The sequence below is a fragment of the Gracilinanus agilis genome, chromosome 2, assembly GCF_016433145.1.
Source record: "Gracilinanus agilis isolate LMUSP501 chromosome 2, AgileGrace, whole genome shotgun sequence".
Classification (NCBI taxonomy): domain Eukaryota; kingdom Metazoa; phylum Chordata; class Mammalia; order Didelphimorphia; family Didelphidae; genus Gracilinanus; species Gracilinanus agilis.
Genome location: NC_058131.1, coordinates 318,641,281 through 318,779,114, shown reverse-complemented (window position 1 = coordinate 318,779,114; position 137,834 = coordinate 318,641,281). Strand labels below are relative to the sequence as shown.

At 38.7% G+C, this 137,834-nt stretch overlaps 1 protein-coding gene and 1 non-coding gene across 2 annotated transcripts; one reads left to right on the top strand and one right to left on the bottom strand.

Moving 5' to 3' along the window:
• Nucleotides 1-16,866: 16,866 nt before the first annotated feature.
• On the bottom strand, nt 16,867-81,571 carry NR6A1 (nuclear receptor subfamily 6 group A member 1). The gene is made up of 9 exons (XM_044659750.1): nt 81,463-81,571; nt 65,134-65,376; nt 46,506-46,561; nt 43,935-44,089; nt 39,759-39,983; nt 36,619-36,873; nt 21,430-21,551; nt 17,894-18,046; nt 16,867-17,139 (listed from the first exon to the last, which is right to left on the bottom strand). The coding sequence occupies exons 1-9, from the start codon at nt 81,569-81,571 to the stop codon at nt 17,051-17,053; spliced, it is 1,407 nt and encodes a 468-aa protein (XP_044515685.1). The 3' UTR covers nt 16,867-17,050.
• Nucleotides 81,572-116,109: 34,538 nt separating this feature from the next.
• On the top strand, nt 116,110-116,216 carry LOC123238343. The gene has a single exon (XR_006505542.1). It is a non-coding gene; the product is annotated as a U6 spliceosomal RNA (small nuclear RNA).
• Nucleotides 116,217-137,834: the final 21,618 nt, after the last annotated feature.

The following is a 137,834-nucleotide window of genomic DNA, read 5'->3' as shown; positions in this document are numbered from 1 at the left end:
CCCCCCCCCCAGGCCTGCCCACCCCCCTGCTGGAAAGGACTCACTTGGGGTGACCCAGCCTTGCCTCCTGAATTCCTCCCCCCCACCCCCAAGCCTTCTTTTGGCTTTGTCTCCAGTCCCAGTGCTCCTGTCCCCATCCTCTTCCTCTGTAGGCCTTTCTGTCCGTCCCTGGGTTCCTGTCCTTAATTGTTTCCTTCTCCCTGTCTTTCCGACGCTGTTTCTGCCTCTCCCTGTGCCTGTCTCTGTTTCTCCATGCTGTTCTGCTTCTTTCTTTCGACGTCTGGCTGGCTGGCTGGCTCACAACCTCTCTGTTTTTCTGCCTCTTGATGGGGCATTCTTTGTCTCCAGGTTTTCTGCTCCAGCCCAGGGCCTCAGGGTGTCTCAGACCCAGGATCTGGGGGTCAGAACCTCCCTGTGATGGAAGTTTATGGACGACTCGTCCCTGTGTCTCCCTTCTGGTGTTTTGGGGAGAAAATGGGCTTTAGGAGGCAAATACCCTCTCTCCCATTCCCCAGGGGGTCCAAGCACCCCTGACTTCACAGGGAGGGGGATCCTGGAGGAGGCTGAGCCGTGTGTGCCCTTGAAGCTTGGGGCGAAGGCCAGGGAACTAGCAATGATGGAACAACGGCTGTCGCCCGGACAGGCAGAGGCCTTGGGTGGGTAATGGATGTTCTGACCCCAATGACACTGGGAGCCACGGAGATGAGTGCCTGACCTGCTGACGTGGGAGATGCAGCCTGACATGGCTCAGCCCACTTCAGCTTTGGAGAAAAGATTTCACACTCTGAGAGACACGGCAGGTGAGTGCCCCAAAGGCTCCCGAGAAGGAAAGAGCCGGAGCCCCAGACAGGACAGGGGCTGCCGAGTCAGAAAGAGGCACAAATGAGAGAGCAGGAGACAGGGAGAGACGAAGTCCAGTACAGAAAAAAAAAAATCAGAGTCAACAAGGCTGTATTAGGCACCTCCGTACCCAGCGCTGTGCTACAGATACAAGTCCTTGTCCTCAAGGAACATGCACTCTAAAAGGGGAGCCAACACGTACATCTACAGGTATATATAAGCCGGATCTGAATCCGGTACCCCGGGAACCAGGGAAAAGGGGCTAGCCACTGTGGGGCTGGGCCAGGAGTGAGGGGAACACAAGAGACACAGAGGCGCATGGACGTAAAAAGAAACAGAGGGAAGTGAAGGAAAGAGGTCTTACGGGGGTGGGGGAGGGAGGTAGGGAGTTTCTTTGGAGAAAAGGTCGAATCTTTTCATTTTACAATGAGAAAACTGGAGCCCGGAAAGGTGATTTGCCCAGTCACACAGGCAGGGAGTGGCAGAATCAGGATTTGAATTCAGGGCCTCAGGACCACATACAAATCCAGGATTCCTCTCACCAATAGCTGCTCCCTGGGGATGTCCTGAAGGCCAAGCCAGGCTAAGTTCAGTGCCAGGAAGCCAGACCCTGGGATGATTCCCTGACTGGCCCCCAGTGGGCTTCCAGAGTGTGCCCCTCTCTCAGGCCTCAGGATAGGGGGCAGAGGTGGCTGAGGCTGTAGCACCAGCCTCCTGAGGGTAGCCAGGAAGCCAAGCAATAAGCTCCTGGAGTTCTGTTCCCCTTCTTCCTTCTCCCCACCCCTTCCCCAAGCACTGGGGCAATAGAGGAGGAAGAGAAGTAAAAGGAACAAGGCCTCTCTTCCTCTCTCCCAGTTAGGCTGGTTAGGGCTTGGGCCCGTGGTGGGGCTTCCTGTTTGCCGGAAGCTGGCCCTCTTTGGAGGCCCGAGAAGCGGCAAACCTGAGCCAAGAGGATGATGGCAGCACCCGAGCCTTCCGGGAAATGCCGCCAAGTGCCCCCTGGACCCTCCCCTGCTCTTAAAAATAGCTTCTTTTCTGTTGCCTTGCTCAAAATGGCCAGCGCTGAAGTGGCCAATGGAAACTTCCTGTACAGCCCGGTCCCTCAGGGACAGGGCTGGGGCCGATCCAGGCAGCTGAGGACACAGTCTTCTTCGGGGGGGAAATTGTGAGAGGAAGCAGGAGGGAGCTCTAGTGTGTGCCTCCTTCCAGCACCTGGGGAAATCCTGGGGTCCCCTTGCGCTCTGAGCCCAGGCAGGGAAGAAAGCAGAGAATGTGTGGTGATGGGGGGCAGGAAGGCAGGGTCTTTCACAGCCCTGACTGGCAGGAACCCCAGAAATCACTCCAGTCATAGCTGCTTCTTACCCAGTTAGGCGGGCCTAACTGCTGCTGGTGGCTAGGAGCCTGGGCTTCCAGCTTGAAGAGCCATCTAGTCCAACCTCCTAGTTTTATAGAAGAAGAAAATACAGTCCAGAGAGAGGAAGTGAATCGTCTACGTCACAGAGATAGTATGAGATAATGGCAGGAGTTGAACTGGGTTCCTCTGTCCCAAGGTTGGGCTCTTTGCAGTGAGGCGCCATCCCCCAGGACTGGAAGGGATCTTAGAATCCAACATCTAAGCCTGAGCACAGAGACTGTTAAGCGGTGGCAGGCACGTTGGAACACAGACCAGCACGAAAGAAAGAAAAGGCTTTAGAATATGACCGTTCCCCATATTTTACAGAAGACACAGGGGTGTGAAGAGGAAATGGACTTGAACAGGTCCAAACAGCAATAGGAGATCCAGGTCTCCTGTCTCCCGATTAGGACAGTTTTCACTGTCTGGCTGCCTCCCTTTGCTGTGAGAAAGTGCATCTTGATGGCTGACCCCAGGGAGCTGCAGCAGCCCAGGGCCTGAGTCCATCAGCAACGGCCTTGTAGGGTCTAGATTTTTGGAAAGAAGGGGAGGCTTCCCACCTAAGGCAGTGCCGGTATTTCTGTCAAGGGGACCTGGAGCTGGCAGAAGGAGCTGTTGAAGAGGGGTGGAGGGTGCAATAGTAGCCATGGTGAGGCCTTCCACATGGGCCTGGTTGCCAAGGAAACATTTCCCCAGGAGCCCCTAGGCTCAGCCGCTGGGCTCTCCCCACCTTCTTGTCACAGGTTGGTCCTTGTGAGGAAGCCACACACCACTGCTGACCGACAGCACTTCCTGGACAGGGCTAAGAGTAATGCCTGGGCCACGTCTATGGCAGGAGCTAGCCTGGGAGTGTGGGTTAGGAGGACCCACGGAGGGGGGGGGGGCCTGGGCATGTGGGCACAGCCACCTTCTAGCTATGTGGCAGTTTTCTAGGCACTTTTCCTCTTCAAGCTTCAGGGCTTCTCCTGGAAAACGAGGAGGGGTGGACTAGAGGATTCTTTTCAAGTCCCTTCAGTCTCTACTAGTCTCTGTTGAGAGGCACATCCCTGCAGTGGCGTTGGTGCTGGGGCGGGAACGGGGAGGACAGTCTTGCTAGATAGACATGCTGAAGACCAGGGTTCAAATATGGTTTCTGCCGCTAGCTGTGTGACCGTGAATAAGCACCTAATCTTTCCGAGTCTCAGGTACAAAATAGGAATATTTCCTTCGCAGAGTTGCTTTGAGGCTTAAAGGAGACAATTTAAGTAAAGTGCCTTTTAGACTTCAAGGCACTAAATCAAGTTCAATTGTTCTTCTATAAATCCATCCCACCCTAATATTAGGAGTTTTAAGGTCTTTTCCAGCACTAGTGTTTTATGTTGTAATGTTCTCTTCTGCTTTCGACAAGGCAGTGGTGACAACCTCAGAAAGAACTGAGGGCCACTAAATGGTTCGTAAGACTCAGAAAAATCACATATTAACCCGATTTCTGTTTCATTGTATTTTTATTTGTTTTGTTAAATATTCCCCTGTTACATCTTAATCTGATTCATGCTGCACTTGGGAGTGTCTCGGGGCCATGTGTTTGACGTCTGTTCTAGATCTAACATTCTTTTTCTTTTTTTTTTCCTCCTTCCAATGACAAATTTGCACCTAAGTTTTCCAAGATTACCCGATTCATGTTGTTTCCCTCCCTGCTCCAGGAGTTGACAAGCAATTCCACTGGGTTATATGCTGATACTCTTTTCTTAAGTTCCATCTAAGATCTTTATAAGCTCTTATTTTCCATCTTAGAATCAATTCTAAGAGTGTATTGCATGATATGATGTGTATAGTCCAGATGGAATCACCTGCCAGCAGAGGGAAGGGGAAGAGAAGGGAGGAAAGGAGATAAGTTCAATCATGTAACTTGGGAAAACTTGTTATTACATGTAATCAATAAAAATCAATCAATCAAATATTAGAATCAATTCTAAGTATCAGTTCCAAGGCAGAAGAGAGGTAAGGCTAGACAAATGGGTGACTTGCCCAGGGTCACACAGCTTGGAAGTTTTATCTACTTTTAATATTCTTTGAATCCTTATGAAGGGGATACTTGATCCCTTCCCTAGGGAGAGAAAGACTTGATTGTAGTGTTTCCTTCCCAAGAAACCTGTGAAATAGGTAAAGGTATAAATACCTATGATTTATGATCCTGGTTATCTCTGACCCCCTTGATCTTCCCATCATCCTCACTCCCCCAACCACCGCATCTCTCTCTAATCCTTAAACTTGCCTTATCCACAGAAGTGACTGTTAGTATGCCTCACATTCTTCTAATTCAGCTCCAAGTGGACATGGGTTGTTTTCCCAGAGCCCAGTCAGAATTCCCTCTACCTCCACAAAGTGGTGTCTCCTTCCCCTGGGCCGGAGTTCCTGAGGGCTCCATCCTAGGCACTGAAATACCTGAACAACCTTGAGCAAGTCATTTGGGGGCTATTCCTTCTGTAGAAGAGATGAGTAAGCTCTAGACTAGACTAAGAATAGAATGTCCTAATATTAGTCTAAGATCTCTTCTAGCTCTGTCATTCTGTGCTCTAAATTCTAGGCTCCTTTCATACTGTTGACACTGTGTATGACTGTATTCTAAGGTCTGGGCCAGGTCTGATCTCCTTCGTTTCCTCAAATAAGAAGTATTAGGTGCTTCTTAGGTACTGTCTGTAGGCCTAAGAATGTAAAGACAAAAACCAAACAATCTGAGCCTTCAGGAAGTTTACAATCTATTAGGGTAAATAATGTGCGCATACACATATATGTATACGTATGTATATAAGAGTATCTTTTTGGGCACTAGGGCAGCTTGGGGAATAACCGAGAGTCCCATGTAGGTGAAATTTGTGTCAAGCTTTGAAGGAAAGCGATGATTCTAAGAGAGAAGGAAGAGAAGTGCGTTCAAAGTACAGAATGATCTGAGTAAGTGACAGTGTGGACAAAAGCATGGAGAAGGGAGATGGAAATGTTATGTGTAAGGAATAGTTTAGTTAAATAGTTAAAGTCCAGTTTAGTTGGACTAGAGGAGATATTGAGGGGAGTATAGGCAGGAACCAGATTGGGAAGGGCCTTAAATGCCAAATAAAGGAATTTGTATTTTATTCTAGAGGCAATAAGGACCTACTGGAGCTTTTTGAGCAGGGTATTGACGGGATCAGATTGGTTCTTGAGGAATCTGTTTGTAAACATGTAGAAGATGAATTAGAGAGGGGAGAGATGAGGTGGGCTACTGGAGTAATCCAAGTAGGAAGTGATGAGGGAACAAACTAAGATGGCGGCTGAGTGGGGAGGAACCAGATGAGAGAGAGAACTTGGAAACCAATTGGACATGAAGAATGACAGAGAATGAAGAGGATGACTCCAAGGTTACAAACCTGGGTGAATGGAAGACGGGTGGTACATTTGCAAAAATAAAGGCATTAGGAAGAAGCACTGGTTTTTTTTTTTTTTTTTGGAGAAGGATAGATTGTTTGGGATGTGTTGAGTTTGAGACACCCAGAGGACATCCAGTTGGAAATGCCCAATAGGCAGTTGGTGCTGTAGAACTAGGGGTCAAGACATTAGAGCTGGATTTTTAAATCTGGGAGTCACTTGCAAAATGATCACTGTTCAAATATTCGATATCCTAAAGTCCCTTTTAATTCTGACCTTTGTTTTAACATTCTATCTTCTAAAGTTCCTTCTAGTCCTGATATTTTATCATCTTTGTTCCACATTCTTTCTCCGAAGGTCCCTTCCAGCTTGAAATTCTAGAATTCTAGGACTCAACGATTTATGGAAAATGTTGCCCATCAGACAGAGGAATTCTTCCATCATTAGATGTAATGAGCCTAATGTAGACATGAGAATCTCAATTACTCCGCAAGTTCAACCCTACACAATCCATCTAAAATTCTGACTCTGATAGGATTGCTAAGTAGTGGAATGGTAGAAGTCCTGCTTGCTCTGTGCCTTATGTCACCTGAGACAAGATCTTACGTTTCAGAGGCAGATTCTAGCCTGAAAACCTTCTTCTCAACATTTGGAAGACTCCAGAAATCATCCATCAAACCCAGACGATAACTGAATAGGAATTCTCTCTGAGACACACATGACTATCCAGCCTCCTTTGGAAGAGGACCTCCAGTTAGAGGGAATTCACTACTTCCCTGAAACAGCCCTCTCCTTCTGGACAGCAATAGTTTGGAAGTCTTTCTTGATTTTAGGATGGAGCGGATAGAGTGCTAAGATTGGAGTCAAGAAGATCTACGTTCAAATCCTGCCTCTGAAGCTTAATGACTATAGGACTTTGGACAAGTCACTTAAGGTTCCTAATCTGTAAAACAAAGGGGTTGTCCTCTGACAACTGCCTTCTAGTTCTAAATAAATCTGTGATCCTGGGATGTCTGAAGTCATGGATACAGGTTGTGACTGTCCAGAGACGGAAAATTCCCCCCCAAACACACACATGTATGGACATATCACATACATTTATAGAATATACATTTTTGCTATTCAGTGGTTTCATTGGTGTCTGACTCTAATTGACTCCATTTGAGATTGTCTTTTTTTTTTAAACCCTTACTTTCTGTCTTAGAATCAACACTGTGTATTGGTTTTAAGGCAGAAGAGTGGTAAGGGCTAGGCAATGGGGGTCACACAGCTAGGAAGTATCTGAGGTCACATTTGAACCCAGGACCTCTCATCTCCGGGCCTGACTCTCAATCCACTGAGCCAGTCAGCTGCCCCCATTTGAGGTCTTCTTGACAAAGATATTGGAGTAGTTTGCTATTCCTTTCTCTGGCTCCTTTTACAGATAAGGAAACAGAGGCAAATATGATTAAGTGCCTTGCCCAGAGTCATCCAGCTAGTCAGTGTCTGAGGCTGGAGCTGAATTCAGGTCTTGACTCCAGGGTTGGTGCTCTACCACCTAGCTGCCCTATATGCTACATAGTAGATACTATATGCATACTCTACAACACATGCAGACACTGATCACTTATGCTAAAGACTTTTCAATAGAAAGTAGGGTGAGTAGAGCTAGATCTCTGGTTGCCTAAGATAAAAGCAATAGTAGAATGAAAATGGTGGAGCCCTTAGGAGCTCTATCTGTGAACAAGTTCCTTCTTTCCTACCTCTGGGCTTTAGCCTCCCGGGCTCTACAATGTGGGTCAGAGAGAGGATCACAAACCATTAGGTAATCATACCTTTAATTACCTACTTCACAGGCTTCTTGGGAGAGAAAAGCTTTGTAACTTGAAGAGCTCTGAGAAAGGGGGCTATAATGAATTACTTGGTATAGGGACAAGAGTTGCAGAAACTTAAAAGCAGACTTCTTTATGGGCTGATGTGTGGATCTTTTTTTCTGAGTGAAAAAAGAGGCTCCCCCCACACTTATGGGTCAAGACCCATTCTTGTATGAGAACTTCCATAGAGTACAATGGCTGCCAAAAGGGTGGCTAAGCATACTCATCAACAGGGAGGGCCTCAAGCTGGTTTATGAAATTTGAAGAGTCAAAGGAACTAGGCTTCAGTCCACAGTGATTCCCCTGGTGGGTGCTGCAGTGATCCAGGGGGGTGGTGATGGCCACACTTTTTTTGTATTACATTCTATTCTGAGTTCAATAAATAGTTTCATAATTTCCAGGAGGCGCTAAGTAATATTTTTTCTGGAAAGGGGGCGGTAGGCCAAAAAAGTTTGGGAACCACTGCATAGTATCTGTGTGGTCTTGGACAAGTCACTCTGAACCTGTTTCCTCCTCTGCAAAATGCCAAATAGTTGAACTAGATGACCTCTAAGGTCTTCTCTGGTTCTTCCTCTCTAATTCTGTCTCTAATAACAGCTGCATCTACTGTCCCTGTCATTAGGTGGCAGTTAGGGTTGTCAAACTGTTTCAGTCTCTTCATGGCTTCAACTAAGCAATTAGCCTGCTGTGTATAGTGGGAGGTCAGAATCCCACCCTTCAGGTTCTCTGCAATGGGACTGTGGGCTGAATTTTGGCAGTGACAGCCTCACCTGTGGACAAGAAGTGTCACACAAAGAAGACGCTAGTAAAAACTAATTCTAGGAGGAAATTAGGATGTCCTAACAATGCAGGATGCTAGAACAGAAGGTTAAAGTTGGAAGGCCTTAGGACAAAAGTACATTCAAGGTGGAAAGAACCTGGGAGGCCATTTAGTTTGGCTTAATCACTACAGAGAAGAAATGAGGCCCAGAGGGGATCACCCAGTTTGTGGTGTTGCTGGATCCAGGTCTCCCCAATTCCTTCCATCACCACTTGCTGCCTTCGTAGTCCAAAGTAGAAAAATACTAAGTTTAGCCCAATTCAACAAATGTCAGTGCAGTTTTATAGAAACAGCACTGGACATAGGACACAGGAAACTTGAGTTCCAATCTCAGTTGTCTCACTGAGTGACCTAAGCAGTCTCCTTCCCTGGAACTCTGGGCTTTAGATTTTACATTTGTGAAATGTAGCTTTGGACTCCCTAGATGATCTGAGGTCCTTTCCAGCTTTAACACTTTATCATGTAGTCCATATTCTTATAGTCTCTGTTCTCAGGGTCGTTCCAGCTTGAAAATATGATGCTTTCCACGTGCTTAGCAGTAGGATGCTGGTCTCTGCTATATATGGTTACCCAGTTCTCTCTTTTTCTCCTTTCTCACCAGCCCACCCAACCCCGCTTAAAGAAAACAGCTCAGACCAATCTGTGTGCAGAATGATTTCATATTTATTAGTTAAAATATCTAACACTTGCTAAACACTAATTGGTCACATTTCCACAGGTAGTCAATTCACAGAGCAGGGCTGGAAAGGGAGGTGGCCACAGTGACCATCTGCCTTACAGCCTGCAATGCTAAACAATCGCTTGGTCATAGTCTAAGTGAAACTGGACAAGCTCCCAAAGGTGGGAGTGGGGATGGGGAGTTCAGCTCTGCGCCGCAGCACATCACTGCGACATGCTCACTCTGGACTCTGGGGAGATGATACCCCAGAGGCCTGATTTTATACAATGGGGCCACTCTGTGAGTGAGGAACGCAGTGAGGCTTCCATGAACAGATGACCAAGCCAAGCTGGTGATCCCGAGAGCTAAGATCCATCCCCAGGGGTGGGCTGCCCTGGGGTCTAGAGACCAAGGGAGGCAGGGCCCGGGACCAGTCCAGGAGTTTCTTCCCACATCTGTACATGCAGTCTTTAGGGCCTTGTCACAGGTGCACATGTAAAGTAAACACATGAGAAATGGGGTCACTGGCACATTTTCTATAGGAACGGATTCACAGAAGCACCCTGTTAGTGTCCAGCACTGCTAACGGGAATGTCGAAGATGGCTTCAAAGTCCCTGGCTGGCTCCTGACTTGCATGCCTGCCCCTGGGGCAGGAGAGGATGGGATGAAAGTCCTAGCATGGCAAGGGTCAAACACCTCCCCCCACCCCTTAGATGCTCCCTCCCAGAGAAGGGTTGGGCCCAGGTGCTCTGGGCCCTGGAGTTACAGGGACTCCTGGGGAAGAAGGTGGTCTAGGTAGGTGGGGGAGCCCTGTTCTTGGGTAGTTAGCAGACAGCACAACATGTCACCTACAGAGCAGCAACACAGGAAAAAACATTTTCTACCCCCCCCATAGTGGATTTCACATCTCCCTTCTTCCCCCCACAAAGAAACATGTAAACAGAACCAAAGTCACAGTATTTTCTCCACACATCCTTAGACATAAGAGGTAGTTTTGTATGGAAATTTGAGTCAATAATGTTATCAACTATTACAAGACATTTTACAGAAAGAAAACAATCACAAAAGGACTTGGCACGGCTAAAGCTGACCATTGTGACTGGCTTGAACCCAAGGGTGATACTGGTATGGTACATTTTCACAGGCTTTGAAGGACTGTCTTGGTCTTGAAAAAAAGGGTTATTCCCTCCACTCTTGGTGGTCTTGGCCTAGTGTTGATTGGTGTGCACACATGTGCGTTGTGTGTGTGTGTGTATGAGAGGAGAGAGGAAGAGGAAGAGGGAGAAAAAGGTGGGGGAGAGAGAGAGGGAGGGAGGGAGAGAGGGGGAGAGAGAGAGAGAGAGAGAGAGAGAGAGAGAGAGAGAGAGAGAGAGAGAGAGAGAGAGAATTCCTACTCAATATCCCTAGGTACAAAGGCTGTTTTGCAAACCCCAGACTGAGAGGAAGGATGGTGTAATAAAGAGTTCTGACCTCCCATCCCTAGGCCTGGCTCTCTATCTACTAAGTCACCTAGCTAACTCTGACCTTCTGACATTATTGGGGATAGAGAAGTATGTCATCAGCCTGCATCAATTCAGATCCCATTGTGTTTGGCTATAACAGGGCTAGTTTTACAAAGATTGTTAACCCACTGTTGGCAGCTTTTTGACACAAGTTTTCTTGAGAATTTTAGCTCCAGGGAAGGAGTATAAAAGTGAATTCTAATAAATACATATTCGCCATGTATTTCCATGTCTGAGATTTTCCTCAACATTCCCACATCTCTGACCAGGCATAGTATCAACTTCCCACCCAGTTTGCTAGTCCATTAGAAAGGTATTTAAATCAAAAGTTTCCTAAAACCAAGTGGAAAAGTTCCAATTCTTCCCATAAGCCCAAGCCAACCCACCTGGAAGACAAAGAGAGACTAAGGGATAAGCTTGGGCTCTTATTCAGAATAGGTTTGGGAAAATCTAGGTAGCCTGTTCTGATCCCAAAGCATCAGAGAAACCTTGGAAAAAAGCCATCAGCTGCAGCCACATCAAGGGGAGGGTTTCTGTGGGGCCTGTATTTAAATACATATATCCCTGAGCTTCTGCCTGTGCCACACTTGACACAGAGCACCCCCAGAAACCCCACAACATGAAGTGCCTGAATGTCAGCACTGGCCATTTAATTTCTGTCTCGAGTCCCTCATTCTTCTATCCTTCAGCCTCTCCCAAAGCAAGTCACTTTTCCTGAGGGCTAGAAACCTCTTTGTAGATGGCTTGCATTGAAACCCTCAGCCAAAGTAAAAACCAGAAAAAGATGAACACTATTGAAGAATGTGCTCCCAGGGGAAGTGGAGGGAGTTTCATCTTATTGTTTTTTCTCTTCTTGGGGATGGGGGAGGTAATTTAAAAAAGTAATGGGGATAGAAAAATTGCAAGTTTAAAAAAAACAGTTGGAAGAACTGTGTTTCTTAACACAAAACATAATAAAATTGGAAAAACGGTCACCCACATATCTTGCTAGATTCTGCTCTAAGAAGTAGGCAGGAAGGATCAACAGATCCAGAGGTTGGACCAAGTGGGCCTGAAGGTCCACATTGACCCTGAGCTAAAGGCTTGGAACCATTGCTCACATGCTTGACCTAAGGTCAGGGTAGCACAGGTTTTACTAGAAGATGGCAAAGACATCTTGATGCATTTGAGGGAGAGAAAATCTTCAGGGGATGGGATGATATTCCTTCTACTGAGATCGGCAAAACACCTTGGAGTTTTGATAATTTTTCTTAAGGATAATATGATTTAATTCATAGATTATGGGAATTCACCTATATATGGTTTCTGATGAAAGACTTTTAGGGATAGAAGAGACCATACGAGATTATCTAGTCCATCTCCATAGGAAGGGCAAGTGACAACAGGAGATAGGCAAGCTGGGGAGGGGGATGGTAGATTTAGATCTCTGAACCACACATACAAGCTATGGGCTATGCCCACTTTGAAGCTTAGACTAGAGATAACAGCCAATTGGAAGATGTGGTTGGGGTGAGGGTTCTTAACAGGTTAGGTACATTGATACCTGAGAAGCAGATGGGCTATATATATTTTTTAAATAATTTGATTGTTTAAACCCACTCATCCCCCAAAGGAAATGAAAAACATAAAGCCAGGAAATATGAGCTTTTGCAAGGCAGTTCTCTTATTTCCTGGGGTTTTAAAGTCATTGCCCAGGAACGTGGAATTCCTATTCTCAAACTTCATTTATCAGATTATGAAGGGGTAGGGGAAAAGAGGAATGCCCTCCTGGCCAAGGACATACCCAGAGAAGGTCTTAAAAGAGAGTGAGTACAAGGAGGAAGACAACAAGGGCCTACTTATCTTGGAAACATCAACCTCATACCAATACTCTAGAAGTGTTTTGGGTACCCCTTCTGCCAAAATCCATCTCTCATATTACCAGGGAGGACTGAGGGGAAGGACCAGTTAGAACATTATCAGTAGTATAGCTGTAAAATTGGTGCGGGAGGTTGGGCATCAGGGAAGCAATGGTTTAGGAATCATAAACCATAGAATCAAATCCTGGCTAGTGTCTCCCATTTCCTATATGATCTTTTGGAGTGGCCTGAGTTCAGTAGAAAGAACACTGAATTTGCAGTGAGAATCTGGGTTCAATTAAAGGTTTTCCCCATTATAGTCATTTACTCTAACTTCTATGGGTCTATTTCCACAACTGTAAATTAGGAGTAGATTAGATGTCCTCTCAAAAGTCCATTCCAGATCGAAATTCATGTCCTGCTGGGCCTCAGTTTCTTCATTTGTAAATGAAGCCCCTATCACTCAGGGCTCAAAAAACTGTAGAAACTGTAGAAATGGGACTCGTGGTTATTCTTTTATCTTTGGGCCACCCTGGTACCTAGTCAGAAGCAGGCAAGATAAAAGTTTCTCGGTGGAGTGCTTTGGGCAAGGGAAGCTAGGTACTGTTTTTGATGATCACTGGAGGACAAGATTCTATGTATAATCCTAGGAGATGGCATTATTAGGAGATCTAAGAGTCAAAGTCTGATCTTAGCTAAAGTAGTTCAGAACCAGACAAGAAGCATGAGCAATAAAGTTCCAAACCTTTGTTCAGGACAAAGAAATTAAAGGGGAAAAAAATCAGCACAACTCAAGGAGACTGGCTTTCTTTTCCTGAGGCTTTCAAAACCATATTTTCATATAGGAAGTTCTCTTCCAAAGTGATGGCTGTTGGTAGTAAAAAGTCTAAGAGGTGACAGCAGAGAGAGGGATCTGAGACACTTACAGATTTTTTCTTCCACTGGCAAGAAGGCTGCCTACATTATGGGAAGAATAGCATAATATGCACACACACACATACACACACATACCACATACACAGCCCTCCAACCTTTATACCGTGTCCTTCAAAACCAAATTCACAAATACATCTAGTGGTTGACCTAATGTCTCTACAATGCTAACTACACTCCTACCTTCTCATCATAATACCTGAGTTTGCAATGCAACACATTCACTTTACCCTGTTTAAAAACACAAGTCTTCAAAGGACTTGGTGCAGAAGACATTAGCGGCTGTCCACAGGTTAGGATCTGGCTTGGTACCCTTGTCAATCGCTTACACAATTTGCTCCTCTCTTCTCCTCTCGGGAATGAAGGGGCCCTTTGTTCAAGGAATTTGCTGTGAATCAACGTTTGGCAAAAATGGATTTACACAAAAGGAACTCACAGAACCTTTCTCCTTTCTTCATAAATTCACAATTTGTTCTTTTAAATATTGTATTATTTGGGCTAGCAGGTTCTTGCTGATTAGAGAATAATTTCCTTTGAAATTGCAAGCAAACAGGGCAAAAGCTCAGTTTTACAAGAAAAGCAACCGGGAGTGGGAGGGAGGTGAGGTGGGGATCCTGGCAGGAGGATCAGCAGATATTCAACTTGAGCTGCCAGGGCCCATTCACCAGGAAGAATCATCAGAATTGCTAACAGCCTTCTCCTGCTCTAGAGAGGAGAAGAACAGAGCACTAACCTGCCTTATAAGGAGATCACAGTCGCAAAATTCAAGTCAAGAAAACGGGGAAAGCATTTTGAGCTTAGAAATAAACAAACCAAACAGAAATCTTCCCATGGATAATCAGGTGTGTGCACGTACACATTATATACACATAGACATTTGTGTTTTCCACTAATGTCCCCTTCTGACACCCACTTGTGGAATGAAGGGGGCCCTGGGCCCTCAAGGCTGCCAGCAGCACTCATGCTCTGATTGGCCTGTGTAGAAAAGGCTTCAAGGATGGGCCCAGAAACAAACTGTGTTCATCACTGGAGCACCAGGTCAAGTGGCTCAAAGTTCGGCCACAAAAGAATAAACACATTTGGCCATTGCAAAGCATGATGCTGTGGAGGCTCAGAACTCATCCTGATGAAGCTCAGAATGGAAGTGTGAGTGTGTGGAGGCATATACAGAACTGTACATCTATCTCCACACACCCACACATCTGTCTACATACACATACATTCGAGGTGATGCTGAGCCATTTGTGCTTACTGGATTTGGGGAACACATGCTATTGGGGAAATTCTAGTTTTCCAATTCAGGGAGAAATATAGCATTATAGCTCTGCTGGTCCCAGCAGTGGTTATATACCCGTAACATCTCATTCCATTACAAAGAACTAAAGGCCAGAACAGACTACCAGAAAAGAGGAACAGGTCACCTGGGAAGATTTGTGAGGCTGAGCAAGAGAGCAAACATGGCCTTCTACCCACAAGCCTGAGTTCACACAGGAGAAAGCCTAGCCTGAGTACGTGTGGGGATCAAGCTAGCCTATGGTTTGAGACAAATCACTGCCCCAGAACCAGAAGTCATCTTGGGGAGCTCCAAAGTTTATTTATCCCAGCTCATGGAGAGTGCAACCTTTCCTGAAAAAAATGTGAGGTAGTTTAGAGAGTCACATCTCCCTGGCCAGGGCATGACAAAAAATGGGAAAGGTTGGTTAGGGTTAATTAGCCCAATTTACAGAACTGTAGAGTTGGAAGGGATCTCAAGAGTGTATCTAGACCAATTGCTATCAGAAGTGGCAGTCCCTGACATGATATTTTCAATTAAGTATCCAATCTGTATATAAATAGCTATAATTGCCAGGGAATTTACTGCCTATCAAGGCAGTATAGCTCTGGGCCTTGGAGAAAAGGCCTTGGATTAGTAAGCAGCAGGCAAGTATATGGTCTATTCTATTGCTCTGAATCTCTCCCTGGCCCACTTTAAATACAGGTCCTGGGTGGTAGTGGAGGAAAAGCTCCCTTAAGTCTCTGAACAGTCCATTCCATTCTAGAATAGAGAAAGAGACAGTGAAGAAAGGGGAAGAATTAATTTCAAGGTTCAAGAGACCTGAACCTTGTCTCAGTGTCTCTGATCAGTTGGTCTTTTTAACTGACCACAACAATTCTGACATTTCCAGGAAGAGAAAAAAATGGTGTGGATTTGGAGAGATGAAGAAGAAGGGATTAAAAGAGTCTTGGTGACAGGCTAGTAAGCCATTTCACACCAGTCCAGGGGTGAGGCAGGCTGATGGTTACCTGGGAAAGTACTGATCTGGGCCAGAGCAGGGTTGGCATCCTACCAATCTGGGTAATATTAGTGTCTGGCACAGACCTTGAAGATGTTTAATCATTGTCTGTTGAGTGACCATGGATGCTGCCTGCAAAGCATCTATTCACTTAAGACACCACTTTACTTTGGTGTCTTGTTCCTCATCTAGACTATGAGTTCCACGAGAGGCAGATTTTGTGTCTTGATTTTAAACTTGAATCTTTCCCCAAACCCTCAACCCAGTGTTTTGAACAATGGAGGCACTTAAATGTTTGCTGTATTGTATTATAATTGAATTTGCTGATCATCATGAAGACTAATGAAAGCAATGGAGTATTCCAAGCCCAAGAAAGAAGTGGTTCTCTATTGGAGAGATCTTCAATTTGGTAGAGAAGGCATGACTTTGGAGGACTTTCTGCACCAACCTCTTCCCTTCTCCTGGAAAAGGTGGGCATTTGGAGAAAGTTGGCAAAAGAAGATTCTGGCACTCTTGAAACTGGAGCATCTGGAGCATCTGTACAGATTAATTCTCACTTCTGCTTCCCTGGCCGTTAGCCTTCTCAATGAAGAGAGAAGATTTTGGAGTTGGGGGTGGGGGAGAAGTTTGATATAGAATGAGATGCAATGACAAGAATACTAGAATTGAGGTCCCAGGGCCCAATACCCTCTCCTTGGTAGATCTTTCCCTTCTTGAGGCATTATCTCTTACTCTTTAAAACCAAGGACCTGGACAAATGAAAGCTGGATGAACACTTGTTGGGAATATTGTCAATGGAAATCTGGGTCAAGGTACTGGTTGGGCTAGATAGTCTCTGAAGCCCCTTCCAACTCAAATATCTTGTGATTAGGAGATTTCAAAGTTCCCTTTGAGCTCTAAATAGGCTGATCTTATGGGTAGATCATTTCAAAAGCCTCCATCCCAGAGATGAATTTAGCTAGCCAGCCAGCTAGCTAAATTGTGCTTTGTCCACCTTGATTCTATAGTTTAATATATCACCTTAAAAATTAGTTAACAAAAAAGCCTGAACCCACCTCCCCAAAATTGATGGCAGGCATATGTCTGCTGGTAGAAAAAAGCCATTTGCTCTCTAGCTCAAACCTGTGAGGTCTGCTGAGAAAATAAGGGAAAAGTCAGTACTTGAATACTGCCTTTTCCTTGAGGTAGTCTTAGTCAACACTATTGAAATAGTTAGCCCCCTCCCCCCCAAAGAAGAACAAGACCTAATCAATGACAACATTGTAACATTAAACATTCTCACATTCTGTAAACTGCAAGGAAATGCATCTTTAAATTCATACAGAAGTATGTGCATTGTGTTGAAGGTCATACATTCAACTCTGTCGTGAAATAAATATATAGAAAATGAGTTTTTTTTAAAAAAAAAAACAACAAACAAACAAAAAAGATTCTTGCTAGAGGGGCAGTGCTCGGCTGCCTCCATCCTGGTCTCGGCTCTCCTGTTTTCTCCTAGCAAGCCCCTCCTCCCCCTGGCTGGGGGCAAGGCAGGGAGCTGGGGGGTTGGGGGGACACACGCTTATTCCTTGCTCCCACTCGTCTTGCAGGAGTGCAGAACAGCTTTAAAAAGCAGAGGCAGCTGCTCCAGCGGCACATTCACCATCTTTCCTGGAGGAGGGGAGGGGAGGAGAATGAGTTATTACAAAACCCAAAGTCCTTTTTCTCCAGGTAGTATTTTAGAGGAGAGGGACCATAGAAACACTAGGAAATGCCCCAAAGCTCTGCTAAGTTTTGTTGAAGAGCCTGGGGAGTATGTTGGCTCTCTCTAAAGTCTTGTATTCATGTCTTTGGGTGATTCTGTTAGAGCTGGACAAGTTATTATGATACAGAATGTTAGAGATGGGAGGGATACACACACAGTAGAATTTTAGAGGGTAAAGGTTCTTTTAAAAGATAGACTGAATAGGAAGGGATTTTTGAACTTAGAAAGTTAGGATATACAATGTTATGATATAGAAAGGACTAGAGAATGCTAGAACACTGAATTTTAGCCCACAGAACATTAATGAGAGAAAAGATCTTGGAACTTTGAATGTTAGGAGTCAACAGGACCTTGGAGGATCACCTTGTCAACTCCCCTCATCTTGTGGATGAGGGGAATTGAGGTCCAGGAAAAGAACAAGCGACTTGGCCAAAATCTCCTGGTGGCAAAGATGTGGCCATGTCTTCTGTCTTCTACTCATATGCAAAGAATAGCAGAAAGAGAATTAAGAACTTTCTTTGAAAATGCCTGGAGGATTAAAGCTTTGGTGACAGTGGGTGGGATTGGGAAAGAGAAATAAGAGTGGAGAGGGGAATATGAAGGGGGAAAGGAGAGAAAGAAAGGAAGAGGAGGGAAGGGCAGGGAAAGGGAGAGAGTTACCTGCAATATAACGTATCTCTGGTAAACACATCATTAGATCAGGAAAACGATTTGGCTGATGAGGGTACTTGTACTCGGTGAAATCCTGGCAAATATACCAATACCGCTTGTTCAACTGCTCCAGCTGTGAGGCATTTGTCAGGCCCCTGATATCTGAGGATGCACCATAAATGGTTATAAAAAGACTTTTAGGTTGATAAAGGAAGTTTTAAAAATGCACACATACGAATGCAGGTGAAGAGGGAAACATGAGAACCATGTTCAAGTATCTATAGGGAGATGATTTTGGAAAAAGAATATATTTGTTCTTCTTGGTCCCATAGGATAGAACTGGGGACAATGAGTGGAAATTACCAAGAGGAAGATCTTGGCTCTAAATAGGAAAAACTTCCTAATGGTTAGACATGTCCAAAACTGAAGTGGAATGCTTTGACTGAGAGTGAGTTTCTTATCACTGAAGATTTAAATACAAGTTGAAGACTGGGGATATTGTAAGAATTTCTAACTTCAGGGAGAGGTTGAACTTTAAGCCCTCTGTGGTTGCTTTTAGCCCTGAGATTCTGATTCTTTCTATTCTTAAGTTTTTAAAATAAACTTAAAGGAGAAGCAATGTATGACTTATAGGCTTCAAATCTTAGCTCTATTATTTACTACCTGATTAAGCTTGGGAAAATCAGGTCACCTTTCTGAGCCTTAATTTCCCTCATTTGTAAAATGGGAGTGATAAAATCTACACAATTATCTCATGGGGCTATTTTTGAAAAAAAATTGTTTTGGTTATTATGTTCTTTTGTCAAACATCATTGAACTGGAGCATTTCCACATACATGGGAGAAGAGGAAAAAGATTGAAAAAAAGATTGTAGAGAAATCTACTAATCTCTATCATGTAAAGGCCAAGTTTAAAAACTCAAAATATTAGCCTCAAAGCTGTCCAGCCTTTCTCCTTCTGAACTTCCTTCTGCTCTCTTCAGCATTTAAAAAAGATGCTATGATCCTCTTTCTTTCTTTTTGGCATCTCTATAACTGGCTGTCTTCTCCTTTCTAAATTTTGAAATGAGCAAAAAAATCCTCCCTTTCTAACAAATAAACATATTTAAGTAAAAAATAAATGCAGACACCAGACAAGACATGGTCAAAAATGTGTATGTCAATCTGTCCCTCAAGTCCTTTGAGACCACTGGGAGGAATGTTCTTTGTAGTTTTTTGTTTGTTTGTTTTTAAACCCCTTACCTTCCGTCTTGGAGTCAATACTGTGTATTGGCTCCAAGGCAGAAAAGTGGTAAGGGCTAGGCAATAGGGGTTAAGTGACTTGTCCAGGGTAACACAACTGAGAAGTGTCTGAGACCAGATTTAAACCCAGGACCTCCCATCTCTAGGCCTGACTCTCAATCCACTGAGCCACCCAGCTGCTCCCTCTTTGTAGTTCTTAATAATCATGATAGTTTTAAGAAATGGGAGCCACTGATAAATAAATGGACAATTCTTTTTCTTTCTGAGAGGGGCTGGGCTTTGCCCAAAGGAAATTAAAAAGATGAGAGTAAATGAAAAGAGTTTCCAGAGAGGTTTATAAGGAATAGAAGTGGTCTGCTTAAAGAATGTACTTTTTAAAAACCCTTACCTTCTGTCTTATTTTCAATTCTAAGACATTAGAATGTCAAGGGCTAGGTGATGAGAGTTAAATGACTTTCCCGCAAATAGGATGTATATGAGGCCAAATTTGAACCCAGGTCCTCCTGACTTGAGTCCTAGGAGCTCTAGCCACTGTGTTTCTGTGCTGCCCCTTGACTGAATATTAATAGTGACTACCTTACTAGGTTTTCAAGTGTACAGCATTTGCCACATTCTCTACAGAGAGGCAAAAAGACATTTCCAAGGTCACATAGTAGCCATGTGGTGGAGGCAAGATTAACAACTCTATGGAAATCATGGTACAAACATTACTATTCCTGTGCCCTAAATGAGGAAACTCGAGTAGCCTGCCCAAGGTCCCATGGCTACTAGGCGGAAGATCCAGCGCTCACAAGACCCTTGTGAGGGAAGGAGTGTAAACATTATTCTCTTCATTTGACAGATTGGGAAATTGAGGATCTAAGAGGTACACTGACTTGTCCAAGGTCACAGAGCGAATAAGTAGTGGTGTTGGGACTTGAAAATAAATCTTCTGACTCTAAGTCTTCCTTATCACTATATCTCTAATAAATGGCAGAGCAGAAATGTATCCCTGGAGCATGTAGCCCAGAGACCAGAAAAGAGTGCTTTAGAGTTAACAACGAAGATATAAAGTATGCCATGCACCTTTCCAGCGCAGAATAACTTTTGAGAGAAGGAAAATCTAATGCTTCATTCATCTGCAAACAGTATTTTTGTGCAATACTCTATTGCCACGACTGGGCTTCCAGAACAACTGGCAATCTGTCACATCAGTCTTATCTAGGCCGGGTTCATCAGTCACTCTGTTCTTCCTCAGCTGCTAGTAAACTGGGGACGTATTTTACATGACGCATGTACTGTCCTTGGTGTCTATGTTTAAATGTATTAAATTGGACTAAACAAAGTGGATTCTCTTCCTTCCTCCATGAGTTATAGGATTGCTGCATTTCAATTTTCGAGAAATACTGGATGACTTTCTCTGCACTAAGGGGAACGTGAACTTTCAATGTGAGCATGCCTGTTTCCTAGAATGTGAGAGGACTTGAACCCAAAGGGAGTTTAGCAAGAGCTGAAAGGGGCATTAGAAAATTGAGGCTATAGAGAAATGGCTTGACCAAGATCACATGGTAAAATAATAAGAGTCAAGATTTGAATCTAGGTCCTTTGACCCCTAAGTCCAAGAATAAGCATCTAGCATAGGAAATCCATCCTTGATGTCCTCCTCTCCCAGGGTAGCCTGTTGCAGTGTGAGACAGTTCTCACTGTCAGAAAGTTTCTCTTTACAATGAACTAAAGCTGGCCTCTTCAAAACTTCCCTTCCACCTAGTTCTGTTGTCTGGAGCCAAGTAGAAAAATCCCTCTTCTACCTGACAACCTTTTAGATATTGTCATATCATTTAAATGATGTTTTATCTCATTTTTCCTCCCCAGTTTCTGCTTCAAGCTAAAACATCCCTAGAAGCTCTGATCACCCTGCTTATTGCATGGTAGCCAATAGCTTCATTGTCTTGGTTGCCTCTTCTGGATACACTTGCCCAGACAGAATCAGACCAGGTTAAACACAGCCAGGCATTTCCTTTGACATGGACATTCCATCTCTATACCATCTATGTTGCCTCTGGCTGCTCTGTCCTCCTAGTAATGGACCTTGAGGCTGCAGGCCACTAAATCTCTCAAAATGATTCAGACATTTGCCTTGATTTAAACTTGTCCAACTGATTTTGCTAAACTCAAGGGTAGGACTTTTTTTATTTCCCCTTTTGAATTTTACCTCTTTAGATCAAATTTAAGGATGTGGGTCCCAGTTTGTAGAGCTAGTAAAGGAGGGGTGGGCTTGTCGCCAAGGTAGCAAGTAACTGAAAAGGGCTTCATTGCCATACTCACCTTGATTGAGGAAGTTGATGGCTTTCATGCAAGCATATTCCTCATTGCTGACCTTCAGTTGGTGAAACTTTCGATACAGGTAGATCAGACGCTCCATCACCTCCATCCCTTCTTCACTAAATCTGTAGGGAAGATGAGGCCAAATACTTCAGGGGCTGCATGGACTGTAGCATCAAGGAGTCAGGGGCAAGAATGATAGACTGACAAATGGAATGGATATTAGAACACACAATATGAAAATATGGAGCTAGGACTTAGAATGTGATCCAGTAAAACCAAAAAGGAAAGGAGATATCATATAGCTTGATCTCTTCATTTTACAAAAAAGGGATCTATGACTAAAAGAAATTTAAGATCACACAATAGTCACAGAGTGACTGAATAGAAAAATGGAGATTTTAGTCTAGTAGATCTTCTCATTCTAAACCCATTGTTTTGTTTTTGTATATATTTTTTAACTTAAAAATATTTTTCCATGTTTACATATTTTATTTTCTTTCCCTCCCCTCACTCCTCTCTGATCCAATAAGCATTTCCACTGGGTTATACAAATGTTATCACTTATTCCACAATTTTCACTTTCTGTGTATAATGTTCTCTTGGTTCTGCTCATTTCGTTTAGCATCAATTCTTGGAGGTTCTTCCAGTTCATATAGAAATCATCCAGTTCATCATTCCTTACAGCACAGTAGTATTCCATCATCATCAGAGACCACAATTTGTTTGGCCATTCCCCAATCGAGGGACGACCCCTCATTTTCTATTTTTTTTTTTTTGCCACCACAAAGAATGCAGCTATGAATGTTTTTGTACGAGCATTTTTTATTATTATCTCTTTAGGGTACAAAATTAGTAGTGGGTATTGCTGGATCAAAGGGTATGCCTTCTTTTAAAGCTCTTTGGGCATAGTTCCAAATTGCCTTCCAGAATGGCTGGATCAACTCACAACTCAACCAGCAGTGCATTAGTGTCCGAATTTTGCCACATCCCCTCCAACATTTATTATTTTCCTTTACTGTCATATTGGCCAATCTGCTAGGTGTGAGGTGGTACCTCAGCGTTGTTTTGATTTGCATTTTTCTAATTATGAGAGAATTAGAACACTTTTTCCATGTACTTATTGATAAGTTTTGATTTCTTATCTGAAAACTGCCTATTCATATCTCTTGACCATTTGTCAGCTGGGGAATGGTTTGAATTTTTTTTTTTTGTACAACTGACTTAGCTCCTTATATATCTGAGAAATTAGACCTTTGTCAGGTTTTTGTTGTAAAATTTTCCCCCCAATTTGTTGCTTCCCTTCTAATTTTGGTTGCATTGGTTTTATTTGCACAAAATCTTTTTCATGTAATCAAAATTATTCATTTTACATTTTGTAAAGCTCTCTCTCTCACTTGGTCTTAAATTCTTTCTTTTCCCATAGACCTGGCAGGTATACTATTATTGTATGTTCACCTAATTTACTTATAATTTCCCTCTTTATATTTAAGTCATTTACCCATTCAGAATTTATCTTGGTATAGGATGTAAGATGTTGATCTAAACCTAATCTCTCCCATACTGTTTTCCAATTTTCCCAGCAGTTTTTGTCAAATACTGGTAAATCCAGTGCTTTTAAAACTACTATCATACCTCCTCTTCACTCCAAATTCCTATCCATTCCTTACAACCCCAATAAACCTTGTGTCCATCTTTCCCATTGGTACCTGATTAGTTTTTCTAATGTACAAATCTGCTCCTGTCTCTCCAGGGTTCAAAATCTATAAGTGGCCACCTGAATAAAGCACGAGTGTCAGACTATGGTATTTTGAAGTCCTTCACAGCCAAGTTACTTCCACCTTATGAGGCTTATCTCGTACTACTCCTCAACCACTTGCAACATGCTTTAGCCAAGCTGAATAATATATAATCCTTCATGTAAATCCACTTTTTTCTCACTTTCCTTTTGTTTAAGATCATGAAAGAAGGAATGTTTGAGTCAGAAAGGGATCGATCTTAGCCCATAGAATGTAAAGAGAAAGGACAACTTTTAGCCAAGAAGGCTGCCTAAAGAGAGGCAGACTGGCCCAGTTTCCACATGGCTCACTCCACTCAAAATCTGAAATCATCACTAGACAAAATAATGACCAAGAAATTCAGTGAAGAAACTAAGTGGCCAGTTTCACCCTAGAAGATCAAAAAGTCAGTCAAAAGACTGGGCAATAAGAAAGGCATCCATCAGTAAAGTCAGGGCCAGTATACATAAATAAACTGGCAACCTCACAGTTCAAGCAAAGACAGGTCAGAGAGAGGTTTGCCTGGCTCTGGGTCTAGAGATGACAAGAGTGGAGGGCTTCTCTGAGAAATTTCCATAGTGGTCAGAATCTTACCATGGGGGTCCTGGAAACACCAGGGAATAAGAGTAACCATGTGATAGAATACTATTGTGCTATAAGGAATGACAAACTGCTTGATTTCTATAACTAGAAAGACCATGAACTGAGGCAGTGAAATAAGCAGAAATAGGAGATCATTACACACAGAAACTGAAACATTGTGGGAAGATCAAATGTAATCGACTTTGCTACAAATAGCAATGCATTGATCTAAGATAATTCTAAGAGACTTATGAGAAAGAATACTTTCCACAGCTGGAGAAAGAACTATTGGAGTAAAAATGCAGAAGAAAACATGATTTATCACTTGTTTATTTGGGCATATGATTTGAATTTTTGGTTTTAAAAGATTACTTCTATTACAAAAATAAATAATATAGAAATAGGTTTTGAGAGATAATACATGTACAATCCAGTGGAACTGCTTGTCAGTTCCAGGAGCAGGAAGGGTAGAGGGGAGGGAGACAACATGAATCATGTAATCATGGGGGGAAAAATAAATAAATGTATATATATTTAAAATAAAGAGTAACCAGGATGGCACTATAGTGCTGAGATCACGATAGCCTAGGCACACCAGGACTTGAGGAGGCTCAGACCTTAAAGATCCAGGAGGATCTGACTGCAAAGGGTGGAGGTCAGCACAAGAACCCAGGTCAAGAGTAAGCAGGACCAACTACCTTACCCAAAAGCACAAAAGAAGCTATGGAGACTGTCCTGGCACAAAGTCTTGATTCAAGAATTAAAGCTGCAGAGATGAGTAAACTAAGGAAAACACTGACCAACATTAAAAAAAAACAACACAAAAAAACTGTAGACCCAGAGATATCCAAAAATTCAGCTTGAAAGTAGAAAGTTACTCAGTAACAACTACAAGTAGAGACTCAAAGGAAAAAAACAAAGATTTTTCCACAAGGATTACCATGACAACCTAGAAGCAAAGAAGGAAGAGATAAAAAATGAAACAAAAACTTTTGAAGAAATAATTAGGAGAACAAATTGCTCAGAAAAGTGGCACTTTTCTAGACAGAAAAAAGAACAAAATTAAAAAATTGAAAAAAAGAAAAGAAAATGCAAAGTATCAGAGATGTAAGTGTGGAATTGGGGGTAAATCAAGGATCACTAAGCACACACTTACAGAGAGCAAAAACAACTAACTGACCTGGAAAATAAGAGAGATAATTTAAGAATCTTTGGAATCCTGAAAACTATGGTTATAAAAAAAAGCATAGAAATAATATTTCAAGAAATAATAAAGGAAAGCTACTCAAATCTGTTAGAACCAGGAGGAAAAGCTGGGGTGGAATTCACCTAAAAGTCTAAAAGAAGAAAAATATCCTAGGAATTTTATAGTCAAAATCCAGAGCTTCCACATCAAAGTAAAACAAAATAAGACAAAACCCACAGGTATCTATAAAGGAGTTCCAGTTCCATAGTCATATCAGACCCAGAAATTTCTATTATAAACAGGAAGTCTTGGAATATTATATTCCAAAAGGCAAAAGAAAAATAATCACAAACAAGAGTGTCTTACTCTGAAAAGCTGAGCACAATCCTCCAGGGGGAAAAAGTGGAATCATGGAAAAGATGATCTTTAAGCATTTTTGAATAAAGGACCAGAACTCTTATTTAGCTTTAGCCTCAATGCTGAGTAGGAACTTCAAAAAATAAACACAAGAGTCAAGAGAAATCTAGCGAGGTAAGTTTACTTGAGCAGTTAGAAAAGTGATGATAGGGTGCTAACATTCTAAAAGGGGAAAAAAAACAAATATCCTTTCAGAATCTTAATGTCTTTAAAGGGAATTAATGAAAAACAGAGAAGACCTGGGGAAGGGTGGAGGGTAGGAATTGTTTTCTAAGAGTTTTAAGAGGGCAAAGAGAAGGGAGAGTAAAAAGAATACACTGGTGCAGAAAGGAGGAAGAAAGGGTATAACTTACTATATTTCACAATGGGTATGCTTGAGAAGAAAATATAAACTTGAAGAAAGGGGAGATGTATGTATTAAATGAATCTTATTCCTATGTCGAATAGACAAGGAGGGTTAAAGAGAGAGAGGGAGGGAGGAAAAAGAGAGAGAGAGAGAGAGAGAGAGAGAGAGAGAGAGAGAGAGAGTGTTAGTTAGTTTGGTGTAGAAATACATTAAAATCAACAGGGAAACAAGTAGGGATAGTAAGGGGTGGGAATAATAAGCAAAACAAACTTCCTGATCCTGAAGAGGGAGGAGAGTAAAAGGTTAAAAAAAGCATACAACTACTAAGGGGGTACCTGTCAATTGGAGAATAGATGGACAAATTGTGGTATCTGAATATAAAAGGAAGACAAATTTAGAGAATCCTAATTAGTATGAATTGATACAGAATAAATAAAGTAAGCAGAATCAGCAGAACAATTTATAAAAGAACATCAATGTAAAGAAAAACAACTCTGAAAGTCTTCAGAACTCTGGTCAACATAGAAAGATAGGACTCAGGAATAGAAAATATTCAAACCAAAGGGATTTTAGAGATCTAGTCCAAGCTCCTCATTTTTTAGACGTGAAAGCTTTACCCCACCGAGTAAATTTGTAGTGAATAATATGACTTGCTGAAATTCCCAGATAGTAAACGATAGTGGCTAGATTTGAAACTGATTCTTCTGACTTCAAGCCCCAGGCTCTTTTAACTATACCACATGAACTCTTGTTTGATTACATACTAGAGTCATCTAGGTTTGTGTCTTTTCCCCTTATTGGTTTGAGTTTTCTCACATCTTACTCTTTAACATGCATTCTTTGATCCAGGACACTGGTCTTCTTGCTGTTTCATAAACAAGACACTTTCCCTCTCAGTTCTGAGCATTTTCTCTGCTGTCCCCCATATCTGGAATGCTCTTTCTTCTTATCCCTGCCTCCTGGCTTCCTTTAAGTCCTCAGTAAAATCTCCTTAATTATAGTGCCTACCCTCTTTTAATTATGTTTTCTTTAGCTTATTTGTACATATTTGTTTGCTTGTTGTTGTCTCTCCCTTTAGACTATGAACTCCTTGAGAGAAGAACTGCCTTTCAACTCTTTTCGTATTCTTAGTGCTTAGAATAATGTCCAACACATAGCAGGTACTTAATAAATGTTTATTGAATGCCTGGTGATAATTTAATTAGAGTAAGGACCAAACATCTAAATTTTGCATCTATCCCAGCACCTGAGTCTTGGCTCTGCACATGGTAGTTAAGTGTCAAATAGATGTGTGTTGGGTTAATAAGCTACATTTCTATAGCACTTTTTAGTTTACAAAGCACTTCATTACAACAATCCTATAAGTTAAATTAGTTTAAGTGTTATTCCCATTTTTCAGCTGGGAAAGTTGTGGCTCACAGAAAAGAATTGGGACCCATCTTAGTAAGCAACAGAGCTGAATCCCCAGAACCCAGCTCTGAGATCATAGGTCACACTGCTAGTTATTGGCAGAAATTGGAATTTGAACACTGGTCTCATGATTCAAAGCCAAGAACTGGGCTTTTTATACTATACTGCACTTTCTCTTGCCAAATGGCATTTAAGAGTGAATTCCTTCAAATCATTTCCAGACACCAAGTGTTATTGCCATTATTTAACTTTCTTTCTCTTGCTGCAGTACACTGGAAGATTACTGAGTCTGGATCTAGGAGACACCTGAGATAGAACCTTGGTTCTGCTACTTACCTGTATATACCAGGGCAAGTCACTTCCCCACTCTGGGTCTCAGGTACCTCTTTGGAAAAACAAGGAGGGTGGTCTGGATGATCACTAAGGTTCCTTATAGCTCTAAATCTTAAACTTCTGAGCTACTTCTCTTCTCTAAGGTTCAATATTCCAGTCTGTAAAATAGGGATATTACTTGTACTACCTACCTCCCTACCTCATACAATTCTGTGAAGATCAAAGGAAATGGTTTAAGTCAACCTGAAAGTATTATATAGACATCAATCAGCTCTTCTTCTTGCTAAACTGAATCATGGAGTTTTAGAATTGGAAGTTCCCTTTGAATGTAGCTGCTGGGGGCAGAAGATATCTTTGGCATTATTTAGTCCAATCCCTTTATTTTATAGCCATAGAAACGCAGGCCTAAGAGATGTGATATGATTTGTCCAAAGGAATATAACTGGTGATTTTTAGAGCTGGGACTTATTTGGAACCCAGGTCTCCTTACCCCCAGTGCAGTAATCTTTCTACTAGTAAAAATATGCATCTGACATTCTGATGGATTACAGTGGAGGTAATTGGAAGTCAGTTCAAAACTTATTTACTTGTCCTTTCCCTTCTGTGATTATTGGAAAAGTTGGGGCTTGAATTAAAAACAACTTTGTCATTTAAGCCTCTCTCTTAGGGTCCACTGGGCACCCCAAGTCAGACCAGTCTATTTCTGCTTCTGATCTGTCATCTTGGGCCAACTGCTTTGCCAGGTGGAAACAATATTCAGGGTCACAGGTGGGAGCTCTTGAGAACCAAGAGAGAGATTACAGCCAAACGGGGGAGGTAAGTCCTTCCCTGGGTGAGAAGAGAACTTGGAAAGCAAGGAGGAGAGGAGGAGTGCTGCAACTGCAGGCATACTAGTAGGACACTGAACGTTTTCAAATCAAAGAGAAATACCAGGGCATACAGAGGTGGGTTAAGGCAAGTTACAAATACTCCTTAGAGCCAAGGATTTTATTTCCATCGTTATTGGATTTGGAGTTGGAAAATCTGGGTTCAAATCCTACAGTGTACTACACCTTTATGTCTGGGGGCAAGTCATTGTCCTTTTATTAACTATCAGTTTCCTCCAAAGTCAAATTGGAGATTGAACTAAATGACTTTTCAGGTCCCTTCTTGTTATAAATGATATGGACTCTCTTATCATCATCATGAGATTAGGAAAGGATTTTGCAAACTTCAAGTATGATATGTGTTGTTATCTTCATTGATTTTATCATTTATAAGGTTTCTAGGTAGCATTGCATTTCATTGTTTTACTAGAATTGATGTCTTTCTCACTGTGATGGAGATAACCCTGGACTCCCTCTGGAGGCCATATCAGCAGTGTGTAAATTCTGACAGATGGAAAGATCTGGTGAGAGATAGCCTATGTTTCTGTCATCTGAGGATGACACTAGGTAAATGTGGAATGGCTCATCACAGAAAAATCAATGAGCAGATCAGTAAGTCTCTTGGCCACAGTGATCCATAAAACCAAAGAACTGAGGTGGTTAAAATAGATATCACAAGGAGTACAGAAACAATCGCAGATTTTTAAAAAGTATTGACAGTTAATATAAAATTCTATAAAGAAGTTGCTTTGAAGAGACAGTTGCCATTGAAAAGGCCCTTTAGCAAAGGAATCTGCTAATATCTTAAGGATTATAGGATTTAGAGCTGGTCAAAGTCCTTATAACACAGAATGTCAGAACTGGAAGGGACCACAGAACAGAGAATGTCAAAATTGGAAGGGATGCTTGTAAGAAGAAATTATGTAATCCAACCCTCTCATTTAAAAGAGAATTAAAATTCATCGCAAGGATGTGAAGTGACTTGTTCTGGGTCATACAGCTAGTGAGCCATACAGTGCCTCCCCACTCCCTCAATATTCAAGACCCTCTGATTCCAAGTTGGAAGTTTTATCCAATAAGCCTTAAAGTTTCTGTGTTGTTGAGAGAATGCCTATCTTATTGCACACTGAGGCCTTCTCAATGCCTTGCTATCTTCTAGGCAATAGGAGTCAGAGGCTTTTGAGTAAGGGATTAAGATCCATACTCTCCCTAACATGGTTATGGATGATAAAGCGCTCTGTAAACCATCAAGTGCTACAGAAAAAGGAAATGTTATTATAATGATTGAAGCTTCCTTTCTCTAGCCCACAGACAATGCACAACCTCTTTTGGGAGCTCCCCAGGACCTGAAAATGGCCACTGACCATTGGCTGTCTGCCCCAGTGAGCTCTGCCTCATCTCCTTACATACTTGCCTGCTATGTTTCCACACCTCCCCTTTTCAAACAAAGCCGCTCTCTGTTCTGTGGGGCACCTACTCTTCCCCAGCTCTGGCTTTCCCTCCTCCACAGGCTGCCCTCGCCTCAGGGTTCTGACATCCATATAGCCTCTGGCTACAAATTATCAGGATTCAAAGCAAAAAAAATAAAAGCTAAGACAAATAAGGTCTTTCTTCTTTTCCCCATTCCTGTTCCACAAGTATAACAGGACAAGGAAAACATTCTCCGCAGGTTCTCTGAAAACCACTGGACCATTTCATCAACAATTGAAACTGACATTAAATAAATTATGTCTCATTAAGGATGTTGGGAGACCAATTCTCTTCTGAAACGTAGTGCCCAGGGCTGGATACGATATTCTAGATCTAGTCAAGCCTTAGCTTTCTCCCCTATAAAAAAACGGGGATTAGACTAGATGGTCTTAAAGTCCTTTCAAGTCTTGGCATTTTAAGTTCTTCATTCTAACACTCAAGGTTTGAAGATCCCTACTACATGGGCTCCTTCCTAAGTGTCTTTTTTCTCATATTCTATGTCATAAGGTCTCTTCTAGCTCTAATAATCCATGATTCTGTAACACTTTATTCTTTTACCACTATCTGTATGTCGTCATTGCCAAGGGACGGAAGATGTCAAATGATTCTAATGGGGCCAAGACAGAAGAATCATCCATAACTCATTCCCATGAACGGGGTTAAAAACAAAACAACAAAAAAAAAAACAACCCAACCCAGTGAAAAGTAAAAGAAAAATTTACATGCTAGTTTCCTGAGGCTTAGTGAATGGTATCCTGAGAACAGTAGCAGGATACTGTGAGGGAAAAGCACTAAATTTCAAGAGACCTAGGCTTTTAGCTGTTTGGTCCCTCACTACCTCTGTGATTATGAACAAGTCATTCCCCCTTTCAGCTTCAATTTTCCTTTTCTGAAAAATGGTGTCCTTATACTATTGAATTCTGAAAAAATGAATCCTTACATTATTCCACCCAAAGAGTTAATGTAGGAAAGCTATTCTCAATCTTAAAGAGATATAAAATGGAAAATGGTCATTATTATCCCTTCCCTTCTCTGAATTCTATTCTCAGATCTTTTCCCCTCTCAGAAGTAGACAGAAAATCTGTTCCTATCCCTTTGATGAGGGCTAAACAACTTAGCAGAAAAGTTAGACCTCTGAATCAGGCTCTTATCAAATTCTCCATGGTCAAGGGAGAGTCATTCCATCCCCTGACTCAGTTTCCTCATCTGTAAAATAGGAAAACACATGCTTGTACTAGCCACCTCAGAGGGGTATTGTGAGGAGAAAATCACTTTGTGAATTGTAAATTGCTACAGAAATGAGTGGTGATATTGATGATGATGATAATGATGAAGAAGACTACCATGGCCTGGATTTAGCAATTTAGGAATAAAAGCCTGGGATTCAGAACGATCTATTAAAAGAGCGCTAGCGGAATCTTAGCAGCAAAGTTCAGAAGAGCTCATTAGGGCCAGGAGCAGTCACGGGCTGGTGCTATAATCTGCTTTAAATCAAACTCACAAAGTCTCACTCTCTGATAAGAGACTGATTAGGGGAAATAGCAACCATAAATTTGATCTAATATTAGCAAAGCAAAAAAAAAAAAAAAAAAAAAAAAAAAAGAAGAAGAAGAAGAAAAGAAAAGAAAAGAATTGCTCACAACTGAAACTCTTTTTTCACCTTGAAGTTGTTAAAAGGTAAAGACATGGCTGGGAAATGGAGGTAGAGAGGGAGCAAGAGAAAAAAGAGCCACTGCCTATTAAATATATACAGGCTCATACTTTAATTTTAGGCACATAATAGTCACTAGAGACTGTAGAGAAGTGTTTTACACAGTGAAATAACCTAGTAATCTTTTCAGTCCATTTCCTCCTGTAGTTCCTCAAATTTATCTTTATTTCTATTGACAAAAAACTATGTTGGATAATCTTTGGTGAATCTTTTGGTCTCCCCATGCCTCAGTTTTTGCATCTGTAAAAAACAGAGCTAACATTCTATGTTCCAACATTCTGTAATTTGAAGTCCTTTTAGTTCACAAGCCTGTTCTAACATTCTAAACCCTAGGCTTGGAGGGAAGAGATAAAGAGATTAAAATCCAACCTCCGAATTTAAGGCTCAGTTTCTTCATCTATAAAATAGGGATAAAAAAACTGTAGTATCTACTTCACAGGAGTGCTGGCAATCAAGTGAGAAGGTATGTGAAATACTTTGGAAAGCACTGTAGAAATGATGGCTATTTTTATCTTGGCATAATGTTTTTATGTCTTATGCTTGAAAGTTTGTGCTAATGCTAAAATTCTCTGATTCTAAGACATTTTCATACTTAAGTCAGATACAGGACTAGAACATACTTGTTAATTCCTTCTAAACAGGTTGATTCCACTAAGGGAAAAAAAAAACCCACCTCTTACTATTCAGTCTCATTGTCTTTCACTATATTCTTGTTTCCCCTAATTCTAGGAGAATAACACTCTGGGGGCAGAGGGAGTGCTGGGCCTCACTAAGCTCATATCCCTAGAGAACTCAGGCTGTGAACAGCTCTATGATATCCCCTGACCTGTGAAGTGACTCCAAAAATTCATCACCCTGGAATGAACAGCGCCCAGCAGCTGACCCTGAAGAGAACTCTAGACAAGCCAAATGCAAACAAGGATTGCTGGCAGCCATCTAAGCAGAGCCTGACAATATTAGGATAGGCCGCCTGCTATCCAAACAATTGGCTGCCCAATGCTAGGTCTGAAGAAGACCCAAAAAAGGGATAAAAATAATTAATTAGCATCTCTGGCACTGGTTAGGTCATTCAGAATCAGATAGCTTTGTTTACTAGACAGAGTGTCAACTTGGTTAAATATACTGTCATTTATATCCGCCCCCTCCTCTACCCAAGTCTTTAAAGATCATTTATAATGGAATATTATAACAAGGTCAGGAAGACCCAACCTTCTCCTTTCATTAGCCTCCCAGAAGAGCTGCAAGTATAAAAGCTTGCAGATCCAAGTCTCTGATGTGGGTCTTCCCTTTTTTTTCTTCTCTTCTCTTTACCTTCTTTCCTGATGACCTCATCAGTTTTCACTGGTTTTATCTCTATCAAGATGACTCTACTACACATTCAGCCCAGTCTCCTGAGCTCCACTACGGCATTATCAGTTGCCAATTGAATATTCCAAATTGGATGTTCCAGAGACATCTCCAACTCAACATGGTGAAATCAGAACTTATTCCATTACCCCTCAAACCTATCTCTTTTCCAAATCTTCTTATTTTTGTCAAAAGGTACCACCATTTTTCCAGTCACTTGATTTTGTAACCTTGGCATTAGCCCTACTCCTCATTCTCCTTCATCCCATACATCTAATCAGTCAACAAATCTCATCATTTCTATTTTCATAGCATCTCTCCCCTCTACTCACAAAGCTACTACCTTAACTCTGGCCTGTATCACTTCTCATCTGGGCCACTCCACTGGCCACCTGATTGGTCTCCCTGTCTCAAAGGTCTTCTTACTTTGATCCATCAGCTCACAAAACTGCCAAAGTAATTTTGCTTAAGCACATATATGACCATATCATTCTCTTATTCAAATTCTAGAGGCTCCTTAATTTCTAGGATAAAACAAACTCTGGATTGGCATTTGAAGCTCTTCATAACCTGGCTCTAATCCAGCTTTCAGTCTAGATCAGTGATTCCCAAAGTGGGTGCCACTGCCCCCTGGTGGGTGCTGCAGCAATCCAGGGGAAGCGGAAATGGCCACAGGTGCATTTGGGGGTGGTGATAGTATGTGATAGGGGGCGCTAAGTAATATTTTTTCTGGAAAGGGGGCTGTAGGCCAAAAAAGTTTGGGAACCACTGGTCTAGATGCTACTTTCCTTCTTGCATGTGATGGTCTGGCAAAACTAGCCTTTTTACTGTTCCTCACACACCAACTCCTATCTTAATAGCCTTTGCACAATCTATCTTTATTTCTGGAATTCACTCCCTTCTTATTTCTATCTCCTAAAATCTCACGATTCCTTTAGGACTGGCTCCAGTACCATTTTTTACACTTAGCCTTTCATGATCTACTCTACTGTTGCTAGTGTCCTCCATGACTACCTTGTATTTATTTTGTCCTTATTCTGTGCACACTTACCTTTGTACATTTCCTAGTAATAATAACAATGCTAATGGCTAATATTTATAAGTATTCACTATGTGCTATGCACTGTGCTAAGTGCTTTACAATTACTATCTCACTTGATCCTCAAAAAAACCACCATGGGAGGTAGGTGGCATTATTATTTCCATTTTACATGTATGGAAACTGAGGCAAACAGATTAAGTGACTTACCTAGGGTCGCCTGACAAATTAATGCCTGAGGTCATATTTGAAATCAAGTCTTCCTGAATCTAGGTCCAGCACTCTTTATCTTGTACCAACTGGCTCCTCTGATAAGCTCTCCAAGAGCAAGGCCTGTTTTATTTCTGCTTTTGTCTCCCAAAAGCCTAGCACAGTGACCTCAATGTAGGAAACCTTGATGAGCACTTATTGATTGATGGAGCATTAATATACAATTTCTTACTGGTTTTATGAGCTTTACTAGGTTCCTTTTTGAGAAGAAGCTGTATTTTGAGAAAATGCTCTGTTCACCAATATTCATATAGAAAAAACCCTACAGTTTGGCATCACCAGCAGCAGAGTTGGGCTCTATAGCTTTTAGTTTTGCTATTTTGGGCAAATCACCTAACCTCTCTTCATCTGTTTTTAAATCTGTAAAATGGGAGAGGAAGGTCAGGGTCTACACAAACATTATCTCTGAGACCCATTTAAAGTCTAAATTCTATCAGTCTGATACTTTCCTTCCCTAACCCTTACTGGCTCTAGGATTTTCACACTTGTCTTCTTGCTTTTCCACCTCCCTATCAGTTTTTATCCTCTCCTGTCAACAGACCAGTAGCACATGGGATACAGGCACATGGTGAGGTCACCCTAGGGGGATCACTTGCTTGGAAGGGAGTGATGATTACCACTGGATGATATAATGTGAGATCCAAGGAGAAGGGCAAAGATTCTGTTTTCTTGATTGACGCAAACACAAAGGTAATTCTGTTAAATGATCCTCTGATGATCAATATCAGCAAGGACATAAAATTTACTTGCTAGAGGTATTCATCACTGTCTTACAGAGAGTATCTAAATGGAAGAGGGTTTCCTTATAGTAAGATCCCCTTGATGTTCCTCTTGGACAACACGATGACATGATATTGATTATATCAAGTCCCATAATACTCTTCAATGAGATGCACAGTTACTCAAAGCACAAATCTAACAATCCAGATAGGAAAAGCCAAATATATGAGGACCGTCCATTGACCAATCAATCAACAAGCATCTATAATGCACTGTCAATCTTCTGGGTGCTAGGGATACAAAGAAAGTCAAAAACACCATCCCTGTCCGAGACAATACACAGATAACTATGCACACAGAAGACACTCAACAAAGAAGATGGAAGGTAACCTCGGAGGAAAGACTCTGGGGAGATATGGAGGGGGTGAAGGGGAAAAGAAATGAAAGGAAAAAAATGTGGATCTTGGAAAGTCCTCCTATGGAAGGTATGGCATATGGCAGTATGGGCAGTCACTGAAGTTAATCATAATGATAACCGACACTTATTTAGCCCTTTAAGGTTTGCAAAATGTCCCAACATACATGCTCTTATCTAACACTGGAATTAGCCCATCCATTGTATACGTATCTCAGCCAGGCTCTGCCAGTGGATGAGCTGGCCTAGACCTGGATGAGGGAAAGAAAGGAGAAGGACAATATCTGGGAAACTGCAAAGCATTTTCAATGATAGTGAGCTTTTCCATGATACAAAATCTATTTTATAATAGCAACATTCTCCCAATAATGCTACATGGCTATGAATTGTGAATCAGGGCTGACATAAAGGGGCAATGGCAAGTTTCAGTGCAACACATTCATGATAACCTGCAAAAGTGACATAAGGAATATCCATCTGATAAATATATAAGAAGGAAAGGTGGTGAACAGGTAACAAAGGAAAATCAAGGCATGGCATGATGGAAGCTCTGAGTACTCTGCCTAAGAAAGCTAGGAAGGATCTAGGGTAAAGCTCCCAGTGTGTTGAGTAGACCCTCTCCAGAGAATTTACAGCCAAATACCATCAAGAATTGCACAGTATGATAGAGCAGATTGGAATGTGCACCACTGGAGGGAGCCCCACATGGAAGAGGTTGAAGAAGTGTATCATTAGTATCATTCTAATGCCATCACTCTAAATGTTTAGATCTCTGGCAGTTTGGATATTCTGAGTCAAATACCCTCACTTAACTGAGTTGTTAAGGGCTCAAATGAAATGGTGTACTTAAAACATTTCGTAAACTTTAGTGTTAAATAAATCATAAGTCAGTTATTGTCATTTAAGCCTACAACATCAGAGTCCATCATATTTAAAATTCATGTGGATTATTTTCACCTATATCTATCACCTAACTCTCTGTGAAACCAAGTGTCCCTAGAAAAGAAGGCTTATGGGACAGCCAGATAACTCAGTAGTGAGCCAGATCTAGAGATGGAAGGTTCTGGGTTCAAATCTGACCTTGGATACTTCTTAGCTGTGTGACCCTGGACAAGTCACTGAACCCCCATTGCCTAGCCCTTACCGCTCTTCTGCCTTAGAACCAATACACAGTATGGATTCCAAGACAGAAGGTGAGAGAGAGGAAGAGAGAGAGAGAGAGAGAGAAAGAGAGAGAGAGAGAGAGAGAGAGAGAGAGAGAAGGCTTAGAACCTGTTAATGAAGGCCTCTCTACCCCCATACCTGTGCAGCTCTTCATCAGAGGGCGAGTACTTGGAGGTCACATCCGCCAGCTCCCCAAAGATGTGCCTGCTGTACACAGTGAGGGATGACAGCAGAATGAGCTCCTGCCACGTGGAGCTCAGGAGGCAGGTGTAGTCCTTGATTGAAAGCTCGCAGAAGAATGGCAGCTTCTTAATCCAAGCAATCTGCCTGAACAGCAGCTCATCTGCCAGGCGACACAGCAGCGCAAACAGCTCAGCCTGAGTCACAGTGTACCTGGCAGCACAAACAGGGTGGACTGAGAATTTGCCAAATCAACACTCTTTGTTTAAGGGTGCTGGGGAGGGGAACTTCACGTAAATCCTTCTTCCCAAAAGACTTGGGCTGTAGACATCAAGAGAAGCTCCACATACATATTTGGAATAGATATTAAGAGTTACAAACTAAATTAAGAGTCAAGCAGAGAACAATAGTGAAAGCTAGCATATCTCCGGAGCTTACCATGTGCCAGACACTATGCTGGGCACTTTATAATTATCTCATTTGAGCCTTACAACAACTCTGCAAGGTGGATGCTATTATTATGCTCATTTTACAGATGAGAAAACTGAGGCAAACAGAGGTTAAGTTGCCCTGGATCACACAACTAATAAGTATAAGAGGCTGGACTTGAGCTCAGCTCTTCCTGACTCCAGGCCCAGCATTCTACTATGTCACCACATAAGTCTATGGATTGGGAAAGAGCTCATGACTAAGCAAGTGATAAAGAGGATCATGCAAGATAAAATGGGAAATTTTAGTTATAGAAAGTTTTATTATAAACAAAGCTAATAAAGTAAAAATTAGAATAGAAACAAGCAACTGAGGAAAAAGTTTTGCAATAAGTTCATTTCAAGATACACACACATACATATGGGGAAGGAGAGGAAAAGAGAGGGAGAGGGAGAGAGAGAGAGAGAGAGAGAGAGAGAGAGAGAGAGAGAGAGACAGAGAGAGAGAGAGAGAGAGAGAGAGAGAGAGAGAGATTTGAGAATAAATTCGGATTTATAAGACTAAGAGCCATTCTCAAATAGATAAATGTTCAAAGGATATAACATGCCTTGGCAGTTTTCAAAGGAAGAAATTTAAACTATTGACACTTTTATAAAAAATCCTCTAAAACAGTAGCATCAAACTCAGAAAGAAACAGGAGCCACTAAACTGTATATAAGGATCCCTGAAGGCTATATGTTGGCTTAGTTTTAAAAATGTAATGTTGCTTATGCTTTATTGTATTTTTACTTTATTTTGCTAACTGTTTCCCACTTACTCTTTAATATGGTTTGGGTCCCACTCAAGAATAAATATTATGAGCCACATGTTTGACATCTCTGCTATAAATCACTAATAATTACAGAAATGCAAAATAATAAAGCAAGTCTGAGGCTCCACCTTCCACCTATTGAATCGGCAAAGTTGACAAAAGAATAAAACAAGGGGCTAAAGGAAAACAGGGATGCTGATGCATTGTTGGTGGAGCTGACAACTAGTTTAGTCATCCTGAAAAGCAATTTGGGATGATGCCCAGAAAGTGAGCAAACTTGTGCATGTTCTTTGAAACCCAGCTATACCACTACCAATCCTATACCCCAAAGCTATCATGGAAAGAAAAATAAGGAAAATGGTCTATATATAAAATATATTTATAGTAGTTCTTTTCCAATTAATCAAAAATGGGAAACTAAGAGATGTCCTCCCACTGGGGAATGGCTAAATAAGTTGGAATACATAAATGGGATATTATTGTGCCACAAGATATGAGGAAATGAACAATTTCAGAAAAAACTGGAAAGGGCAAAAAGAGTAGAACTAGGAGACCAATTTAGACTATGATAATAATATAGAGTAAAACAATTTTGAAATGCTTTAGAAGTCTGAAGAATGAAGAGGAAGCATTTTACTCCCTTCCTGAGAGAGAGGTGGTGAACTTAAAAAGCAGAAACGTATCTTTGGATATGACAAATGTGGGTTTGCTTTGTGAGACTATGTATTAAGGATTTTTAAAAAATTTGCTTGGGGCTGGGTAGAGGAGGGAGTAGGAGGGAGATTTTTTTAATTTAAAAAAAAATTCCTTAAATAAAGACCAAACAACTTAGTCTGGCAAGTTAATTGATTGCTCCAAGTAGTGACTTTTATCCTGCTGCCCACAGTGTCCCCTAGTGGTGAGGACCCACAGGCAGTGGCAGCAGTGGCTATGCCTACTCAGGGCTAGAGGCTCAACAGAGAGAGGCCCAGGTAGCCTGCTAATGCTGGACAGGCCTTTAGAACACAGCGAGGCAGCTCTGAAGCACAGGAGATGTTAGCATAGGGAAGAGACCTGAGAACACACAGGGGGACTATGAGGAAACAGAGGACCAGGGAGTTCAAACAACTCTGTCCAAGATCATGCAACTGGATGGGGACAATGTCCGATCTAACCTGGGGCATCTCTGCCGCTACTACTACTCTGATGTCTTTTGCTGAATCAGCCCATTCTGGAGGGGTGGTGTGATCCTTTTTGTTTTTTTCTTTTGGAAATAACAGGTCCAGCCCAGCTGGAGCTCTTGAGAATGGCTACATTAAGGGTAGCACAAGCATTATTGCCTCCATTTTACAGATGAGGAAGTGGGGAAGGGGGGTAGGGAATTAACATTTATTAAATGCCTACTAAGGCCAGTCACTGTGCTGAGCAGCTTACATTTGATTTCACAATAACCCTAGGAGGTAAGTGCTCTTACAATTGACTTTTTATAGCTGAGGAAACTAGGGCAGATAAAGGTTAAGTGACTTGCCATGGGTCACATGGCTAATAAGTGTCTGGGACTGGATCTGAACTCAGGCCATCCTGGCTCCAGTGCCCTCTCCACTGTGTCACCTAGCTGCCATGGTCACACTGAGTGGGTCCCACTCAGGTTTCCTGACTTCAAGCTCTGCGCTCTTTCCACTGTGCTGTTTGGCATCTATAAACATCTCTGAAGTCTCAGATGTTAACAAATGAGCTTCAATGTAAACTGTTCAAATAACAAGTATTTTAAGCTCCAGTCTCTGCCTCCCTTGCTCGCCAGGGTCCCACTGGCATCTAAGGAGAGAAATGAGGCCCAAACCCCACCGGCTCTCAGTGCCCTCAGTCGGGAGTCACTCACCCATCTTCAATCAACATGGGTGTGCCCAGAGGTTCCAGGTCCTCGGCGAGCACCAACTGATGGATCAGGCTGTGGGACTGGGGGTCCAGGCTCCGGGCTTGGGGGGGCAGCAGAGGCGAATGAGCTGAATAGCTAAAAAGGTGCGGTATATACTGATAGTGTGGGGGCACGGGGGTGCCCATGTACTGCTCCCTGAAGGCAGTGAATCCATTCAGCTCCACAGACCTACTAGAAGAGAAAAGTTTCATCTTAATCAAGGCAGCTGCAGGCTTGACCATCTTGCATTCACCTCACAGCACTTGAAAGAATGAAGTATACTCATCACACTGGTGCATTCGTCCTTGGCACCTGCCCAGGAAGGCTACAAGCAGCCACGTGTGGAGAGAAGAGGCTTCGAATGAGAATCAGGAGGCCTTATTCTTGGGGGTTAGAGCTAACCGAGGAGGGTGAAGAAATGGAGACCCAAAGAGGGAGAATGACTTGCTCCAAGTCATGGCTAGTGAGTGGCAGAATGGGGAGGGGAGTGCAGGTCTTCAAATTCCAGATGTGATGACCTTTCCCACAATGAAGTGATAAAATCAAGCATCTTCTGAAATATCAAAAGTATTAAGGCACATTTTTAGACATTTTTAAAGTTTACAAAATGCTTCCTTCACTACAATCCTGTGAAAGACTTTTGTTCTGCCTGTTTCAGCTCTCTCTACTCCAGTCTTTCCTGCACTCAAGGCTGCCAAAGTGGTTTCCTTTAAGTGTAGCCTTAACCACACCACTCCCCAATTCATTGAACTCTAGAGGCTCCTGGCCTACACCTTGCTTTTCAGCCACTGGACAATATTCTTTGTCCTGCCCACCGTGACCTTGGCAAACTGGACTTCTCTCTTTTCTGATGAACCTCCACCTCCAAACATCCTGCCTTTTTACTGGCTGGTCCATATGCCTGGAATTCAGTCTCTCCTGATCTTGGCCTCAGAATCTCTCTCTTCCTTCAAAATGCAGCTCAAGTACTGCCTTTTCCATGATGCCTTCCCCAGCCCCCCAGCTTCTAAGGTAGTATCTTTCCTTCCCTCCAAATCAGGATTTATTATCTTTATCATTTTCCTTTATATGCTTATTTGTATCTGTGTTGTCTTCCACATTAGGGGAAACCTAGCACAGGGCCTAGTGAAATCTATTACATATTGTAGAGGAATTCTTTTTATAACAAATCATTGATTGTTTTCATGGGCTAAGAATTCTCCTATTAGTGTGATGTGTATGTGCTTCTTTCCCCAGGAAATGAAGTCTTCACTCCAGTGAGTGTTCCATTGCCATGTTGTAATTCATTATGATAAGGGGGTTATTTTAGTTCACATATCCTAAATCTTTTGGGGCTTCAATTTCCTCACTTGTAAGAGGTGGTAAAGGGCTGGTCCCACACAAATGATCTTCATTTCCCTACCCCAAACCCCACTCTGTTTAAATCTTTCTAGAACAGAGTAGATTGATGGAATATTAGAGCTGTAAAGCACTTTGGGGCTGCTCCACCCCAACGCTATTTCAGATAAGGAACAATGATGTCAGATGAGTTCCAGATCTAATAATGATTACAAGCCACAACTCCCCAACCCCACATCTACCTTGTAGAAAAGACAAGTGTTGGGTTGTTTTTAAAATAGGAATATGTTTCTCTAGCTTTTTCTCTCTTCAAAGAGATATCATTTTATGGGAACTGCCTCTATTCTGGGTGAGTGTATATCTGAATATATATATATATATGTATGTAATAGTCAGGCTACTTTCCCCCTCTAAAGCTGTTTCTCAGAGTTAAAACTGAGGGGGAAATATCCACACTGACTCACGAAGCCTCCTAGAATGAGAGCAAGTATTATTTATCTTTGAACGGTTCCCTGTTGCCTAACAAGTCAAGTTTCAATTAATTAGTTTGGCATTTAAGACTACCCACAATGACATTCCAACTTGTCTGTCCTGCCTTTTTTTACGTCACTTCAAGACAAACTGGACTAGCCATGTACACTTTTCCTCCCTCCCTATCCATCAGCGCATCATCTTTAATCTTTGTATCCCCAGCACTGAGAAGACTCCACTGCATGCAGTAGGAGTTTAATAAACATTTGTAGAGATTCACATGGAAAAAAAGTGCTTGGGAACCATGAGACATGAGTCTGAATTTTGCCACGAGCAAATTAACCTCTCACCAATTCTATTCTATAAAATAGGGATGATGATACTCCTGGCACGGCATAAGCTGAATTCAAGTCTGGCCTTAGACAGGCACTAGCTGTGTGACCCACGGGCAAGTCACTTAACCCATCTACCTCAATTTCCTCCACTGTGAAATGGGAATAACAACAGTACCTATCTCCCAGGGTAGTTGTGAAAACCCAATGAGATAACATTAGCAAAAAGTACTTAGCATAGTACCTGGCACATATTAGGAGCTATATAAATGCTTCTTCTTTCCTCCTACTCTTCCCTTCTCTAGTTGGGTGGAAAGTGCTTTGAAATCTTAAAAACGCTATAGAAGGGGCAGGTAGGTAGCTCAGTGCTTAGAGAGCCAGGTCTAGAGATGGGAAGTCCTAGGTTCAAATCTGGCTTCAGACACTTCATAGCTTTGTGGCTCTGGCCAAGTCACTTAACCCCCACTGCCTAGCCCTAACTGCTCTTCTGCCTTAGAACTGATATTCAGTTATCTTCCTGGGTCAATAAGATTATACTTTCCTCTCCCTTTTAATCTGAGGTCTCCTTCTATGCTATTCCCTATGCCTAAAATGGATTTTACTCTTACCCCTGCTTAATTCCATTAGTTCTACTTCTCCATAGTAAAATAATTTCTTTCCTCCAAGGTCCTGCTCATGTGGCATTTTTTGTGAGAAGCAAGCCTATCTTCTTAGATACCTACTTATCCCCAGGCTGACAGTGTTCATCACCCACTCCCTACTCACATCTCTTACACTAACATGTTTAGATCTCTCCTTTGCACTCATCACATTCTAACTTTCATCATATCTATCCATATATCCATCTTGTCTTGGCTTCTAGATCATAACCTTGAAGGCAGGAACCATGGTCTTATTCAGCTGTGTGTCAATTTCATTGACTCTTAGGACATTATTAATAAGTGGTTTTGAACAATAAAACAAATTTTTATAAAGTGCTTTCAAGTTGACTAAGTGCTTTCTTCAGAATCACCTTTTGAGGTAGATAGGAAAAGAACTATTACCCTAATTTTACACATGGAGAAACTAAGGCTCAGAAAAGGAAAGTGACTTGTCCAATGAGGTCATAGAGCTATTCAGGAGTGGAGTTTGGATCAAGCCCAGATCTCCTGACTCTAAATCCATTGCTCTTTCCACTATAACACTGGCTATGATAAAGGAAGGTCCTAATCCCACTTTACTTAATAAGTGAGGAAACGAGCTGAGAGCAACTAGATACTTTGTCTAAGGTCACATGGAAAGTCCTCAAGAGAACCTAGTTTCCATACTATCTTTAATAAGAAACTTCATAATTTTCTAACCCAGTAATGTACTTCTTTTAAAATAAAGATTTCTAAGGAATTATAAACCCATAACTATGGATAACAAGTAGAAAGACATAGGATCTTAGAGACAGCCATCAAACACAAAGTTAAAGGTAAACAGGTCCTTAAAAAACAAAATGTTAGAAAAGAAATTATTAATTAGAAGGGAGTTTAGAACAAAGACTAGTGGGATAAGAGGATGTTATTTATTTGTGTATTTATTTTACTGATCATCAAGGAACTTGACACTCCGAAGATTCAAAGGGGACAGAGAACCTACCCTGACAGATTCCTGGACTCATCATCCAGTGTATCACTTACACTAAATCTGGTCAAAGTACATAAACACAGACGAATGTTTCTTTGTGCTTAATTTACACATACTTCTTGACTCTAAAATAGGCTTCTTACTACCATGGAGGGCAAGAGAGAACCAAATGGTAATAAAGTTAAGACCCTATGAGTTATTATCTTATAGCCTCCTGCAAGGTATTACAAATATGCTAGCTAGAAACTTCTCTCAAGGACATTTTACTTCAAAATAAGGTAGGCAAAAAAAACTTTGAATTTCAGAGGCCATTCCTAAAGAGTTATTAGTACAACATGATAGACATGTAGGACATAACAGGAAAGCATGCTTTCTTGGAGGACCCCACCTTGAGGACAGTGTAGAAACTGGTGAAGGCTGGTTACTCTCAGAAACTCCATTGCCAGGAGAACTGTGGTCACTGTCTCCATTGGTGCTCCAATGGTTTGCCTCTTCCTCAAATTCTTGCCCAGACATAATTCTTTCAATCTCTTCCTCTGATATCTATAGTAGGGAAGGAGAATCACATGTCACGGGAATGCAGCTTATAATTTTAGAAACATAACATGTAAGAGGTAGAAGGGGTTACAAATGGCACCACAAGGACTGGAATACTCAACACAGAATACCTAGAGCTAGAAGAGAACATATAATATTAGAACTGGAATCGACCTCTGAACATAGAGCATCAGATTCTACCCAGTTCAATGCAACCATCATTTCATGGATGATTAAACTGAGGCTTAGAGAAGTGATATAACTTATTTAAGGTCTCAAAGTTAGTTACTATAAGAAGGAAGACTAGAACTCAAGCCTCCCAAGTCCCAGCACAGGGTTCTTCTATCCATTGCACCACAGAAATGGCTGACATGAGTAAGGATATTGTCCTTATACCAGTTGTATAGTTGGTTCCTGGGGTATTTGACACTGCAAGAAATGAAGTCACTTGCTACTTATTTACACAGTTTCTTCTTTTATTTTCTGGTCACATGTAGAGAAAGAACAAATAATTTTTCTTAGGGGGCCTAGAAACTATGGGAACAAATTACAAAGCATTTTATAAGCCCTATCCAGACAAATGGTATCATCAATCAGCAGGACTTTTACTAGGTTCCCCACTAGCAACAACTTAAGACAAGGTGATGACAGGATTTATTGGAGGCTTTTCAGGGATAGAAGGATCTGTTCCATTTTAGAAGGGACAGCCAAGCCCTGTCCATCAAATGTTAAAGAGATCTGTCAGTATGTCTGGGTGGTAAAGAGGTTTTTTAGTATGTTTATGTAACTGAGACAATAATGAACACCTTGAACTTAGTGGGTCCCCATTTGAAAGATATTAGTTTTATAGAATGTAATAAGCTACATTTGTTTTATCATTCAATGTTAACTTTTGGAGGATCTTTAGAACATGGAACATTAGAACTGTATGGACATGGTTGAATGTCAGGGATAGAAGAAGCCTTGGAACACCCCTATGTACTTGGGTGTGATGACACATGCCTGTAAATCCCTATTATTGAGGATGAAGAAGCTGGTAGATCTCCTGGGCTTAGTCTTTCTGATCTACAGAGGGCCATGCTAATGGGGTATCTTCACTGAGTTTGGCATTTGGTGATCATTCAGAAGCAGGTGGCCAACATGTTATGTTAGGAGAGGTGAGCTGGCTCAGGTTGGAAATGGAACACATCAAAACTCCTGTGCTGATCAGAGTTGGGTCGGGACTATAAGTGATCTCTGAACTTCAAAGCTAGGGGGGAGAGAGAGAGAGAGAGAGAGAGAGAGAGAGAGAGAGAGAGAGAGAGAGAGAGAGAGAGAGAAAGAGAAAGCCCTATTCTTTAAAGAAAAAGAAGGGAAGGGAAAGAAAAGGAAGAAGAAAAAAGAGAACATAGAAGGTAAAGAACACAGAATGCTAGTCCTGGGATAAGACCTACAACATTAGAGCTAGAAGGAATCGCAAAGATAATCCAGTCCAACCCCAATTTGTGTTTTAGATGAGGAGATGAATGCCCAGAGTGGGGAAGTACTCTGTCCATGTCACATAGCTAGCTAGGTCACACGTAGACTCAGTACTCAAACCTAGGTTTCTTGAATCCTGGTCCCAGGTTCATATCAACACATGATTTAAAACCTATATATTAAACATAGGTCTGAGCCCCTGGTAGATTATTCTATAGAAAGGCTAGAGTCCCTAACTGTCTAAAGAGACAGTATGGTACCACAATAAGAACATAGATAAGTTCACAGAAAACTTGTGTTTGAATCCTGGTTTTGTTATTAATTATTTCTATGACCATGACCAAATCATTTAACCTCTATAATAATTCCTGATACCTTGTTTGTAAAGTGAGGAGGCTGAATTAGTTGATCTTTCCAGGCCCTTTCCATTTCTAAATCCTGTGATTTATGCTTAGGAAAATCCTAACACAATTTGATCCACACAAAAGCAGTTAATGGTGACAGCTGTTCATTGGGGGGGGGGGCAACATTTAAGAATTGTCATGATGCATAAACTTTCTACTGCTGGAATTCATTATAACCTGAGGAGATGAGTAAAATATACCAGAGCTCTAAAGTTTTCCTTTTATGTTTGCAATCAATGTTATTACATATCCTAGAATGATTGAGTAACAGGTCTACTCATTTTGGAAGGGTGAGGCTGCCCATGATCACACACAGATCAGAAGAGATATCTTAAGATAGTCTTAAGAATTGCTAGAAAAATAGCTTTCCACCAAGACCCTGCTGCATTGTCTTAAATTGTTAAAAATCTTAAGGATGTTTTTGCAGGGCAAAGACAACTACTCTTCCATGGGTCCTGGCATGAGGGGAAACTGGCTCTGGGACAGATGTAGTCACGAGGTTTGGGGGCGAACAGATGGGAAAGATACATACTGCCTGGTAGGTAGGGCATAGTACTAACCTGGACAGGCCCAATGCTTTTGTTCCTGCCCCCTGGCATGCCATCTTCTCTGATTGCTGAAAGGAAACAGATGCCAGAACAGTTAGAAATACATCTCCAGAAATATGGAATAATAACAACAATAGCTCACTTTTCTTTCTATAGCACTTTACCGTTACAAAGCATTTTTCTCACAACAACCTTGTGAGGTCAACAGCCCAAGAAGCTGGGAAGGACTTTAGAAAACATGTTAGAACACAGAACACACAACAGGAGAGCCAGGAAAGGCCTCGTGAAGGAGGCACCAGGACACACTGTCATGGAGAGTTGGAAGCACATTTCCTAATTAAATTCCCTTATATAAGAAGGAACAGGTTCATAGAGAAATATATGAAAGTGAAGCAAAGGAAGGAATTAGGAGGATAAAAATACAGAAAGAAGTTTGTTTTAAAAAAACTCTAAAAAAAACACTAAGCAGTTTTTAGCTTAAAAGATAAGTCTTTTTTATCTTTATATAATAGTTTATGTACAATTTTTTTCTTGGGGGAAGGATGAGGCTGGCAAATAATAGGAATCAGAAAGGTATCTACTGTATGTACTACCAGAGTTAAGAGATCTACCTTTGGGTTTTGAAACTGCCACTTGCTCTCTGCATGACCTTGGGCAAGTCACTTAACCTAGCCCCAGTTTCCTCTTCAATAAAATGGGGGTAATATTTTATTACATACTTAACATGGTTGTAAGGAAAGTGATTTAAAGGTCCTATTTATTCCTAGTCTACAAAACTAGAATCCTCTTGAGGACGAGTCTGTATATTTTCATGTCCAACATAAAAACAGATGCTCAATAAATGAATAAACAATCTTCCTTTATCTTTCCCACATTGATCAAATTTATCAGATCACATCAATTTGTTGCTGTTCTGATTCTATAATCTTCAGTGTTTTTTAAAAATATGTAATTTCTTGGTAAAGACTGGAGTGGCTTGCCACTTCTTTCTTCAGCTTATTTTATAGAGGAGGAAACTGAGGCAAATAGAACTGAGTGATTTGTCCAGGATCACACAACTAATAAATATCTGAGGCTGGATTTGAATTCAGGTCTTCGTAAGTCCAGCCCAGTGGTCTATCCTGATTGCTATCTGAATATCAATCAGCAATTATTAAGTGCTTATTATGTGGCAGGAATTGTGCTCAGTGCTAAAGGCACAAATACAGAAGTGACACAGATATAGTTCCTGGCCTAAGGAACTTAAATTGAGAGAGGGGGGAGTGTTAAGGGGGAAAATAGTTCACAGATGATATTCACAAAATAAAAGTCCCCCGAAGGGGGAAGAGGTATTACCAACAAGTGGAGGAAATCAGCAGACTTCTTAAAGGAGGCAGCATTTGAACTCTTGATGGTTCTCCCCAAGGTCATGGAGAGACAAAGATAGGGAAGGATAAGAATGCAGTGATATTCCTGATTCTAGGAAAACATTCAAAGTCTGATTTCTTTAGAGGTAGGATAATGCAATAGACAGAACACTGGACTATGAGTCAGGATTCCTGGGTTTAAGTCCTAGCTAGCTCTATAACTTATTGGGCTGAATGACCCTGGGCAAGTCTCTTTCTTCCCTATAGACACCAGCTGCCCTAACCATAAAATGAGGGTATTAACATATAATAGGTAAGACAATAGTCTTACCTATGGTACAGAAGTGTTCTAAGGAGCAGATAACAGATGCAAAAAGTATAGAATCATCAAACATTTATTAAACACTAGGTGCTAGCCAACTAAGCTAAGCAATGAGTGTACAAAGACAAAAACAGTCCCTAACCTCAAGAAACTTACATTCTAATGGGGAAAACAACATATACATAAAACAGCACATTACTGATAAATACAGAATTGGGGCAGCTAGGTAGCATGAGCCATAGGGAATATATGATCGTAGCTTGGCATAGTGTCTGGCACATAGTAAGTGCTTAATAAATTACTAATTAGTCAGACATACACTTTAGGAAACGACCTATTATTATTATTATTATAAAACTAAAGCAAAAATCAGTTTTTGAAAGTGAGAACAAGAATGATCAAATATTTATTATGTATCTGTTATAATCCCTGATACTAGACCTGCTAGGGGAGATATGAATATTATTAAAACCTACTACCCTTCAAGAGATTACTATGCACTAGTGGGGAGAAAATGTATATACAAATAACTAAAATATGATAAAAAAAAGACTAGATGGCTTCTGGAATCCCTTTGAAATCAGATGCTGGGACTAATGGATGATGGATACACAGAATGTCCCAAGGACCTATCCTAAAACCTCTCTGGCTTGGTAGGACCTGCTGAACTCTCATTCTGTTAACTTCAAGAACTCAGGGCTCTCTCCATTCTATTATGCGGAAAATCTTAATAGAGGATACACAAAGAACCACAGTAAAAATAAGGGTAAATGCATAAAAATATCATTAGGAGAAAGATAACTTCTGGCTGAAACTAACCCCAATATTCCAACAAAGCATTTTACTTTTTTCCTTTTTGTGTGTGATTATCATAGATTTTCTTCAGCCATTCATGTTGAGTCAGCATGTTGGAGGCATAATCATTGAAATGTGTTCCAGGGATCAAAGTTATGGAATCTAAGCCAAATGTTTACTGTGTACAAAGCACTATGCTAAGCACTGAGCTGAGCACGTACTTTGATGAGGAGACAATATCCGTAAGAAGTTTCAGCTGCAAGTAAGATGGAAAAGCCTTTTGGCCCTTAAGGCAGAAATAAATGGTAAGGCATTCTCTTAAATATCAATTCCTCTGATAAAATCATATCAGTTTCTGACATTTGATGGTGCCAAGGACTTTGTTGGTGAGAAATAACCTAACCTGTATCTGAACATGAATTGCTGTTCTAATATTGTGGCTCAGCAGTCATCTACTTAAACACTTTTATTGATAAGAAATTTATTACCTTCTGTTTATATTTTAGGCTAACTCTGGTTGTTATAATGTTTTTCCTTCTTTCAAGCCAAAATCAAACCTTGTGCTACTTCAGCCTTCTGGGACCAAGGAAAATAGCCGAATCTTTTCCCATGTAACAGAAGGAGTAGCAGAATATAGTAGAAAGGCCCTTGAACTTGGAATGGGCAGACTTGTGTCTGAGTCCCTACTGTGTCGTTTACTAATGTATTTACATGAGTGAATTATTTAACCACTGAGCATTTTAGTTTCCTTCATCAAAAAAATGGGAAGAACAACTTTCATGAAGTTTTGGTGGGGAAAGTACATGGGGTAAACTCTAAAGTAGTAAAAATTGAAGGCGCAGCTGGGTGGCTCAGTGGATTGAGAGCCAGGTCTAGAGACAGGAGGTCCTAGGTTCAAATCTGGCCTCAGACACTTCCTAGCTGTATGATCCTGGGCAAGTCACTTAGCCCCCATTGCCTAGCCCTTACCATTCTTCTGTCTTGGAGCCAATACACAATAATGACTCCAAGACAGAAGGTAAGGGAGAAGGTAAGGAAGGAAGGAAGGAAGGAAGGAAGGAAGGAAGGAAGGAAGGAAGGAAGGAAGGAAGGAAGGAAGGAAGGAAGGAAGGAAGGAAGGAAGGAAGGTGATCTATTATTTCTACTAGTACAGCTCTGCAAGACATTTATAGACTGCTGTCCCCTCTCCCTAAATCTCTTTTCCAGGGTAAAAACTGCTAGGCTTTACTTCCAACCAAGAGAACAAGCAGTTTTGAGGCACTAAAGGTAACTTCTAAACCCTGGTATTAGACCATTAGTAACAATTCAATCCTCTGGTTTTCTTTGAAGATACTGAGGCCCACGGAGCTAACTGACTTTCCCAAGGTCCCAGAGCTAGTAGATAGGCAAGTCAAGGCTCAACCTCAGGTTGTTATCGTGCACAACTTTTTCCTGGTTCTGTTCACTTCACTTTGCATCATTTCACATAAGTTTTTCCAGGATTTTTTGTGATAATCTTGTTTGTCATTTCTTATGGCACAATAGTATTCTATTACAATTGATTACCACAACTTGTTTAGCCATTTCCCAATTGATGGACATCTCTTCAGTTTCCAGTTAGGTACAACTGGGTGTTTGAAGAAGGAAACAGAACACAACTCTAATATCTTTGTCAAGAAAATCCCAAATGTGGTCACAAAGAGTTAGATGCAACTGGAACAACTGAACAATAACATAACTGTGTATCATAATTACATGAAAAATTTTGTACATTTTATAGAAGTTTGCCCTTTTAAGGCTTAAATCAGGTGCTGCCTCCTCAACAGTCTTCTTTGAATATGATCAATCTCAGTTTTAAAGTAATCTCTTATAGAATAAAAGAATTTTAGAACTGGAAAGGACCTTAACAGCCTCTTCTTATGGCCTTGGAGAGGAAACAGAGAATATTCAAAGAATTATGAGACCCCATTTCAAATCCTAGCTCTGAAACTTATCATCCACGTGACAACAGATTACACATATCATGGAATTATTCTGAGAAAAGTAACTTGAGACCAATAAAATATTATAGAAAATTTCTCCTTCTTCCTCAAGTAACTTGTCATACATTGCCTGAAACTATCCTTTGCTTTAAACTCACTAGAATCATCCTTATTATGTATACCTTTTTCTCTATTAAATTACAAATTTCTTCAAAACCAGATCTGTCATATCACTTTTGTAGCTTCAAACAAGTTCAGGACCCTGCATGCTAAAGAAGGCACTTAATAAGTATTTGTTGAAATTAGGGTTTTTTTTTTCCTTTTAGATATATTTCATTGACATAATTAGTTTTTATATTATTTATATTTCCTATTATAATTATCTTTCCCCATACTCCCTTAGAATAAAAAAATTAAACAAAATTTAAAAGCCCCAATATCTGTAAAATTAAGTAATATAACTTAGTAATATATAAGTAATATAAAATATAAAACTAAGTAATATATAAAAGTAGAGCTGGGGTTCTCAAATTTCTTCTTTTAAAGCCAAGTTGGTCATTATAACCTTGTAACCTTCAGTTTCAATTGTGTGTTGTTTTTGCTACTGTTGTTCCTTTTGTTTACATTGTTGTAGGGACTGTGTATACTGTTTCCTGATTCTATTTATTTTAGATCAGTTTCTAAATCTTTCCATACTTCTTTGTTCATTCATTATGTTCTTCATTTCTGACAACACTGTAGTGTTAGTATTCCTTTACCATTTATAAAGCACAATTTGTTAAGCCATTTCCCAATCAGTGGACATCTACTTTGTTTCCAATTTTTAGTACCACAAAAAGTGCCCTCTATATATTTTGTGGTACATAAGGTCTTTCTTTTTGCCACTGACCTCTTCCAGGTCAATAAGTAACAGTGGAATCTCTAGGTCAAAAGGGTAAGATCATTTTCAATATTTTCTTTTAATTATTTCAAATTACTTTCTAGAATTACAGGATTATTTCACAGCTCCCCCAATAGTTCTTCCATGTTGTATAATTCTTAGAAGGAAATGTATGTTTTATAATCTATAATGTAAAGTTTAAATTCTTTTGAGAATAATTTCAGGATAAGAAATTTGCCATCTCCCCAGAATCCAGACAACGAACCTGTTTGGTGAAGGCACCATGAAGATGCCTGAAGAGCCTTCACTGGACCTTGAAGATCAAAATTGAACTTTGGGGAATTGAATGAGTTGAATGCATTTGTTTTGAATGTACACTCTTATGCCAATAGGGGACTGCCCCAAATTGGCTTTTTGTCAATGCCGCTAGTTTTATCCTTTTCTTTTATCCCCAAATTCCTGCAATTTAGAAGTTGACTATGTTTACAGATCCACCGAAAAAAAGAACAATCTTTTTTTGCAGGCTCTCAGGGGGAAATGTGTTATTTGGAATTCTGGGGGTCCCATTTAAAAGTATTTTACAAACTTCCTGTGGACGTGGGGGTCTTTGAAACTACATTTTCCGTGATCCAATGGGTTTCTGGTTTTGGACGTGGTGACGTCCCCAATGTATAGCGCAGCTTAAATTCGGAGGTTGGCCTTGAGATGAGCTCTTTGGTTACTGAGGGAAGATGGGAGGAGATGCAGACGGGCGGCATTTTTTGAAATAGTCAGGCGTGGTCGTATATATTTTTTCCAACATGGCCATGGTAATTAAAACATTAATTTTCCTCATAATATCAGCCTTTATCATTTTTAATCCTTACAATGTGCCCATCTTTTCCAGACCTTTCTACTATTGACTATTTCCACTATTTGTTATCTTTGCCAGTTTTGCTGACTATGAGGTCAAATCTCTTAATTGGCTTGAGTTGCATTTCTTTTATTATAAGTGACTTGGAACATTCTTTCATATACTTGCTAATAGTTTGGAATTCTTTTGAGAACTGTCTGTTCATATCCTTATTGACTATGAGAAATTGAAATGAATTTTAACACAACTTTTTAAACTTTTTAACCAACAAATGAAATAGACTCCCATAAATGAAATAAGCTCAATAATTCGGCTTCTTTAGATCAGTGATGGGCAAACTTTTTAAAGAGGGGGCCAAAGGAAAGGAAATGCGCATCTGTCAGTCTGTTTCTAAGGCATTTTTTCATTGTATTGTATCCTACTCATTGTATTCATTAGATTAGGAATAATATTGCAGGCTGGTTAGAACATTTCAGGGGGCCACATCTGGCCCTCAGGGCGCAGTTTGCCCAGCACTGACTTAGATCTCTCTTGATCTCTCTCTCTCTCTCTCTCTCTCACACACACACACTCTCACACACACACACACACACACACACACACACACACACACACCCTTCAATTTCCACACAAACTAACAGTTCCCCAGCCCAATCTTAATTCTCTTTCTCTCATTAGAAATCTAGTTACCTTTTTTCCTTAATAGCTAACTAAGTAGCTAGTTAATTTAATTCCTAAGAATTCTCATTGTGTGAGAGAACTTTCAGAGAAGAAAAAGAAAAAAAAATTTTTTTATTTTTTATTTTGGAGGAGGCAGCATGGTGCAATGGAAAAATTCCTACCTAGGAGTACTAGACCTAGATTCTGGTGCTGTCTCTGTTACCCTCCTTAGCTTCAGTTTCCTTATGGGATTAGACTGTTCAGATATCTTACCTTAAGCCTTCTTTATTCTAAGGGAGTTTTGCCACTTTTAACATTTTGTGCTCTAAGATCTCGTCTAGTATTAACATTCATTGTTCTTAGCTCTAATACTCTGTTTCAAGGTTGCTTTCAACTAATATTTGATGTATGCTTCAGAGTCCATTCTGCCTTTAGCAGTTTGTAGTCTAGGTCTATCAAATGTTAAATGGTTTAATGCTGCGTCAAGTCCATCAGGCCCAAATGCTTAACGTAGTTTAGTCTTGCCTTCTTGTCAGTGACCAGGAGATGTCAGTGTTTCCCTCTCAATTGGCTACTAAGGCTATGATAAGGCAAATACAGATAGCTTTTGTAGCCTTCACCAAAATGCACACAGCTACCTCTCCCCTCCAACCACTCACTTGATAAGGAATGGAGAAAACTTAGCTGACTAGCACAAGAGGAAAAAAAAAACAACTCTTCAAAGTGAAGGTTGGCAGACTATATAGCAGCCCCTAAAACCTAATAGTAGGAGATGCTGGTAAATTTTTAACAAATGGCTAGAAGGGAGGGGGCACACTTTTGGGTTTAATCTGCATTATTAACACTTTTTCCATCACTTTTCTAAATCTAGTCAATCAACAAAACAATAAATCAAGCCCTGATTTGTAGCATTTGCCAATTTCTGAGGTGTAAATGCTTGCTGAAAATTTAACAAAAGCTGGTTCCAGCTGCTCTAGCACACCCCTACAATAGGGAAGATTCAGGGGATATACTAAACAGATATCACAACTGATATATCTTTAAGAAGGAGCCAGGCAGCAAAAGCAGGAAATGGAAATGGAAAAAACTCAGTAGAAACTAAATGTGGAGGTGAGAAAGGGGATGTTGAACAATTGTATCAGTCACACAATTAGAAGGATGTCAGAAGACAATTGAGGCAGCCTGTTATATAGCAAGAACACTAGACTTGGAGACAGGAGATAGGTTCAAGACTCACCTCTGGCACATACCAGTGATATGACTACAGGTACATCTGTGGGCCTGCCTCATCTTGACAAAAGCCCTTTATTCACAACAACCCTATGGAGTGGGAAATGCCAATATTGCTATCCCAATCTACAGATGAAGAAACTAATATCCAGAAAGAGTAAATGTCTTGCCAAAAAAGATGTTTTCCTATTTATTACTCTTTCCCTCTGTGATGATGGGAAAGTCACTAGGTCTCAAATTCCTCCTCCATAAATGAGAGGCCTGAAAGAGATGATCCATAATATCCTTTCAGGTTTTAAATCCCAGGATCCCCTGCTAAGGTGGGAGAATAGGCACTTCCAGCCTAGTTTTCAGACTCAAAAGCAGTGCAACAGCTGAAAAAGCACTGGATTTGGCTTTGGAGTTAAAGGACCTAGGTTTGAAACAGACTGAATGACCCAATGCAAAGATAGTGAAGGTCTCTAGTGGAGTATTGATACTCTAGGGATCTGTAGTTGGCTTCGTATCACTTCTTTCCTCCGGGTCTTAGTTTCTTTGTCAAATATAAGGAGAGTATTCAAAATGTAAGGGTTTTTAGAGCTTCAAATCCTAGGGTTCTTAAAGTCCAGTGCTAATTCCATTCCAATGCACTGGTTATCCAAACAAATCCAAAGTCCCCTTTTCAGTCACTAGCCAGTCTTATCAGGAGAGATAGGAGAAAGAACTCTTCTTTATGACTTGTAAAAACACTTGATGTCAGTCCTTTGGATAAATCAGTGACCCTGAACAAGAACAATGCATTGCCCAAGACCTTTTATGTCCTAAGGTTCTAACTTTCCCAGTGGGTTAAATTCAATGAATGTTGAATCTGGAATCAGGAAGACCTGGGTTCAGATCTTTACCAGCATTTACTAGTTGTCACCTGACCTCTTTAAATCTTGGTTTTCTAATCAACAAAATGGGAATAAGAGCTACAGTACCTATCTTACAGAGTTAGGAAGTCTGAAATGGCACAGTAAGCATTATATAAATATTAGTTATCATTATCAAACCAAAAAGCACCCCATGAAGAACTCTTGTCAAGCATTCAAACAATGATGAGCCGTAAACTACAAGGCATTAGCCTAAGGAATCTGTTATTGGCTCTGAAAACTAAGACCTTTCTGAATTTCTCAAAGAAGCCAAGAAATGGACACTTGTGGCAAATTAAAAAACAAACAAAACTCTTTTATCTTCTGTCTTAAAATCAATTGTATTGGCTCCAAGGCAGAAGAGCATTAAGGCTAGTATTGTAGGCTTGCCTAGGATGATCCTGCTAGGAAGTACCTGTGGCCACAGTTGAATTCAGGACTTATTGTCTTTAAGCCTTGCTCTCAATCCACTTAGCCACCTAACTGCCCTCAGCAAATTTTAATAGAAATCACATTGCTAATGTAATGATCTCTTCCTCTCAGCACTTTTCTCTGTAATATCACATCTTAGAGAGGTTGACACATAATGCAGTGATGGGCAAACTATGGCCCGTGGGCCAGATGTGGCCCCCTGAAATGTTCTATCCAGCTGAGCGACATTATTCCTGATCTGACAAATACTAGTAGGATACAATACAATGAAATTTCAAAAGAGATACCTTAGAAACAGACGGACAGATGAGCATTCCTTTCCTTTGGCCCCCTCTTTAAAAAGCTTGCCCATCACTGTACTAGAGTTTTGGACTTAGAGTGAGGAGACCTAGTTCCAATCTCATTTCTGATACTTACTAGCTACGTGACAAGCTCATTTTAAAAAAAGTTTCCTTGAACAGAATATTCCTAGATTTTATCATGGCTTCTGACATAATCTCTCATGTTATTCTTATGTAGGTTAGATGACAATACTATTAAATTGACTTACCAGACCCCAAAAATAATCATGAATCAGTTGATATTAAACTGAAATGTGGTCTTTAGTGATGTCCTGACCTAAGAGCTCTCCTTTGCCCTGGGCTATTTAACATTTTTGTCATTGATCAAGAATAAATATGTAGATTGCATAGTTGTCAATATTACAGATATGAAACTGGGAGGGATAGCTAACATTTAGAGAACAGAAGTAGTTTCTTCTTTCCCCCTGGCCATCAAAATTTTTTTTCTAAAAGCTATAGGAGATAAGGAAAAAAAGATTTTGAGCATTTAGTGAACTGTAAATACAATAGCAGTTTCGCCTCCTCCCTCCCAAATGCAAGATGAGATAAATCACTGCAGCTTGTCATGGTCAGACCACCTCTGCAGAATTCAATTCTCCACATCACATCTTTGAGTGGCTAGCATAGTGCCTTGCCTCACACATGTACGCTCTTAATACACATGTTTTGGATTATTGGAAAAGTGCACCTCAAATTTTCTTAACAGGAAGACCTATCACATAAGCATTTGGTACCCAGCTAGGGTCATGATTGTAAATTCCTTGAGAACAAGAACTTTTCTTTGATTCCCCCCCTAGAAAAACACCATGCATTTGGTGTGATACTTCGTGATACTTGCTGAACTGAGTTGAATTGGTCATAACATTAGAGGACAGAATCACATTTCTGAAAGGGGTCTTGGAACACAATGTTAAAACTAGAAGGGTTTTCAGAGCATAGAAAGTTAAGACTACAGAGCAAGAAGGACATTGCTACTCCAAAGCCAATAATGCATATTTTCTAACTTTAAGGTTTGCCTCTTTCTCCACAACAATCCTGTGAGTTATATGGAATCAGTATATTTAGTCCCAATTTACAAATGAGGAAGGTGAGGTCCAGAGAAATAAAAGGATTTGCCCATCAGTCACAAAGATCCTACCAAATAGAGCCAGGATATGAATCTGCATCTCTGAACTTCAATTCTAATACTCTTTGTACTACATCAGGCTGTTCCTATGCTTATGAAATATAATGTACAGAATATTCATTTAGAAAGTGACCTTAAAACTTACTGTTAGATCATAAAGTCACAGAATTAGCTTAGATGAGAATTAGTGTAATAGTAGTGGATCAAGGCAGCTAGATAGTTCAGTGGATAGAGTGCCAAGCTTGGAGTCAGGAGAACCTGTGTCAAATAGGACACTTCCTAATTGTGTGACTGTGGGCAAGTCATTTAAACTCCTTTGTCTCACCCTTCCCCTTCTGTCTTAGAGTTGCTACTAAGACAGAAAGTAAGGGTTTAAAAAATAATAAATGGGTCACTGCTGGATGAGAACTAAAGTAGATTTATAGACTTACAATCTTTGGCCTAACCAGGCCTGACATGAATCAGGAAATATTCTTATCCTGGATTTGTTTCCATAATGGTGTTACATTAAACCAGTAACAATGAAAATAGCATTACTAGATTCCACAGACCATCTAAGCCAGGGGTCGGCAACCTTTTTGGCCGTGAGAGACATAAACGCCACATTTTTTAAAATGTAATTTTGTAAGAGCTGTACAGTGCTCACAGTGCGTGCTCCTGTAACAGTGCCTGAAAAAAAATTGACTTTATGGCTCCTGCAGAAAGAGCCATATCTGGCCCTCAAAAGAGCAGATATGGCTCGAGAGCCAAACGTTGCCGACCCCTGCTCTAAGCCCTTTTAGGCTTGCTGTTTAGATGTCTTGAGCAAAAAGGAAAAAAAATGGCAAGAGCCTGCTAACTAGTCTGAGAAAAACAACATTCTCAACATAAGAATGCTGGTAAAGCCAAGGAGAGAGGAAAGCCAGAAAAAAAAGGGGTCTTCAATAAAATGACTGAGAAAAGCAGTCAAATACAAACATTTGAAAGAATTCTTCCATTCATTTCCCCCTAAAGCAACCAATTAGTAAACATTTATTAAGTACCAACTTATGTGTGCCAGCAACTACATAGAAGTAAAGGAAAGAAAAGACAAAAGCAAGACAATCCCTGGTCTCAAGAAGCTTATATTCTAACAGGAGAGACAATCTTGTACATTCAACCTACACATCTCTCACATTCATCCCTTCCTCTCAATTCAAACAGTTACTCTCCTAATTCAGATCCTCATGACCTCTGTCCTGGTCTACTATAATAGCCTAACACTGGTAGTCCTATTTCTAGTCTCTTTCCTCTTTATTCTGTTCTTCCAATGAACCACCAGTATAAACTTAATTCACATTTCTAATCATACCACTCATATTCAAAAGCTTTCCTGACTCCTACAAGATCAAGACCACACTACTAATGCTGTTGTTCAAGGCTTTCTACAATCTTTTATCACCTTTATTTTCCACTACACTTCCTTCTTTATGAATTCTAGGCTCCTCCCCAAATGAACAGATTTCTGTCCCCTGAGGAACCCCTGAATTTTGCCACCAGTCTCAGGTTATATTTATCAGATGCTGACCCATGATTTAAGGTCCCATTCAAAGGTCATTTCGGCCAAGAGGACATCTCTGATCCTCTCCCCATCCAAAGTCAGAAGAGATGTCTTCCTTTTCTATGCACTCACATAGCTTGATGTCTTTCCCTAACTACATTGATCACCCTTGGGCTTGTGAACAGTAACTGCCTGGGCACTGGTCTTTCTACCCCACTAAGCTAGGAGTTCCCTTGGGGGTGTCGGGGAAAGCAGGAAGGAAAGGACATGTCTTATGACTCTCAAAAGTCCTTTATAATTTATAAGGTGTGGTTATAGACCTGGTCTTAATGGATTCCTCACAATAGCTCTGTGAGTTATTCTTACAGCAACCATGATTTCAATTCAATTCAACAAATATTTAACTATTGCCTACTATATGCAAGGTACTGTGCATAAGGCCCTTGGGATACACAGACAAAACCAAAATAGACAGATTGCTAAGAGTTTACTTGTGGCGCTGGAGGGAAGGGGAAAAGGGAATGATAAATGGTGCACAAAGAAATACATATAGGGTAATGTGAGGGAAAAATGCTCCAAATCACTATTGATTAGAGACATGCAAATTAAAACAAGTCTGAAATGCCTATCAGATTGGCTAATGTGACCAAAAAGGAAAATGAAATGTTGGAGGGAATGTGGGAAAATTGGGACACTAATACATTGTTTGTGGAGCTGTGAAATAATACAACCGTTCTGGAAAACAATATGGAACCATGCCCCAAAAGGACCTATTTGAACAAAAATACTTTTAATAGCTCTTTTTTGTAGTGGCAAAAAATTGGAAATGGAAAGGGTGTCTATCAATTGGGGAATGGCTGAACAAGTTGTGGTATATGGTTATAACAGAATAACCATAAAAAATGATGAATAAGATGAGCTCAGAAAAATCTGGAAAGACTTATATGAAGTGATGCAAAATGAAGTGAGCAGAACCAGAAGAACACTGTTTAGAGTAACAGAAATATTGTACAATGATCAACTATGAAGGATTAAACTATCATCAGCAAAGCATGTTCCAAAATAAATCCAAGGGACTCATGATGAAAAATACTATACACAGCCCCAGAAGGAACTGCTGGAGTCTGAATACAGATCAAAGCATTCCACTTTTCACTTTATTTCCTTCATGAATTTTTTATGGTACATGTGATATGAGTCTTCTTCCATGGCACGAGGAATATGGAAATATGTTTTGCATGACAACACTGGTATAACCTATATCAGACTATTTACTGCCTCAAGAAAAGGGGGTGAGAGGGAGAGAATCTGAACACAAAATGTCAAATAACTGTCAAAATTTGTTTCTACATGTAATTGAAAAGCCTCCACAGAAAAAGTAGCATCTGAATGAAACCTTGAAGGAAGGTAAGGACAGCACAGAGGAAGAAGGACTCTTTTCTAAGCATGTGGAATAGCTTGTACAAAGTCAGGAGAAAAAAAAAGTCAAGTTAGGGAGAAAAGATGAAAGAAGATGGGAAACTGGTTGGAGCCAGATTGCAAAGTTCTTTAAAATACCAAGACAAGGGGTTTGCAATAAATCCTAGAGGCATTAGGAAGCCATGGGAGATTTTTGAGCAGGATGGTCATAAGATGAGACCCTTGCCTTGTGGGGAAGGGGGCAGCTGTACAGAAAAGGGAAATTGGCCAAGAAGACTGACTAGGAGGCAATTACAATGCTTTAGGGAGAAGTGATTATGGCTAGGACTTGGGTACTAAATATAGAAGTTTAAAAAAGGGAAGAATTGGAAAAGATGTAATAGAGCTCGAATGAACAAGACCTGGCAACTGATTAAAGATGATGAGGCGGAAAATTGAGTCTCAGTGAGCCTAAATGATTTACCTAGTCTCTTGGGTAGCAAGTAGCTGATGCAGGATTTGAATCAAGGTCTTTTGGCTCTAAATTCAATGTGTGTTCTACCACACCACATTGCCTGCATAAATGTCTTTATTCCTCTATGGGGGGAGAGAGAGAGAGAGAGAGAGAGAGAGAGAGAGAGAGAGAGAGAGAGAGAGAGAGAGAGAGAGAGAAAGAGAGAGAAGACTGTGTCTCTTAATGATTATTGATTTGAATTTCCCAAGCTCAGTCCCTTGCAGATAAAGGACACTTCAAATATGTTTGTTGAGGGAACTGTTGGCTGCCTAATAGAGTTCTCACGTAATGAAACTTAGTAAGGACTGATAGAACTGAGAATATTACATCTGAAAGGGAATTTAAAACAAAGAATTTTAGAGTTAGAAGGGAGCTCAGAACAGGAAATGTTAGATAGAAGGGTCCTTAGAACATAGAGCATTAAGAACTAACTTGCATCTGGACAAAAATCAACATATTTAGTAAAAGGAATGACACACTAGGGGATAACTATAGACCTCTTATATATGAAGAATTAGATGAGTAGCTTAGGAACTTCAACTAAGTATCTGGGGCATTTTCTTTCTCTNGAGAGAGAGAGAGAGAGAGAGAGAGAGAGAGAGAGAGAGAAGACTGTGTCTCTTAATGATTATTGATTTGAATTTCCCAAGCTCAGTCCCTTGCAGATAAAGGACACTTCAAATATGTTTGTTGAGGGAACTGTTGGCTGCCTAATAGAGTTCTCACGTAATGAAACTTAGTAAGGACTGATAGAACTGAGAATATTACATCTGAAAGGGAATTTAAAACAAAGAATTTTAGAGTTAGAAGGGAGCTCAGAACAGGAAATGTTAGATAGAAGGGTCCTTAGAACATAGAGCATTAAGAACTAACTTGCATCTGGACAAAAATCAACATATTTAGTAAAAGGAATGACACACTAGGGGATAACTATAGACCTCTTATATATGAAGAATTAGATGAGTAGCTTAGGAACTTCAACTAAGTATCTGGGGCATTTTCTTTCTCTTCCTCTAACCAGTGATTCCTAAAGTGGGTGCTACTGCCCCCTGCTGGGTGCTGCAGCAATCCAGGGGAGCAGTGATGGCCACAGGTGCATTTATCTTTCCTATTAATTACTATTAAAATTTAAAAAAAAATTAATTTCCAGGGGGCAAAGTAATATTTTTTCTGGAAAGGGGGTGGTTGGCCAAAAAAGTTTGGGAACTACTGCTCTATACTAATCAGAGCAACTGGTAACTATATGAACTTTAGTGAAAATTTCACCCTTCAAAAAGTGAAAGAGGAAACAATGGAAATGCTTATTTGACATAATTCTAATTAACAAAGAGTTAGCTTAATAGAAAAAACATGGAGTCTTAGAGTCTGCTAGGAAAGAAGAGAATTGTACATGTATAACCTAATTGAAGGAGATCTCAAAAATTCAGAAGCAAAAGCAAAAGCAAAGAAAGCTGGCTCAAGAGGTGGCTCTCAAAATAAAATTCTAAGGACTTAGCAGAAATTCTTCCAATGAGAAAGAAAAATGGGCACCACCCAAAAAGACTTAAAAAGAGTAGATGCACAGGTAGCTCATTAAATTCAGATTTCAAAAAGGCTTGCACAGAATATGGAAATGAGTAAAGATAACTGGATAGAAAAATAGCAAGGTCCTAGAAAGAATGTATCTGCAAGGAGCAGGCAGGTAGCACAGTGAATAGAGAGCCAGGCCTGAAATCAAGAGGGCGTGGATTCAAATCTGGATTCGGATACTTCTGAGCTGTGTGATCCAAGGCAAGTCACTTAATACTAATTGCCCAGAATTTAGAATTGATACTAAGACTACAGATACTAAGGGTTTAAAAAATGAAAAAAGGTATTTGTAGTACAAAATTAGCTGAGGCTAGCAAGGAACTCTAAGGACAACAGAAAGGAATTTGGAATGAAGGACAAGAAAAGGATCACAGAAAGGATAATGCTGTTGTTCAGGGCAGACAAGCTGATAATGGAGAAAACTAAGAAGACTACACTACTCAACTTTTTATTTTGCTTTTATTTTCTCTTCCAAGGAGAATGATCTTTGGACTTGAAAGGATAAATCAAAAATTATTCACAGGACTGGAATGACCTCCAGGAATTGATGCAGAGTAAAAGGAGCAGAACCAGGAGAACATTATACACAGAGACTTGATACACTGTGGTACAACTGAATGTAATAGACTTCTCTACTAGCAGCAATGGAATGATCCAGGAGGATCCTGAGGGACTTATGAGAAAGAACGCTATCCACGTTCAAAGGAAGAACTGTGGGAGCAGAAACACAGGAGAAAAAACAACTGCTTGATCACATGGGTTGATGGGGATACCATTAGGGATATCGACTCTAAACGATAATCCTAGTGCAAGTATCAATAATATGGAAATAGGTCCTGATTAGTGACACATGTAAAACCCAATGGAATTGCAAATCAGCTACGGGAGGGGGGTGGGAGGAGGAGAGGGAAAGAACATGAATCTTGTAATCATGGGAAAACACCCCAAATTAATTAATCAAATAAAACCCAAACCAGGCAACTAAGTAAATAAATAAATAAATGGTGGGTGAGGTTGATCAGCACAAACAAATAACAAAAATTATTCACAGGGAGCAGAAAGCCAAGATAAGTGAGGAAATGGTCTGACAGTACCTAATAGTTCTCAGTGAGTTAAGTCAGCAGTTCTATAAAACGTTTGAGAGGATGTAATTTCTGAGCTGCTACTATTAGTTTCTGAAGGAAAGAGAATAGAAGAGAAATGGAGAAAGGCAAATGTCCCAATTTAAAAAAAAATAGAATCTACAAACTAGAGTTCTATTTCTTGACATAAATTCCAGAACACATTATTAAGATGGTTTTTGAACACTTGGAAAGGGAATAGTGATCATTAAAAGCCTGCCTAGCAGGTAATATCAGACTAATTTAATTTCCTTTTCTCACAGGGCAGACTGGTATATAAAATGAAAGCTATAGACCTAGTTTACTTAGATCTTAGCAAAGCACATGATAAAGTTTTATATGTTATTCTTATGTTTAAAATGGGAGATAAGGTAGCATGGATTCAAGTTCTACTTTTGATATACACCAACTATGTGATCCTGGGCAAATCACTAAATATTTAGCTAGCTCTCTAAGACTATAAGTTGCATAATAGCTGCTGATTTCCACTAGTAAAGGCAGGTTCCTCACTGGGAGGGAGGGAGGGAGAGGAAAAAGGTGAGTGTGTGTGTGTGTGTGAGAGAGAGAGAGAGAGAGAGAGAGAGAGAGAGAGAGAGACAGACAGACAGAGACAGAGACAGAGACAGAGACAGAGACAGAGACACAGAGAAATAGACACAAAATGTAGTAAATGATGATATGGTATCAACATCCAAAAGTTGTGCCTATCATAGAGATCTAAACTTGTCCTTAAATGATCAACATTTTAATCAGTGACATGTGTGAAGGTATAGTTGGTATACCTGCCAAATTTTCAAATGCCATGAAGTTTGGAGAGTTATCCAACATAAATTGGATAATCCAAGTCAGAATATCCCAAGAGGTTTTGATAGGTAGTATTGTAGGCCAAATCAATAAAAGTTAATGAGGATAAATGTAAAAAGTATGACACAAGTTCAAAATCAATTTTGCAAATGCAGGATGGAGAAGGGATGGCTAGAAAGCAGATCCTATGAAAAAGATCAGGGATTTTAGTGCACTACAATCTCAATGTGAATGAATAGGCTAGCATGGTAGTCAAAATAGTGAATATTTTCTTAGGCTGCATTAAAAGGAATAATAAGAGAGCAAACAGCGCCAGGTTATTCTGCCTTGGTCAGACCACATAGAGAATAAAATGTTCAGTTCTGGGAATCATATTTTAGAAAAGACACAAGACAAACTTGGCCATAAGTGGGTAGCCAAGATGATGAGAAGATCAGAAAACATGAACTATGAAGATCAGTTGAAGGATATGAAGAGAAACCCTAGAAAGACAATCCAGGTATTGCCTTTAAGTGTATAGCAGGTTATGACATGGAAGGATTATATTTGCTCTGCATAGTTCTAGAGGTCAGAACTAAGAAGAATCATTACAAAGCTGGTAGTAGGAAAACTTTGCTATCAGTTAAAGCAATACCAAAATTAGAATGAGCTTTCCCAAGAGGTAGTAGGTTTCTCCTCACAAGAAGTTTTCAAGCAAAAGCTATAAAACTGTGTTGGGGATATTGTTGAAGATGCTTGGTCACAGATGAGATTTGTGCTAGATGCATCAAAGATCTTATCCAGTTCTTAAATTCCAAGATTAGAATATAGATCATGAGAACACAAGGACATTGAAAAGAACTGGAATGAGAAGATGTGTGTCCACAGAGTTTCTTTTACCTTTCCTGTTCATCCCCATCTGTAGGCACTTGAGCAGGCGACAATACTGACATCGATTCCGCTGTTTCCGGGACATGACACAATTCTTGTCGCGACTGCATCTATATACCCGTTTGTTGCAAATGCTCCTCTTGAAAAACCCTTTGCAACCTTCACAGGAAATGATACCATAGTGCAACCCTGTAGCTCTATCTCCACAGATAAGGCAGGTTCGTTGTTCAGCTCGATCATCTGGAACAGAAACTAAAAAAAAGTTCTTGTTAGAAAATGACCTAGGAGCTAAAATAAAGAGTTTAAGACTCCTCTTGCCACAAAAGTCTCTTTCACCTCTGAGTCCTACTCTGAATTTAAAGAAATGCCGGAAGCTGGTATAAACTCTGGGAAACTCAGAAAATATAAGGGGTAACTCCATGGGAAAGTGTAGACAAGACCTAGTTCAAGTCACAGAACATCAGAAGTGTGAGCACTGTTTATCTGGGATATAGTGGTTTAGTGCCTAAAGGTACCTTTAAAATGAAATTTTGACAGGTGCTTATGTGAAGACATTATATTCAAGGCACTGTGTTTCAGGCTAGGAAACACGAAGAGAAAAAACACCACAGTATTTGTTCTCAAAAGAGCCTAGAGACAAGACATACATTTTGCCTTTATTGACACCTTAGTGTGGTGTATATGTGCGGCACCAATTTCAAACCAATAGGACCTGAGTTCAATTCCTCCTCCTAATATATACATAGTCTTATGTCACTTACCATGACCCTGAGGAAATCATGCAGACTGAGTACAGAGTTGCCACCCTTTTCCTTATACCAGTGAAAATAATAAGCCCAGTTACTCTCCCTGTCATTAATAACACCACTTCATTTTTAATAATTATTATTCCAAATTTTTTCTCCTCTCACCAACAGTTCACTAATTATATTTAGAACAAATGACTTATTAAGAAGGCTGAAGATAGGATGTCCTTAGTTCCTCTAACCTAGTTTTAAAAACTTCTCAGGAGCAGCATCGTCCCCTTACTCTTCATCTTCTTCTAAAGACATCGCTACTATATAGTAAGGCTAATCTCTCTGCCTCTGCCCTTGGTTCAATTCACTTAGCTCCTTAAAGTCCTGAAATGATTATTAGGATGGCTTCAGAAAAACCTGGTGAAATTAATATGATCTGATACAGAGTGAACTGAGTGAAACCAGGAGGACATTGTTCACTATAACCCGCAATATAAGAAATGCATTAATAGTGACATTTTCCATTGCTCTTCTTTTTTATTTTTAAATCCACTGTGAAAGACAGCTATTCTGATGATAAAAAATGCTATCTATATCCAGAGAAAGGATTCATGAAGTTTGGGTATAGGTTGAAGCATATTTTTCATGATTTCACATGTATAATCAATATCACATTTCTAACTTTCTCAATGGATGGGGGAGGGGTAAGGATGGGAGGGAGGTAAAAAATTTGGAACTCAAAATTAAAAAAAAATGTCATAAATAATTAAAATCCTTACTCCTGTAGTCATGCCATCTTTCTCATACATTTTTAAGCTCTCCTATGGAAACGGTTCCTTCTCAATTGGTTATGAACATGACTCTTTTAACTCGTTGGCCTCATGGATTCACTACTACACTACGCCCAATACATCTCAACTACATCAATTCCTACTTCTCAACCCTGACCCTACCATGTTACTGAAACTGCTCATTTTTTAGTCCCTGATGACTTTCTAATCAGAACCAATGTGTTTTTTTTCTTCCCCAATTTTTCTCCTCCTTGACTTCTAGCCAACTTCTGACCATCTCACTGTACATGCGCTTCTCCCTCAATTTCAGGGGCATTGTTCTTGTATCTATTATCATTCCTTCTTTAAAAAATTTTTATCTTCATAATGAGTGAAATAAAAGCAGGGACAAGTGATACCATTCATATTTTACAGAGAGAAATACTGAGTCACAAGGTAAAAAAATTGTCCAAAGATGCCCTTAAGGAAATGGAGCCTCCTAAATTTCAGATTTGTATTCTGCTCATTATTTTTAGATACTAGAGACTGTTAACCACTCCATCTATCTCCTTTATTAGCTCATGCTCACCTACTTGGCCTTCTCTTCTTTCTGCACCATCCTAATTATAATTCATTAATTCCTATGGCTTTTACTTTTGCTTCTATTTTTTTGTAGATAACTCCCCAAATTTTATCTATGGTACTGACCTTTTGACTCAAGACCTGCATCTTCAGCTCTATAAGGATATTACAACTTGGATATCTTACTGCCATACAATATGTTTGAAAATGAGACTATTATCTTTTCCCTAAGTCTTGTTCTGACTTGACTTTCTGTGGCATCAGAGAAAGTGCTACAGTTAAATCTGTAGGATATTACTTAGGCAGTGAATGAAGAATAGACTGGCAGGGCAAAGCCTGGAGACAAGGAGATTAGTAAGAAAGACATTATTATAGTCCAGACAATAAGGGTTTGAAATACTACAACTAGACTAGTTGGGACAGAGAGGAGATATTTTAGAGTCAGAATGGAAAGATTAGATGAGAAGGGTGAAAGAGGAAGAAAAGTTAAAGATGACTTTATTATTACATAACTAGGTGACTAAGGATGCACCCTCAAAAGAAATTAAATTAAGAGAAGAGACTGGTTTAAACTAGAAAATTAATTTATTATTTTTATTTAGAATATTTTCCCATGGTTACATGATTCCACCACACACACACCCTTCCCAGAGTCAACAAGCAGTTCCACTGGGTTATATATGTATCATTGTTCAAAGCCTATTTCCATGTTATTCATATTTGCAGTAGAGTGATCTTTTAACATCAAAACCCTAATCATATCCATATTGAGCTACATGGTCAATCATATGTTTTTCTGCATTTATTCCCACAGTTCTTTCTCTGGATGTGGATAGTGTTCTCTCATAAATTAAGAGGAATTTAAATTTGAAATTTTCATGAATTTGAAGGGCCTGTGGACCTGCAGAAAAAATATCCAGAAAAGAGCTGGGAATGCAGGACTGAGAATCAGGAGAAAGGTTAGCAGATCTATAAGAAAATTATCCTTAGTAAAATGGTAATTAGTATGCTACACCACCTTAACTGGGACCTCACTCCTGCAAGGCAATCCTTCTACACTTCCTTTACAAAATGTACAATCTTACTTTTCACAGTGGCTCTTCCAAACCTTCTCATCCTTCCTCAAACCTTCCATGGCTCCCCCTCCTCATACTCTCTCAGCTGAGAACGTTGCTTCATATTTTACAGGAAAAAAATGAGGCCATTCAGTAAAAACACTCTCTTCAACTCACGTCTTTCACTGCCACTATCACTAATTTCACCTCTCTGTCTCAGACAAAGAGGTGGCTTTACTCCTTCCAAAACAAACTCCTCTAACTTCCCGTCTATTCCAAAAGATTGGCTCCTTTGTCATCCCCACTATTATTTATTTTATGTCTCTTCCCGTGCACTAGTTTCTTCTCTACTCCCTTGAACCATGTCCATGTTTCCCCATGCTCAAAAAACCTTCACTTGAATCTTCCATCCTATTTATCATCCTGTATCTTTACTATGTTTTGTGACAAAACTCTTAGACCACTACTTTCTCTACTCTTCTCAAACCCCTACAATTTAGCTCCCAAATCTCACCCATGCCCCCTCCAAATGATTTCTTAATTGTCAAAATTTTTTTTAAACCATACTTTCTGTCTTGGAATCAATACTGTGTACTGTATTGTACTGACTTGTACCTTTCTTGCTATCTCCTCCTTCACCCCTATGTCTTATGAAGAGTTAATCTATCTCTTGGCTAAGGCAAACCTCTCTGCATGCATCCTTGATCCCATCCCGTCTTCTCCAGTAGACTGTCCATTAGTGTGTATACCTCTCTTTCTCTCTAATCATCATCATCTCAATCTCTCCCTATCCACTGACTCCTTCCCTGATGCCTATAAACATTCCCATATATCTTCCATTCTTAAAATCCCACACTTGATCCTACCAGCACAGCTAGTTTCTGTACATATCTATCTTCCCCAAATCATCTAAACTCCTCTAACAAACTGGATATCCTTGCTGCCTCTACTTTTTCTCCTCTCACTTGAATGTAAATACTCCACAGTATGACTTCCAATCTCAACATTCAAATGAACCTACTTTTGCAAATCATCAGTGATCTCCTAATTACCAAAATATATTTCCCCCTTAATCATCATCCTTCTTGCCCTCTCTGCAATCTTTAACAATGATGGTAATTTTCTATTGGACATAATCTTTTCTTTTGAATTCTATGACACTGTGCTCACTGTTGATTTCTCTACCTGTCTGATCCTTTGCTATATTTTCATTCAGATCATACTCACTAATCGTGAATTGTCCCCAAACCTCTGTCCTGAGCCATCTTCTACTCTCCCACTGCTTGTTAACCCCATCCACTACTGTGGATATAATCATCATCGTCTCTGTAAAAGATTCCCATTCTATATATCCATGCCTAGTCTGACTGAACTCCAACTTCAATTTACCAACTGCTTTTTTGATACCTCAAATTGGATACCCTAAAGGTATCTCAAATGAAACCCATAGATAATCTAACTCATTATATTCATTCACCTGTTCCAACTTTTCTTTCTTTCCTTTTAGACTGTCCTGTTTCTTTTTTTCTTATTTTTGAAAATAAGTTTGTTTTTATATTCAGCTCCAAATTCTCTCTCTCAAAATAAAACCCATTATAAATATATAAAGCTATGCTAAACAGATTTCCACATTAGCCATTTCCAAGGGTAAAAAAAATCAAGGAAAAAAAAAACCAGAAGTAATGCTGAATCAAAGAATATGCTTGGTTTAATAACTTTTTGGATGTAGTTCCAAATTGCTTTCTAAAATGGTTAAACTAGTTCACACTTTCACCAATCTGCACTTGGATTTGCATTCTAAGGCTATCATTTCTCTACCCAGATACAGATGGTACATTTCATCTTGAGTTCTTTGGAATTATGCTTGGTCACTGTGTTGATAAATTACTAAATTTTCCAGAGTTGATTATTATTATAATATTGCTATTACTGCAAAAATTGTTCTGCTGATTCTACTCACCTCACTCTTCATCAGTTCATACATCTTTCCAAGTTTTTCTGAAACCATTCCCTTCAACATTCTTACAGCACAATAGTATTCTACATTTATACATCATAACTTGTTCATTTCCCCCCAACTTTTTGCTGCCACAAAAAGAGCTGCCATAAATATTTTTTGTACATATGGGTCCTTTTCCTCTTTCTTCCATTTCTTTGGAACATAGATATAGTAGCAGAATTGCTGGATCAAGTCTGATAGTTTTCTGGATATTGTTCCAAATTGCTTACCAGATTGTTTAGCATAGTTCATAGCCCTATTGACATTGCATTAGTTTACCTTTCCCAACATTCCCTCTAGCATTTGTCATTTCCCTTTTTGTCATTTTAGCCAATCTCATGGTTATGAAGTGGTACCTCAGGGTTGTTTTTATATTCATTTTTATAATTAGTAGTGAATTTGAACATTTTTTCACATGAACATTGATAGCTTTGATTTCTTTCTCTGAAAACTGCCTATCCAAATATAAATTTGGTTATAACTGCTGTGGCTTACCTCTCCCTGCTACCTATGATCCTACTTAGCTATTCTCCAGAATTTTCATGGATATGATTTCCCTCCATTCTCCATACAACATTAGCATAAGAAATAAAGGCTTGATTAGAAATAAACATTTAGTGCAGACCTATTAAGTACCTACACTGTTTCCCATGACGGCTTCATGGATTTCTTTTAAAATGTAGTTAATGAAGAACAGAACTAAGATCAAAGACCAGAAAGACATACTTTTTATGTAGTATGTGGATATTGTATTACCTTTAAGACTCCTGCCTTCTCTCTTTTAAAAACTCAAACATACTTACTTAAACATTATGCTTCATATCTGGCATCAATAAAAGTCATTATGTCTTAGAAGATTAGGAAACACCAAGTTGTAGACCAGGAAATATAAGATATTCAGATCCACTGGACAGAACTCAATAACCAGGCCAATTCTGCAAGCCCAATTTTTGTCAAATTTTAAGAAAGACAATGCTAAGTTACTTCTTTCTCTTCTTATTTGTAAAATTAATGAATCAGAATAGATGATATTAAACATTGCCCCCCTTTGCCCCTGTGTTCCTATAAACTAAAGTGCAGAGAATTTTTGAAAAAATATCATATATAGATCTGACCATATGAATCTCATAGGCAATCTACTCCAGTGGCTTCCTAATCATCACTAGGATAAGGGAAAAATTCCTTTATTTGGCTTCTGAAGACTTAAACAATCGTTCCCCATCCTACCTTTTCAGGCTCATCACAGATTATTCTCATTCCTTAACCATCCAAATTTGCCTCTTTTCTCAGTGTCTTTGCTCTGGTCATTCCGTATTCCTGGAAAGTACTTCCATCTTACCTATATCCAGGAGTCCCTTTCTTCCCTTTAAGAAGTTTGATAAAACTTAAGCATCATCTTCTGCTTGAAGCCTTTCCTAATTCTCCCAATTGTGAAGTCCTCCTAGACTACCTGATATTAAACTATTTTGTATATATTGGTATTTACTTATGATATACACACATATCTCTCTTTAGCTTCTGTCTTAGAAACAATACTAAGTATTGGTTCCATGGCAAAAGAGTAGCTGCATACACTTTTGTATATTAACTGTTGTCTCCCTTATAGAAATGGGAATATGAAAACAGGAGTTACTTTAAGTGAAGTTGAAGATGGTCCAGCATGAGCATATGCTAGGAATATTACAGAAAAAGATTCTGGAATGTACTGAGAGAAGGGGGAAGAGTTTTTGAAGGTGCAACAACCAATTGCTGGGCACTTCCTGTCCTGAAGCTGAGAGAGGAAGGAGCTGTTCTCTGCTGAACCTGTATTACCAAGCCTGTTGGTGAGAGAAGGGAAACCTTTTGGTTTCCTTTGGGAGTATCTTTTCTCACAAGAAGAAATATACCTAAAGATCTTATATTTTCTCAACCCTGACAAAGAAAAGCATTATCCAGAGTCTGTTAGTGTGAGGGCTGAAGTGTTCACCTCAGTCCCAGGCCAGCCCAGGTGAACTCAGACACCTATTGTTCATCCTTATCTATCTTGAATCTAATAACATCTATATAAACCAACTAGGGAGGATTTTTAGTGTCATGCTTTGGGGATAATTAGCCAGAAGCAGGGAGTGTCAAGTAGCATCAAGATAGAAGACTCTATCTTGAGGGGGAAGTGGGAATCCTCATTCCTAAATCCTCCCTCCCTCCCTTTTGTTTTACTAATAAACCTGTTAGTTTTTTTTTAAACCCTTACCTTTTGTCTTGGAATCAATACTGTGTATTGGCTCCAAGGCAGAAGAGTGGTAAGGGTAGGCAAAGGAGGTCAAGTGACTTGCCCAGGGTCACACAGCTGGGAAGTGTCTGAGGCCAGATTAGAACCTAGGACCTCCTGTCTCTAGGCCTGGCTCTCAATCCACTGAGCACCCAGCTGCCCCCTAAACCTGTTAGTTTTACATCAACAACTTTTTGGAAGACTAGTGTGTGCTCTTGGTCAGACCCAGGTGCCTTAATTACTTCACTAAAGGGGACTGGGCTGTCCGTTGGTGGATTACAACATCCACACACCTCAATATACCCCAATATTTTACCCTATTGGAACAAAAGATCTTTGAATTGTTCCATTCTTTGTACTTATATCTGCAGTGCCTAGTACAAGCAAATGCTTACTTAATACTTGCTAATTTGTTGAAGTATGTATACATAATTCCTATGAAGAAAGTGAAGCACAGAAAGAATTGATTTGTCCAGCAAAGTATTTAGGTTTTAAATTTGTCTTCATCTTTTAAAAGTCATTTGGTACAGGCCTATAAGTCATCTAACACAACAACAGAATGAGATCCACAAATTCTGAGACATACTAGTAGGTTAAACTGGATGGAGACTGTAATAGAACCTATTATTTTGTTGTCTAGAACAGAAGTCTCAAACTCAAAAAGAAAAAGGGACTAATAATTTGTACAAGAGATTTTTGCTAGCCACATACTGGCTTAGTTTTAAAATGTAATATTATCTACGTTTTATTACATTTATACTTATTTTGTTAAATATTTCCCAATTCATCAATGCATTGCTGGTGGAGTTGTGAATTGATCCAACCATTCTGGATGGCAATTTGGAACTACGTCCAAAGGGCTTTAAAAGACTGTTTGCCTTTTGATCCAGCCATACCACTGCTGGGTTTATACCCCAAAGAGATAATAAGGAAAAAAAAAATTGTACAAAAATATTTATAGCTGTGCTCTTTGTGGTGGCAAAAAATTGGAAAACGAGGAGATGCCCTTTGATTGGGGAATGGCTGAACAAATTGTGGTATCTGTTGGTGAAGGAATACTATTGTGCTCAAAGGAATAATGAACTGGAGGAATTCCATGTGAACTGGAATGACCTCCAGGAATTGATGTAGAGTGAAAGGAGCAGAACAAGGAGAACCTTATATACAGAGAAGGATACACTGTGGCACAATTGAATGTAATAGACTTCTGTACTAGCAGCAATGCAATGATCCAGGACAACTATGAGGGACTTATGAGAAAGAATGCTATTCACATCCAGAGAAAGAACTGTGGAAGTAGAAACACAGAAGAAAAACAACTGCTTGATCACATGGGTTGAGGGGGATATTATATTGGGGATTTAGACTCTAAATGATCACTCTAGTGAAAATATTAGTAATATGGAAATAGGTTTTGATCAATTACACATGTAAAACCCAGTGGAATTGCTATGGGAGGGGGGTAGGAGGAGGGGAGGGAAAGAACATGAACCATGTAACCATGGAAAAATATTCTAAATTAATTAAATACAATTTTTCAAATTAAAAAATATTTCCAATTATGTTTTCATCTAGTTTCTGAGGCAATGTTTGATAGTTTAGCATAAGGAGAGGCTAACTGACTTGCCTATGATTAAATTACTATGTGAAAAAGCTGTACTCCTGTACACAAATATGGAACAAGTTTCCTGAGCAGTCAAGATAAAAATTCAAATATTTATCTAAGTGATTAGCCTTACAGTATAGACAAAGAAAAGATACAGTGGTTTCAACCCATTTCTCCTCAGATCTTAGAAGTTATTTTAAAATGTAAATTGTACCACTCCAAGACAAAAGAAACTATCAAATTTAATTTGGGTTCTTAGAACTTAAGAGCTCCCATTTAGACAGAATCAGACTGATGCAGATCTGAGCAAAAGCCTTAGTGGGCATATTTAGTAATTGTTTGTGACAGGTATCAAAATGAAGGGAAGTGAATGTTAGTCAATGGTAAAGTTAACCTAGATAGAACCTATTTCCACAATGGCAACACTCGCTTCACATTGCATTTTAAATAATTCTTCTAAATAAATTTCCTCATCTAGAAAATGAGGGATTTTGTATGAGATGATCTTTAAAGGTCTCTTTTGGCTTCAACATTCTATAATATCTAAAGCTAATGTCTTATTGAAAAGCCTTCTAGATTTCTCACTCTATCTCAGAAAACGATAACAAAAGCCCAAAGAGGCAACTGGGTATAGTGGAAAGAGTTCTGACCAAGATTAGTAAAATAGTAAAACCACTATGGATGCCCTGCCTGCCTATCCTACTTAATTTTCTCTAAGAGATTCAAAAACATTAGAGCTTTGGGCAGACACACTTTTTTTCTTCTCTATTAGCATGTAAATGATTCATCCTTATATAATTTCTTCCAAATTATCAAGTATGTATACCTTCCTTTGTTTCTCTTGCTTCTGTGTTACTGTTTTAAGATGTCCATTCAGTTCTGGTTTCATTCTCAGGAATGTTAGGAAATTATTTTATTAAAGAACTAACTTCAATACCACATCCACCCTTCCATAGCAGGGTGTAAGCCAGAGTAATTGAAAGATAAAGTGCACACAAAATCCCAGAAAACACAGTATAGTGATAATTGACTCAAGGGCTTCATCTCCATTCTCTGTGAGACAGGGCCAGACCCAATGCACTGAAAATAATTTGGGGCCTTATTCCTATTAAAAGTAGGAAGTGGGACCAGACCTGCAGCCAGAATCTTAATTCATTCTGGCAAACAAGAAAATTGTATCCAGTCTAGCATCAAGACTGCCTTGGGATGCAGCTGTGTGGCTCAGTGGCTCCTAGAGATGGGAGGTCCTAGGTTCAAATCTGGCCTCAGACACTTCCTAGCTGTGTGACCCTGGGCAAGTCACTTAACCCCCATTGCCTAGCCCTTACCACTCTTCTGCATTGGAACCAAAACACAGTATTGACTCCAAGACAGAAGGTAAGGGTTTAAAAAAAAAAAAGAACGCCTGGGCCTTAAACACAACAGGAGGTATAGCCAAACAGTGTGGACTTTTCCATCCCATCCAGGTTTTCAAGAGCTGATTATGACCCAAACACAAACCCACAACCAAGAAACTGAGGCTGGAGATATGAGTAAACAGGGAAAAAAACCAAATATATTGAAAAACAATCTCAGACTGAGAAAAAACTAAGTAATAAAACCAGAAGATAGTAAAGCCACAAGTCCAGTAAGAGCCTCACAGAAGAAAAAAAGTCTTGGCTATAAGGAAAAAAATAATATTTGGAATAAATGAGATGAAATATAAAACAAAATAATTAAAAAGATATGACAGTAAGGAGAATGAATAATTTAAACTAGATGGTAATAAACCTTATCTAAGAATTAACCAACTTGAAAATTAGAATGGACAAAATAGAAAGTGATATGATGGAGAAAAGAACTATTCAAATAAAATCAAAAGATTGAAAAACAGAGGGAAAATTGTTATGTGTATGTGTGTGTGTGTGTGTGTGTGTGCACGTGCACGCACGCATGTGTGTACACACACACACACACACACACACACACACAGACTCAGAAACAATAAATTTAGAAATCAGCCAAAGAATCATCATTACTATCTGAGAATCATGAACTCAAAAGGCTTGAATAACATAACCCCAAAAATCATAAATAAAAATTACCCAAATCTTTTAGTACCAGTGGACAAAATGACAAAAAGAATCTATTGATTACTTTAAAACTCTCAAAAGAATGGGTCTAGGAATAGTCTAATTACAAAGTTTACAAAGGCCTAGAAATGGGAGGGCCTGAGTTCAAATCTGATCTTAGACACTTCCTAGCAGTGTCATCTTGGGCAAGTCACTTAAACTTTCACTGCTTAACCTTTACCACACTTCTGCCTTGGCACCAATACACAGTATTAATTCCAAAGTGGAAGGTAGGGGTTAAAAAAAAAAAAAGAATTATGGGGAAAAATATTTATCTATAAATGCTTACATCAGTAAAAAAATAAACAAACAAACCAAGAACAAGGACAATCAATGAATTAGGCATGTAACAAAAAAAATTATAAAATCAACAAATTTTTAAAAATTAAGCACCAAAATTAAAACTCTGAAAAATTAAAGGGACGACTAATAAAATTGAAAGTAAAAACCCACTAAGCTAAAGTTAAAAGTAGGAAATGGTTTTTGAAAAAACAAAACAATAAAATAGAAAAAGCTATTGGCTAATTTGATTTAATAAAAGAAAACTAAATTACTAATATCCAAAATTAAATAAGGTAAATTCACATCCAAGAAATAAAAGCAATTATTAGCTCTTTCAATTATCTACCAATAAAACAATCAAAATAACATGGATGAACATTTATGAAAATATATAAATAAAAATATGAATTTAGGAAAATTCTAAGTATAAAATTCTAAGTATAAAAGACAATATTAATTATATGAAAAAAATTATAGAAGTATTTCAATAGATGCAAAAAAAGCTTGCATAAAGCATGCTGTCCTTTCCTGTTAAAACTACTAGCAAACTTTGAATAAATGTAGTTTTCTTAAAATGGTAAGTACTGTTAGGATCAATATTGATCTTGATCTTGATTATGGCAGTTGGTTATCAGTTGATATAGATACTGTCGATAGGGAACTTCACCGGTAGATGATGGCTGATAGATTTGGCTGGAGACAGACTATAAAAAACCTATTTATTTATAGACTATCAGGAGGAGGAACAGGGACAGGAAAAGGAAACATAGATAGGTAGGAGATATATTGCCCTAAAACTACTGTTTCTAAATAATAACCCACACCCCAATCTTTCCTGCAAGGGAATTCTTCTCAATCACCAAGGGTGATTCTCCTTAAAACTATTCTCAACTGACTATATCCCAAAATCTGACTGTCTACCTTATTCTAATATATAAGTTTATAATTATTAATCTCCCTTAATTATAATCAAATAACAGGTTTTATTCTCTAACTGACCAATATGGCAGTTAGAGATCAAAATGGCTTCCCCTCTCTCTTCATAGAACAAGTGCTGCTAGTCATCAAAATGGCTTCCTCTCTCCCTTCCCAGCAGGGATCAGACCTCACAGCTGATTCAATGAGAACAAAACAGCTCCTCCCAGTGGCAGTAGCCTCTCTCTTTCAGGAGAATTGATTTTCACTCCAACAATTCTCTTCCTACCTTCAAAGACATTAGTTTTCCAAGTCAAGTCTCTCCCCTCTTCCCAGAGGGATCTCAGGAAAACTCCCCAAACACCTCCTCTCTTGAGAGTCAGCTTCTCAGAGAATGTCTAGTATTCCAAATGGCCTCTCCTGGGGGATTCTAGGAATCCCATTTAAGAAACCTCGCAAACATTCTTCCCTTTGCTGAAGGAACCCAGGTAAGATTCAAAATTGTCTCTATACTAAAATGCTTATTTCTACCTATGACTTATTCTTTAATGAAGCTAATTAACAAATTAATCTTTATACCCCCCGTGCTTATTTGAAAAGAAATTTCTCAAATGAAGCAAATATACCTAACTATTCTTATTCTAAAACTAAACTATTCTAAAATTTCTATGCTAGAGACAGAAAGATGAAAGTAAAGAAAAATTCTGCAAAATGCAAATCACATCACAGTTACAGAGAATTCAAATGCAAACATTTTTTATAACAAAACAACACACTTCAACTATTCTATTACAGAAAGCAAATTGTACCTAAAGATAAATATTTTAAAATTTACCTTGCAACTACTATGAAAGGAAAAAACAAATTAAACTTTAACAATTCTATTACAGAAAAAATCTATCTAAAGATAAAATTTCAAAATCAACCCATAATACTATGAAAAACAAAAACTTATCATACAAATATATACAAAAAATATATAATCTTTACATAACCCCCGAAGTCATCTTTTTAGGAAGATATTGTTAATATAATTTTTTTACAAGAACACTGCAAAGAACAGCCAGGAATGTTAATATAGGAATGTCTAGTTCCAGTTGATCCCAGTATGGACACTGACTTCTAAAATAATTATGTACTACAGGGCAGGTGTTTCTAACAAATTGCCCCCTTAATTGACTTATGTACCTTTCCTTGAAAAAGTCCAATCCAATCAAATGTTCCTCCAGGTCTATCAATCTACCTAGGAAAGTAGAGGGTGTTTCTCCAATTTCCTGCTTCACTCTCTCAAATTTCGTCCATGTACCCAGTCTTTGGGAACAGTCTTTCATTGTTTGGATTACTGCCTGTCTTGCCCTGACCAATTGTTGATATCCATAATCCGAATTAATAGTCCAATTTGGCCTAGATAAAGGCCAATCAGGGATGCTATTGTTTTCATTGGTTTCAGCAATAATTTTCTGTTTTTCCTGTTCTGTAAGCAATTCATCTAAAAGAATATCAAAATCACCATAGTCAGGATAAAATTGTTTGATTTTTTTTGGAACTTCTTTATAATTACTCTTGGTTCCTCCTCAAAAGATAGGGGTTTCCTTTTTTAAACTATGTCACTTTGGCTAAAGCCCTTATGCTGTTTAACATTAATTAATTCATGGTCAGGGGTCATCATTGGAATCTCTCTCAAAGGAGAAAAATTGTCCACACTCTTCTCTAGTTCTACTGTTTCTTTCTTTAATTTAGTCGTGCCCTCTTGTTTATCAATACCATTTTTCTCTGTCTCATATTTCTGTATTATAGACTCCAGGCAATTCACTTTTAAGGTTAATTAGTTAAATCTTATTTGCTATCATTTCAATTCTTTAATTTAGCTGAAGATGTAAGAGGGTACCATCTTCACCAGTAACAGTAACAGTATTACACTCAGGGGCATCTGGGTAGCTCAGTGGATTAAGAGCCAGGCCTAGAGACAGGAGGTCCTAGGTTCAAATCCGGCCTCAGACACTTCCCAGCTGTGTGACCCTGGGCAAGTCACTTGACCCCCCATTGCCTACCCTTACCAATCTTCCACCTATAAATCAATACACAGAAGTTAAGGGTTTAAAAAATTAAAAAAAAAACAGTATTATACTCATTACTAATAGTATATAGCTCAAAAAAACTAACAATGTAATGGTAAGAAGGAATAGTCAAGCAAAAAAAAAATTGGGTACAGCTCCCAGTACATGGTGTTGTAAAACCACATTACTCACTCAAGCCAATGCTTGTAAAAGCAGGCTTCTAGGCTGTGGCTAGCTGGCTTTTTTACACCCTCTAGGATGACAGTGAATAGGAAAAAAAATTGCCTTTTTAAAAGTCCTAACTGTATCTGTTATGGATACTAGTATCAATTCTTTAGGCTCTGTCTCCTTTAAGCTCACCAAGAATGTTAATGTAATCTATTTACAAGAATGTTGCAAATAAGAACAGCCAGGAATGTTAATATTGGAATGTTAAGGAAGGGGGAAATTGGATACAATATCTTTTACTGCTTATAATAGATCGGGCAGGTGCCTAATAGCTTGTGGCTATTGAAGCTCTGTGTTAACTGTTGAGTCAATGCAAGGATAACTGCTGGAGACAGATGTAAAAAAAAAAAACCCTCTAATAAATATTGGAAAAGGTTTGAGGAAAGGTAAGGAAAGGTAATGAAGGTTGAAGATTAGGATTGATTCCTTAATCTTAAAGGGGATCTAAATTTTACCCACTCCCTTCTAGTTCAAGAGAACTTGCTTCTTGCTAGAGTAATTCGAGTTGCCTTAAAACCCTCATTAAAACTATCGCTAAAACCCAGAGTCTATCCTAAATAAGCTATGCTAATTATTGATCCTCTCAGTTATATAAGTAAGTTTACTGTCTCCTTAGATCTCTTTCAGCTTTAAATCAGTTAGGTTATTCACTCTTTCTGCCCACTGCCAGCCCTTTCAGGCCTACCTAGGCTTTTCGGCTTCAACAGGCCGCAAAATGGCTTGGCCCTCTCAGTAGCCACACAAAGGAAAAACCGTCTCTCTCTGTCTCTCTCTCTTTTCTTTTGATTTCCCCCACAAACTTATTCCAGAAACTCTAACCTGTTCTCCTCCTTCACCTGCCACTGGGTTTTTTCAGTGTTCCAGGGAATGGAAATGCCAGCCTCCTCCTAGGGAAAAACTCCAGGACTTCATTGGCAGGTGGAAAACTAACTGACTCAGGCTACCCAGAATTTCAACCCACACACTTCCCAAGATTCTGTTTGGCCTTAAAGAAACCTTATCCACTATTCTTTACCCTGTCCTTAGCTGCTAAGATCCCAATTACTCCAAATGGTCCTCATTAGCCCTATGGCTTAATTAATCCTAATAATATAAAATCCCCTCTGTGGTGAGTAGAAAACCCCTGTAAGGTTCCTTTTAAGGAGGATATAAAATCCCTATGAATTAAGGTATTTACTTTTATATTTTAATTAAGTTATCTTTTGTGATTTTTGTAACATTCCTATTTAATATGCTATGCATTATATTAATAAGAATTATTTTAAGCCCTAAACCTTTATACTTACCATTTATATCCTAATACAAACCTCTTTTGTACCAAAATTCAAATGTGTAGTTTAGTGTCTTTAGAAACCCAGTCTTCAGTCTTCTTTGTTGTCAGTCCATTGTTGATTGTAGCAATGTTTGCCTTTTGTGTCTGCTTTGTCCTTTTTGAAACGGTGTCCTTAGCAATTTCATTGTCTTTCCTCTGTTGTCTTTGTGTAGCGGTTCTTCTTCCTTTGTCATTTTGTGGTTGCCCTTGTCCATTGCCATCTTGTAGTTGTCCTCATTGCAGTCATGCTGTTATTTTGTTGATCTTTATCTTCTCACTCTGGATTACCTTCTTCACCTGAAGCATCTTCCACAGCTGTCACTTTTCTTACATGATGTCCTTGTGTAAATAATGGTCTAACAAAGTCTGCAGTAGCTCATCTGGAGTAACTCATTGCTCCCATGTGAATAACATTTTTGCCCTGATTACTGTTGACCTCCACATTTAGTGCTCCTATACACAGGTTTGCTGGGCCCTTCTTGTAAGGAATCAACGTGGTCAATGTCAGGATTGCCATCTGAGTCTATTAAGGCTTCTTTATCCATGAGGTCGAAGGCCTACTTTGAAACTTTGCTGTCTTCATATGTGGATAAAGGTGAAATTGTTTGACTTTGCTCTAGTTGCTGCTTTAGTAGTCTTTTACTTTTAACTTTTTTAGAACCAACTTAGGTGGGTGTATTTCTAGTGAACCAGGATCATCTAAATGTGACCCTTTAACTAAAGAATGGGGCATTTCATATCACTAAAGGATCAGAAATTTAATGACTTGGGTTTATACTATGATTGATAGCTTTAGTATTCTTAGTTACCTTAAGGATTCTAACTTTTCTGAATCTCTCATTCTGTAAAAGGGAAGATGAGACATTTCACTTTTTTTTAATTGATAATTTTCAAAAATTAATAATCTAGGGCCTCCATTTCAAGTGTTGCAGCTGCACCGCCTCTACCGTCAGGTTGGGTTGTGGGTGGGCTCTGCCAGCAGGTGGCCATAGCAGGTCATCTGTACCTGCAGCTCTTGGCAGTCAAGCACAGCGCCATCCATGGTGTCATGCATGTCATGAAGGGGTACGAAGGTGAAGCCACATGACTCCTTGGTGTAGCGATGGTGGGGGATATGGATATCGTCCACTCGGCCGTACTTCTCAAAGACTCACCAGAGTATCATGGTACTGGCTGTCCACCTTCAGGCAGATCATATCCTCCATGTCTTGGGGAGGACGCCCATAGCTCATGGCCAGTGAGGGCTTGGCCCAAAAACCACAAGCTGAGAAATCAATGCCCTGAGAGGGCCTGTGCATGCTCAGCTAGAGGTGGCAGCAGCAAATCCTACGGTTTGCTTCAACTCCCAGGCTTCTTGGCTAGCCACTGCCACCATGCAGGGCTGGCTGCAGCTCTCACTTGAGTCCTGTAGCTGGCTCTGTGCCTTTTACCTCTCTTCATTTTCTGCCCTAAAATCTGATTTTGAGTCTTGCTCTTGGTTTATAAGTTCTGCAATTCAAGTTGAATACTGTGCCTTTTGTTTTCCAATATTTTTATTTTCCTTGCTTTTGTTTTCTACTATTGCTTAGTGTCTAATTTTCTGTGAATTGATAATGGCTTCTTTAGAGGCTGGGTCTCAAAGTCTTTTTGTCTACTCCCACACTGGGTAATTCATTGGGTCTCTCGGAACTCTGGTAATTTGCTTTGAGGAGAAAGATTGGGAAAGGAGAGAGAAGTCTTTTGGAGCAGAAACCAAGAGCCAACATTATCCATAATAGGGGAAAGATAGAAACCTTTCTGGTATAATCAGAAGTAAAGTAAGGATGTCATTATTGCCATTTCTATTCCATATTGTTCTAGAAATGCTAGCTATAGCAAGAAAAAATGTAAAGGAATTACCACAGGCAAAAAATAAATAAAACCATCACTTTTTTCAGGTGATACAATGATTTTCTTGACTAAAAAACTAGTCAAAACAATTTTTAGTTAAGTGGCAAGATATAAAATAAACCCACATAAATCACCTGCTTTTCTATATTATTAACCAACAAAATTCTGTTTAAAGTAACGATAACAAAAAATACTTGAAAAATCTTACCTGTCAAGATAGACATAGAAGGTAGTTCATCAACAAACAAGAAATAGAGGTTCACACATGACAAAATGGACAAAACCAGCACTTAGCATACTTTCTGGCACAAGGTGGTAACTTAAAAAAGCGCTTACTGGCTTGCTGACTAATGTAGTTAAAAGTAGAAGGGAAAAGGATAGCTGGGGGTAAAGTCTTTGTAACAAGTTTCTCTGATAAAGTCTCCAAGATATATAAGGAATTGATTCTAAATTATAAATTACAAGACAAGAACTATTTACTAATAGATAAATGGTCAAAAGTTATGAATATTTAATTTTCAAAAGAAGAAATACACGTTATCAACAATCAGAGTGAAAAAATTGACAAATGTTGAAGGAGCTGAGAAAAAGCAGGAATATTTGTTCATTCTTGATGGAGTTGTGAACTGATCTAGCCATTATGGAAAACAGTGAAAAGTTATATCCCAAAAGTTATTCATCTGTGCACACCTTAAGATCTAGCTATAGTATTAGCAGGCCTAAACTACAAAAAGAGCAGAAAAAAGGGAAAAGTTCCTATATGTATAAAAATACTTCTAATAGCTCTTTTTTAAAATAATAACCAAAACCAAAAAACTCAAGGGATGCACATCAGTTGAATGATGGCTAAATAAACCATGGCATATAAATTTAATAAAATAAGAAATGAAGGGATCATTTCAAAGGAAAACTCAGTGCTGTATGATTTGATATATAATAAAATGAGCAAAACTAGGAGAATAATTTATACAATGACAAAATTAGAGAGAAAAGCTTTTGAAATACTTTAGAACCCTGAACAATGCAATGATAAGCTACAAGTCCTAAGGACAATAGATGAAACATGCAACCCCATCTCCTGACAGATAGGCAATAGACTTTCCAAGAATGTTATATGTTCAGGAGCTCCCCTGGATCCATGATTCCATCAAAATTTCCTAAACTATTAATCTACTGCAGTGGCACACCAAATAGTTGCTCTGATTCTCTCAGAACTACACAGATAATTATAGTTTGATATTTTAAATGCCAACTGGGTCAGATTTTGGGTAGGATCCTACAATTTAAAATTCAGACAACTGAATTTTAGGAAGTAAAATTTGGCTCAACTAAAATTAGGAACAAGATGATTAAAACGTAACTTGTTAAATATAATTTTAGGATTGTAGGGACTTTTTCTTTTTAAACCCTTACTTTCTGTCTTGGTAACAACTCTTAAGATAGAAAGGCAAGGGTTAGGCAAATGGGGTTAAGTTACTTGCTCAGGATCACATTGCTAGGAAATGTCTGAGGCCAAAATTGAACCTAGGTCCTCCCAACTCCAAGCCTGGTACTCTATTATGCAACCTACTTGCCTCCTAGAGGGGCTTAATATTAGAAGGAACATCATACATACTATGTTAAAACAGAATGTTAAGAGTTGACAAGGATCTTAAAATATTTTGGAACCTGTCACAGAATGTCAGAGTTAGATAAAAATCATCTTTGTCCAAGTGGTCACATTTTATAAATGAGGACATCAAAGCTCAGGAAGAAGCTACTTGCTCAAAAAAACAGTAACCCAAGCAAAACTGGATTCCAACTCTCATGACTCTCCATTAGATACATTGCCTCTCTTCAAATCCAACCATGTAAAGACAGATATAATTTAATTCACACCAAACAAAACACAGCTTATAACCTTCCATAGGAAAGTAAATGATAAATTACATTGTGCTTGTAATTTATTCCAAAGAGGCTCTTGCAATCCTTCTTTGACAACCAGTTGTTAAAATGCCTTGCTTTTCAGCAATCACTGAAAACTACTGAATTAAATAATTTTTTCTATTACTGAGGTATTCTCTCCAAAGAAAGAGAATGTATATTGTTTCCAATAGAAAATAATGACAAATTCAATGTATGTAAGCTGTGGACTGAAATTTTTTTTTAACTATCATTCCATGGATTTTATCCAAAATAAGAGTGATTAGACTTGTTCTGCTTGGCAGAGGAAAGCAGGACTAAAAACAAGTGGTGGAATATTGTATCTTAAAGGAAAAGCTTCTTAACGATTAGAGCTGTCCAACAAAGACATGCTTGGACTGCCTCAGATGATGAGTTCATATGATTGGAAGTATCAAATCAAAGGCTGATTGACCTTTTTTGGAAAATGTTGAAGAGATATAGAATCAGGTACAAGTTGGACAAGAAACTCTCTAACATCCCATCCATATCTGAGATCCTGTTCTCAACAGTGATAGAGATCATAAAGTAAAATTGTCTTCAAATTAAGCTCAAGACTTAGAGGATGACAAGCTGTGTTTCTGAATATCTGAAGGGGGGGGGCTGTTACAGGGAAGGATTAGACTGAATCTGATTGTTCCCAGTGGGCAAAAATTAGGAAAAATGGATACAAGTTACAGGCAAGTAAAATTTGGTTCAATATGACAAGGAATTTTCTAATGATCAGAATTATCTGGCAGCAGAATTGGTTGCCTTGAGGTAGTACATCATTAGAGATGTTCAAAAGAAGCTGGATGACCGCCTGTCAGAGATGCTGAACACAGAATTCCTGCTTTAAGCTGGAGATGACCTCTTGAAAAGTCTTTCTACTGATAAGATTTTTTGATAAACTTCACTGTAATTTTGTTCTTATAGTAGCTATTAGCACAGAACTAGTATTGAATCTTCAAATTGTATTTCCAGGTATATCTCAACCCCTTTATAGTTCTGTGCCTAATTCCTGGAACATGATTTAGGCCTTTTCAAATGAAAACTATAGCATTATCAGAGGAATGGCTGATCCAATTGTGGCACATTAATGTAATGGAATATCACTGTGTTTTAAGAAAGAATAAGTATGATAAATACAGAGAAGCAGGTAAAGACTCACGTGGACTAATATGAAGTAAAGAAAATAGGAAAGCAGGATAAGTACTGACTGCATCAATGTAAATGGAAAGAACGAACATCATGAAACAACTTAAAAAGATAAATTTCAAATTATAAAAGAACAAGTTTGGTCTCAAGAAATATAAAAAGAAACTTCCCCATGCCTTTTGCAAAGAGTTCACATGTGTGAAATATTGTATGTAATATAATCTTTTCTCTATCTGTTAACAAGTTTTGCAGGGTTTTTTCTTATCTTCTTTTTCTTTTTCTTTTAAATTCATTGTATATAAGGGATAGTTCTCTAGGAGGGAAAGTGAAGAAGGATACAGAGGGAAATCTTCAAAGCAGGCACACATCAGAAGCAGGGGACCGGCCTATCTAAGTATGGAGAGGTTCATTACCAAGAGAGTGGTGGAGTTGGGAGAAAAGGATTTTTTAAAAGCCACAGTAACCCACAAATAATAGGCAAGAAAGGGTAGCAATCTGTGTTGGTAGAAGTGGCTAAATTAAAAACCCTTTAAGTACTATTCTCATCTGTAAAATGAAAGTAATGAATTAAATAGATGATTTCTACAATCTTCCAGGTCTAGATCCTCTTGATCTTTTCTAGTTAATCCATTTTATATATCTCCAGGTAAAAAGTAGCTTTGTTAAACTTGTTCTGACAACATAAAAAATATTCTGAGTTAGTTCCCCAGAGAGGAGGGAAGGTCCCATAACATATATAAAAGAAACAGTAGAATAAGGAAAGCAAGGCAGTTGAACTGTAGGGTCAAGAAAGCAACAGCTGCAAATAATATCCCTAACAAGGCCATCAGACTCTTTTCTCACTCTCAGGTGGCCTATATAACTGGCATATAAAATCAGGGACCTTTGGGTTGATGACACTCCTTAACTAGTCATTATCTAGGCCAGGGGTTAGCAACCTTTTTGGCTGTGAGAGCCATAAACGCCACATTTTTTAAAATGTAATTTTGTGAGAGCTGTACAGTGCTCACAGTGGGCGCTCCTATAACAATATGCGCTCCTGTAACAGCGCCTGAAAAAAAATTGACTTTATGGCTCCTGCAGAAAGAGCCGTACCTGGCCCTCAAAAGAGCCAGATATGGCTCAAGAGCCATACGCTGCCAACCCCTGATCTAGGCTATGGAGCTGAGTGAATTGCAGAAGAAAATATGAAGAAAGCAAGTGAAATCTCTGTGTGAGACAGGAATAGAACTCAGGGTTATGAGGTTCCCCCCCCCCCCCCCGCCAAGCCTCTTGCTCTTCTCTTAGAAGGAAATGCATGCATTGGGTTATATATGCTAGAAGTTACTAGAAACTCACAGGCACAGAGATCACAAACATAGAATTCTATATTTTCAAACTTGGAAGAGACCTTAGAGATGGTCTAGTAAAGAACTTACAAATGAAGAAATTTAGAAAGCAACTTGCCCAGGTTATGTAAATATTAAGTAGCAAAGCTTGAGTTCAAACCTGGGTCCTCTGACCCCAAATCAAGTGTCCTTATTTTTCATGATAGCCCAATGCCTACTGAGCTATGTGACAAAAACATGACTGTTATAAAATATCCAAGAGATGGTATCCTTTACACCTTTGGAGCCCCTTTTCCTTCAGGTTTGCCTGCATTAGGGACAATGACCAAAAAAAAAAAAAAAAAAAAAAGAAAGAAAGAAAGAAAAGAAAAAGTCCAGCCTACAGAAAGAGACAAGTTCCAACCTCTACTATTAATTCATAATATGAATTATGGCTAATCACCTTTCCAAGTGTCAGCTTCTCCATCTAAGCATAATATTTGCTCTACCTACATGATGAAATTTAACACAATTGTATACTATGTCAGTATTCTTGTTCAGAGAAGAAAAATGAGATTATAGATGTAAATGCTTTGCAAGCCATAAAACTTGAATCAATATGGTAAAGGAGAGCAGAAAGAAAGGAAGATTTGAAGTCCTAAAAACCTTCAAATCCCAGGTCTGCTCCTTCTTACCTCAGTCACTTAAGAAATTTACTCTCCAGAGTCAGTTTCCTCATCTAGAATACACTGGCAGGGGGGCTATTGGGCTATCTTATTTCCAAGACTCAAATCTTAAATTCCATGCCCCTGGTGCAAATCATATCTCTGGTACTTTTCCTTGCAAAGGCTCTTACTTGTTAGTTTGTCATCTGGATGCATTAGCAAATCTGTTTTTGCAGATCTCTGATAACCTAAGATAGCTGAACAAGGTTTTCAAATTCAGTGAAGATTTGGCCCAATGAAAGTAAAAATCTGTAAAATGACAGGGAGTTGTTGTGTATGTAAAATATGGTAGGGACATGCCCGCCAACAAAGGAATGGAAATAAGTTTAAAATGCCAGACAGTGTCTGCCCCCTATACAACTTTCCACATGATTCAGCAAAAGCAGTGGGATGTGGTGGTGTGATTGACTCTAAATTAAGACTTAAAAGCCTAGACCAGTGATGGTGAACTTTTTAGAGACCTTGTGCCATGCTATGCCCCCCTGACCTTGTGCCATGCCCTGACCCTTCCTCAGACCCTGTGCCAAGTGCCCCCCCAGCATCACCTTCCCCCAGACAGGGGAGGGAGAAAGTGCTCCCATTGGGCTGCTGGGCAAAGGGGCAGGGGAAGTGAGAAATATCCTCAACACTGAGGAGGGGGAAGAAAACTAAGTGGCAGAAAAAGTGCTAATCTGAATTGAGAGAGTAAATTTGTCATTGGGGATTTCCCCATGCCAAATGAAATCATAGGTCCAGTCTTTATCCCTCTATTCCTAAATGGTGAAATATAGCTACAATCCATGGAATATCACACTGTTGTAACACTATCACAAAGGACAATAAAAAGATGCAATGGTGGGTGTAAAGCAGGCTGCAGCAAGCTGACGAAAATGATGAGCAAGGGAAAATATTATTTATCATCAAGGATAGAAATGATAGAAAAAGGAAGCAGATTGATTATAGTTACATAATAGATGCATACTGAACACCACTAGTATTGATTAAAGTGTTGAAAGATTAATAGGCTTTGAGCACTCTAGGTGTACCTTTAATGGGGGATTTCTGGAAATATAGAGACAAGAATCATACCAGATAAAAGCACATAGATGGGTTGGGATTTGCACCTTTGGAAAGAATAGCTCTGAAGGGATCTATAATTTTGGTGTCAAACTCAAAAAGAAACAGGTTGCTGCCAGGTGTGTATTGACTTAGAAAACCACAATGGTCTATGATCTGTGGTATATTTTTATTTGTTTTGTTAAAATTTCCCAATTACATTTTAATCTGGTTCAGAGCACACTGAGGAGGTTAAGCAGCTTGCCTTAAGTTTGACACATTTGCTCAATGGTAACTATAAATAACCTGTCATCACATTAAAAAAAATTTTTTTTAAGAAAAACTTCTAACCCATTAGTTGTCCCTAGCATTTTATTACCACCTCCATATAGGCTATCTACCCTGCTTGAGAGCAAACACCCTCTCCTCATCTCCATTTGTTGAAGTCCCACAGTTTCATCAAGACCCACCTCAGGTACTTTCTGGTCCAAGAAATACTCCCTGATGCCCTAAAGCTAAGTCATCTCTGCCCCTCCAGTTTTCTTCAGCTTTTCCTCTATTATTCTTTTGTTTCAAATCACTTTTAATTTTGTCTCATGCCTTTTTGCAAATGTAAGCTCTTCAAGGGCATGGGATCATGGAATTTTTCATCTCTGAATCACTTAAAGGAGCTAGATTATGGCCTTGAACAGAGAAGACAATAAATAAATTGAATTTTCAGATGATTCCCCCAAGTTGAAAGGAATGATTTCTTCTTCAATTTACTAACCATATTTTATCTATCACAGTATACTGATCTAGGCATGTTCGCTCCAAACATGGGCTTTCATCTCTGTATTATCAGCACACACTTGAAAGTGTGTGGTATCTACTATAATAGTTGATTAATAAGTTTGTACTAAGTTGAAAAAAACTTCTCTGTTAGAGGAAATAATTTCAATTTCTCCAGTAATTTATGCAAGGTCTTAGTCTGAACTAAGGGAGTCATTGATCTAGTACTTCCTCCCAGGACAGCTGCCTGAATAGAAACAGGCAACCCATCCAACTCCCATTTGCCTCTCAACTATAGCAAAACCTTGCAGTGGCCCCAACTGATTTAGAAATTGAAAAACGATTAAGAAACAAAGAGAAACTACAGTGACTTTTTACATGTCATAAATGAACAAAAACTTAGCCAGGAGTTCACTGTCAATAAGAGAGTTCTTCTAGCAAAGAGAGCTCCAGCATAACCAGGGACAGGATGTGTCATCGGAAAGGCTCTTTGACTAGAGCAGAGGACAATCTCTTAAGAAAGCCTAAGAGTGGGGGCCTTGGAAGCCCAGGCAACTGCAGGGTTCAGATCAAGATCACCCAGCCTTAAGACCTCTGAAGTTCCTAACATTCTGGCTGAGATTCCAGAAAGAACCCTAAAGATTTGGCACTCTGAACCTCAAAGATCAAGAGGAGCCCAATTCTAAAAGACAGAAATCAGCACAAAACCCCAGGAGATTTAGGACCAGACCAAGCAGAGCCAACTACCCTACCAAATAAATAGCAGAGAGCAGAGTTTGGCCCCTGACATAAAACTCCCATTCAGAAACTAAAATTAGTTATAGATATGAGTAAATCAAACAGTATAAAAAAATTCAAACCCAGAGATTCCCCCAAAAGGATAAGAGTAACACCATAACATGGGCAAGCAGCGATTCAAAGGAAAAATTTGATTTTCCACAAAGAATATAAGAATATCTAGAAGAAATAAGCATGAGAAAAATAAGTTTATAAAAAGCTTTGGGGGCAGCTAGGTGGCTTAGAAGTTAGAGAACCAGATCTGTAAATGGGAGGTCCTTGTTTAAACCTAAACTCAGAGATTTCCTAGCTGTGTGGCCCTAGGCAAGTCAAAACCCCCAATTGCCTAGACCTTACTGCTCTTCTGCCTTGAACCCAATCTTGATCTTGAAAGGGGAATTCAAAAGGGAAATAATGATAAGAAAAGAACTAGAATCTAAAGGGATGCCTTATGATTGCCTCTAAGACAACTGCAGAACGGCTGAACACTGGGGTATATAAATGCAATGAAATAGCATTCGTTGTACTATAAGAAATTATGGAAAAAAAAGACCATTTTGGAAAATCCTGAGTAATTTTATGCTGAACACAAGACTGAAGAAAGCAGTACCTAGGAAAATAATTTACACAAGGACAACAACACTGTTCTAAAAAACAACTATGAAAACTTAAGAACTCTGACCAATACCAATGACTAGCCAAAAGACAAAGCACACTACCTACCTCCTGACAGAGAGGAGATGGTACAGGGATATAACTTTTAGACATGATCAAAATTCTGTTCAATTTTGCTTATTTGTAATAAGGGTTTTTCTCCCTCCCCCTCCTTCATCTTTTAAACAGAAGGAAGAGGTTTAGCAATAGTGGTGCCCCTAAAAGGAATTCTGAAGATAATATTTAGAATTATATAATTTTTAAAAAGGCAAGGTTTATAAATGTGGAGATAGCTGGTTTTATGTACAGTTCTCATTCTGTGTTCTGCTATGTATATGGAGGTATTCTTTAAAAAAATCATGCAACCTGAAAAAAGTATTTGCCTGTGTATCCCCAATGACTTGCATAAAGTAAGCTTTGAGTAGTCTTATTGAACTGAAATCATTTGACAACTAGATCTTTTCCTTTATAAATACAAGGTAATATCCTCTGAGACAAGGAAAAGAACACAACAACATGGGTTGGTCAGAAAATACCCAAAGCTGTAACAGAAAGGGTAAATCTCACATACTTTGTGTTCCCAATTTTCTGGCTTATTTTCAATTAGGATTTTTAATGTTCTCTAACTGTTGGGAATATCCACATAGAAGAAACAACAATGAAATGGAACTGTGAGACAGGAAACTTGGCTCAGAATCTAGGACTCTGGATTCAGAATATGAATTTCTTAAGACCTAGGCACATACATGTTTTTTTTTTTAATTAAAAAAAATTTTTTTTTTAAACCTTTAACTTCTGTGTATTGGCTCCTAGGTGGAAGAGTGGTAAGGGTGGGCAATGGGGGTCAAGTAACTTGCCCAGGGTCACACAGCTGGGAAGTGTCTGAGGTCAGATTTGAACCTAGGACCTCCCGTCTCTAGGCCTGGCTCTCAATCCACTAAGCTACCCAGCTGCCCCCCGGCACATACATTTTAATGGGCCTCAGTTTCCTTCTCTGTAAAATGAGCAAGATAAAGGTAAGTGACTTCCCAAGTCACTTTGAGTTATAAAATTTAGTGTGCTAGTTTTATGGAATTCTTCAAGTCTATTTAGAGAGTCAGGTCTGGGAAGGAGAAAAAAAGATTCTTATTTGAAGATGAGGGTTGGGAGTACCTGGGGCAGGAGGTGTAGAAGGTCCTTATGGCCAAAGTAACATAACATTCTCAACTCCACAGAGTTTTAATACTCCAAAATAGGTCATCTTTCTCCCACTCTAACATGCTTATATCTAAGAATCTGCTTCTCTATAACATGACAGCAAACTGTGGTACCCATCTATAGGGCCTTAATAGGAATAAGCCTACTTGGCATTATAAGAGTAAAGTACTATGGATTAGCCAAACATGGAATATAGCTGGAAAATACATGTGGAAATTGGTTCCTACAAGGTATTTATGTTTCAGAGAATGGACCTTCAGCATGAACATACTTATTTCCATTCACAAAAAACTATGGCTAATGTGTGTCATATACTTTATGGTTGCCTGGTCATGTCTGATTCTTCATGATTTTGTGGAGCATATTATGTGTAGGGGTTTCTTGGTAATAGTAGGGTAGTGGTCTGTTATTTCCTTCTCCAGGGAATTAAGGCAAACAGAGATTAAGTGACTTGACTACAGTCACATAGCTAATAAGTGTATGAAGCTGAATTTCTGACTCCAGGCCCAACGCTCTATTTAGCCACCTAGCTGTCTCTATGTCATACACTATTACCATCCAATGAATGATATATTTGCCTACATACTCTATATATTTGTTCATAACTATAGTTACAAAAGAGGGTTTATTGATCAATATCTTCAGAGCCAAAGATGGAGTATAATTGAACCATATTTCTTGCCATATTGCCTTCATGAGTTTTTTCCTTATATCTGCTCTTCTTGATACTGATTGCCTGATGATCACATTCCTGGCTTTACAATTACAACTTTTGATATTTCCTTAGAAATAAAAAGTGAAGGGGTCTTTGCTGGGACTGTCAAGAGAAAAATATATATTAAGAGTCCTGTTAAACACAATCATTATAATCACTAATGTATTCTTTCATTTAATTCAAATTTTGGGAGGATTAATATAACCTTTCCTCATGGAATTTAGCTCAGCTCCTTTTCTGCAAACCCTGCCCCCTCCCATAGTTCCCCTAATCAACACTACCATAAATCCTTTAGCAAAATCTAAGATCGCAGGGTTAAAAGGCTTAATAACACTCTTCAGATCTTTTTGGGTGGAGCATGTCACTAGGCAGCACCAGTAATAAGGAGGCAATCAAGGCTCTATAAAGCCATCTATGGAGGCACATCCTGAGAACCAGGAGCTAGCATTCTTAGAGAGTCTGACTATCAGTGTTCTTCTCTTCTTAGCTGCAAAGGATTTCCATGAAAGCCACTGTCCATTTTACCAATCCTCGTAATTAAAAGAACTCTGGCCACAATCTGCGGTAAAAATGTATGGAATCAACTTAGGAGCAAGGAATCCAGAAATTCTCCTCTAACAGAAAATCAATAGTTTCTCAAAAGGTAACCCTTTCCCCAAATACTCTGTCCAAGTCTCCCACCTTTGCATTCCCACATTTTAACCAATGTTTTAACCTGTGGGCACAACTAACAAAATGGGCATCACTTCCCCTTTTCTGTCCCTCAGTTTTCTCATCTGTAACATAACAGGTAGGACTAGATGGTAGATGGTTTTGCATCTGAACACTTTATGCTATTTCCCTAAGACCACTTTCATCTCTAATGCTCTATGTTAGAAGGTTCTTCCCAACTTTAAAGCTTCATAATCCTCTTTGTAGCAGATTTTATATTCTTTGGGAAGAAACTTTGAATAAGATTGGGCAATACAGGTCAAACTGAGGGTTGAAACTGAGCCCTTAACTCTGATTCCTAATTGACCTTTTAAATGGTCATTTAGAACCTGTGGAAAGGTTAGACCAGTATTTACACAATTGGAAAAATTCTCTAGGAGTTCTGATTGGTCTCAAGGACAACTGAGAAAAGCCCCACAGCTTGTTGACTATTGTCCTTTTATATCTGTCCCCAAAATTAATGCTATTTCCTTGGTTTATAATGCACCAGAGGTTAACAATGCCTACTAGACCAACATAAGCTCTTTAATCTCATTATTGATAATGTCACTAACATTCTATCAGCTTTGAAATTTAAGCACAAAAAGTATTTTTCTTACTTGGGATATGATCTTAAATTGCAGATTTCTTAAACTTCAGCAGATTTTAGCTTCATTTAGATAAAAAATTTCAAAATATACATAAATAAACTAAATTAGTAAATTTATATCCATTTTATTAAATACAGAGTATACTTTACATTTAACACACCAAATATGCTTTGAAGAATAAATCAAGAGCACTAATTCCAGAAGAAGTGGGTCATGGCTGTCCCAAACCTGCCAGTCTCTTATGGAAGTCATTTATACTTCTTGAGGCCTCAGTTCACTCATTTGTTTTTATTTTAAATCAGTGGTTCCCAAACTTTTTTGGCCTACCGCCCCCTTTCCAGAAAAAATATTACTTAGCCCCCTGGAAATTAATTTTTTAAAAATTGTAATAGCAATTAATAGGAAAGATAAATATACCTGTGGCCATCACCGCCTCCCTGGATTGCTGCAGCACCCACCAGGGGGTGGTAGTGCCCACTTTGGGAATCACTGTTTTAAATCTTTACCTTCCATCTTAGAATCAATACTATGTAATATCTAAAGCAGAAGAGTGGTAAGGACTAGGCAATGGGGGTTAAGTGACTTCCCTAGGGTCACACAGCTAGGAAGTATCTAAAGGACAGATTTGAACCCAAGACCTCCCATGATCTGGCTCTCAATCCATTGAGTCACCGAGCTGCACCCCCACCCCACCTGCATTTTTAAAATGAGGGAATGAAACCAGATCTCTGAAACATAACTAGGAATTTTTACATCTGAGCCCAGAAGAGTTAAAAAAGACTGAAGGAAGGTAGGGAATATAGAGAGGACAAAGTTGGGGATCTTGGTTGTAAGTGGTGATGTCTAAGAGAGATGGTGAGGATAAGGAGATGCAACACCCTTATCAGATCACAAACCTGGCCCTTACCCATACCAAAACATCCCTTCCCATGGAGGAAGGTTCTGGGTTAAGAATGGGATTGGGGGAAAGGCTTGGGATCAAGGCACCCTATTCGTCTAATGTACACTAGGGCTAGAGAAGTAAGAATTACATGCAGATCCTATTCCTACTCTCCAGATTTCTGATTGTATGGGAGGCACCCAGAGTACTAGAGACAGGGAAAAAGATACCTAGCTCCAGCTTCCAATAAGAGGGTGGTAGTATAGTGTGTGGAAGACTTAAGTATTGGTGGGAAGGGTAGCCCAGTCCTTCCTAATCAGAAGTACCTGAAGCATAGACCCTGTTGGCATTGTCCCATCTGTATTTCAACTCTGTCTTTTCAGGCCCCTTCTTTAAGCTTTAAGATTCTACAATCTGGCATTATCTTCTTAATGCCTCACTCAGCTCTAACATGCCATAAATAAATGATTCTACATTATTAATAAATATCTTCATTGCTTTTTCTTAGGTGCTTCAACAGAATTTCAGGGCTTGCTTAAAGGGAAGTGCTAGTAAATGGCACTCTCAATGTCAAAATAAAGAAATAATCCCACAAACAGTAGATTGAAATGGTTTAGATTTCTGGATAAGGGCTGGGTTTCCATACTCCTGCCTCTGGGCCTCAGCTTTGTTCTCCAGCCCATTGTAAGTGGGGCGCTAAATCAAACACAGTTGCAGCTTCAAACGCCAGCCTAAGTAAGCCTGGCCCCAGTGTGAAAATGCTAAACTGCCCCTTGCAAAAAAGTCCCAACCTCATCTTGAACCCTGAAGATTTTTCAGGCTCCTCCAGCACTCTTCCCCCCTACTTCAAACCTATTTTAATACAGTGAAAAAGAGATTTTTTGTTGTTGTTGTTGTTGCTAATATTAGAATCTCTCTGACCCAATTCCTCCAGGAAATTCAGACAGACAGACCCTGTCTGTCTGTCTGTCTCTCTCAATCATATCAAAAGTCCCTGGTTTTGATCATAATGAGGTTTCCTTCTCATTTGCTATTCTGTACCCCTCTAACTGCCCCCTCTTCCAAAAAGGCAAGACTGAATCCCATAAGCCTTAAAACAATCCAGATGTTTGTTTTTCTCTCAGAAGGCCCTTCCTATGTTTAAAAAAAAAAAAAAAACAAAAACCCTTTAAGATGAACATTAGGACTCTAGTATACCCAAACACTTAAAAGTAATATAAAAAGATCTGGACCCCAGGGACCAAACACTGGGCTCTGGATGACTTTGGAAAGTCACTTTAGGGCTAAAGAAATGTAATAATAAATTTTCAGTCAATTTCCAAAATGTTATCAGTTCTACGGCTGAAACTCTAAAATGATATCTCTGAAGAGAATACAGTGAAAAGAACCCTAACTCTAGAGTCAGAGGACTTAGATTCAAATCTTGTACTTATTTATACTTGTACTATCACTCACTGATGTGACCTTGAGCAAGTCACAACATGACTAGGCCTCAGTATTCTCATGCTTACAATGGAGTTGAACCAGATGGAGGCCTCTGGAGGTGACTTTAAGCTTAATATATATCATTCTATGATACAGATATATGTACATAGAAAAAAGCTTATTCTCTAAAATAAAACAAAATATATAATCACATACATGCTTCTCCTCATTTAAATTCCCTGTGGGCAGAGACCATGTTTTTCCCTTTTGACTCCCCACTGACCATCACATTGGCACAGACACAATAAATGCTTAAAGAATCCAATTGAATTGGTACACACTAAAAATAACCACCAAATATAGACAAGTCACTTCACTTTTGAGGTTCCAGATCCCCCTTGTACTACCTGCCTGGATCTTGTCTTGTCCTTATGAGGAACTATACGGGTTCTGAAAGAACGCATCTGAGGAATCTGCTTGGTTGATTTGGTCCTCAAGATGAAGACCTAGGCATTCTGGGAGAAGACCTTAATGCTATTTTAGAAACCACCCTCCTCAGCTGTTACTATCAGCTGACACCTTAGGGCTCACACAGAGAGGAAGAAGGCAGTGAATTCATTCCTTCCTAGGAGTGAACTTTCTCTATAGGCCATAAAGTATTTGCATCACAAAAGGCACTTGCAGCAATTATCTCCAGGCATCTCTAGGAGAGGGAATACAGTAGGGCCAAAGCAGCCACAGGGTCTAGTGCAAAGAGCTCTCAGGAGTTTAGTCAAGATATCTGAATACTAGGCAATGCCCAGATAAGCATTGTTCTGCACTTGTTTCTTCATTGGTAAAAAAAAAAAAAAAAAAAAAAAAAAAAGTCTTACTACATATACATCCTCCGACAATGGGTGAATTACTTCAAGTCTCTACACCCAGGTCTCCTCATCTCTAAAAATAAGAATCCAGCTTCCAGCAATCTACCTCATAGGATTGTTAAAAATTAAATCCCTTGCAAATGGCTATAAAATGTATGAGCTGTTTTACTATGTGTTAGGATCTTTTAGAAAGAACTTCATCTAGAAAATGCAGAGGTAAGTGGGATGGGATGAATAGTACAATGCTCAGTTCCACAGGGTTGTGGCTGTCTTGCATAAACTGTCAATAGTGGTTTTTTGTTTTTTGTTTTTCTGACCATATTTACTACACCATACTTCCCAGCTCTCCATTTCCCAAAGATCTGCAAAAGTGACATTAATAATTTTTTTAAATGGCTTTAGAAGTAGCCTTTCTGCCTGATTTCTTGATTATCACTGTGATCTAAGCTAATCTCAAAATAACACACGTTGAGCATTTGTTGAACCAAGCTGGAGTTTCAAGGGCTAATACCAGCTGTTTAAGGGGAGGGATTTCACACATGTGTTACTGAAACTCTAACCAAATCTGGGTTTTTTCAGTGCTCTTAATGATGCCTAGCTGCCAATATGGAGCAACAGAAATATCTGTGCCTTAAAAGGACTACTTTATTTGAACTTCTCAATCACGTTATCAAGATGCAAAATTATCTTTTCAAGCTAAACAATATATTATATGAAAAGTCAGAAATTTATCATTAAAATCAATGTAAATAAGGAACGTGTATTCCCCACATTACAGGACTGCTCCGAGAAAAGTACTTTGTAACACTTAAAAGAAATAAACAATAGAGGCAGCTAGGTGGCTCAATGGATAGAGAGGCAGGCCTAGAGACTTGTACTGGGTTCAAATATGACCTCAGAAACTTCCTAGCTCTGTGATCCTGGTAAGCCACTTGTTCTTCCTTAGAACGAATACTTAGTATTTATTCTAAGATGGAAGGTAAAGGTTGGAGTTTTTTTTCCCAAAGGTAATTTTTTTAAAATATACAATCACAGAATATTAACCTAGATCTCAAAACATACAATGTTTTAGTTGGAAAGGTTTTAACAACACTGAAGGTAAGGAACAATGGTACTGTGGGTTATTTGGAGACAGAGAACCCAGGTTTAAATTTAGATTTGACTATTTATTTCTTTGTGTGACTTTAGGCAACTCAATCTCTTCACTTCTAAGGGCTCCAGTTTCTTCTATAAATTGAGGAGAATGAACTAGATGATCTTTGCAATATGGAACCTTATTATGATCCTAAATTAAGAGCAAAAGGAGGGTCTTAAAACATGGATGGTTGGAATATAGGATGGATCATATATTGGCTCATTTGGAAAGAACTTCAGAGGTCATCCAGTCTGACCTGTATTTGAGGCTGGAATTTGAAAATTGTTAGGGCTGGAAGGGAATTTAGATAATAGGATATTAGAAGTAGAAGAGTTCTCAAAGAAACAGGCAAAATGGCCAAGATTCCACACAACTTGTAAATGACAAAGAATTCCACTGTACTATACTTCTTTCTGGGAATTATCATTAGTACTACCATTGGGAACTGTGATATTCAAAAGCAAGTTTAAAACTTTGAGTAGGTTAGTTCTTGAGCTATTTAAAAAAGATATGTGCCTTCAAGAGTAAAGGAGGTGAGGGGTGTGCTTCAAAGGTTGGATTTGGTGTTATACACTGCCTACCCAGAAGTTGCTGGCAAGAGTTGTGTCCATCTCTCAGTTCACACAATGGCTCTCTCCTTCCCCCCACTCCCTTCCCCTAGTTATTGATCTTTAAGAGATGCTTAGAGTCCCTTCCCCCACCTTTCTCTAAGTCCCAACCCCCCATTCTGAAAGATAGCTTAAAGAAGTAAGACTTCCTGCCTAGCGACTGACAAGGCTGAAAGAGCAGATTGTGCGGCCCCTCGGAAAGCCTGAATAGAATTAGCCCTCGGTGAACTAAAACAAAAACATTTGTCCGCCCAGCTGTGACAAAGGTTAATTTAAATGGACAAGGCCTCAAATATGGAAGAATCAGGGTTGCAGCAACTCTTGAGTAGGCCACTTTTTTTTTTACAGTAGCTGTTCATCTGAATCCAACACAACCCACTTTGCTGGGGTTATATTAGCTTGGATCCACCCTCCACCCCACCCCCCACACACACTTTATTCCAATATAAGGTTTTAAGCTCAATAAAACAGATTGCTTTGACATTTCTTTAAAAGTGAAGAATCCGGGTGGAAATAAAAATTATATCTTTACAGCTTTTTCTTTGCTTCTTCATCTCATTAAAAAAAGGTGTATGTGAGGTAAGGAGGAATACTTTAGTCTTAAGGTCCTTTCCAGATCTAACACTGTTTTTCTAAACTTTAAAGCATAATCTAAATTTGGTTCTGATTTTGTTCTAGGATACTTCTAGCTCTAACATCCTACAAAGAAGAAGAAAATTCACTTAGTTTTTGTTCACAACAATGAGATTACTGGGTTTGGAAGCAAATGTTCAACAATTGGTAAAAGGTGGAATAAACTCTGGAATATCAATAGAATGGAATAGTACAAATATCAATAAAAATATAGACATGATGAATATAAAGAAAATTGTAACTATTAAGTGATATGAATTAAAGAAAGCAGAACCAAAAGAGCAGCATATACACTGACAGATTATGTAAAAGAAAAAATATCTTCACAAATAATTAAGATGATAGACAAAGAAAAATGATAGGAATGGGAGAAAGTAACTAAGTAAACTGAACATTATTTTCCCTAGCAATCCATTTTAAATTAATAGAGGTAAATGTATTTTAAATGGATTTACTACTTAAAGGAAACTATATACACATATAATGTTTTATTAATGTCTTTTGCTTTTACATTAGTCTTTTCTAGATATCCCTTCCCCCATCTACTCATGAGTCCTTTTTTGCTATGTAACAGAGGAAAAGCAAAATACACTGACAAGTACCCAAATTGGTCAGTGCATACAATACTACTTTGCTATAACCAATGCTATACATACCCCTTCACCCCCATCTCCAGTGAGGAAAGAATGGAGCTGCATTTTATTCATCTCTTCTTATTTTAAGGTAATTACACCATCACGACTTTACTAAGACTTTACTTGAATACTATGAATTACTGTTGCATTGCTAAGGAAACATCACTAAACAGAAACTCAGGCCAACTGTTAAAAAATTTTTTTTAAATGAATTATTAGCTACATGCAATGCCTTATGATTGACACTGGGGATACAGGGAAATACTGAACAAGCACAGTTTCCCTATAAGAAGTTTACAAATTAGAGAAACAAATAAAGCACAAATCTAGTACATATTTGGCTCCTAAATCTGGCGGTCTGTAATCCCCAATACCATTCCGTTGGCTGCAATCACTGCAGAGAATTTGCTTTGTCAAAGAAACCAGGCCAAATTCTCTCTTCTATACATTTCCTTGCAAATTTTGGAATGTTCAGAACTAGGATGCCTGGGAAGGAATTGAGGGTGGGTGGAAGGTTGAGAGGATTGGCTTGTAATTTGCAAAGAATTCCAGGGGAAGGGGCCAGGACTCCGTTGCAATTAATTCATGTACAGTCAAAACTGACACCATGTTATACTATGGGGGGGGGGTTTTAACACATTATAGAAATCAAATTATTACAAAGAAAGCTCCCTGCAACACTTCTCCCCATTCCCCACCCCTCATCCCCAGATATGTATCCCTCACTATTCAATATGTGTAACTGGGTTCAAATCAAAGCTGAAGAATTAATCCTGGTACTCACAAATTTCACAGATGTTCTGGCAGATGTTTAAAAGGCTACATAGGTCCTGAGACAGAATATCCTAGGAATAACTAGAGTTCTAGTGTTGGAGAAGAAAAATTGGAGTACCATACTATAAAGTAAGAGTTTGAATGAAATTATCTTTAACGTACCTTCCAAATCTAGATTTTACTAACTTTGTGATCTTGAGCAGGTCATAAAGTGAAGATAACAATTTTTTCTCTCCCCCACCAAAGTAGGGATACAAATTCTGCAGTACACACATCACAAAGTTATTATTGGCAAGGAACAAATTAGTTTTTATTATGTATAAACCGTCCTTAAAACCAAACTTACTTCCCTTTCCCAGCGGGGAAGTCTCCTAACCAGGCTCCATTTATTGTAATAAAATGGGAAATTTTCACAGAATTTTCAAAGTAGGATCCTAAGTTCTATACTACCTCTTACAGGGTTGTTGGGGTTATAAAATATCCTCAAAGAATTCAAGGATTGAAAAGCTGTTCAAGAAGTAATATTTACCAGCAAAATAAACCCACCACTGCACTAAAATGAAAAGTTCTTTTCAGAAATCGCAAAGAAAAAGAAAGGTTTTTCGCAATCTGCGCCAGAGAACAAAATAAGTAAGTAAACTACTGTAATAGTATGCAGGGCTTTAGATCTGAAAGAGAATCTGTAATATAAACTAGTATCCATAATATTGGAATATGTTCCAAGACCCTCAGTTCACAGATCATCAAGGACTTTACCACCTCCACAAAGCTAGAAAATATCTATGACCCCAGTATCAGTCCCCAGAGAGTCCAAGCTGCCTTATCAAGGGCCCCACAAGCCCCTGATACTATCAATAATTAACAATAGCTTTTTTCCAGATGGTGACTTGGATTAAGGAATTTAAAATCTAAACACATTAAGCACAGGGATAAACAAAGTATGTTAAAAAAAATAACAACAAACCTTTTTAGAAGACAAGGCACAAGTGACGGCTGGCTATATTCAGACACACAAGTCACACTAACATTTTTTTTTTAAGAGAAGGAAAGAAAGAAACCTTTCCCTTTCTCCTTCAGTCTTTCAGCTCTACGACATTTAAACCCCAAATTAAGGGCTGAATTCTTGCCCATACATTGAAAGCAGTTGCCGGAGGACTCTCCTCCCCCCTCCCCTTCCAGGGGCTACTGTTTGTTATAAAGCCTCCAAGAAATTCTCTCCACCTCTCAGTGCCAGGACGGCGTGATTAATCAGGCTTTTCCCTTTACCTTCCCATGTATCCATTTCATGCTTCTCCGAGTCTGCTGAGAAGTTCTGGAGCAGCCATGAAGAATGAGGGATCACAGAACAAGCCCCGGCCTGAAGAGAGACCTCACCATACTTAGTGCCAATTTCTCTCTCCCAGCTTGGGCTTACAACAGTCATCCTCACAGGTCAGTTTACAAGCTGGTCATGTGATTACAAAGTTCAAGCCCTGAGGTCACAACGTGTAAGGAGGCCGTGGACTACCAAAGGTTATCTAAGTGGAACTGATAGACTTATTTTCCTCAGTTAACCACGATGCCTGGCACTTAGCTCAGCACACCCTTACAGTAGCCACCTTCCCCTACAGGATGGGCATGGCAGAGATGGGGAATATAAATGCAAAGATTAAGCTGGAAGCCAAAGGGGCTCATTGGGGGAATCCCTCTCCTCCCTACCCCCATCCGGTTAGTTTACAACTTAAAAAAAAAAATCTTTTAAGGCATTTCAGGAAGGGTCTGGACTGTAGTCTCAGGACCTGGATGTCAAATTTTTGTATCAAGGAAGTGAAAATGTGGAGGGCTTTTGTTGTTGTTTTGGTGGAGGGTTGTTGAAATAAAAACAAAGACATGTCAGATCTTTAAAGCATATTATTGGAGTTGGCAAGCAACTAGGAAGATAGAATGCTAAAATATATGAACCTGAGACCAGACAATGCTAGAATTTGGGAGAGTTTTTTTTCATCACTGCCCCTCCCCCCATTTAGCAAAGAAGAAATTGAAGCTAAAAGAGTAGGGAAAATTTGCCCAACGTCAGACAGCTAGTAATAAAAATTTGCATTTATAGAAAGTCTTTTGAAAATTTTTCCTCAAAACAACCTTGTTACAAGTATTACTATCCCCAACATGAGGATGAGGAAATGAGTTCACGGAAATAAAAGTACTTATAGCAATCAGCATATGCCAAAGTAGGGATTCAATCCAAGTCTCTCAAACTCCAAGATCAGCCCTGATTCCCCTATCCACACTACACTGCCTTATGTTCTTGTAAGTAACTTTTAACTCTGGTCTATCGTTTCTTATTCTCAATAATAAATGCCACAAAGGATGCATATTACATAAATGATTCAGAATATGAAAAGTCAAAACTGAAGCTTTTAGAAACCAACACATAAAGAGAACAAAGGCTTTATATCTTAACTTCCATTACTGATAATTCTGGCTTCATTCTCCTGAATCTATAAGATTTTTAGAAAACCTTATCATTTCATGTCATTGAATTCCTAAAAATTAGTAAGCATGTAAACATTATAGAGGAAAACCTTCAGATCTAGGGGTTGTGTGGGTACACATGATGCTTTGATAGTACCCTGCAAAAATCAGGCAGATCTGAACATGATGTCAAAAAGGACAGCTGATGAGACCTAAGAACAAAAGAAGTGTGATAAAGACATAAAGAAAGAGTAAGCAAATTAGATTTTTAATCCAAGCTAGTTTAATCCAAAAATATTTACTAGTCCTGGAGCAAATCACATTTGAACTCATTCTTGGTTTCCTTATCTATACAACAAGGGGACTGGACAAGACAGTTTCTAAAATCTAACATCTATGTGTTCTTAATTTCCGTCAAGTCCTAATGTTCTGTGTTTTTTCATTTAATTTATTCTAACACTGAATGATTTTTATTAATTGAGGAAGTTATTATGGAGCAACAAGGCTACAAAATGCTTCCTAATTTTCAAAAACATTTTTACTTTCTGAACTTTTTCCTACTATTCCTTGGTCTGCCCTTAAAGGCTAAACTCAAGACAAGATACCTCCTGTAGTATCCCCTAGGGAAAGCATTCCTTTTTAAGGAAAAGGTCATCATTTAGTTTTGCTTAGATTAAGTGGTAAATGGCTATGGTCAGTACTAGTGGTCTAGTGGTCTTCTATAGCAAGGAGGATTAAAACACTAGGGATCATTTCACAAATCAGGGCATCTCAGCCTAAAGAGATGCAATGATTTAAAGAAGAAGATCAAATTACTTATTTGTCTTGTTCTAACCAACATGACTAAAGAGGTTTTAGGAAAAAAAAAACCATTGGGATTTTTGCCTGTTCTAGAAGTCATATCCACAAAAAGGGAGATGATAATCTACTTGACCTCTGCCCAGACCACATTTGAAGTATTATATTCAGTTCTGGGTGCCATGATTTAAGTGGGACATAGAAAAGCTAGAACACATCCCAAGGAGACCAAGTGGGATGGGGAGGGGCCTGGAATGCACAACATGGGAACATCAGTTAAAGGAATTCAGGATAGTTTGCCTGGGGAAAGAAGATTTTGAGGTCGAGGGATAGATATGATCACAGTTTTTCAAGTATTTGATCAGATCCGATGAGGAAGGATGATTAGATTTGTTTTGCTTGGCCCTGGAAGGCAGAATAAAGACCAGTGGATTCAAGTTGCAGAAAGCCAGATTTCAACTCAATATGATGAAAAACTTCCTAATTTTCCAAAAGTGGTCTGGGTTGCCTCAGGAGGTTTTGAGTTCTCCCCAACACTGGAAATCCTAAAGTAGAAGCTGAATGACTTATTTGCTGAGATTTTGTAGTCAAGAATCCTAATTTCATGTGGAGAGATGACATCTGAATATCCTTTCAACACTAAGATTCTACGATACATTTTGCTAACGTCAATAGGAATCAAGATGCAATCTTTATTCAATTTGGTATATCTTCATGACTAAATGGGTTTTTAAACTCATAGAATCTCTTAGGTCACCTTGTCCAAACAACACCTGCAGCAGAATCTCTTCTACAACATTCCAGATATGTGATTATGCAATCTTTTCTTGAACATCTCTGGTCATATCTCTTGCAGAAGTCCACATCTGTGTTTCTGAAGTGATAGGAATAAACTTGCCTCTGACATGACCAGTGTGACTTTGGGTAAGTGAATTAACTTTCCTGGGTCTCATTTTCTTTTCCTCATCCATAAAATGAGGAGGTTAGACTAGATGACTTTTGAGATCTCTTTTAGCTCTAGATCCAATAAACTTAAAAGCATACATTAGAGATGGTGAGATTTGTCAGTACATAGAACCATTATTAATTTTAAGAAAAGCAAAATAAAATGCAGAATACATTTTTAATTCCTTTTTAATCCACAAAAAAAAAAACCCAATCCCAACAACAATGTTTCTGCTTCTTGTCTTTCAGGCCTCTTTCAGGCCCCTGGATAGGGAACATTCTAGCAAGAGGAAGAACTTAATTTAACAAAGTAAATGGATATGTGAATTACAATCTTGAAGTCCAAACTAGGTATTTAACAAATGTTTCTTGAACATATAAATCTTAACAATCTGAACACAAAAGAGTGGTTTTGCATATTGCATACCTACTACATTATGTGCAATGTTCTAAAACCATTGACCTCAACCTTTGCGGAAAAGCCAGGGGAAGTGTCTTTTTGGGGGCTATGCTTGTTCTGTATAATTTTGAAAAATTTGGTTTTGAATGTTTTATGGTGGTTGTCCTTTCCATTTTCATTGTTGTAGTCATTAGATATATCATTTTCCTGATTTTGCTTACTTTGACAGAGTTCATGGAAATCTTTCCATCATGGCACTTTAATATTATATTATGTTCATGTATCACAATTTGTTTAGCCATTCCCCAATTAATGGTCATAGGATGCTCTTTGTAGTAGCCCAGCTGAGATAAGCCAAGGGTCTGAAATAGGGCATGAGTAATGTGAGTGATAACGAAAAGTCAGATGAGAATACCATGGAAATAGAGCAAAAAGAATGATTGTTGTGGACAGAAAGTGGATTCAAATCAAATCTTTGAGGACTACTATGAAGTGTCATTGTTTCTGGACCTCAATTTCTTCATCAATAAAAATGAAGCAGTTGATCTAGATGGTCTATGATATTAGAACGGAAAGGCAAATATGGCCAATTTGCACTAATGGAGGAAGTAGGTACAGTGAAGAGCTCAAGATGCAGAGAGTTATATTATCTTATTTACTACTGATAAAAATCCTGGTGATGGAATTAGGTAGTACCATTTTATATAGGAAGAAACAAAGTCAAAGAGATAAGGCTCTGTATAAATCATAAGAAGCAGAGTTTGAATTTAAATACAGGTTCTCTGATTTATAAATTCACTAACCACATTGCCATAAAACATTATCATGGGTTTTCTGTTGTACAAAGAGGCCTACTGAATTATTTAAACATTATCATTCTCCTAAAGGAAAAAATCAGGTGGTTAACTAAATAGACTTATCCTTGTTTTCTTAAAAGCTCTCCAAAAAATAAACTGGAGGCATTCAAGTAAAAGTTGGATGTTTGCTGGAGATATTACAAAAAAAGCAGATCTTACATCAGGCATCATTATTAAATTACTGCATTAACATTATATTTATATATAATATATATGCCTGTATACTATTGAGAAAGTTATTTAATCCCTCTGGGACTCGGTTTTTTGTACATGTAAAATGAATGTACTGACACTGTAAAAAATGATGAATATGATGAATACAGAGAATCACTGGGAGATCTATAAAGTAAGGAGAGTCATGAAAAACACAATGACTACAACAATGTAAAAGGAAAGACACAGACAGGTACAAAAAATTAAGAGTGAATTTTACAAGATTATAAAGAACAAGAAAGCCTTGAAAGAAATAGGAGATGGGGTAGCTAGGTGGCTCAGTGGATTGAGAGCAGGCCTGGAGACGGGAGGTCCTGGGTTCAAATTTGACTTCAGAAACTTCCTAGCTGTGTGACCCTGGGCAAGTCACTTAACTCCAATTGCCTAGCCCTTACTGCTCTTCTGTCTTGGAACCAATGCATAGTATCAATTCTAAGGCTGAAAGTAAAGACTTAAAAAAAAGAAAAAAAGGAGATGGCACTCTTAAACCACTTGTTCAGGAAGAAGGGAGGGTGCAAATGTGTTATACATATTTCCAGACTTGTTCAATGTATTGATTGGTTGTGCTGATTCTTTCCTCTTCTTTTTTTTTTCTTTCTTTTGTTTTTAAAAAATACTATTTGTTACATGGAATAGTTTCCTAAAAGGATACAAGGAGGAATACTGGGGGAAATAATGATGATGTAAAAAACAAAAGACATCAACAAAAAATTACTTTAAAAATGTGAATGTGTTGGACTAGATGTCTCAGGTCTCTTTCTAAATCAAAATCATTTTGACCTCTCTTTTAATTCTAAGATTTTCTTCTAATTCTGGGATTAATCAAGCTGAAATCATAGCCATTCTTTCAATTTATACTTCAAGGTTAAATATTTCTAGAAATGAATCCTTTTTTTTTTTTAAACCCTTGTACTTCAGTGTATTTAAACCCTTGTACTTCGGTGGAAGATTGGTAAGGGTGGGCAATGGGGGTCAAGTGACTTGCCCAGGGTCACACAGCTGGGAAGTGGCTGAGGCCGGGGTTTGAACCTAGGACCTCCTGTCTCTAGGCCTGACTCTCACTCCACTGAGCTACCCAGCTGCCTCCCAAATGAATCCTTTTATAGGTGATAGTATCCAAATCATCTATTATGGGTAAGAAGCTTTAAAGGCCTCACAGATACTTTCACAACAAACTACTTAAGTTTCTCCAGAGGAGGTCACTAGATGGGTGTGTGTATGGTGAATTGGAAAGCAGCCAAAACAGCTGAGAAGTGACTTGATGAAGTTATTTTCTACTTTGTTTTCATATTCACTGACTTGATTTCATTACTTCCAGAAGAGTAATATTACCATTTTGGATAGTAACTAAAACATTTTGGTGGAGGTGACATTATTATTAAGTTGAGGTTGCCTTTTAAGAATTTTGAAATTCTACGTCCTATGGTACCTTCCTAAACTAACATTTTATATCATGTTAGGTCCTATCCATTTCAGATAATTGGTTTTGGAGCTCCTTCCAAGTTCTAACATTGTATTCTCAGATTTCTCCCAACTCCAATATTCAGTATTCTACATGCTAAGACGTTGGCCAGAATTAATATTGTATATGTCAATATTCTAGGTTCTAAATTAAGACCCTTCTAGCTCTTACATTATAAGATCTAAGTAATATTTAATACAGCCATAGAGTTGGGATAACAAAGGAGAACAATGAGGAGAACACTGAGAATCTGGAAAGTTTTTTTATTTTTTGCAGGGAAAGGGTACAAGATTGGGAGGAGAGACAATAAGAAGAGTTTATAGAGGGAAAGAAAATCCTTTAGCTAAAGCATATCTCAAATAGAAAAAAGGTTTGACTTGAGGTCATTCCTTGGGAACCTCCTCTGGTTGGCCCAGCCCCAATTCCAAATTCAACAAATCCCACCCAAGAACAAAGCTCTCATTTCTAATTGATAGTTTGGACTTTAAAAAGACTGCAAACTGGCTGAGCTAGTTGCAAACCAGCCCAGTGGCAATCCTGATAGCAGCAGATCCTCCCTCCATGCTGGGCAGCTAGAGGCTTAACCTGTTTATCTACACAGAGACAAGAAAAAAAAATGAGTTTACAATTTCCCCCTATCTGGCATACCTTGGCTGTGACTGCAAAGCAGCTACTTTATTTTTGAAGCAAAGATACTGCTCAAATCCCCCAAGGGATGTTAAGGAAAGGCTAAAGTCATGTGAATAACCTTTATATCTGTGCCCACTTATTCCCCCCTACTATACAGAAGCCTATCTCATTCAAGTTTAGCCTTCCAAATGTTAACTACCAACCAGGGGAGATCTCTCACCAGAAAGGTGAGGAAATAAGATATAATAGAAAGAGAAAAAAATTTAAGAGTCATAAGACCTCAGGTGAAGTCCTAAGATCCCCATCAGTTTCATGAGCAAAAGGGAGGTTAAACCTCTTTGGGCTTCAGTTTTGTCATTTGTTTAAAAAAAAATCATACTTGTACTACCTTCTCAAAGTATTGATTTGAGGAAATTTATAAATGTTGAAGTTCTAAAGAAGTGTTGGTAGTTTCTGGAGTCTAAAAGAGCAAGCTATTTCTTCCAAGGCAGATACATGGTATATTGAAAAAGAACAGTGATTCCTGTTCAGCCATTCATGATCTGAACTTGGACAAGTAACTTCACACTTCTGTAGGCCTCAATGGCTGTAATACCAATGCCTATGTTCTGTCACCCTGACAGGAAGTCTATGAAGATTAGATGAGGATAGCTTACACTTTTGTAGGACTTTACTAAAATTCTTCTTTTTCTAGCAAAATTCCCAATATATCATGTTTCACAGATTTGGAGGTAAAAGGCCATTCATTTCATGTCCAAGTATGAATCAGCAAGCTTGTCTTTGTGGCTTTGCCTAGTCACATCAGGGCTTCTTAATCCCTTTCTATAGATTAGTTGCCTATATCATCAGGACACAACTACACGATAAATATAGACCTTAAAAATGACAAAGCCATTTTTACAAAGCAACCTAGGGATTTATAATTTGGGTTTAAAGTTCAAACCAGCTACAACAAGCTGTGTGGAGAGGAGAAAAGACAAAGAATAACCAAGCTGGATAAATTACTTAAAGGTGGTAAAAATGAGGAAAATGCCAATGGAAAGCAGTTCCTAGAAAAAAAGGAGCCAGGAACCCTAGTTGACTGCAACATTACTGTGAAATGGCAACCCCCAAAAGCTAAAAGCTAATGTAATTTTGGGCTTCATTAACGGAAATACAGAATATATAAGACATCATACTCTGCACATCAGAATTATGTTAATATTTTAATAAAGGCAATGAAACTGCAGGGTGCCCAAAGAAGGGAAAACATTGTGGAAAAAGAATATGAGGAAGAGATGAAGAAGTTGGAAATATACAGTATTGGGAAGCGAATAATGGCAACAGAGGTGAAGAAAGGATTGCTTTCTTCAAGAATTGGAGTTATTCTGCTTAATCCAGAGGACATAAGTAGAACTACCATGTGGAAATTGTAAAGGGAGATTTTTGGCTTGATCCATAGAAAATTTTCATAAGAATTTTCAGTTTTAGAAGTCTTTTTAAGGATACTGAAGAGGTGCTATAGGCTGGAGTAAATATTGTTGCAATTTCTACCATTTCTGAGATCTTATGATCCTAGTTCTGGTCCTGAGATCTCAGATATTCCCATCCAGGCATTAAGGTGTGGCTCCCATCTTAAAGCACTTACTTCATGTAGGGCCTTGTGTTTACTGTTGAGGAAAATACAAAAAAGTAAAGTGAGATAGTTCTAATTATCTACCTTCAGGAGACTTTTTTCTGGTCTAGTCTAGGGATAGGACACATAAATAACTATAATATATAAAATAATACAACAGGGTATCAGAAAAGTAAAGTGTTATAAGAACTGAGGAGGTTACTGATCTAGGGGTTCAGGTGTATAATTAGAATTTTGTACTCTAGGATTCCATTTCCCAGAATCCCCTTTTCATTCTTACATTTTAGAGATAAGGTTTCTGTAAGCCTACTCTCTTGCACTCTTCTACTATCTTCCCAGTCCAGTAAACTTATCTTTACTCAGGCTATACTTTTCCTCTACTTCAAGGGATTATTAATAAATCTTATAAAATGTAATACTTGAGAATTATTAGATATTAATTTTAATATTACTCAGGGAAGGCTTCATGAAGGAGGTGGAATTTGCTTTGGGTTTTAGAGGACAGATAACAAATCAACAAGTGAAGAGGATAAGTAGAGAAGGCCTTCCAAGGGGGTGGGAAACATTAGCAAGGGCATACAGACAAGAAATTGCAAGAAGATGTGTGGGTAAAATTTGGCAAGTATTATAGTACATGGGTGAGATTAGAGTGAAAGTATCAGAAGTGGGGAAGAAAGGAGGGAGGGAGGAAGGGAAGGAGGAAAGGAAGGTCTTGTGAAGATAAAAGACTAAAATGAATGGTAAGGCTACAGAAATAGTGAAATCAGAAAATACATCTAGAGATAAGGCAATAGAAAATAGCTTAAGTTGATTTTAATACTGGGAGTCATATTCCTTTGCATGCTAATTTTGGACTTTTAAGATTAGAAAGGAAGAATTTAAGCTTATTGATATTTACAGAAAATAACAATTACATTTTTATACTGGTGCTTTGACTCTTGAATAACTACAACTGCCCTATATATATGACAGGCAGTACAAGCGTAATTATCATTTTTACAGTGGAAACTATAAAATGAGAACAAAAGCCAGGGAATGACTTTGCCAATATCACATGGCTAGTACAGTAGAAGTTTTTTGAGAGTCAAACTCAAAATTATTTGACTCCAACACAAGACCAGGGTTCCTTTTATCACACAGTGATGCCATTCTACCAAGTAGGAAACATCATAAAGCAGCTTTTACTAACATTTTCTAGGCTGGGATTCAAACCCAAGCACTTGGGAGTACAAGAAAACATCTCTAAAGGCCTTTTCTGGTCTGTCATTCTGCTGTAAGGTCTCTGCAAGTGCTCTAGGATCCTATGGATGAGAAGGTATACTCTCTGCCCAATGCTAGTTTTATTCACCATTATCTAGGTACATGCTCTACCTTCTACCACCAATCAGAGAGGTCAAACCACTCTCCGCAAAACTTTTCTGCTAAAAAGAGAAACTCTCCCTAGATAAGAGGCCCTGCCCCACACTCAGCAGGTGCTTCTGCTTCATCAATCAGAGCTGTCACTTTGGGGGCAATGCTACTGACCTGACCTATATCAGTGAGTGACTAGACATCACAATAACACTTCCAGTAAGGTCCAGTTAGTTTGGTCTCCCTGCCAGGGGCAGGCAACTACTGTTCTCAGTAATTCTGAGAAGAGCCCAAGGTGACAGTCAGGCCTAGTGAGAGGACCAGAGTTGGAGGAGAGGTGTGTACTGGTAAAAGCTTTATTTTGGTTTTTGACTCTAGATAAGGGGAAGGACAAAGAAAAGATAAAATAAGAAGCAGGTCCCTTCCTACTCTAAAATTCTATAATGAACTGGAATTTGTAGGCAGGGTAGCAAGATAGAAAGAACACAGGCAAAGGAATCAAAGATCTGAGCTGAAGTCCTACATCTTTACATAAGCAAAGCAACACAAGTATCCTCAGTTTCTTTAATGGTAAAATAGGCATAACAAAACACCCACCACCTACCTCATAGGACTGCTATGATAACCACATGTGAATGTGAAAACCCCATGTTAACTGAAAAATGTCATTTAAGTACAAATAATTTTTTTTTAATTTGGCTTACAAGGTAGATTCGGAAGGAAGTTTAAAGACAACTCTCACCTACCCAGTCTCTTCACTAATTCAAGTTTTCCAGGTATGGCATTCCAAGACAAAAACTGTAGAAGGAGAGAAAGCCAGTGAGACTGGATTCTACTCCAGAAGGGAAACCAAATGATAAGCGAGGAAAGAATATAACCAGTTAGCAAGGAGTAGGAAGAAATGCATTAAAATAGTTTTCAGGGAAAATTCTTGTTACTTTCCTTCTGCTTTGAAATAAAAACGTCAGAGCTGGAAGGGTCTTCAGAACACGGAATATTAAGAGCTGAGAGGGACATTAGAAATTACTTGTAGATCAACACGAGTAACTTTTCTTTCCATCAAGTAATAATTTGAAAGCAGCATAAAAGAATTGTAATGATGCACTACTGACTTGACTTGCAAAATGGATGATTTCTCTACCCTCATATCTCTTTTCAATCCTTTGGATAGTTTTTATTGAACCACATTAGCAGATGAGTCAGAACCAAGTCTCACCATCTTAGGAACTATAACTGCTTACTCAAAACGACAGTTGATCCTAACAATGTGGAAAAACAAAAGATCAAGAATATTGAAGGAATAAATGAAAAAATGTAAAGGAAGGTGGTCTACAAATACCAGATTTTGAACTATATTATAAAGCAGTAATTATCAAAATTATCTGGTACTGGTTAAGAAATAGAAAAGTAGACTAGTGGAACTGAAAAGACATTCAACAAACAGTTGTAAGACATTATAGTAACCAGGGGCAGTGAGATGGCTCAGTGGATTGAAAGCCAGACCTGGAGACAAGAGGTCTTGGGTTCAAATCTGATATCAGACACTTTCTGGTTGTGTGACCCTGGGCAAGTCATGTAAGTGTTCATTGCCTATCCCTTACCACTATTTGGTAAAAGATTGTGGGGAAAAGTGGAAAGTAGTCTGGCAGAAACTAGATATAGACCAGTATTTACACCATTTATTAAGGTCAAATGAATACATGACCTGGACATAATGAGAGATATAAGAAAATCAGAAGAACAGGGAACATATTTCCCACCAGATTTATAGATTTTATAGATTTATAGATAGATGAGAAGAATTTATGAATAAATACGAAATTTAATTTGAGATGTAAAATAATTTTTAATATATTAAACTGAAAATTTTTTGTACAAATTAAACGTACATAGCCAAGATTAGAAGGAAAGCAGTAAATTGGGGGAATTTTTTTATAAACAGTTTTTCATATAGTGGCCTCATATCTAAAATAGAGACTTTGTCAACTATAAGAAAATGAGTCATTCCTCAATTGATAAATGATCAAAAGATATGAATAGGCAGTTTGGGGATGAAGAAATCAAAGCTATCTATAAATATATGAAAAAATACTCAAAATCATTATTGATTAGAAATATAAATCAAATATAAATATAAATCAAAATTTAAAATTTAAAATAAAAGATGATATCATCTCATCCCTATCAAATTGGCTAAAATGATAAAGGGTAAAGTGAGAAATGTTGGAGGGGATGTGGAAAAATGAGGACATACATGTTGGTGGAACTGTGAATTGATCTAATCATTTTAGATTAGAGAATAATATGGAATTATGCTCAAAGAGTTATAAAACTATGTATCTTTTGACCCAGTAATATCTTTAGTAGGCTTATTTCCTAGGTCAGTGATGGGCAAACTATGGCCTGCAGGCCAGATGCAGCCCCCTGAAATGTTCTATCCAGCCACTTGAAATCATTCCTAATCTGACGACTACAATGAGTAGGATACAGTACAATGAAACTTCAAAAGAGCTGCCTTAGAAACAGACTGACAGATGAGCATTTCCTTTCCTTTGGTCCCCTCTTTAAAAAGTTTGCCTATCACTGTCCTAGGTGATCAAGAAAAATGGGAAAGAAATTATTTGTTCTAACATATTTAAAGCAGCTCCCTTTGTGATGGTAAAAACCTAAAAACTAAGGCAAGGTCCATCAGCTGGGGAATGGCTAAATAAGCTGTGGCATATGATTGTGACAGAATACTACTGCATCATAAGAAATGATGAATAGGTTAATTTTTGCAAAACATGGAAAGGCTTACATGGAATTATGAAGAGTGAAATGAGCAAAACCAAGAGAACATTATAAACAGCACAACAAATGGCTGTTAGTAAAGAACTGATAAAAAGAAATAAAAACAAAAAACTGATAAAAAGAAATTTATAAATACATACATACATATATCTTTTTTGTCAAATGATGCCTTCTCTAATGAAGGAAGGGGAGAGAGGGTGTTAACTAGGCATTTAAATGTAACAAATGAAACGTAATTGAAAAAATATACATAAAATAAATATATTAAGAGGGAAAAACATGGAAGAGCAAGTCTGAGGAAATGAAAATGGCCCTGAATTAAAAGTCTGGAAAGCCTAGGCCACTGTTTGTAATTATGTAAGTTTAAAAAAAATTATTTAACCTCTATGGGGTCTTTAAATTTACTCATCTCTAAAAGGGAAGGCTCTTGGATCACCTGATCTCCAAGGTCTCTTCAAGTTCTAGCATTCTTTAATTTTGTTGTTCAGTCATTTCAAATGTGTCTGACTCTATGATCTCATTGGGGATTTTCTTGGCAGAGATACTGAAGTGATTTGCCATTTCCTTCGCCTCATTTTATAGATGATGAAACTGAGGCACACAAGATTAAATGACTTGCCCAGGGTCACACATCTAGGAAGTGTCTGAAGCAAGATTTGAACTAGGATTTTCCTAATTCTGGGCCCAGCATTTTATCTACTTTATTATTTAGCTGTCTGTTCTTAAAATTCTTTAATACATGATCAGTATCTAGGTATGAGAGTGGTAGCAAGAATAGAATAGGGACTGGTTGAGAGACGATGGATTGCTCACAAGTCATCCATTCCAAAAGGACATATAAATTGAAACAAAGTAAGTAGAAACAAAATGAAACAGAACAATGACAACTTGAATTTTTTAAAAATACTGCATAATTATGATGACCAGTCTTAATCACAGTGAAAGATGACAAAAATAGTTTCTCTTATTCCTGTAGAAACGTGGAACTACACGTGTAGAGAATACTATATGTACTCTTAGAAATGTCTAATATGTTGTTTAGTTAAGCTAAATTGCAAGGTATTTTTCTCCTTTCCTTTTTATTCTTTGTTACCTTGTCTTAACAGACAGGGAGAAAAATTTTGAAAATGAAAGTGATGCCAAAATAACACAGCAATAAGAATTTCTTTCCAAAATCCTCTAATCTAATCCTGCTTATTTCAGCAGCACTTACACTAAAATCAGAACAATACAGAGAAGATTAGCATGGACTCTGAGCAAGGATGACATACAAATTAATGAAGCATACTATCTTTTTAAAAAAGTCTTCAGGGGCAGCTGGGTAGCTCAGTGGATTGTGAGCCAGGCCTAGAGACGGGAGGTCCTAGGTTCAGATCCGGCCTCAGACACTTCCCAGCTGTGCGGCCCTGGGTAAGTCACTTGACCCCCATTGCCCACCCTTACCACTCTTCCACCAAGGAACTAATACACAGAAGTTAAGGGTTTAAAAATATTTTTTAAAAAAAAGACTTCAATAGGTTTAACAAGTAAAGCTTTTTTCCAGATGCCCTAAAGGTATCAGTACAAGGCAGGTCAAGCTTACTGGATCTAAGAATGGACTTGGGTCTAGAGTTAGAGTCCCGATTCTGTGGCTTGCTAGCCCCTGTGACCTTGAACAACTCATTTCCTTTTTCAAGACCTCAGTTTTCTCATCTGTATCATGAGGAGGTAGGACTAGATGATCTCTAAGGCCCCTTCCAGCTCCAACATCATATGTTCTACTTTCAGGAGTTCTTTACTCTTAAGTTTCTTTGAACTCTACTAAAATTCTTTCCCCATTGCATCCCTGTAGTTTGGTAGAATGACCACAAGATCACAGCAAATATGTCAGTCACATGATCAATCCCATGAACAGTTTAAAAGTATTTATATTATGCAGGCCCTAGGGATACAAAGGAAAAACCTAATAACCACCAACTTAACTTCTATCCTCAAAGAACTTATATCCCATGGGAGAAATAATTACTCCTAAAACTAGACATATTTCTTATGAATACATAAGAAATAAATTCAAAGTAATTAAAGACTTTTTTTTGGAGAGAGGTAATGTTGGGGTAGGTGGGGGAGAAGAGGGGAGATCATTATTAGGAAAGATTTCTGTATGAACTGGTGCTTGAATTGAGGTTTAAAGGAAGAAAGGGATTTGGAGAAGATAGATTTAAAAAGGAGATCACTCAAGTCTATAGTGAGGGAGAGTCTTGAAATAAGACAGTGTCATTGTTTGATGGACTTAATCATTCAAAAAGCATCTATTAAATAAATGCCTACTATGTGACAGGCACTGTGCTAGAGTGCTAAGGATACAAATAGAAAGAATTCAATAAACCCTGCTTTCAAGAAGTTTATTTCTAATAGGGAAGATAATAAGCAGACAAGTATATATAGAATAAGTATAATGAGAATAAACAAATACAAAGTTAAAATATATAAGGCATTTTAAGAAGGAGGATTCTAGCAATTAGCATCAGGAAAGAGTTCATGGAGACAGATAGGGCTTGAGTTCAATTTTGAAGGAGAAAAGGGATTCATTGAGGGGGAGATTAAAAGAAATTGCATTCTAAGGATGGGATGAGGGTGACCAGGGCAAAGGGATGGAGATAGGAGATATAATGTTGTGTCTGGATAAGAGAGTTTTAAAAAAAGGCTCCTTGGATTGGATCTCAGAATGCAAGAGAGGGACTAAGATAAAATAAAAAAAGAGAGCACTTGGAAAAGAGGTGCAGCTAGATGGCTCAGTGGATAGAGAACCAGGTCTGGAGACTAGAGGTCTCGGTTCAAATCTAGCCTCAAACAGTCTAGCTTTTGTGACCCTGGGCAAGTTACTTAACCCCAATTATCTAGCCCTTACCACCAATACTTATATTGATTCTAAAACAGAAGGTAAGGATTTTTTTTAAAAAGGCTGGAAAGATAAGTTGGGACCAGATTATGAAGAACTTTTAAAGATAAGTGGAGTTTATATCTGATTGTAGAGGTAATAGGGAGCAACCGGTGCTGATAGAATAGGGGAGTAACAAGATCAGCTTTTCTTTAAGGAAAATCACTTTGGCAGCACAATTTGTAGGACAGACTGGAGTGGGGAGAAATTTAAGGCAGGGGGGCTAATTAGGAGGCAGTTGCAATAATCTGGCTAAGAGGTGAGAAAGGTCTCAACTAAAGCTGATAATTGTGAGTAAAGAGAAAGGGCTCTGACATGAGAGCTTCTTGGCTAAAGAAATGACAAGATTTGAAAACTGACTAGAAATGTGTGGTGAGGAGGAATAAGAATCCAGGAAATATCCACACCTGTGCCATGAAGCATCTGAGGAAGTGTCCAAGCCATTCACTCAGTTCTAACCTGGCTCCTATCCTGATTTCAGAGTCCATGTCCATCCCTGCTGACTCGTCCCAGCAGAGATGGTTTCACCCCTATGGCCCCTTCCCCAGACTGGTACCTCCCCCTCATCTTTTCCAGCTTCCTTTTCTGTGTTTTCTTTCCCCCAGAGAATGTAAGCTCCTTGAGGATGGGGACAACCTTTCATTTTACTTGTATCTGTATTCCCAGCTCTTAGCACAGTTCCTGCCACAAGTATGTGCTTTCCTAATGAATGTTTTATCTAATATAATCTAATCTTGTATAATTCCAAATTGAAAACAGATTGCTATAACCAGTTCACAGTTCTACCAAAAGTATATCCATGTGCTGCCTTCCCACAGTACCCCTTACCATCAGCTGTTCCCTTTTTTGGCATCCTTGCCAATTTGTAATGTTGAGAGAAGTGAAATATCAGAGTTGTTCTAATTTGTACTTCTTTTACTTTTGGTGTTAGGGAGCATGTAGGCACTTATAACCTGTAATTTTTCCAAGGCAGCTAGATGTGGACAGAGAGCTACGCCTGAGTTCAAAAAGATCTGAATTCAAATCCAGCCTCAGACACTTGCTATAGAGTCCTAGCCAAGTCCAAACCCTCTGTTTGCCTTAGTTTCTTCAGCTATAAAATGAGGATAACAATGGCATCTTTATTACTAGGATGCTTTGAGGTTTAAACAAAGAAGTGTTTGTAAAAGCACTTAGTACAATGCTTGGCACTAGTAGGTGCTATGTAAATGCTTAGTCCCTTTCCTAACACACTTACTGAAATATGTTCACATATTTTGAACATATGTACTTGCCAGGGGATGACTCTTGGCATTATACATCTATCTCAAATCTCTATATAGCTTGGATCTCAGATTTTTATTACTATTGGGCACAAATATTGTTCCCTATTTCTCTTCTAATTTTAACTATTAATTTTATTCATGCAAAGGCTTCTAATTTTTTATAAAGGTCAGGAACTATAATTTTCCCCAGTGTATCTAGGCTGTTTAACACAATGCACATTATAAAAGCTTAAAAAAGTTTATTGACAGAAGTCAAATTTTTCTGTTTTATCTTTTATGAACTCCTCTATTCCTTAAAGGTCTTCTCCTCTAGTCATAGTTATAAAAATGCTTTTCTTTTCTAATTGTTTTATGGTATGACCAATTATATATATATGTATATATAAATTGATTCCAAGGCAGAAGAGTGATAAGGGGTAGGCAATGGGGATTAAGTGACTTGCCCAGGGTCATACAACTAGGAAGTGCTTGAGGCTAGATTTGAATTTAGGACCTCCTGTCTCTAGGCCTGGCTCTCAATCCACTGAGCCACCCATTGCCCCATGACCATTTATATTTAAGTCACATATTCATTTTGAGAATATTGGGGCACGTAGCTTAATAATATGCCCAATCATATTATCATATAATATATAGTATAATATATAATATTAAGTAACATCATTTTATTTTTAATTTTAACTTTTTACCAATTACATGTAAAAACAAATTTCCACATAAGTTTTCCAAAGTTATATGATCCAAATTGTCTCTCTCTCTTCTTCTCTTCCCCCTCCCGGAGATAAAAACAATTGGATTTAGCTTATATATGTATTCTCATGCAAAACATGCTTCCATATTGGTCACTGTTGTTAGAGAATACTCATATAAAATCAAATCCCCCAAACGAAAACAAAAATAAACTAATGTGAAAAATCATATGCTTCCATCTGCTTTCTGACTTCAACAGTTCTTTCTTTGGAAGTGGAGAGCCTTCTTTGTCATAAATCCCTCAGAACCTTCCTGGATAATTGTATTGATGAGAGCAGCTAAGTCTATCACAGTTAAATCATTCCACAAAATATCACTGTTTAAGTAATGTTATATAATGATGAGGTTGTATGATGATCAAATTCCTGTCAAATTGTTTCCCTTTAGGGGCAGCTGGGTGGTTCAATGGATTGAAAGTCAGGCCTAGAGACCGGAGGTCCTGAGCCTCAGACACTTGACCCCCATTGCGTAGCCCTTACCACTCTTCTGCCTTGGAACCAATACACAGTATTGATTCTAAGGTAGAAGGTAAGAGTTTAAAATTTTTTGTTTTCCTATAGAATGCTTTTCTCAGAACAGTTTCATGAGAGTCTCTACTTTGAGTGTCTGTCCCTCTAGTTCCTAGCACAGTCTTCTAATATAAATGTAAACCTTTGTGGCCCAGTGTTCAGACAAGACCATCTCTCTAAGGTTTCTTCATGCACTCTGTTCTATGTCCCTGAAAGTAAAATAATAAAAATTCTCTCTCTCTCTCTCTCTCTCTCTCTCTCTCTGGCAGAAGAGAAGACAGCAGTTTCAAAAGAGAAATGAAATGTCCAAGGTCACATAGCTTAGTGTCACTACTAGGAATCAAACCCAGGGTCACAGCATCACAGGATTTCTGTCAAGCAGGTAACCAAGCAAGCCTCTGCTAGCCATGTGTTTTGCACCATATATGGTGCTGACCAGTAGACATACAATGGAAGTTAAGGCTTTGGAGCTAGAAAGAGAAACTGAAATTAAGAGAAGGAAGGGATTTGTACAGCATGACCTGGCAAAGGACTAGAAGCTAGAATTCCTGATTTTTAGCCTTCAATTTTTTCTACTATACCTTTGGCTACCTCTAATAAATATAGCCTTGCTAGTCTAAAAATCTATGAGTTATTAATTCAAAAGACAATCATCCAGTATTTATTAAGCACCCACTATGTTACAGAAATGCTGGGGATACAAACACAAAAGTGAATGTCCTATTCATCATGACCACAGAGAAGGATATATAGAATATATACCCCCCCAAATAGTGACAGAATGTGGGATTATTGGGATTCCTACATTTGATTTTTGGTATTTTGATAACTATTTAAATATAGTCAGTTTTCTTTATAATACTATGTATTTGACTTTTTGTTTAAAAAATTATTCTGAGGACTCTAAACTTCACTAAACTGTCAAAGGCATCCATGACAAAAAAAAAAAAAAAAAAAAGTTAAGAATCCCAGGTCTAGGGGAATCAGGAAAGGTCTTTTTGAAGGAGATGGAATTTGGGCCAGGCCCAGAAGGGAAACAATCAGAACAAAAAGGGGTAGATGTAAGAAGGGAATAGCATTCTAGACATGGAGGAGAGCCTATGCAAAAGGGTTTACCCATGAGGTGGGTAAAAACAGAACATCATAAAGGAGAGCAGCAGCAGGGCAGTTTGGATGGATTGAAGAATATAGGAGGGAGAGTAATGGTCAGCCCAGAAAAGAAGGCTGAAAAGCCAGAACTTTCTCTAAGCTGTTCTTGAAACCTAACCAGATAACACACATCTAATCACCAGCTGATAAATAAATTCTGCATACAATGTTCAGAAAAAAGTTAACATATTTTGTAGTTGCATCACACATACCTTCAAGATTATAAACCAGAGTCTATCAGGCTCAACAGATTTAGAAATACTGAGGAAAGAAGTATTCATACTATCTACCCCTCAAAGCAACCAAAAACTGAGATACTTTGAAGACCTCAGAAATAAAGGATAATAAAGGATAAAGAGAGTAAATGGATGCACTAGATTTCAAGTCAGGATCTTGTTTCAAACCTCATCTCTGCTAATTACCATCTACATAACAGGTAGATTCCTTCCCCTTTCAGTGCCCCAGTTTCCTCATCTATAAATGTGAGAGTTGACCAAAGGATTAAAGTGGCCTCCTGCTCCTGCCATTCTGATCTTTTAGGCAGTCCTCTATTACAAAGTCCCATTTCCACAAACTTCTATATAAAGTGAATTTGTCCATAGACATGGAGATGGGAGGGAGGAAAAAAGTGGGCCAAACCCATGGAAGGAGGGGGCTGGCACATGATGCAAGCATATGTTGGGGCCAGGAATAGAGAAAAGGGGGGGGGGCATACTGCAGATTGAGAGAAGATAGACCACAGAGAAGTAGATAGGCCCAGCACATCAAAGTTCTACTCTCCTTGGAAGTCTCAAGCCAACCCCAACTCCTCTCCATTCCCTTGGAGGGATTTTTTTCTGGTAGATGGGAGGCTGTGGAGCCAACAACAGGAGTGGAAAGAGAAAGAGCACAGTTCAGTAAACATAAAGAGTTTTTTTTTTTTTTTTTGGAATGCAGATTTTTTCAGAATTCTTTACGTAAAGTAGAATTAGCACAATGTGAGTTTACATAAAGCCAGCACTGTCTGTAGTTCTACAAGTCTCCTCTGATGACTTCTAAAATCTCTTCCAGTCCTAAATTCTATGATCCTAAAATGTGAAGTGAAAAGGGACAATGTTAAGAAAAAAGGACCATAAGCCTGCTCTTAAAAGAAAAGCCAAATCCCCTTTCTGAACTCTTGACCTGCCTCTCATGGCCTATAATCTGGTTCTTTAATGTAAAGTATACTTTCCAGATCTACAAAAGGTTCTGTAATCTTATCCTACTCTCTCCTTTCTTTATGAATTGGCTCAGGTCACCTTCTAAGCTTAGAACACACTCCTCTTTATCTTTTTCTACTAAAAATTCTTCTTTACTTTCAAAATCTAGTTTGTGTTTTTTCCATGAAGCCTTGCCCTAATCCTCACCCTTCTCTTCTCTTCCCTTTACCCAAAGCTAGATGTGATCTCTCCTTCATCTTTATTATAGTACTTTGTATGGGCCTCTCTTTTGCCCTTATCACATTCCTTCTGGTATACATGTTGTATCCAACCTAAAAAATTCTTCTGAGGGTAGGAATGGTGTCAACCACTTTGCATACTTAGGAGCTTAATAAATTCTTGTTGAATTGAAAATATGCAATATACCACTGGATTTCAAATGTTAAAAACTTCCATTTAAAACAGAACTGGGAGAACATTGTACACAAAACAGCAATACTGGACAATGATCATCTGTGAAAATGTGGCTACTCTCAGCAATACAGTGATCTTGGACAAGCCTGAAAGACTTATGATGTGGAATGCTACCCACCTCCAGAGAAGGAACTATTGGAGTTGTCTTTCACATCAGTGTAATTATGGTTTTATTTTGGGGTTTTGGCTATATATGACTTTGCTCTTACAATAATGACCAGTGTGGAAGTGTGTTTTGCATGATAATAAAAATGAATTTTTAAAAACTTCCATTTATAACGTACTTTAAGATCTACAAAGCAATTTCTTTAAAATCTTGTGAAAAAGATACTTTAAGTATAAGAATGCCCAGAAATGTTAAAACCGAGCATAGAGGTAGAAACTGACATCAAATAGCTAGGAAGTGACAGAACCAGGATTTGAACATAGGTCTTCTGGGACAATGTCCACTGATTACAGAAAAGGTTTAACTTTGAGAAAACTCAATCTTTGACTTCTAGTAATTGTCATCTACCTTCTAGAAAGAATCCAAACCTGATTTGTTTGCAGTTCCAGCTAATGCCAGAGCAAACTTGTGGCTGCTTATTTTACCTCTTACAGATACAAACAATGCAATCTGGTTTTCAAGTTTAGGCATTACAGGTTAATAATAGGGTCTTAACTGGCCTATTCAGGTCACAGGAAAACTTTGCTATTAATTCACTATTAAAAATGAGAGGTTAATGGACTATTTTCTTGCGCAAATCACTCTCATTCTATGTTGTGTTCAAATTTTTTATGCATTGAGGTCTCTTTGGGCTCTAATAATGTTTTAAAATTACATGCTCTGAAAGATGAAATGGACAGTTTTGATTAGATGAAATTAAAGTTTTTGCCCAAACCAAACCAATACAACTAAAATTAGAAGGGAAATAGGTAACTAGGAAAACATATGCTCTTAGTTTCTCTTATAAAAGTTTCACCTCTAAGAAATTCAAACTTATTCAAATTTAAAAGAATAAATGCCATTCCTCAATTAATAAATGATCAAAGGATAGGAAGAAGCAATTTTCAAAGAAATCCAAGCTATCAACAACCTTATACAAAAAACTTCTAATCAGCAATTAGTGAAATGCAAATTAAAAGAACAACACTCAAGTTCTATCTCGGAACCATCAAATTGGCAAAGTTACCTTCTACTCCATTAAAAGGAAAATGATGAATGCTGGAGGGGCAGTTAGAAAAGAGACAGATTAATTCACTTTTAGTGAAGCTGTGAAATGGTCTGGCTATATAACAAGCTAGGACAATTCAGAGGAACTTATGAGAAAGAACTGTGGGAACAGAAACGCAGAAGAAAAACATATGATCGATCATGTAATCCAATATGGAGGTGATTAGGGTTTGATGTTAAAAGTTCACTCTACTGCAAATATGAATAACATGGGAATAAGTTTTGAACAATGATACATGTATAACCCAGTGAAACTGCTTGTCAGCTCAGGGAGTGGGGAGGGGAGGGGGAATCATGAATCATGTAACCATAGAAAAATATTCTAAAGGAAAAAAAGAAGAAAAAAAAAGAAATGGTCCAGCTACCCTGGAAAGCAACCTGAAATTAGCCCTCAAAGTGACTAAAATATCTACACCCCTTTATGCAGCAATACCCAAAGAGATCAAAGAAAGAGGAAAAGGACTCAAATATACAATAATATTTATAGTAGTTACAACAACATTATAAAGACAAAAATTTTTGAAGGATTCAAGAACTTTGGTCAATGGAATGACCAGTCATGATTTCAGAGGTTTCATCATCCTATGACGAAACACGCTACTCACCTACCTCCTGACAGTGATAGATTCAAAGTCCAGAATCAGCCATCTACTTTTTGGATTTGGCCAAGAGGAGTATTTGTTTTGCTTGGAAACCATTTTTATTACAAGAGTTTTCTTTTTCTTTTTTGACCCTCAACAAAGAGGAAAGGATGGAAAAGGAAAGAGAAGAAGCAGATTTTTGTTCATTGAAAAAAAAATTAAAATCAGTAACAAAAAAATGCTCTTTGAAATGTAATATCTCCTTTTTAAAAAAGGTATTGATCACCCTTGTAGATAAATCATTCCTGAAATCTAACTTGATTTTATTTAATGTAGTCAGAACTATGTCTAAGACATGAAAGTCCTTAATAACCTTGAGTAGTTCCTAACCTATAGTTGAGCACTCAAATGATGGGGAACTACCTATAGGGAAAGAGTCTATTTTACCTGTGGACCAAACTATTAAGAATCTTGTTCTGCTCAGGCAAAAAATCTGCTTTCATCCTATTGTTGCAAACCTTTCCCTCTGGGTCAAGAGTCTCTACTTCCTCTATTCTATACCACAATTTTTGAGATAAGTAAAGACAGCTATCATGAAATTCCCCAATTTTTTTTCTTCTTCTTCTCCTCCAAGCTAAATATCCCTAATCCCATCAACTAATCCTTATTTGGCATGATTTCATGTCTTCTCCAAATATACTTCCAGTCTGACTAACATCCTTCCTAAATGTGGCCATTAGATAATTGTATAGTATTGTGCATATCCCCACTTTTCCACTAAAATCTTCCAGTGTCTCCCTGTAATATGGGAGTGGCAATGTATTCTCATAGGCTATATCAAGAGAAGACCAGGCTCTGCATGCTGGATACTAAGATGGAAAGGTTTTAAGGATAGGCCTGCTTGCAAACTCTGTTCTTCATTTAAGGATCAATGATGATTGTGTTAATGATGAGTGTCTCACAGAATGAAAAATGCTATCCACTTCCAGAGACAGAACTAATGAACTCTGAGTACAGACTGAAGCAAACTTTTTTCATTTTACTTTTCTTGCTTTTATTTTTTATAAGATAGCTCATATGAAAATATGCTTTGGAGACTTCCGGTTAAGATGGCGGCAGAGTAAGGAGCAGCTGCTCGATCTCTCCTGACCGAAGCATACAAGACTCCTCAAGGGGAAAATAAAAAACGAGTCCTGAGGAATGAAGGAACCCCACAACAGGGTGCAGCATTGAAGGTACCCAGAATCGGGGCATTTCCACACTGTGAGGGGGTGAAACAGCTCTGACTAAAACACGAGAGGAAGAAGCCCCTCCCCCACCCCCCACCCGCCACACCTCGCACAACGCACAAGTGTGAAAACAGGACTGGGGCAACCAAATAATCACTGGCAGCCCCAGGGCTTGTACCTGTGTGCAGCAAGATGAGGGACCCCAAGTAGCTGGGGGCACACACGGACTCCCCCCCCCCCCAGCTTCCAAGTGGGTGAAGGCACCGCCTGAGGCCTGGACAAAGGCCTCTAAAACACGGCCTTTCCCAAGTGCTGAAGGCATTGCCTCAGTTGCAAATAAAGATCTCCAGCCTTCTGCATGGGTGAAGGCAGTGCCCTAGGCTTGAATAACTATCTCCAGCCCAGGCTTGGACCTCCAGTGAGGACCCCTAGCTCAGCTGTGGAAGCAGCCCCAAAGACTGCTGAAGGAACCTCCAGCAGAGGGGCAGACCAGGAACTACCAGGAGGCCTGACCCCGAGGACAAGGAGCCCCCCGGAGCTTGCAAGGCCCAGGCAGACCCTGAGTGCAAAGACAAAGCTGAAAAGGGGCGGGGCTAACAATGGCCAGCAATAAGGAAGTCCAGAAGAAAAAGACTATCAAGAGAAACTCTGGAACACTGGATAACTTCTACACAGAGAAAATCCAGACAACAGAGGAGGGAAAACAAATATCCAAACCTCCCCCAAAAAATGAAAGCTGGTCACAAGCTATGGAAGAGTTTAAAAATGAAATGCTGAGGAAGATGGAAGAAATCTGGCAAGAAAATAACAGTTTAAAAGGCAGAATTTCGCAATTGGAAAGTGAGACAAGTCAAGTGAAGACCAAAAATGACCAGATTGAAAAGGAAAACCAAAAAATTATAGCCTAAAACCAAAACATTAAAGCCGAAAACCAGTCCTTAAAGGCTAGAATCAAACATTTAGAAACCAATGATCTCTCAAGACAACAAGAACAAATAAAACAAAGTCAAAAGACTGATAAAATAGAAGGAAACATGAAATATCTCAAGGAGAGAGTGACAGACCAAGAAAACCAGTCTAGAAGAGACAACTTGAGAATCATTGGTCTTCCAGAAAAGGCAAAAATTAATAGAAACTTGGACTCCATACTTAAAGAAATTATTCAGCAAAATTGCCCTGAAGTTCTACAACAAGAGGGCAATATAGACATTGAAAGGATCCACAGATCACCCTCTACACTGGACCCAGAAAAGACAACACCCAGAAATATAATAGCGAAATTGAAGAGCTTTCAAGTTAAAGAAAAAATCTTACAAGAAGCCAGAAAGAGACAATTCAAATATCAAGGAGCACCAATAAGGATCACACAGGATCTGGCAGCCTCAACGCTAAAAGACCGCAAGGCTTGGAATACAATATTCAGAAAGGCAAGAGAGCTGGGCCTTCAGCCACGAATCAACTACCCAGCGAAACTAACCATACACGTTCAGGGTGAAAGTATGGGCATTCAACAACATTGAAGAATTCCAAGTTTTTGCACAAAAGAGACCGGGACTAAATGGAAAGTTTGACACTCAACCACAAATATCAAGAGAAAGATGAAAAGGTAAATAAGAAACAGAGGGAAAAGAAAGAAAACTCATAGTCTTTTAAGCTTGACTCTTTAAAGGCATAAATAAGATCTAATTATCTGTATTACTAGGTGGAGAAATGCTATGTATAATTCTCTGTAGTGAACTCTATACACTATTATAATATTCACTATTATAGCAACCAGAAGAATAATTCATAGGGAGAGGACAGGATACTAAATGGTCTAAGAAGACATGGGGAGTGGGAAAGAAGGGGGGGGAATAGTAGGGGACACCAAGAAAAATCCGAGTAAATAAGAAAAATAAGATAATCTATTACACACAAAGAGGGCATGGGAAGGGGAGGGGATAAATAATACCATAAGAAGGAGAGGAAGAGAGCATAATCAAACCTTACTCTCAGTGTAATCAACCCGGAGAAGGAAGAGTAGCTTTATTATCCATCAGGATAAAAAACTCTATCTAACCCTACTGAGAAAGTCAGAAGGGATAAATCAAAGGGAGCAGGGGAGTGGGGAGACCAAAAAAGGGAGGGGAGAAGAAGGGGGAGGTAATTCATTTGATCTTTAAAAAACAAAAAGAAGGGAACAACAACGGAGGGGGCAGAAAGGGAAGTCAATCAAGGGAGGGGATAAGGGATACTGGCTCAAAGCAAACCACTGGGGTAAAAGAAAATAGTGTAATAAGAAGGAGTGGGTCTAGGGGAGGATACAAAAATGTCAGTGAATACACAACTAACAATTGTAACTCTGAATGTGAACAGGATGAAGTCGCTCATAAAACGGAAGCAAATAGCAGAGTGGATCAGAAACCAAAATTCTTCCATAGGTTGTCTAACAAGAAACATATATGAGGCGGGTAGACACACAGAAGTTCAAGGTTAAGGGTATGAGCAAAATCTTTTGGGCATCAAATGAGAAAAAGAAGGCAGGAGTGGCTATCATGATCTCTGACAAAGCCAAAGTAAAAATAGATATGATTAAAAAAGACAGGGAAGGTCATTACATCCTGATTAAAGGCAGTATAACCAATGAGGAAATAACACTGCTCAATATATATGCACCAAGTGGTATAGCATCCAAATTCATAAAGGAGAAACTGGCAGAGCTCAAGAAGGAAATAGATAGAAAAACCATAATAGTGGGAGATCTAAATATTCCTCTTTCAGATCTAGATAAATCAAACCAAAAAATAAATAAGAAAGAGGTAAGAGAGATGAATGAAGTCCTAGAAAAATTAGATTTAATTGATATGTGGAGAAAAATAAATAGGGACAAAAAGGAATACACCTTCTTTTCAGCTGCACATGGTACATTTACCAAGATTGACCATGTAATAGGGCATAGAATCATTGCAAACAAATGCAAAAGAGCAGATATAACAAATGTAACCTTCTCAGATTATAATGCGATAAAAATAATAATCAGTAAGGGCACCTGGACAGGCAAATCAAAAACCAATTGGAAATTAAACAATATGATTCTCCAAAACCAAATTGTCAAAGAAGAAATCATAGAAACAATCAACAATTTCATTGAAGAGAATGACAATGATGAGACATCCTACCAAACTCTGTGGGATGCGGCCAAGGCAGTACTCAGGGGGAAATTTATATCCTTGAGTGCATATATTAACAAATTAAGGAGGGCAGAGATTAATGAATTGGGCATGCAACTCAAAAAATTAGAAAGTGAGCAAATAAAAAAACCCCAGATGAAAACTAAATTAGAAATACTAAAAATTAAGGGAGAAATTAATAAAATCGAAAGTAAAAGAACTATTGAATTAATAAATAAGACTAGAAGCTGGTATTTTGAAAAAACAGATAAAATAGACAAAGTACTAGTCAATCTAATAAGAAAAAGGAAAGAAGAAAACCAAATTGACAGTATTAGAGATGAAAAGGGAGACCTCACCTATAATGAAGGGGAAATTAAGGTAATCATTAAGAACTATTTCGCCCAATTATATGGCAACAAATATAACAATTTAGGAGATATGGATGAATATTTACAAAAATATAAATTGTCTAGATTAACAGCAGAAGAAAGAGAATACCTAAATAATCCCATATCAGAAATAGAAATTGAACAAGCCATTAAAGAACTCCCTAAGAAAAAATCGCCAGGGCCTGATGGATTCACAAGTGAATTCTATCAGACATTCAAAGAGCAACTAATCCCAATACTATACAAATTATTTGATATGATAAGCAAAGAAGGAGTCCTACCAAATTCCTTTTATGACACAAATATGGTACTGATTCCAAAATAGTCCAGGTAGACCAAAAACAGAAAAAGAAAACTATAGACCAATCTCCCTAATGAGCATAGATGCAAAAATCTTAAATAGAATGCTAGCAAAGAGACTCCAGCAAGTAATTAAGAAGATCATCCACCATGATCAGGTGGGATTTATACCAGGAATGCAAGGATGGTTCAATATTAGGAAAACCATCCACATAATTGACCATATCAACAGCCTAACAAACAAAAATCACATGATTATCTCAATAGATGCTGAAAAAGCCTTTGACAAAATACAGCATCCATTCCTATTGAAAACACTGAAAAGTATAGCAATAGAAGTTCCTTTCCTAAAAGTAATGAACAGTATATACCTAAAAACATTTTTTAATGAGAGAAATTGATTTTCCCCTTTTCTCATCTTGTACTGGAAGTACATATATAATCATTATTTATCCTTTTTCTGATTCTACAGCAAATACCTGAGCCTATAGGACTGTGAATTAAATGCCTCTCTGATTCCAGAAGGGAATATAAAAGCCATTAATAGTGCTAAAGAAAGCACATGGTCAGAGACTTGACTGACTAAGATCTGCAAAATTGCAGCAGTTCTATGCCAATTCTTTAGGGCTTGGAAATTGGGGTTTGAGTCCTGGAGTCCCAGTCTTTTCTAAAACTTTAGAGGACGTGGGTCCCCTTGACTTAGATTCCTAGAAAGCACCTAAGATTGGTTATTTATTTGGCTCACTTCCCTAAAAAAGCTGATGATAAAGTCAGATCAGAGAGAGACATTTTCCTTAAGTCCTGGCCCTGAATGGGTAATTGCACACTGCTGAATTCACTTTAATTAGACCTTCATTCAAAGGTCTAAGTTTATTTTCCCTAGATTTTTGCACATTTTACATTTCACAAGTTAATTTTTCTTCTTTTTCTTGAATTTTATTCTTTGTATTTTGCCATCCTTAGCTGACCTGAGGTACCTTTTTTTTAGAAAAAAGGTGTGTTTAAGATTTACCTCATGGGGATATCTGTTAAGTTTTTTAAAATTCGATAATGTAAAATATATGTATATTTAACTCTTTTAGGAGTAATTTCACGGGGAATTAAATTGTATAAATCTTAGAAGAATATGTATGTTTTGTAATCTATAATGTAAAGTTTAAATTCTTTTGAGAATAATTTCAGAATAAGGATCTTGCCATCTCCCCAAAATCCAGACGACAAACTTGTTTGGTGAGGACACATGAAGATGTCTGAAAAGCCTTCACTGTACCATGAAGACCAAACTTTGAACTTTGGGGTGCAGTTGATTGAACTATGGGGAGTTGAAATTGAGTTGTATGTATTGTTTTAATTGTACACTGTTATGCCAGTGGGGGACAGCCCCAAATTGGTTTTTGTCAATGCGGCTAATTTTAACCATTTGTTCATCTATTTCTTTTATCCCCAAATTCCTGAAAAATTTAGAAGTTGTTATTTTTACAGGTCCAGCGAAGAAAAAAGAACTAACCTTTTTTTTTGCCGGACCTCACGGGGAATTGTAAAAGTTAAATTTGGGAAATGCCATCTAAAAGTGTATATATTTCTATGGACATGGGAAATGTATCAAAACTACATTTCCCGTGATCCAATATGGTCCAACTGGTTTCCGTTTCCGGGGTTTTGGTCTTGGGAAGGCCTATGTCTTGACCCAGGGAAGAGCTTAAATCTCCTGGGTTAGGAGGGAGTGGCCTCTTTGCCAGTAGGCACTTGGCTAGCAGACTTGGAGACAGTAATGGAGGCGGCAGTTTTGACAAGCGCGTGGTCTGATAACTTTATCTATAAACATGGCTTTAATTAAAATACTAATATATATATATATTTATACCAGCCTGTATCATTTTTAATATTTATACTGGCAATTTGGAACTATGCCCAAAGGGCTATAAAAGACTGCCTGCCCTTTGATCCAGCCATACCATTGCTGGGTTTGTACCCCAAAGAGATCATAGATAAACAGACTTGTACGAAAATATTTATAGCTGCGCTTTTTGTAGTGGCAAAAAACTGGAAAATGAGGGGATGTCCTTCAATTGGGGAATGGCTGAACAAATTGTGGTATATGCGGGTGATGGAATACTATTGTGCTAAAAGGAATAATAAACTGGAGGAATTCCATGCAAATTGGAGAGACCTCTAGGAAGTGATGCAGAGCGAAAGGAGCAGAGCCAGAAGAACATTGTACACAGAGACTGATATACTATGGTAAAATCAAATGTAATGGGCTCCTGTACCAGCAGCACTGCAATGACACAAGACAGCTCTGAGGGATTTATGGTAAAGATGCTACCCACATTCAGAGGAAGGACTGCAGGAGAGGAAACATATAAGATAAACAATTGCTTGAATGCATGGGATGAGGCGGACATGAATGGGAAATAGACCCTAAACAATGACACATGTTACAACCAGTGGAAATGTGCGTTGGCCATGGGTGGGGGGAGAGCGGGGGGTGAAGGGGAAAGTAGGGGCATAAAGTATGTAAACAGGTTAAAAATGAATATTAATAAATGTCTAATAATAAAAAAAAGAAAATATGCTTTGCGTGACCTCATATGTATAATTGATATCATATTGCTTGCTTTCTCAGTGGATGGAAGAGAAGTAGGCAAATGGAGGGATTTGGAACTTGAGATTTTTCTAAAAGTTAAAAAAAATTTCAATGTAATCAAGAAAAAAATGAATAGTTCATCACCAAACATTCTGTCACCAGGAGATGATGAAGGGTAGAGCAACTCATGGAAAAATTCATGAAATTAAGTTTATAGATAAAAAAAATTTAGGTTCAGAAGGTTGTATTTTGACCAAGGTGTCACAGCATACATAGTAAGTAACAAAGCTAACAGCCAAACCCAGTTATTTTGGCTTCAAACCCAGTGCTCTTTCTATATATTTCAATGCCTCTTCAATGTCTCTGGAATGTGGGGAAAGCTAGACTATCTGTTGTTTCAAGAACAAGCACTATCTGTCTCCAAACATCTTTGGATCATAAAGGGAAGGGAGGCAGAATTCTATACAATTTATCATTAACTTGGATGCAGGCACAAATGACAGGACCATCAAATTTGCATGTGACAATGAAGCTAAGATGAAGTCATTACATTGGTTGACAGAATCAGAATCCCAAAAGGTCTTTACAAAATAATAACTCTGTTTCTTGCCCAGCTGTAAACATACAATATTAAGAGATGGACAGGACTTTAGAATAAGGAACATTAGAGCTGAATGGGGCATTAGAAATCATCCTACCCCCCTCAGTTTACACAGGAGGATACTAAAGTCCAAAGAAGAAGTAATTTGCTCAAAAATATTAAGTGACTTAGTTAGTACCACAGGACCAAAACAAAAGATCATGCTAGATAGAGGTCATATCTACTAAACTCCAGAGGAACCTTTTATTTAGCCAGATCCTTGCTTAACAGTAGAGGGCAGTATACAACAAACTGACAAGAAAAAGGAAAGTGAGGTAACAGCTGCAGAAGATAAAAGAGAATTCACAGGATCTGGGCTGCCCAAGAATCTTTGGCTGCAGAAGGATAGTTTTTAGAAGTTAGTCACCAGAAAACCAGAAACATAGAAGTCCACATGAATTAAATATGAACCAAAATATGAACTAAATAAACTGATTTGAGAAACTAAATCACAAAATGATAAGAGCTGGAAACTAGTCAGCTCTCTATTTTTCTGAGAAGGAAACTAAGTATAAAAGGGAAAATGATTTATCCAAAGTCAAACAGTGAATTGTGGTGCTGCAAGACTAGCTGAGATTCAATTTATGTTAAGATGAGATTAAAAGAATGGAAATGACAGGAAAAGCATGGAAAATTTAACAAGACTGATGAAGGTGAGCACAGAAGAGATAAGTTAGAACATCACCACTATGGTAACATTTATAAAAGCAGTCACGCCAACAACCTATTGGTGAAGTTGTGGATTATTAGTCCAACCATCCTGGAAAGCAACTTGGAATTCTCAATCAGTCTAGCACTGTGCTAGGTGCTAAGGATGCAAAAACAAAAGTGAAATTATCCCAGTCCATAAGTTTACAATCTAGTTGTAGAAAGATAACATGTACGTAGACAGGTCTATACAAAATAGGCACAAGGTAATTTTAGGAGAATACATTAGCAGAGCCAAGATGTCAGAGTGGCAGGAAAAGAACAAACAAATTATCACCCATAACACTTCCAAAGACATTTAGGAAACAAAGGAGATTGAGTCCTAGTCAAGAAATCTAAGAAAAAAAATCACGAGTCATTTTTACAGCCTAGGTCTGCATAGTGAGACAAAGAGGTCTGTGGGCACAAAGGATGGGGTTTAGCTAGCAAAAACTGCAGCAGGTATGAAGATTGTGGGAAAGAAAAGATCCCAGACTAATGGGGCAAAGGGAAGAGGTGGCTTCAACCTTAGGTTGGTTGTAGGAAGAAGAGATGTCACACTGCCTTACTACTGGTTTCTGGGTCACAAATCCAGGGTGGGCTGAAAACTGGACCTGTACTGGGGTTTGGTGATCTAGGGTGAGGATTGGGACCACAGTATCAATCTCAATCCCAGTCTGGGCAACAGATAACTATGGCAGGAATTCCAGACCAAGGGGGAAGACTGCAGTTCTGTCGCTTTAAAACAGCAGAACTTTCAGATATCTAATAGTGGTTGAATTCAGCAGCAGTCTACTGGAACCCTAAATGAAGCAATGCCACAGGCTTGTTGCTCAGACCCAAACTGTGATCAGGCACAAAGATATCAGAATGACAGATATACTCAAGATACAAAACCAGAAATAGAGTCAGACTCCAAAACACCTACAAGCAAAGCCTCAAAAGAAAACAGCTTGTTTAGAAGCTTAACTAGAATTCCTGAAATAGATTTTTTGTTGTTGTGTCCAACTCTTTGTGACCCCATTAGGGATTTTCTTGGCAGAGATACTAGAGTAGTTTGCCATTTCCTTCTCCAGCTCATTTTACAGATACAGAAATTAAGGCAAACAGTTAAGTGACTTGCTCAGGGTCACCTAGCTAGTAAGTGACTGAAGTCAAATTTGAACTCAGGTCTTTTTGCCTCTAGGTCTATCCACTGTGCCACCTATCTGCCCCTGTAAATTGAGAAGGGTTGGATAAATTAAGGAAACTGAGGCCTGAGGAGGGGAACTCACTTGCACAAGGTCACACAACTAGTAAATGGCAGAGCCAGGATCTGAAAACAGATCTTTTGACTCAAATCTGGGGCTCTTTCCAATATAAAGTACTGTTAGTTCAACTCCTTCATTTTATAAGTTTAAAACAAGGGCCAGAATATTGGCAAGTCTAGGCTGCCTTCAACATCTAGAGGATTGACTATTCTTAAATGGCAAACCTGAAGGACACTATTTTTAAGACAACTTGCTTTTCAAAAACACATAAAATGTTTCCTTCACAAATAATTGGAGGATGTGACATTGGAACTCATCACTGGTCAGTCCCCATAAGTTGCTCCAGATCTGTCGCATTACATTAGCGCATCTCTTCACTGCTGCTGATGGAAAGAACAGTTTTCAATGTGCTGGCATCATTCATTTGTCTTGCTCCAGTTATTCTCAGATGTGTTAGAACTGAGTCAGTGCATTCCTAGATGCATTTAGTTTCTGTACCAAATTCCTCCTCCACTTCATGGTGTGAAAGAAGGACCTGGCTTCTTGAAGGTTCTACCAATGAGAAAAAGGCTCTGGAAAGCTCAAACCATGCCAGAAGGGTTATAAAGTTAGGGGGCTTGGCAATGAATTCTGTATCTCTCATTTGGACACACCCTCACTAAGTTTAAGGAGGGTCAGCACAGTGTGTTTAAAGAATATGAAACTTTGGAATCAGAAGACCTAGGTGCAAATCCTGTTATATCACGGGCAATCTCAACTTCTCATTACCTCAGTTTCCTCGTGTATAAAATGGAGATTATAGTATCTTCCTCACAGGGTTGTTGAGAGGAAGGCACTATATACATATCTTAAAGTGGAACATAAACTTGAATTGCTTTTATTAGCACACAATCAGACATCATGTGAGCAGATTTGATTACAATTACTTGGGAAGATTAATTTATGGAGGAACTGGGCTCTATCTGGGGGAAGGAGGACCCACAGGGATGAAACTATGGATCCATAAAGTAATTACACTATAATTACATAGTTTATACCATCACTGAAATCCTCCTCTAGGTTACCTTGAATTCTCAATGGTTATGCCATGGGGAGCACAAATTCTATTAGGTCACACCAAACTAGAAAGCTTTTGCTGAAGAATAGAAAAGGCTTATTCCTAAAAGGCTGCCTTTTGAGGTATAGAATTTTTTGGCCAAAGTAACTGGCAAAGAACCTTATCTAAAACAGTTACAGGACTGGAAATCTGTGTAGGTGTATTGAGCATCCCCATGATGCCCTTAGAAAATAACAGGTTTGGTTTTTTAAAAATATAGTCTACTTTTTTAATGAACTTTTTAAATTCAACTACATGTAGAAACAATTTTTGAGAATTTTTTAAAACATATTGCAATACAGATTCTCTCTCTCCTTTCCTTTTCTCCCCTCCCCAAAAAGGTAAATAATCTGATATAGGTTATAATCGTGCTTTATATTTCATCCATATTCCCTATGTTGTGACTGAAGACAAATATTACATATGTGATTAAAAAAACTCATGAAGGAAACAAAGGGAAGGATGGCATGTTTTGACCTGTGATCAGATTCCATAGGTTCCTTCTTTGCAGGTGGTTAGTGGGGTTGTCAAGAGTCGCTGGGAGTTGTTTTCAAACCTTGTTTTGCTGATCATAGTTTAGTTCTTCACAATAGATCATCATACAATATTTCTGTTACTGAATGTATACACTATTCTCCTGATACAGGTTTTTTATTTAACCAATAGGAAATATTACTTGAAGATCATCCAAGGTCATAAAGTGATAAAAACTTGAACACATGTCTTCTTCAAATAATGTATTACAATACTCGTCAAGTACAGTGTAGAACAATTAGTAATAAAACAATAGCTAACAATATTTCAATAGCTTCATGATCTCTTTGATATAAATATTCTCCCTTTCAAGATATAGATCATAATCCCTCTATACTATCTCTTTCTTTGTAATTATCATCCATCTCTTTCCACAGAACTTTCATGAAGGATTCCATCAACACACTGCAGACCTTATTCCATATCTTTAAACATCATTTGGATGTCAATGAAGCACCAGGATTGTAATCCCTTTATTTTCTGAATATTCTTTTACTTGACTTTTTTTACATGTCATTTTTGGTAATGGGATGTAGTATATTTATACAATGCATGTCTCTCCATTGCCATCTCAGTCACTTTCCATTTTTATTCTTTAGATTGTGATATTCTAATACTTATAGTTATATAGAGAATCATTTGGAATCACTGAATGTACAACTCCAAAATTAAATTCAGTCTGTTCTCACCCTCCTATTCTATTTGGAAACTATTAATTTTGGATGGAAAAGCCTCACTGGCAGACCTCATAGTCAAATGACAGGTTTTTCAGGACAGAAGTCAACATTCAACTAGAAAGAGGAAGATAAGAAATTATGGCTGTTATAATAACTCCAACTTGTACTACTTGCCATCATCTGTGCAAAAATATATATGCTGATGGTCTACTTAACAGGCTGTTTATTCAACTATATCTCATTATCTGGACAATAGGCATCCACTTGGTTTTCCTACTTTGGACTGTTAACCAGCCTCTTGGATTATAATGGAATTCATTAAGGAATTTTTTTTAATG

Coding starts and splice junctions, on each gene's coding strand:
- NR6A1 (XM_044659750.1), bottom strand. CDS start 81,571: ATGGATAAAGAAGCCTTAATAGACTCAGATGGCAATCCTGACATTGAC. Junction 46,562..65,133: donor GATGGGGATGAACAGGAAAG/GTAAAAGAAACT, acceptor GTTTCCTTTCAG/CAATCAGAGAAGATGGCATG. Junction 44,090..46,505: donor AAAGCATTGGGCCTGTCCAG/GTTAGTACTATG, acceptor TCCCTACTATAG/ATATCAGAGGAAGAGATTGA.